This window comes from Mastigoproctus giganteus, chromosome 3, assembly GCF_048544385.1.
Source record: "Mastigoproctus giganteus isolate SK-2022 chromosome 3, ASM4854438v1, whole genome shotgun sequence".
NCBI classification, from domain to species: domain Eukaryota; kingdom Metazoa; phylum Arthropoda; class Arachnida; order Uropygi; family Thelyphonidae; genus Mastigoproctus; species Mastigoproctus giganteus.
This window is the reverse complement of record NC_143577.1, coordinates 151257443-151401621: the sequence shown is the minus strand read 5'-3', so window position 1 is coordinate 151401621 and position 144179 is coordinate 151257443. Positions and strand designations below refer to the sequence as shown.

The 144179-nt window shown below is 37.3% G+C and overlaps 1 protein-coding gene across 1 annotated transcript; it reads left to right on the top strand.

Moving 5' to 3' along the window:
- The first annotated feature begins 31242 nt into the window (after positions 1-31242).
- LOC150088327 (putative ammonium transporter 2) lies at positions 31243-114168 on the top strand. Its single transcript, XM_090370123.1, has 7 exons — positions 31243-31408; positions 60441-60990; positions 65505-65576; positions 70049-70108; positions 91389-91465; positions 107937-108253; positions 113803-114168. Exons 1-7 carry the CDS (start codon positions 31243-31245, stop codon positions 114166-114168), a joined length of 1608 nt encoding a protein of 535 aa, XP_090226249.1.
- The last annotated feature ends 30011 nt before the right edge of the window (positions 114169-144179 follow it).

Genomic DNA, 144179 nt, shown 5'->3' with positions numbered 1-144179 from the left:
GATCGATATGGCGGTCGAGGTGTTCTCGTCTGGGGAGGCGTTATCTTGGATGGACGTACACAACTACAGATACTGGAAGGCGGTACTGTAACCGGTGCACGCTACTGTACTGAGATAATCCTTCCCCATGTGCGTCTGTTTTAAGGTGCCATTTGTCTCAAGTTCGTGTTTATGGATGATAACGCCACATCCCATCGCACTGCAGCTGTGATATGTTTTTGGAAAGTGAGGACATTGTTCGTATGGATTGGCCTGTCCGTTTCGGCAATCTAAATCCCATCGAACACCTATGGGACGTTCTGGGGAGACGCCTAGCGGCACGTCCACACCCACCAGAAAATGTTCACCAGCTGAAGATGGCGCTGACAGAAGAATGGACGATGTTACCGCAAGAACTTAACAACATTGTTCTAAGTATGGACAGGCGGTGCAAAGCCTGCATCGACATTAGGGGTGGCCATATCTCCTACTGAGGACCACCTCTTTCCTTTGTTCCATCTTTGGCAGCCAGTGCTATGTTGCCATTTTTGAATAAAGTCTCTCTGTACCGTTTTGTTTCTGTTGTTGTGTCGGTATTGTTTCCTTCATCATTTCTGTACCTCACGAGGTTCCTTTGATATGCTTTTCCCATATCCAGGCCACTCCTATGAGAAGCTACAGGCGAAAACCTGACTGGTCCTTAAATTTTACACGCCAGTGTACGAAAGTAATTGGAAAAATGGCCATTCACTTAGCGACTCGTTTTTCAGGATCCTAAGCTTGTCGTTACGCCAGGTATACCATACTTGTTAAGAGTTTGTGAACGAGAATTTCCTCGCTTTTTTATTTTATTCAATTTTACTGTATCGGTTACTTTTATCAATCAGCCTCTTATATGAGTCCTTATCCATTTTCCTCAGTCACTTTTTCTGCTTGATTTCGGGATTTGATTTTCTCAGTTACATTACTCACTAATTCTGCACCTTTGGCATAATTCAGGCAAGCAGATAAAAAAGCAGCATCTTCTTCAGTGTTTCCAATTTTATGCGAAACAGCTCCATCAGTTTATTTGGTCATCGATTTTTACGCTGGATTTGTCTTCCAGGTATTCATGGGCGCTTCTAATTTGTCGGTACTCTGTTTTCGTCACGTCCTTGTAAAGAAAATAAAAACAAAAGCTATGCGCATTAAGAATAAAGCGATCTCTCGAAGAAAAGGGACAGGCGTTTTTCTCTTGGGAAATCTACCGTCTTACTGGTGGAGTTCTTTATTTCTCTCAGCTTTTGCTTCGCAACATATATTCTGAGGTTGTTTTTCGACCTCAGCTTAGGCGAAAAAAACATGCAGATAGTTGTGAGAAAGAGCATAAAATACCTGTCTGACACTTTAACATGTTTTGATATTTGAAAGAAATAGAATAGTAAAATACGAAAATGGAGGTTTCATCCATATATATTTTTTAATTATAGAGCTGCTAATGATTCAGCTGAGTAATTTTAACCGCTAATGAACTGCCAAAGATGAGTAGAAATTCAATTACTTTCCTGCATGAAAGTTTACATAATTAATTCGGACAGCGAATATTCAGTAACAGAATACCCACCCACTTCCGGCAGTGTGCGAACGTTGAAGAACAACCATTAATTAATAGCACTTATGGAAGTTAAAATATGAATAATAAGCTTAATATTAATATTAAATATATAATTATTAATGGACACAGAAATTTCTGTTCTATGTACTCTTCAAAAATATGCGGACGCAGTATGACAGAAGGATTAGTGGGTTGTGCAGGTGGATGGGCCAAGTACAACTGAACTTTTGTGTAGGACGAACTGTATGAAACTAGGAAGTACATAGAACAGCTGGGTGATAAAGTATTAGAAATTTGTGAACAATATTCTTTCCAAAAATCCAAAATGGAAGTCACTAGACACTATCAAAACTATAAAATATATAAAATGCAGTACCAGTTAATTTTTCCTTTTTATTTGTCACATTTATTTTCCATTTTTCCATCCTTATTTATTTATATATCATTGGCTGTACAAATACACGCAGTAAAAACATTACTTCTGTACATATATTAAACCTTAGACCTGCGAATACAAATATAATTTTTACATATACGCTATAGTATTTAAAATAAAGTTATTGTTTCGTTGGGTCAGTAGTATGTTAAGTGCCAAAGCAGCTAAGGCTATAAGGTATCAGAATATTGGGTCTGTCGCTGCGTGTATCCTTAGGTCGGTTTGCTGAACGATAAACCAGTTTGAGAGCAATTTTTCCTCCCATCATAATCTCTTCTCATTCACTTATCGACTGATCAACCAAGTCCTGTGCGATCGATTCCCTACAGGTAGCGTCGTGGTCATCTTAATTTGGACTACTCGGAGGTATTCCAGTACAAATAATGGGCCAGAATTAAGCGAATATGACTGCTTATGCGACTACAAAGTGACTTTTTCTTTAGAAAATTCGAAATCGCATTGCATTAGTGAAAGGAGGGTCAGAGTGTTTATATTGAGGCGTATTCACGTATTAACTTTGTAATATTTCAAATAAGATAGTTTATTATTTGCATGCAGTAAATTAGTGTCGCTTGTGTGTGTTATTTATTCCCAGCGTCCAGAGGAAATAAAGGAGATCGAACGTTATGGAAGTAATTAAAAGAAATAAATTCAATCGAAAGGAAATGTCAAAAATGATACATAAATGTAGAGAGAGTGAGCTGGTGAGAGATGGAAAAAACTACACGTATTGCTGAAAGCACGTCATGAACAGCTTTGTAAGTTTTCTGTTTTTGTCAGTTGATTGATTCCAGGCATCGTTCGCAATTTTGTGTGGTTCATCGTGTGTCACTGAACGTCCATTAGAAACGCTTTTGTAATACAAAAGAGCGGAAGTATTATTTTATCTAAGTAAACAGATACATTTGGCTGAATGTTTTCTTCAGATCATTCAAGAGAGTTTCATTTTGGGTCTCTTAGGAAACCATGAAAGAATTGTGGGGGTGTTCCACACAAAGCATCCACTGACACGAAGCTCTGAGTGATCCATTACCAAGAAAAGTTTTTGGTGGGTGGTAGTGAACACTTTTATCACCTCGGTATCCACCACAAAAATAATGTAATATCGACAGAAAGAAATACACTTAAACTGTCAGGTATTGATTCGTGAAGGGATACACTACATGGAAGCGAAATCTGATATTCCCAGTACAGTGCGATGATTTGTGGGATGTATTCGTTTGCATATTAATACAATGAGAATAACGAAAATCTATTTGCAAGCAACTCTTTTCTCCGGTTCCCAATAGTTTGCGTTAATTAAAGTCTATATTCAATATGCTAATTCATAGAGTTGTATGGTGAATCTGCACTTGAATAAAATTGTCACTAGTCAGTTTGAGTTTTTGGTCTGTTTGATTTCAGTATTTCCAGCCAATTTAATGTTTTCAGAGAGAATAAAGATTCAGAGTCTATAGAGTAAGAGTGTATTTTAAGGAACAAGGAGGCCTGTCACTTTTCTGTAATGAACAGTTATAGATGAACAGTTTAGTCAGAAAAGAGCCGCACATATTGCAGAACTTGTTGGGGGTGACTTTTACACTTTAAAAGCATGGCGATGAATGTATTTCTCACAAAATTTGTATTTATATTTTACTCACAAACAACCCTTGTAAATACTCGGTCAAGATGAGTTGCCCTATATATATATATATATATATTATTATTATTTTTTTTTTTTTTCCTTTTAGCTGGTAGCCCCGTTTGGGCAGCTGTGTGTACGGGGTTATCCGGCACCTACTGGTATAGCACTACCTCTAGTAGGTGTGGTTTTCGTCCTTCCTACGACAGACAAAGAATTCTGCCTTGTGGTTCCTTGTGTCACAATTTATACTTATGATTGGTTGCGTGTTGTGATTTCCTGTGTGGACATGTTACATGTTCATTTCACTTATGATATTGTAATTAACATCACTCTGACTCATATATCATTGTATATAATGATATACAATGTATATGACGTTGTAGAGCGAATATCATCTTTTAAGGGCACAAAAGGTGATATAGTTGTACACGTTGGCACTAATGATATTAAGAATAGGAGACCGACAGAATTACTTAACAAGTACAGGTCACTGTTGAACAAAAGCCGAGAATTAGGGTTGAAATTGAAAGTGTCTGCAATTCTGCCCAGACACGATAGGAGGGAGTATATGATGAGAGCCTTGTCGATCAATTCGGCCCTCGAAAGATTGTGCAAGGTTCAAGGGGTAGAATTTTTTTCAGCCTGGACTGTACTTGTTAACAGGAGAGATTGCTTCTACAGGGATGGGATACACTTAAATAGAAAGGGTGCAAGAATATTTGCTGATGCTATCGAGGCAGTGTTAGGTGGGTGGGAAAACTGCTAGTTTGGGGGGAGACAAAGACCAATAGACTGACAGTAGCCACTGGCAGAGGTGAAAGAGATTCTTGCACTGCTTCTATTAGAATGAGCAGAAGCCTGAAAAACAAAATGCATGATATTTCAGAGACTGCTGGGAGTCATTGCGGTACAAGTAAACACATGGGTTGTGTTAGGGTAGCTAAGAATAGAAACAGGTGCAGGTATACTTACATGTACACCAATGCTAGGAGTTTAGTAAATAAATTTGATGAATTTGAGGTATTGCTCAAAACATCAAAGGCAGATATTGTTGGGATATCAGAGACGTGGTATCACGCAGATATAAGGGATGCAGAACTGGAATTTGGGGAGTACAACGTCTACAGAAAGGATAGACAGGATAGGAAGGGAGGAGGGATTATGCTATTAGTTAAGAAACACATAAAAACCAAGGAAGTGAAGCCAGTCGACATCGCTGGACAGTGCAGTGTTGAGTCAGTTTGGTGTGACATAAGCATTGGGAGATCAAAATTGAGAGTAGGAGTGTGCTATAGGCCTAATGACTCTGATGAGTATAATAAGAAACTGTACGGGGATATAGAGTGAGCCAGTAAATCAGAGAGTCTTATAATGGGGGATTTTAATTTCCCAGATACTGACTGGAATTTGGGGGCTGGTCACTCACACACTAGCAAGGCTTTTGTGGATTTATTGGATGATTGTTTTCTACATCAGCATATTCAGGAGGCAACTAGAGGGAGTAATACTCTTGATTTGATTATCAGTAGTGATTCTTTATGCATTAAGAATCTGCAGGTAAATGAACCACTAGGTGGCAGTGATCACAGTGTGCTGAAGTGGGATTTACTCAAAGAGGTAACTACCATTAGGGGTAAAGGGAAGGGTTATTGCTTTCGTAAAGGCGACTACGATGGACTGAGACAGTATTTAAATTCTATACAGTGGGACCAACTGATGATGTTACCAACAGCAAATTCAAAATGGGAAGCATTTAAAGAACTTATCTTGGAAGCTACTAAGCTTTACATACCAACTAAGAAATATTGTTCAAGGTTTAGGCCTAAGTGGATGTCAGATGAACTAATGAGACACATGGCAGAGAAGAAAAATGCATGGGATACATACAAATTAACACGTGACACAGAAGCCTATAATAGATACAAGTTGATCTGTAACCAAGTTACAAAGGAGTTTAGGCAGGCGAAGGCAGATTACGAGAAATCTTTGGCAAGGGATGCAAAGAAAAACAGCAAAGAGTTCTTTACTTATGAAAACTCTAGAAGGTAGGGAATGAATCAGATTGGTCCACTTGATATCGATGGGTCAACTGTTGATGATCCTGCTCAGGTAGCAAACAAACTCAATGAATATTTTGCATCGACATTCACACATGAGGAGTTGTTCAGCGAGGGGAATGCCAGAGATGTATTCAACTCTAGCAGTAAGCTACAGAATCTTGAAATAACTGGGAGTAAAGTGGAGGAGAAACTGTTGAAGATAAACACAAGAAAGGCACCCGGGGTGGATGGGATCTATCCAGTTATATTGAGGGAGGCGGCAAAGGAAGTAAGCAAACCCTTAGCCATAATTATGAGAGCTTCCTTGGACTCAGGGGAGGTACCCATAGACTGGAAATGTGCAAATGTGACCACAATTCACAAAGGAGGATCAAAGGCTGATACAAGTAATTATAGACCTGTGAGCTTAACTTCTGTTCCAGGAAAATTAATGGAGGCACTGGTTAAAGAAGCACTGCAGGATCATTTAGACAAGACTTCAGTTATAGCTCGTACACAGCATGGTTTTGTTAAGGGGAAGTCTTGCCTGACCAATTTGATTGGATACTATGATGCAGTCACAAAAGAACTGGATGCAGGGAATAGCTTTGATATTATATACTTGGATCTTAGAAAGGCTTTTGATACTGTTGCACATGGAAGACTGCTACACAAATTGGAGCAGTGTGACATTGGAGGCAAATTGCTGCTATGGATAAAGGGGTGGTTGAGGGGGGAGAAGACAGAGAGTGGTAATCAATGGACACTGCTCATCGTGGACTAATGTTATTAGTGGAGTCCCTCAGAGCTCAGTGTTGGGTCCATTATTGTTTTCTGTATTTATAAATGATATTGATGATGGTATATCAAGCTTAATGTCCAAGTTTGCAGACGATACAAAGGTTGGCAGGGTTGTCAAGGACACCACTGACACTATGCTGCTGCAACAGGATCTGGAAAGGTTGAGCAGATGGGCTGAGAGGTGGCAAATGAAGTTTAACATTGACAAATGTAAAGTACTACACATGGGAAACAGCAACCCCAGAGAACGTATCAACTCTGTGGTACTGCACTGACAGTGGTAGAGAATGGAAGGGATTTGGGGTTGGTTGTGCAGGCAGATATGAAGTTCTCTGAGCAGTGCAGACGGGCTGCAAGTGTAGCTCATGGAGTATTGTCAATGATATACAGGAATTTTTCCAGCAGGGATAAGGAGGTGATTATTCCCTTGTATAAGGCAATGGTCAGGCCACACCTAGAGTACTGTATACAGGTCTCGAGGCCTCATTTCATTGTAGAGCTGCTGGAACGAGTACAGAGAAGGGCAACAAGATTAGTGAATGGAATAAAGGGGTGCTCTTACGAAGAAAGGCTTAAGTTTTGCAAATTACAGTGTCTGGAGACTAGGCACCAGCGAGGTGATCTGATAGAGGTATATAAAGCCTTGAATGGTTTGAGCATGCTCAATGCTGATGGGATTCTTCCTCTAGCTCAGAATAATCACCTGAGAGGGCATAAATTCAAATTGAGGAAAGACAGATGTAGAATAGACGTGCGGAAATTTGCCTTTAGCCAGCGGGTGGTTGGTTGGTGGAACAGACTTCCATCCCTTGTTGTGGAAGTTGATAGCCTAAATAAGTTTAAGGCTCAGCTGGACAGGTATTTTGAACGAACAGAGGGGTGAAGTGGAAGTGGTTTTTTTTTTTTTTTTTTTGGCTGATGCTGCATAAGCTTGCTTTCTTGCATCAAATGCCTCTACTAATGCTAATGCTAATAATATAATATAATATGTATGTAAAAAGCGTATTTTCCAGTTTCTGGCTAAGGGCCGCTTGTTGTTGTTCTTAGTAAAAGGAAATATAGGCACCTCAGAGTCTGCACGAGTAGCACAGTGATATCGTCACCGTTATCTCCACACCGGGTGGAACGGCCCGGGTTCGAATCGTCGTCGATGACGCAAGGAACTTTAATGGGCTTTTTTCGCTCCGTGGCTGAGTTAGTCGATCTCAAGCGTAGATAACATGGTTTTTTTTTTTTTTTTTTCTTGGAAACTGGGTTTTTTTCGTCCAGCAAAACAAGCAAATCGACCAGAGAACACACGCAATTTACAGACAAAATAAATATATGGGTCGATGTAATCATTTAAGGGTGACCCTAATATCATAGTTTGGTTTTATAGGTATCTCAGATCACAACTTGGTGGTGTTCTCTTCCCCAATGAAGTCTTTCTCTTGCAACCATTCTCAACCTCGTGTTGTATGGCATTACAAGAATGTAAAATGCGATGATCTGCGAGATTTCTTTCCTTCTTTTCCTTGTTCTCATTACAGTTTCAAATCTCCTGATGTCAATGTTTGCTTAGGTCGTGTCAGTGAAATTATTCTTGTAGGGATGGAATCCTTTATTCCACACTCCACCGTAAAATCTCGTCATTTATATAAACTTTGGTTTTCCAATAATGTGCTAACGCTTTCAAGATATGAATGCTGCATATCGGAATTGACTTGTATCCAAATCTCCAGCTTAATTTACTGCCTACACCAAATCTCGCAACAATTGTAAAGCAGTTATTAATCAGTACAAACTAGATTTCGAAAGGCTAAAAGTAGAAAACTTGCTTCTTGTCGAAATGGTAGTCGAGTATTCTGGTCTCTTGGCAAAGCTATTGGCCGCAACATTTACCCATCTCTGTTCCCACCTCTGTCAAAACCAGATGGATCTATTCCGAATTCAGCCAATGATAAAGCTGACCTGCTAGTATCAACTAACTCATGTACTGTCGAACTTGGTAACCACTTCCTACCATTCCTAGTACACTTCATTCAATACCTCTTCCGTCAACAGGATGGCAGAAGCATTTTGAACAATCTTGATGCTCAGAAAGCTCCGGTTTCTGATGGTATTTCTCTACTTGTTCTCAAAACCTGTGCTCCTGAGCTTACGTCTGGTGCCTTTTTTCCACTTTCTTATTCCAAAGGTGTTTTCCTTTCTGCTTGGAAATTTGCTGATACCCAGCTATTTCCTAAAAACAGGTACAAGTCCCTCACATCCAATTATCCTCCCATTGTACTTCTGCTCTTTCTAAAGTAATAGAGAAATCAATTAACCGCAAACTCTTAAGCTATCTAGAAACCTTCCATCTGATCAATGATTGACAGATGTGTGACGAATTCCGTCAGTGTCGATCCATCGGTGATATTCTAGCTTATGTTAATCATCTATGGACAGAATTCACTGGAAAAGTTTAATAAAACTTAAGCAGTTGCTCTTGATATTTTAAAAGCTTTTGATCGTCTTTGGCACAAAGGTCTTCTATTTTACGGTTTGGCTATCCAGGTTATCCAATTACAAAAGTATGTTTTTGTAATTGGATAACCTGTTTTCTCTCTGACCGCTCACTGTTGCTGATAGTAGATGGCTCTCTGTCTTCTAACTTCTTCGCTAATGCTGGTGTTTCCCAAAGTTCAGTTCTTTCTCCCAATCTTCTCATTTTGCATATTAATGACCTTCCACCGACCATAAATCCTATCCAGAGTTTTGCTGATGATAGCACATTACATTCTACCTTCGATTTTGAGAAATCTTACCCTGTACAAACAGCTTCAACTTCTCGTATATCCACAACCAATTTCTTAAATGCTGATCTCTAGGTAATTCTCCAGTGGAGAAAAAATAACTTAGCTGATTTCAATCGTTCTAAAACTCAGTCCGGTCTTATATCTCGCAAAAAGGATTCTTCTGCTCCTATGCTTATCTTCGATCACACTCCAATTTCTAGGCACGATCATATATCTCTATTAGGGATTATCCTGACTTTTAATCTCTCTTGGCATAAGCACATTACAAATATTGCTTCCTCTGCATCTAAACACTTGGTTTTCTCTTTCGCTCTCCGCGTTACTTTTCTTCCAAACAGCTGTTCCCTCTGTACATATCGGAAATCCGCCCTACCATGGAATACTGTTCCCACATCTGGGGCGTTGCTCTCAAAATCTCTTCCAGGCTTCTAGATTCCATTCAAAATAGGGCAGTTAGGTTAATTAATGACTCATCTCTAACAAAATCTCTCATCTCTCCACTTTCTGTCTCATAGATGTTTTGTTTCTGCTGCTTTCTGCCTTTTCTACAGATACTACGATGGGCACTTTTCTTCTGAATTGTCTTCTATAATTCCCCCTCTCTCTTCCAGAGTTCTGAATACGTGCCGCAACCAGCCAACATCCTTTGACTTTCCAGCTTCAAACTTATAGAACCAACTTTTCTTCTTCCTCGTTTACTCATTCAACTTTCGTTGTCTGGAACAACCTTCCTTCATACATATTTTCTGAAAATTACAATCTACCGAAGTTCAAGTCTAATATCAACAAGCATCTTCTTTTATCTTCTCAACTTTCAACCAATGCACGGTACTAAGTCTTATCAGAAAAAAAAATTCAGTAATTCAGCGGATCTTACCCGAAACAATCTATTATCAAATAATTAAATTATAGAATAATAAAAATATAGAATAATAAAAATATAGATAATAATAATAATAATAAAATAATTATATTCATTTGTGCTGGCTGAACAGGTACATGAGTGGTATAATTGGTCTCATCATGTTCATGTAATTGGTCTGACCACAAAACCAGACCTCTTAGAGGAAACCGACTTACTCTAAAATGGAAAATCGAAAACAGGCTTCGAAAGAACGTCGAAAGATCAATCTAGTCTACATATTTTTTTAAATGAAAAATAATTGTTCTTTTGTGTATTTAAGCTTTAAATTATATGATTATAACGTTCTTGAGCTTTATATAAGGTCAATCTCCTTTGTCTCTCAAAATTGCTGCGCAGTAGTGCCTGAACAAACACGGTTTACAACACCTAGCTAAAAGAAGAGCTACTAGTGGCAGCTGATAAATTATAAAATACTCAGAAGTTCACCTCCGAGACCCTTGCGAGTTGCACAGTGGTTAAGATTACCGTCCTTACACACCAAATAAAAAGGGCAGAGTTTGAATCCCGCCAATAACGCTAAGAGGCCTGGAAGAAAAACCATGCAATTGCCTCATGTTTGTTGACATTTTTTCTTCCTGGAAATTCCGATAATCCAGTAAAATAACAAACCGACCGAAGAATACACTCAATTACAGACGTAATATACTGATACCGTACAGCTTTAGTGTCTTTGGTGCTTACTGCTAATCATCTCTCGGCGTTTCTTCGAAATGTATTTTTTTTCGAACGTTTTCATCCTGAAAAATAAGCAAATTGATCACAGAATCCACGCAAGGTACACGGTGCCTTATTTGCCTCGACACAATTCTAAGCAATCTAAACCAACCAGCAGTTGTTTTTATCTTCTATAAGACTTCATAATTCTCCTATAGATACTAATTATAGTTAATTATTCCATTTGGGATCTTTAGAACAAATTACAATTTTCCTTTAAATCTTCAAAATTCATCTATATTTTTGTTCAATTTTAGTTTAAATTCGTGTCTTGTGTTATATTTATTTTCTAGTTCGTAATCCGATGCAATGCGTCTTCCTCATATATTGTAATTGGGACATTAATCTTTATTGTATATAACTTTTCAAGGAATATTTGGAGTTCATATTTAAGACTTCCATAGTCTTAAATATGAACTCCAAATATTTCTGTATATTCCACAGAATGTGCCACTTCGTTGTCACCATCGAGGCAGTGAAATTAAGCCCCTAAGCTCATTTCTGAGAGTAACAAAATAACTTGTTTACGAAAATAAGAAACAGGAAATCTGTCAGCTCGGAGTACTCCTTGACGTCATAACAGCTTCCAGTTTCACATTGTTTACGCCTTTGTCTAGGTCACGCAAAGGTTACAAGGCATGTTCTCTTTCCTTTACAATCTCTTTCGCAATCGTTGAATCCGATGTCTTTTAAAGAAGAGAGTTCATAACCTGTAGTGTCCAAAATTGAGTAATATAAATAGATATAGAGATTTATGACACGTGATAATAAAGTTAATTTCCCATCTACCCTACCTCAAGTATATTTTCAGGAGTATTCTTCAGGATGATCTATACCAAGTTACTGAGAAGCGAATTAACATCAATACTTATTAGTTAAGGGTGGTAGTCTTCCACTATACGACAACTAGTAAGAGAATTCAACCTTCAGTATCCATCCTTCCAGATACATTGTAGAGCACTATTTTCCTACTTTTTTTTTTTTTTTTTTTGCAAAGCATCCCACCTTTTTCGCAAAAAAACAGGCATGTAAGTACCCCTATCTATTATTTGGCCCTCGTAGATAACACAGCTGGTAGGATCACCGTCTTTCCCAAACCGAGTGGAAAAGACCCGAGTTCGAGTCCCGGCGATGACGTGAGGAATTTTTATGGGTGTTTTTCACAACGTAGCTGAGTTAGTCAGTCTCAGACGAGGGTAGCATGGTTTTTTCTCCCGGAAATTCGGGTTTTACGTCCAGCAAACAGAAAATCGACCTCAGAAAACGCGCAATTTACATACCATATACACAGAGAGAGAGAGAGAGAGAGAGAGAGAGGGAGAGGGAGAGAGAGAGAGAGAGGGAGAGAGAGGTGGAGGCTTGTTTGTTTTCTTATGCTAACTAAGCTTGAAATCGGATAGTATGTAATTTCACACGATATTCAAAATTATTGTCATCCTGTCCTTGAAATTGTGCGCCCATACAGAGAAGCAATTTCCACTGTCCTGGTAAATTGCGTATGTATCAATCAATATTTTTACATCTTAACCTTCGTCTCCTCATACAACTGAAAGAAAATTAACTTTCCTTCAAATTTTTATTATGATGAAAATTCAGACATGTTAATCTCATAAAACATTCGCAGTGAGGAATACAAAGCAATATGACTGGCATGGGATTATGTCCAGTTACAGAGGAAGCACAGAGAACAACCAACCGCTGCAGAATCACATATTAGGCGCCTGTCTTTAATAATTAACATGCGGTGTCTGGATACTAATTACACCACCTACATTAGCTCCCAGAGGATCTGGACCTTTACGTAACAAAATGGTGACAAATTTCTCCAATTTCTTTGGTGACGGTTTCGAAAAAATGATCGAAAACAAGTTCACCGTGGGTTTTTTTTGACGATTTTTAAAGATTAAAATATAACTGGAATGGTTGAAGAAGTAAAGTGAAAAGAAAGTATTTATAGAATTAATCTGAATCTGCAAATAGGTGTTTTGTCTGACATTAACTTGCATTTTAGCCATTTGATGTTTTCTTCGTTCTTTAGCAATTGCTCAAAATAAATTTCCCTGTGACTTCAAATAACAACATTTAATCGTTTAATTAATTAATGTTTAGATTAGCATCAATGTTTGGCCTGGCTAACCAACTGAATTTAGATTGGTAGTCTGATTTTAGCCATGTTTTAGTAATCTGTATTTTCCCGGCTCGTGAAGTTCTATTATTCTTTATCTGTTTAAAATAATAATGAGCTAATGATATTAATATTAAGTGGTAGAGTGTTTTCTCTCTAATTCATTATTATAATATGTACATAATTTCTCACAATGAGCATATTCAAATAAATAAAGGTACACCCTGGACCAGCGCTGCCCAAACAATTCAACTCCACAGATCAAATCCGGCAATCTTTTAAGGCTCTCTTGAGAACTTCATTCATTACATTTATGTACCTAACTAATGTTTAATAGAGGCAATTTACGTATGCGTGTAAAATACTAGGTCAAATTCAAATATATTATACAGTAGGGAAGACCGGAGTCAATTGTAACATTTTTTGTATTTACTTCAATAATTTATAAGGAAATAATATGAAATTTACGTAAAAGAAATATTGTTCCTGTAGATAAACGTTACAGGTCTTATAAAGGTGCAACTTAAAACTGTATTTTTTAAATATGCTCGCAATAAACATTGTTTCAATTCACCACCACATGGGGGAGGGAAAAGTGTAGTAGATATAAATTAATATCTGTTATAATCGGTAATGATGCTATAATTGCTAAAATAAATGCTAAGTAAGATTCTACTGTCTCACTGAGACGACTATCCCAGCTGTAAGCAGCCACGGGGTTAGAGTCACTTTCGACCTCAAGCTTTGCTTCTATAACCACATAGAAGCCTTACTAAATAAACTGGGACGCCTCAGATAGTATGCTAAACAGAAATTTTACGTTAATAACTCGCAAACCACAGAGAAGTATATTCAGACCTCTCTTTAGCCCTCTCTGTTGTATGCAGCTGAAAGTTGGACGTATTCTGTCCGGACACTAAAGAAAAGAGTTTATGCAAGAAGAATACTGGCTCCTAAAAGGATCATCCACCGCTACAAGTTTGAGAGGCCACTCAAATGATCATGCAGGCAAATTAACCAAGGCTGCCAACAACCTAATAGTATCACGATGGCATCTAAAATGTTTATAGATGTAATCTCCTCCCTGACATCTGGGATATCTACACACGTCACACTCCCATAATTTGCTAAGAGCAACCAACCCCCACACTTCTTCCGAGGGTACTCTGCGACCGATTTGTACCAGCACAAGTCATCGCAGTGCCCAGATGATGGAAGTTTACAGGGTGGACATGAATAAATATGCATCGGATATTAGGTACCGCGCAGATCAATAGCACAATTACTCTCCATACTGGATGATACTATTCTTCAGTCATGACCAGACTTCATCTATTCGTTATGGAAAAGATTCCTGTGTCTGAGGTGTGATCCCTGTGTACTACTTTGGGCAGTATCCCTTTGTATAAGCCAGTTAATGAAAAATGAACTGAAGACTTTATCAGAATTAAAAGTTAGTGTTAATTCTATATACTCTCCAACTGAAAGGCCCCTAGCTTTACTTGATGTGACGAAGTCCTAATTGCCTAACTGAATTCTCTAGTAAACAACAAGGATTACCGTATTTATTTATTTGGCACAATATGGCCTTTGCAGCCCTAATAACAATTTTGATAATGGAACTTTATTCTCAAGGTCTTATGGAATAATTTGAGCAAAGCCATCTGCTCCCGATTCCCATGCGCTTTTTTTTAAAGAAATGTGGTTTCTTCTATCCTGTTTTGGCCGCTTTTTCCAACCATTGTCAGGATTTTATTGTTAACTTTCTGCTTTTAAGCACTGATGTACTAAAATAAAAAAAAAATTAAAAAAAAAGAAATTAATTACATCCCATCCCAGTATGTTTTTTTCACTTTCAGATATCTTAGCATTTACTTTCATCATTTTATTTATACAAACCAATACGGATTTCTTTATAAAAATGCTCTCGCTCTACTTTTCCGTATTTATCTACTTTATGCATACCAATAGTGATAAAAGGCAAATATATTCATTCCTAATCATTTCACTAAAGACAAACGGTCTTTAGTGAATCATTTAGAGGATCAATTGCTTTTACTTTATCTTTATCCTACAAGGCTCAATTTTAGGCCCCCAAATGTTCTTGCTATATTTCTAACCATACTTTAGAAAGTTATTAATTCATGCTTTGACAACATACAAACTACCCCTCTCTATTTGAATAAGGAAAGAGCACAAACGTTACAATGTTGCTATTACTGAGAAAATACTTCACGCGTTAAAGTCGCAAAACAAAATCAACTGAAGATGCTAACTATTAAAACAGGGATAAATGTAAGGTGCTTTAATGCAATGGCAACGTAATAGATCTTTATGTAGAATACACTAATCAATATGTAAATAAAATAGAATTTTACTTTATAATTTTTATAATCTGCAGCCCGTACAATTTGTAAATGAATGATGTTGCAATTCTTAGATATATTTTGGACATCACATCAAAATAATGTAGGTAGAAATGTAATCAATCAAACTTACACCACACTAGCAGCCTACATTACTGATCAGGCAGGATTCGTTCATGGATTCATGCTGTTCTCGGCATATTCTGGTCTTCTTAGCGTGAAACATCAGGAACCGGGATTTGTCAGACCAGGCAACGTTTTTCAATCGATTCTGTCCAGTGTTGGTGTTTCTAAGCCAACTAACCGTACCATCTTGTTTTCTGTCGATAGAAGTGGAACCTGGTTCGGTTGTCGGTTGCGATGCCCCATCATTGACAAGGTATTACGAATTGAGAAGTCTGATTTTTTTATGACACCTCAAGAACAAACGGTATAAGAACCTATAATACAACGTACAGGTTGAAGGCTGAGAAGACAACAGATACCTCTTAACATTAGACTTGAATTTCTGTGAGTTGGTCGTTGGACAGTGATTGGATGCTAACTGGTTACGACACCTGTTCGGACTAGTTTGGAAGAGAGGGTAGGGGAATTAGGGCAATTCACAAGAACAGTGCCCGTGAAAGTTTCTATAAAAGGCATAGAGCAAAAAATGAACATCGATGCATCAGAGAGTGAAGAGAATTTGTAAGGGCTGGGTCATTAATTAACCTGAATGGGCTCTTTAGAATTGAATAAGAAGCCTGAGAGCGGTTTTAGCGCATCACCCCAGTTGAGGGGAAAATATTCTACGAATTTTCCATCGAATTTGTCCATAAATGAGTTACGTAAGTCAATATACCACCAATGAATCGACTCCGATGGAATCAATATTTGTGATCATTATTGATCATATGGAAAGTTCCGAGACAATTTAAGAGCTGGAGGTTGAGGGATTACTTTCGAAATAGTAGAGGTAAGTGCAATGGGGAGGATTTCTCACCTTTTAGAGAAACTGCTTGTTTATGTGCAAATTTCCTAGCAGAAGGCAAGACAACACTTTATTCATATTATGTTTAATATGAATAAAATACAGTCGGACCTCTCTTTAACGAACTTCCATATAGCGAAATTTTCTATGTAGCGAACTTTTTTGATTTCCCCTTGGGCATTACATTGAAAATAGTTTTCGTATAAGAAGAAAATTTCCATATAACCAACTAATTTCGAGAGACCTGGGTACGCATTGTTCGCACCTCTAGCCTTTAGGAAATAAAACTGATGCTGTAGAAAGCACGAATTAGGAGCTAAAAGGATTAAGCATTAGTCCATTTAGCTTTTAATAGCTAAATGCTGAAATCCCACGAATTAAGAGCTAAAACATTTTACAATTTAATGGTTCCTGTAACACCATGCAGGAGGAAACTGGCAAACCACTGCGCAGGATAGAAAAAGATGGAAGTTTGGGACGTGTGTTTTTGTAAAGCGCGGCTCCTAGAACGTCGGTTCAGCTCTGCCTCGTATCTCTGTTAAGAACAGTATCACTACCAATGGGCCAGTTATGTGTGTGACGTAGTTTTGTGTGTATTACGTGTGTGTGTCCTGTTATTGTGTCTGGCCACTGGATACCCAGAAGCATCAGTTACCTGGACAGATGATTCTGGGTACTCGTCTACAGCACGGGAAGGTGGGTCAGTCCCAATTGTGTTCGTAGTGTCTCAATTCGAGACTTTGGCCCACCTGATGCTGCCAAAAGGTGGGCCAGATTCCTCGAGAGGAAGGAAAAATGTTCCCGTGGTGTATTTATGATAAAAAAGTTTGGGAAAGGCTTTTACCCAGTCTGTAATAGTGGGTCTGCAATAGCAAAAAAGAAGTAAAACCTATACAACTTATACACAACTATGCCGAGAAGTCCCGCTGGTCAGCTGTCCACAGACATTGGCAAAGATTAAGGCATATTCCCGAAGCGAACATTGGCTCTGGTCCACCTATTTTCTGCCGTAAGCATCCTACTACAGAATTAGGAGAGAGTGATTTTCCTTTATCTCCGAAATTCATCTGTTGTTTCGAAGAAATAAGTCATCTACACTTTCACTAAATTTCACTTGTCATTGTTTACACGGTAGCTACAAGTGGTCCCTAATTTCAGCTTTGTTTTAATTGCTGTGCAAGTAATCTTAGTGTTTACGAGGAAATCATTGAGTGTAGTGTGAAAAAGTGGAAGTGCTTAATTGCGTAGATCGCGGCGTTAAAAAAAAAGAAATCGCTTTAAAATTTGACGTCCCTGCCAGTAGTGTGTCAACCATTCTGAAAACGATGTTTCGATTCTCAAACTGTATGAGGAAACTGGACCCAGTCGGAAGCGTGCAAAATTATGCTTTTGGGAAGATGTAGACGAAGCAATTTTTAAGTGGATCAAGTTTATTCGAGATCAAAACATACCGATATCAGGGCTATTAATAAAAGAAAAGGCTATAGAGTACGCATCTTTTCTGGGGCACAAAACATTCTAAACCAGTTCTGGTTGGCTGGACAACTTTAAAGAGCGTCATGGCTTACTCGAAAAAGTTATTTCTAATAAAAGTGGAGTTGCAATCGAAGAAGACTACACCCATTGGAAAGAAACAGTTTTGAAAAAAAGTATGGAGGACTACAAGTTCAAAGACATATTCAACGCTGAAGAAACATGTCTGTTTTTTCAATGTTTCCGAACAAGATACTGACTTTTAAAGGTGATAAATGTTTATGTGGTAAAAATAGTAAGGAGAGAATTACACTCTTGTTTGGTGCAAATATGGCTAGTAATGAGAAACTGAAGCTTTTGGTAATAGGCAAAAGTAAATAACCGCGATGTTTCTAAGGAATAAAGTCTTTAGAATTGGACTACAACTACAACAAAAAAAACCTTGCATGACAAGCGAACTTTCCGAGCAGTGGATTTTAAATTTCGATAGAAAGATGACAAAAGAAAACTGAAAAGTTGCTTTGATTGTCGACAACTGTCCAGCCCGCCTTCACTCGGTAATTTTGAAACTTACAATTGCGAAGCTTGTTTCCTTCCTTTTGAATAATTCGTCTTAACTGCAGTTAATGGACCAAGGCATTATCAAGAATTTGAAATTGCACTACCGAAGGCGCATACTGAAAAAAATTATACTGAGAATGGAAACCAATCAACCTATAGATTCTGTTATGGATTTGTGGATGTGCATACCAGAGTTGGGGAAAGTGTGAAATCAAGATGTCACGGAAACAACGATTAAGAATTGTTTCGCAAATGCAGATTTTGCAAAATGATAATTAACAGATGAGAGGGATGAACTACTAGAGGACATTAGCATTAGTAAAGACACATGATGCAAGAAAGCAAGCTTATATAGCATCAGCCAAAAAAAAAAAAAAAAAAAAACCCACAATTCACCCATATACTCGCTCCAAATGTTTGTCTGGTTCTGCCTTGAATCTATTTAAGCTATCAACTTCTACAACGACAGATGGAAGTTTGTTCCAGCAATCAACCACCCGCTGGCTAAAGGCAAACTTCCGCACATCTACCCTACAACTGTCTTTCCTCAATTTGAATTTATGTCCTCTCAGGTGATTGTTCTGAGCAAGAGGAAGAATATCATCAGCATTGAGCATTCTCAAACCATTCAAGGCTTTATACACCCCAATCAGATCACATTGATCAATCTTGGGAAGAGTTCCAAGCGAGGATTGATCAGCGGAGAAATTGTTCTTGACGAATTTTTAGAGTTGATAGTGATGTCATAGTAGCTGAAAATCTAAGTGAATCCCAACATTTTGGAGCTTATTAAAAGAACTAGTGACAATATCGACGATGAGTTGGATGAAAATGAGAACGATATTAAACCTTCCAAACTAATGTTGGCAACTTTGCATCGAGGCCTTCAATGAGAAGAAAATGTAACAGAAATATATCTGAGTGTTTAAAGCTTAAACAAATACTAACATTTTTATGAACGGTGTACAGCAGAATCCAGTACAGTACAACAAACAATAACCAAATATTTTACGATGTAATTCTTAAAAGTGTACTAATAAATTGTGGGCATCAATGTAAGTAGTTATTTCTTAATATGCATGTATTAATAAATTATTTTTAAATGTTAGAAAATATACAGTGGGATTATGACCTTCCTATTTCTACAGGATAATGTTCGATAAATCATCAATAGGACACTATGGGCTTTCCTGGCCGCCTGTTTGCACTGCTCCGAAAACTACATATCTGCTCATACCGCAACTCTTTCGAGTATGTCATTTATTTCGTGATTGCTGTTTCCCAAGTGTAGGACCTTGCATTTTGCCGCATTAAAATAGCTGCCACTTTTCTGACCATTCTTGAAGCCTGTTCAAGTCAAACTGAAGGAGCGCTGCTTGGCACTGGTCATTAACGACTCTACCAATCTTTACGTCGTCTGAAAATTTTGAAATCACACCCTTTATCCCTTCATCGATGTCGTTTGTGAAAATCAAAATTAACAGTGGTCCAAGAACCAATCCTTGGGGAATCCATTTCAACTCCGAGAGCCTTAATTGCCTTTATTCTGGATAGTTTTTCTCACAAACAGTCATCAGTATTTTTTAATTCACTAATTTCATATGGCCCAAAGTCACATGCACAGACTCTAATCAGCATTAAGGGTCTTTCGTCAGTAAAGGCCGATGAAAAGCACACATTCAGTTCAACAGCAATATCAACTGGGTTATCTAGACACTCCCATACTCAGTACATAAAGGTCTATCTGATTCGTTTTTTCTTCTTCGTATACATCCTTGTCCCCATTCTTTGCTCTCTTAGCAAGTGCTTAGGGAGGCGAAGGCTTCCCACAAAAAAAAGGCTAGGGAATCTTCGTCTCCCTAACCTTTTTTGTGGTACTGTTACAGATCAGCTTATAGCTGTTGCAGGTTTCAGGTCACTCGGGTTTTTTGCCCTGGGTTAGTCCAGCAGGTGATAGTAGATCCTGGCCGCCTCCACGTGGCGGGGATGGGGTTGGAACGTGGTGACCAGGTGTTACTACTTCCAATCTGCTAAGAGCCAGGTACAGGCCGAAAACATAACAACACACCATATCACTACACTTACACATCAAAACACTACATAAAAATGGCCGGTTTGGGCGTAAGCTCTACACAAGATGTACAACGGCGGCTGATGGGGGTAACCCTGGGATCCACCTCAACAACACATGAATATCCCCTGTAGGTTTCAGTAATTTTCATCGCTCTGTAATTATTCTATGATATCTTTTTCTCTATTATACCGGCCAGCTTCGTATTCATCCATTCCTACGCTCTCCTCGTGATATAATTTCTTAATGGTATATATGCGTTCATTGCCTCAATGATTTTTGCTTTAAAAGTATTCATAATTCAAATGTATTCGCCTTCCCTCTGCAATCTGCCCATTTAACAGATGCCATATAGCGCCTTAAACTGTCATAGTCCCCCTTCTTCTGAAATTAAAACCCATGCCTTGACCTTTAACTACTGCAACATATTTCTTCGTCTTCCAACTAGTTATTGCGTGATCACACATTCTGACCTAATTTTCAGCATTTTGTCAGCATGGTTCTATCTTTTTCAGGTTCGTTTAAAATCGTTAGTCTCCAGATGAATAATAATGTGCTCTTTACCCCCCCCCCTTCTTAAAATCTAATAATCTGTTGGTAACATCATTAATTGTTGCTCCCTGCAAACTGGTTCTCGTCCACCTAAATTAAAACAAAAAATGGTACCCGTTTCCTTGACAATGGAGTTTTCCTATAAAACTAAATCTCCTTCAACCAGAACAGTATTTACTTTACTATTCTTTTCTTCGGCCCGAATCGGCGGTGCATCACTTGGCAGGTCACGAGAAATTTGAATCCCTGACGAGCTCTCAGGTACATTAGTTTCTAGGGCAAGCACCGTTTCTTCCGTGGCTCAAAATCTTATCATAATGGACCAATTTCTAATTTGAGATCGGTACACTCCTTACATGGGATGCAAAGAAAAAAATCGTCAGTTGAGCATGATTTGTGTACTAGACAGACCCTAGAATACATACTACAGACCATACAATTGATGAACTCATGATTCACACCGGAAATGGCCCAGGCATTTCAGTCTGATTAATCGTGTCCTTGTATTTTGTACTGTAGGTGGATCTGGTAACAACAATTATTTAGGTTATATTTGAACTTATGAAAGCTTACAAAATTTAAATTTACAATACATTACAGAATTTAAATTAAACAAAGTATTACAGGACTTAAACTGTACGCCAAAACTTTATCTACTACTGAATAAAATTTAAACAATTTTTAAACAAAAATGTCTATCAGACACCTGATGTTAATAGCCTTCACTGGAGCCACTAAAAATACGTCTTCGACTGCACTCCTACAGTAGAATCTACAAGTTTAAGAAAATTGGGAGTGGGTAGTAGTGTGCCTATATGGATTTTATAGAAATCGGAATGGATCTGAATTCTGTGAAAAATCGAAAGATTCGACTGGAACAGTGCCGCTAAAGCCAAGACTGGACTATAGAAGAGCAGCAGAGGCCTGGCGAACTTCGATTTATACTTTTTTTGACACAAAAGATAGGGTGAAAGTGTTGCATGAACGTCATGAAGCAATGCATTCAGACTGTCTCATGTACACCACTCAAGAAGCCGGAGGCAGTATAATGGTATAGGATATGTTCTGTTGGTACGAACAGGGTCCTCTCATACTGTTCGAAGGCCGTATTATTTCTAATGAATATCCTTCTGTCGTATCGAACCAACTTCGCTCTGGGGTGCTTCAGTTTTAAGCGGATTGCTATGGATTCTCTCAAGACGACAACGCAACTATCCACCGTGCATAAATTACATATCTGAACGGTTTGAGGAACATTACCAAAATTTTCAACGTCCACTCTACCATGACCGCCTAAATTTTCAGATCTGAAACCAACTGATAAAGTCTAGTATATGCTGGAAAGGGCAGTTTGACTTCGCAGTTCTCTACCTACCACAATACAGAACTTGATGGAAAAATGGTGAAATCTGGAGCTAGAATCTCTCAGACACCTAGTAGAATCCATACCACGACGTGTACTTGGCTATAATTTGGGCCAAATGGTCCTACTAGACACTGAATAAAGATTGCTAATTTTTTGGCCAGTGAGTGCAAGTGCGCGTGGTTCATATTATATAGTTAAATAAATAAAATACAAGAATATGAAAAGTCCTCCGTATCCACTCATTTCATATGGCATGGTGCAAACAGCGGTGCTATTAATGAAGGAGTGCTGCATTTCATTAAAGTTGTAGGTGTGCCTAATAAAGCGAGCACTCGGTGTAAATGCTTGATCTTTCGGAGTGAAATTTGGATAGCTCTGTTTTTGTACAAAGGACGTTGGCGTATGAGGACAACGTTCTCTTTGCAAGCTCACTTGATTACTGAAAGGAAAAAAAGGATGTTAAAAGGACACGTTGTTCCCTTTACTTTAAAAAAAAAACAATGTGTAGAAGAAATCAATTGTTCTCCTGTCGAGTTAGATAGAATTATTACAGCGCGAATATAAACAAGTAAAAAACGAAAAGGTACCATGCTGTTAATTAGATCAAAAAGTAGGTAATTAAAGAAAAATCATTTGTTAATATCGATTTTCCTGCCATTTTTGCCAATCTGACTTTGACTTCCCTCAGGGGGTAATCAATAGTGGCCTTCGCAAGTGGAACTGTACTTTAAAAATACTGTTTATTACGAGGGGGATTCGGAAATTACTGGCTCCAATATTTTATTTTGAAAAGTACAGAAAAGGAATTATACGTAGTTTCAAAGAGGAATGCAGTCTCTCTCAAAATAATCACCATGAACTTTCAATCATTTATCCCAACGTTTGATGAAAGCTTCGAAAATCTGCTGCAAAACTGTGTCACAACACTGGTGACACCAGTGCTGCACTGCTGATATATTGTTAGAAAAAAAAAAAAAAACACAAAACAATAAAATTCCAAATGAAACTAATGGCGCTCATTTTTTGATTTAAATCATTCCAAAATGTTAGATCAAAACACAATTTCTTTGACCATGCAAATTTGAAGTTGCTCTTGCGTGCAACTTCAAATTTGCACGATCATATTCTAAGCACGTGGCGCTGAATAATTTCCTATCGGAAATCCTGTTTCCTTTTTCCACTGTCGTATACATTGCAAATTCGGTCTAGTTTATAGTATAAATTCAATGTGAACGGACACCATTCTCTGTGACACTACACTAGGTTTGCGATTTTTCATTCGTTTAGAAAGGGCGATCTACTTTGAAATACTCGGAGAGAAGCTCATGGGGAACTGGAGGCATTTTCAACTGAGGCTGTAGTTATCGATTTAATGCGCGAGGAGGGGTAGTGTGTAGGGTTTTCACTCACACTACGATTTGCTCGTGGGTGCGCGAATCACCGAAATTTCGTTGCAATAAATATTGCAAATTTCAGTGATTCGAAATATTGCAATGAAACTTCGTACTAAAAGCGTTTCCCAAGGGGGAAAAGCTTTAGTACGAAGTTCATGCTAAATCATGGTGAGCATAAAACGAAAGATAACAAAATCTCTAGGGAAAGTGACTGAAATGTTAAAGAAAAAAAACTTTTAAGGATCGGATTAGTATATCCAGCGCGCACAATTCATTCCCAGAGTATTTCATAGGTAGAGTGGGAGTGGTGGTTTCTGGGAATATAAATATATATATATAAGAAGAAACTCTGGGTACCCAAATTCGTTGTAATGAGATTTCGAATATTATAAACGATATTCGCTGTAATGAGATTTTACTGTATAATACGTGACAAAAATCCACAGCCTAGTTCACGGAGAACCTACAAATATCCAAGGAGCCAGCTTTCCATTTTTGGAAAGTAGGCTGCGAATACTGTACTAGAGAACAACCCTCTCCATTTAACGCACTGCACATGGAAGTGTTCATTACGGTCAAATGTTTCTGATTACACCGGACACGAAAAGGGAAACCGAATAAATGCATTTGCTAATTTTTTTTTCTTTTACTAATATTATCCAAATTATTGTCACGAACAAGGGTCTTTCAATGACTCCTTTTACGCTTAATCTGAAGTGTATGCTAAATTATGGTGAGCATACTACGATAAGTAAAGAAATCGATAAGGAAAGTTGTTGAAATCTTAAAAGAAAAGCTTTTAAATAATCGGATTAGTGTTTTCAACACGAAAAAGCATAATTTCTGAAGTATTTCATTGGTATAGTGGGAGTGGTTCTGGTGTTTGGGAGAATGTAATGAAAAGTACCAAACATGGGAGAATATTCTATATGAGCGGAATTATTTGGGTTGTTCTGGATTTGCGCAAAGTCAGCTAAGATCATTCAGCGTCAGTGTCATGTCTGTAACTTGTGTGTATTCTATTAGTTGGTTAGTTTGTTTTTCTGGAATGAAAAACGGGAATTTTTATTGAGTAAACCACTCAACTCTGTCCTGAGATTGATTAAGTACGCCAAGGGAAAAAAAAAGATCCATAAACAAAATTTCTCCCGTCGAAGCGGGATTAGAATGCAAACTTTTTACACAAAAAAATCAAAATAAATTTATTTTATTTTTATCTTTGGAAGGCCGTACAGAGACTAGGAAGTTATTTCTAAGACCGAGACCAAAAGAATATTACCATGTTCTGTGGTATCAATGTGGATTCGAATATACTGCAAGAGTTACTATATATGGCGAACAGCCGTTATAACCACCTCCTTTTGAGCGGAAATATCCAGAAAAAAAAAACTCTTTTAGAGAGCAGAAAGAGGGTAATTAACGTATAGAAAAAAGAAAAACAGCGAATAAACTATCCTCAAACGTGTATGGGATACCTCGCCCCTATAAGGCAATAGTTAATTACTGAGGTCATATGTCAGGTGAATGGCAGTATCAGTTTGCTCTCTATGATAGGCAGATGGAAGAGAACGGGAAGAAAAGAACTTATCCCTCAATTCGTTTTGAACTTATCCCTCACAATTCGTTGAAATTCGTTTCCGCATAGCAAGGGTGTCCCTTAGATTGCTGATCGTAGAAAGAATGTGACACTCAAAGGCAATTGTCGGAAACATCCTAATACACTTCATATAATGCGTTATTATGGTTGCGTTGGAGCTTGTAAGTCGACGTTGTTTCCCAGAAATGCATGTAACCTCCTATTTTGTAGCAATGAGCGCAATGCGATGTGCAGCGATTGTCACAACACAATCCAAGCATCAAATGGACACACCTCGCTGTGGGATATGCCCGAAGAATGGTTTCATCCAGAATGCATTGCATCAACAGTGAAGTTCGGCGGTGGCAGTAGATGGAATGCGCCTGTTTTTGTGATTTGGACCTCGTCCGCTGGCTCTTATTGATATAACCACGAATGCAGATATCTCTTATGACATGTTAACAATTCTACTTTATCTTCATTGTGGCAATTCTTTGAAGAGAGGCCCGTATTTGTAACAGCATGACAATGATCCGTAACACTAACTACGTCAGTAGAACAGTAGTTCAAGGATAAAAGTATGGCCAAACCTGTCATTTCTATCCACTATATAAATCAAATTGAACACTTTTAAGACATTTTGTAACAACTGAGAGCCAAAACATACCATCCTAATTCAAGCAACAAACCAGCTGTACCCTTACGAGACAAGCAGAGAATATTTCACTCTTGATATATCAAAAACTTGTAGAAAGTGCCCCACCAGAGGCTTATTTGTATTGATATCGTTAGCGCCTAGAAGGGCCACACTTTATGTAACTGCTTTTCTAACCAGATATTTTTTTTTATTATTTAGTGTCCCAGAAAACTGGGGCAATGGACTATGCTTTGAAAGCACTAGGTAACAGTAGGTGATCATTTTAACTGCCTAAGATGAATGTTTCCAAAATTAGGTGATACAATGTTTAGAGAAGAAATATATCTTCTCTAAACTTTACCCTAAATCTTCTATAAACAGCAGTAATTTTAAGAAATATTTCTTAAAATTGCTATGCAATTAATTAGTATTATTACTATGCAAATAATTAGTATTATTTGCATAGTAATCTCTTCAAAATAAGGTTTAAAGGTATCCGAGGAAACAAACGAGTAGAAAACTTTGAGACCTATTACAGAACTTCAAGAAGACTACAAAACCTAGGGATGCCGAAATGTCCCTGAAAGTTCATTTTTCGCAGTTTGATTGCTTCCCTGAAAATGTGGGCAGGGTAAGCGACGAAGGACCAAAAGTTCCATTAAAGTACTTTAATAACAATAACAGGAAAGATGGGACTCAGCCATATTGAGTAATACTCTTCGTTTTACATAGGGGGAAAAGTGAAGTGTAAAATTAGTGTATGAGACTCTGGAAAAAACTAAAGTACCATATATTCTTTTCATCATCTCTATCAAAAAGCTATATTTTAGATTTATGATTACCGTTTACTGATTTCACCTGTAAAATATCTATTACACAAGAAAAATGACTTTTCATTTGATTATCAGAAGTCAGTCATGTATTCGCGATCCCCTAGATTTATTATATGAAAATAAGAGATATGGAAACATTTTCTAGAAATAAATTTATAAGCAAGTTAAAGTTTAACTTACTGGTTATATGCTTTTATCCTCCCTCTTCGATCTACTTCCCTTGGGCAACTGCACGAAGTCATTCTCTTCTGCTACAACTGGCATCATTTCTGGAACTCGATTACTGATTTATGTTTTAGTGCCGTCTTAGTACTGCTTTATTTCCTCCATGGGCTCAAAACCTGTCTTTTTTATCGAGGTTTTATCTAAAAACAAAACAAAAATTGTCAGATGGACCCGAAATCAGAGATTGAGGTTCTTCTCAACACCTTTCTTCTCAAATTGCCCAGAACTTGAAGGTAAATGTCAGAAAAATGACTAAAATATGTCTCTTTATCCATCCATCCCATTTGTTCTGTTATCATTTCAATAGTCATTCTTTGATTATACTATGGAAATTCCAGAACCTGTTTCTCAATTTTCGCCGTAGTCAGATAGCATAACAAAAATCGGCATGGACGTTTGTTCTTCCTTAAGAAAATTATTTTAGCCATTCAGGAACTCATCCCTTTTGACATTGTAGATTCCATAAAAACGTCTTCATGCACGTCAAAACTTTCGGTGGGAATTTTCCACAATTTAAACAGATATTTCAGTTTCATGCGCTGGTTCATAAAAACTTCAGATTTTTTGAGTTTTTTAAGCAAAATAAAACTTATTTTAACACTGCAAGACAATAAATACACAACTTAAGAGCACTGTAAGGATGGATGAAGAACGAACGATACAACAAAGTGACAGCTTTTTCATTGGTCAAATCAGCAGGTCCTTATTGGCCACTCCAGGATATTTCTATTCCCATCACGTATATTCCTATTCCCATCACGTATATTCCTAAAAGCGTCCTACATAACTCGATTCCTGACGGGATATCAGCTTCTGACTATAAGTTTTGAAATTACACTATTACAATTAGATGGAATCAACAGTTTTAATTTTGGCTATATTTATTTAATTTTCTTTAATATTGTCCACTGTAATTCATCAATATACACTTTTTACACCGCAATAGTTGATGATTCACTTTCTTCATAATGTTTGGAATAAACAAGTGTATGACAGTGACTCTGATTAGATAATCTTAATTGTTCAACAATATTGAACAATTAAGTAATTAATAGTTTAATTTTCTTCGTTCAAACCGTTCTGTATTTGAATGCGCATATTTCAGCAGCCACGTAAAGCGAGAAAGGTTTATCTAGGAGCTATACGTGCTTCTGTGCATCTCCGATTGTGAACTTGTCTCACGTATACACTATTGAGTGATTTTAACACCGTCATATACGATACCACTACTTGAAGTAATGTAGTTTCCTGATTTTAACACCGTCATATACGATACCACTACTTGAAGTAATGTAGTTTCCTCTTAAAATTTCTATGCTTTTCATTTATTCAGTTTTAAAGTTTATGCTAGCTTGCTGATTTGAATTTGCTCGTTGTTTCTATCTATGAGGTCTTCTTGTTACTCATTTGATTTGTTGGGTAATAAGTTTTATTGTTCCATTAATTAATGGAGCATCATTTATCTTGGAGAGAACTTTTACAGACTTCTCTGATATAAGTGGAACTTTTGTTTCGATCCACCTTTACTTGGTTAAATTGAGATTATTACCATTGAATCAAAGCTAAAAGGTTTGCGTTTTATATGTTAAAATAGAAACTAATATTTATAAAATAAAACAATCTCTATCTGACCTCGTAAACAAAGTACTACAACCCGTTTTGACATTACAATCGTTATCCAGTTAAAATCAGAATTTTCGGAATTTTTCCAATTAGTTATCGCTCACGCTACTGATTTCAAGTCGAAAATGATCATCGTGAAAATGTAAATATGCTCTTTTGATAATTCTTTGAGCTGGTTATCAATACGGAGAATGGAAGTAGGACAAAGTCAAGTCGAAGTGGCCAGGTGTAGCTGAATGTGACTCATAGAACAACTTGCTGCAACATTCGCCGAATCTACTGTATATAGGGGCACTATCGATCGAAGGAGTCATAAAAGGGAATATTGAGCACCACAACTGTCACTGGCTGTACTGATCTTCTGGTGTTCCTAAGAGAAGTTCTCATGAATTTGACCGCTAAGTTTGCCTTTCTGTAGGAGCAATTGGTCCAGATTTTCCTTTAACGGATGATAACACACATCTTCATAAAACTCCCCTAGGGAAACTTTATCAAGTGTTTTTTAATTAGAAATGACCTATATGAAATGGCTAGCCAGATCTCCAGACTTTAACTTAACAGAGAATGTCTTAGCTACTCAAAGGATTGCCGACCACAGACGCTCTTCCCCTTACAAAACCACACTGAGTATGCATCAGCCATTAATCAAGAATGGGAATGAATATTTGGGACTTAATTAAGAATAACCTTCTCAGTATGAGGAGCCTTATTGAAGTAGTTTCCTGTATTATCGAATCGCCGTTTTTGCCCTCTTATGAACTAATTTACAAACTCTAATGTTTTGCCATAATCTAATAAAATGTTTTGATTTATTTAAGTTTTTGTTCCTAAGTTACAACGTACAGTGGAGATCCCATGTTGGGACTAAAGGGATTACAGCACTTCCCCTTGATCATTAAAGCCTCACGATTCCCTGGAACACTGCCTTCAGCGTACTTTTGGAAAATTTTGGGAACGCCACTGACAAGCGATCAACACTAGTGTATTTATAATATCTTCCGCCCAGCTGACAGCGCAGTGGACATTTCCACATGATTGCCGAGAACAGCGGAGAAATCCTGAGTTCGATTTCGGTCAGCAACTCAAAGTTGAGGAATAATTACAGACGCTGTAGCAAGTTTTCCATAAGTTCCAAAACTTTCCTCTACTGTATAAGTTCTGTTCCGGAGCGCTGATAAATGAGAAAATTATGGATACTTTCACGCTGTGGTCACAATGGTTCGCACGATTGTCCATGTTTTTCCCCCTCTCCCCAGACTTTTTTTTCTCAACAAAACAAGGAATGCACTCAATTCAATTGAACTGTATTCAATACAGTTCAATTCCGGTACTTTATATTTCCGAGGTTTTTAACACACGATCTAACACATTTAATTAATATATTTTCGCGCTGCAGCAGTACCTTAAATAAAGAACAGGAATCAGAATATGAATCAAAGTAACTAAATTGTAAAGAAAGAAAAAAAAAAAGTTAGTTAATTCTCGCGGTGCGTTACATTTCAGGCACGTTTTAAAACAGTAACAATTCATGATTTAAAAACGAGCAAACGGCAACGACTTTTATGCGTGAATCGAGAATACTTCGTTTCTGCGCATCAGCCACATTGCTCATTCATTCTTCCAAATAGCGCGTGGCAACAAACGTAATACACGGTATATGGATAGCCTGCGCGATATGTATGACAAAAATAATAAATAAATAAAATAAATAATTTCCGGGTTTTCTATTGGTCCAATTATACAGATATTTCTTAAGGGTATTTCTACGCATTTTGTAAATAGCCGTCAGATTTTAGATTTTACTGGGCGATATTTAAATTTTCAAAATGAAACACTGATGAGTACTCTCATTTACGAGATTCATTAATCAAAAAAAAAAAAAAAAAAAAAAACAGTTTTATCCTTTTTCTTCACAAAAAAAAAAAAAAAAAAAATCGGGTGAACAAAATTACAGCTCGTACGACTGGACATCTTTCTCTCTCTTTATAAATAAAATAAATTTTCTGTTTATACTCCGGGACGACCAAACGGTCAGAGGAGTTCACAAGATAGACAGAATACAAGAAACAGCACCGTATTCAGTAGTCACGGGCTTGAACCCCGGTCACTCAAGGCACGTGTACTTATGCACCCGCGTGCCTGACCACTAGGCTACGGCGGCCCTGACATGAAAATAATATCAAGAAATTCTCTTTTTTATTTTCATGTATTTGTAAACCTCTGGTTCTGAAATAAATGCTGCCTATTAAACTTCTGCATCTGCGTGTTTAGAACAAAATAATTTTACTTAAAAAACCGTCTTCATCTATTATCAAGCACTGGTGACTGCATGTGGGCGAAAGACACTTCGCAATTCGCTACAATTTCGTCGTGCGCTGCAGTTCACGCAACTCGGCTTGATCGCTTTGCGCCTGTGAAGCTGTTTTCTCTGCGGTACGCACTTGTTGAGCGGGAAAAGTGGAACGTGCGCCTTCCCATATTCGAGTATCAGTTTTGTAGTGACCATGGTGGCAGCATTAAGTGACACGTGCTGAAGCGATATCGAGGAAAATGCACAGAAGTTAAAAAGGCGATTATAAAAATGAGCGAGGAAATTACAACGGTGCCATCGAATGTGTCGGATGTCATATCTTCGCCCCTCAGTCCACATGGGGTACCTTCGCGTGGGAAGGAAGGACCGCAAGTTTCGTGGGATGATGCAACGTGGATCATGACTAGTTCATTCATCATTTTTACGATGCAATCAGGTAACTTGAAATTATTCAGATCAAATTAATCGCTTTTAATATGCCATCGGATAATTTTTAATAAAGTGAATTTGTTAGCACGTATTTTTATATGAATATTGGTATGAAATATGACTGTATTAAAGATAATCCGATTACCTTAGCCGGATTTTATCTAAAATTAATTAATACGCGCAATTTTATTTTTTTAAATTAACAAAGCCAACGATCCAATAACAGCGTATATTACTGCATATGTTGAAATACAAAAAATCTCATTTGTATTTAAAATTTGAATAAGTATAGCGTCTAAAATGTGCAATTTTGTAAATTCAAAAACTTGTTTTAAATTATTATTAGCCAACAATTTATACAGCGGCTAAATCGCCCATAATCTGATTTATGTTTAGTATTCGGGGGATTTCAAAATTAGGATTAGTAGGCCGCGCCAGTGAAAGAAGTATACTACATATTTTAAAAGTATTGACAGTGGCGCAAGAATACACAATTTCCTGACTAGTACGACTCTCGAAATTTTGTAAAATTCAGAATTTTTATCATACTTTCATAAAATTGAGCGTTCAGTGCTGTTATGTATCACTATTTTCATAGAGGTATATGAACATGTAATAAACTAACGGAACTTGCGCAACACGCAGACTTTGTATTTCGATACCCTTTTAATATGTAAAAAGTTTTTTCAAAGGAATGTTTAAACCTTTATTTTTATTGCTACTTATACGATACATCAGCATCTTAGGCGATATTTAGTTGAGTGTATTTATGTCTTGTATAAGCGCGTGTTTCTCAGAACACACACACACACGTTTTCATTGTGTATGGGCTGAAATAAGCAAAATAATAGCGTTAATTGAAGAGGTCTTACAGAATTAATTACTTTTAAGCTTCATCTTAGACAGAAACTGAAGGTAAGGTCAATAATTCCACCTCATTAAGTGTTTTATGAACTTGGTAAAAATTTTCCAAACAAAATAAAAGCAGAATTTTTATTTTCTTTGCATCCTAGTATTCCAGTAAGGCGAGCTCATACTGTGATTATCAAGGACAGCATTTTTCACCTTGACATTAAATTGTGGAAATCGTTCGAACAGAATTTCTGTCGTGCAACAGAAGTCGTGTTTGTTGATCTTTCCGAATGCGACAAGAGCAATGCTTTTTGATAATGGATTTTCCATTTGAAATTGTACTTAGGAATGTGACAACGTGCCTCCTTATACTGGCTTCTGATATATCAGCGTTTCTCAAACTGCGGTCCGTAGACCAATTCCAGGGGGTCCGCGAAACGTACCCTCTGCAACTAGTCAAATTATTCGTTCTATGTATAGAAAATTGATGATAAATAAAGATTTTATTATATATTTATGAAAAATAAGAATAAAGTTGAGTTGTTTTAAACATAAAACTCTCAATTTTCTTTTCAGAAAACCTAGTGCACGCACACGCACACACCCGCACACACACACACACACACACACACACATATATATATATATATATATATGTGTGTGTGTGTGTGTACGGAGTTAGTCGACCTACATAGCATAGATAAGGTGTCAGTGGTTCAGTGGATAGTAAAATTCCAAGCGTAATGGGATAAAAGGAAGGATTTATCGGACTTTGATAAAAAAAAAACAGATTGTGGGTGCTCGACGAGCTGGTGCCTCGATTTCCCAAAGGCTGAACTGGTGGGGTGTTCGAGAGCCGCCGTAGTTAAAGTGTACCAGGACTGGCTTCAAAATAGTCAAACAACGACCCGACGGCAAACTGCAAAGGTCAGCAAAAGGTTGAGGTTAGCGCCGAGTCCGACGACTCGTAGGCGAACAGGCGCAGCACAGTTGAAGAGTTGACTACCCAATACAACATGGGCCAACGCGGAACTATATCTGGCATGACCATGCGTCGCAAGCTCGTATGAGTTATACCAACAGACGACCCCTACGGCATCCTCTCCTAATCAAGATTCTCGGCGTAAAAGACCCACCTGGTGCAAAGAGCATGCAAGTTGGACGTTAGAAGACTGGAAGAAGGTATGCTGGTCGGATGAGTCACGTTATTTACTCCACACCGTCGAGTAAATAACGGTCGTGTACGGATTTGGCGTCAACAACATGAGGCTCTTCATCCATCATGCAGGCCGACCGAGGCGGTTGTATGGTATGGGGCATGTTTCACTGGCAAGAACTGGGACCTCTGGTGCATGTGGAACAACGTATCAGTGGTCTCCGTTATCGTCAACTGCTTGCTGACTGTGTACACCCCGCTATGTTATACTTTTTCCCGAATGTCGATGGTGTCTTCTAAGATGATAATGCGCCAGGCCATCGGGCACTTGATGTGCAGGAATGATTTGAGGAACACAGTTATGACTTCCAGCATATCGATTGGCCACCGAACATCAATCCCATAGAGCACTTGTGGGACACTATGGAAAGGCATCGATCTGCCAATCCGCACTGGACCAGCGTGGCAGATTATGGTCCATTTCCCTCAGCATGAATTGTTGAGGAGGCTTCCATCCTGCAGTGGGTTGATAATGGCTGCACTTTACCTTTTATGGAAAGGCATATCAGGCGTATGGATACACCAATCACCCCCATACCTGCACTGCTGACCCATTACACACAGCTTGGTTTGCCATCCCTCCCGAACGCTTCCGACATCTTGTTGAATCAATGACACGTCGGATAGCTGCTGTACTGAGGGCAAAAGTAGGACCTACGAAGTATTAGGTAGGTGGTCATAATTCAGTGATCACTCAGTGTATATATAGGGGTTCGCAAACTTTGTTTTGACTTTTGAAAGGGTCCGTAGACCTCAGAAGTTTGGGAATCACTGTGATATATTGTACTTAAGCACACGGAACGCAGCGGCGCTCAACGCACGACCCACATGCCAAACAAGGTACATCATTATATTAAAATGGTATGACACATGCGGGACACTCACCCAAACGAAATTAACATTTTTGTTTTGGATCAGTTGAGACTGTCTTTTGCTGTTGAAGGCCGTGACAGTTCGGCCATAATGTACAGTTTCTCTCCATCCTTTACCATATAATATTATGTTAACTACTTTAGTAATGTTTCTTGTAGTTGTTTTACTTTCCTGTCTATATGCATCGAAAGAATTCCTTACCTCATTGTATTTTGTGCTGAGAATGATCTATCGGTATCCTGCTTTATAACCCACCGTAAACGGCAGTCGCTGTTTAATAAACACACCTCGCTCACACTGTGTTCTGTCTATCCAAATGAAACATGATGCATATATTTTGATTTGACTTCGCTTTAAAAGTCGGATGGGCACCAATTTTCAATGCATTTTATGATTCATGGAGAAATTAAGCCCAATTCAGATTCAACAATCCCCCAGTAAAATCCCACAGAAACACTGTTATAAATTTTAACAGTACTTAAATCTCGAGAACTTGTTTAGAATATTGTTAGAAGACAAATTTCTTGTCGATAGGTAAACCCATTTCCGATGTATGCATCCATTCTATCCCTTAACCACCAATCACGAGGTGATTGCTGGTTAAGTAAACGGCGGTTGCTCACCCCCTTGAAGTATGTTATTTAGTAATGGAATTTGCAGAATTGTGTCAAACTTGTTTCCTGTAAATGATGTCACATGAGAAAGAAATGGTTGAATACTGCTGATGTAATGGATTGATCGGTCTATCATACTTTGATGTGTATGTATAATTCTTAAATGACTCCTGCTTATTTTAAGGCTTTTAAATGAAATGTTCACCGTGGTCTAAAATCAACCACCCACGAAAGAAACAATAATTTCCACCAATACAGTAGCAAAAATGAACCAAACTTCTCTGTACTAGTGGCATCGGTTAGAAAAAAAAAGCAACGAACTAGTAAAGCAGTTATGTATATGCTGTGGTAACCTGTAGAAAAATACTGTTTCTTATAGTTTCTGTGAACATTTTACTGGAGTTTAGTGGCAACTGCTTGGAATAATAGTTTTCTCCATTCAAGTGGGGCGAAAGATCAAGTTACCAACACTGCAGTCATTAAGTCAGAATATGAGAGAGACTAATTTTTACAATCTTGTCTTTTTACGTACGCAGCGAGAGCAGATTTCATATGTGTTTCTTCATATTTCAATAATATTCTATACAATTGTATCTCTAATAAATCATGTAAATTCATTAATTGAAGCTCAGCATTCATTTGTTTTTTTTGCAAAACTTTCAGATTAAGCTACGATTAAAAATTGTCACGTGACTAGTCCAAAGGGGGGGAAGAGCTTTGCTGGTTTTAAATGCGATTTGTTTTCACTTGACTGCTTAAGTAGAAAGCGTGCGTGTAATTCTAATGTTAGCACAAATTGCCCTGATATTTATTGAATATCGAGATATGTTTTACAAAGCATTTTTGAATAAAGCTTTAACTGGTTTTATTTTATTTATTTGATAAAGCAAAATCCATTTTAAACTCGCAACAGTTTCAAGGAATAGAGTAAAGTGCATCGACACTTAGTAAAATTAATAAACTTGAACTAAAGAAATTATTTTTAAACTTTCGTGTATTTTACTCAAAACATATTTGTAATACTGTTCATGTGACAATCATGATGAGGGATAGGCACTGGTACTGGACTAATACTAACCAGAGAAATTATCCCATTAATTTATTAAAGTTCTACCCGCAGACCTTGACCTTACAATTGGGTAAACACCACAGATAACTCTCTGCAAACTGTGTGTTTACAAGATGGGCAGGGTTTATGAAGACGCTGCGACAGTTATAATACAGTAGTTATGTTGCTAATGTCATTAATTTTATTGGATATTGGCCTATACCCCGCAAATGTTGTGCAATATGTTTGGACTAGGACAAAAATATGATTCTCGTCTGTTTTCGAGGAAATTTGATGAAAGTTAAACAGACAAGAACAGAAAAACGCATGTTAGGGCCCTAAAACGACACAAATCTTGTAAAAAATATTCATTAGGGGCAGAAATTGGAAAGAAAATTAAATTTTCGCACGTTCTATACGCTACAATATTAAGCAACAGATATAAAATATGAGGCAATATGTGATAGAACAATCTTTTAGGCCTAAAAAAGACTTCTGTTCAATCGGCTGTCTGTTCTATAAAGGAAGGATATCCTATTATAAAATAATAAATTAAATAATAATTTATAAAATACTATAAATTAAAATAATGCAAATAAATAAAAAAAGAAAGAATTAGAAAACAAATTATTAAAACCTCAATTCATGCAATACAGAAAAGACACAAATTATTATAACCAGCAGCAGTGCATTTAGAATTAAACGAATGATCGTAAATATTATAATTTCAACCGCATTTTATGAAAATAAAAATTAAACCAAAACTAACATGTAGATACTGAACCCGCTGTATTCATACCAAAATGCCATTTAGCAAGGAACGTTAATTTTTTTTGATTTCTAAAATCCGAATATAAACAACTTAAACAGTGATATTCCCCTAAAATGAATCCATAGACGCGCATGTTACCGGTTAGCATGATGTGACAAGGACTTAGTAAAGGCCTTGTCACATCATGCTAACTCATAGAATTAAAATATTTATCCCGTATAAAATATGCCAAATATTAAAATGAAAATTTTTGCAAGGATATGTTATGAATATACGATGTTGTTATAAGCGTATCAAAATTCATACCATTACAAGGCTCTTAACTCCAGTTGAATTTTCGAGTTTCAGACAATGCAATTACCACGCACTTCTAAGAACATCAAAAGAAAAATTTCTTATTGCCAAGCTAAGACTTAATCGATCAAAGAAACAGAATTCACAAAATGGACTGAACTGCTGCCGTTACACATTGCTGAATGAGCATCAGTTTAAAGCACTGTTCACTACAATTGTCTGCATGGAACCAACATGACACAGCGTATCCTTGCGCAACGTAAAGTGGGATGCCATGAATCGGTCAACGCACTTATAAGGTTAATAATCATTGTTTTTACAAAACATAAAGCTTATTTTGTCACAGCCTACAACACAAAAACGTGGGTTTCCGCTAATAGGGAATAAATATACGGCTCTTCGCCAAATATTTCAATTTGTATCGCACAGTGAGTTTGTATATTTACAGACTGTTTATTGATTGCATTTGGGTGGGTTAGACTCCGACTCGGCATGGACCACTTTGGACACAGTACCTCAAGGTGTTTATAGTATATTTTGTCTGCTCAAATGCGTGTTTACAGTTTTGCGTGTTGAAGACCGAAGTTTGACGTACACAGCACATGACCTTCTAAATCCCATATTGCCTCTGTGTGTATCATGAATATACGCGTGTGTTCAATTCCGATTTGCATGTTGTGCGGGCCACCCCTACTCCATATATCCTACTATACAACCCGTTACTGTTTCATCACCCCAAACAACTTCAGAGGTAGGTATTTCGGCCCATAAGTGGTAGCGGTAGTTAATAAATCCCTTACACTTGAAGGAGTGTCTTATTTATTCACTCGCTTTTGATAAAGTGCTAACACCGTAATAAAATAATCTATTCCTTTTCGTTCATGAATAAATATAATAAATGTTTTATCTGATATGGAACAATATTAAAAATTTGAAAAGATCATACGAGTATAATTGTCATATGCCCCATACGTAAGGGATAAGATGCCTATTAATTGTGTGTCTAAGATGCCTATTAATTACAACATAAGGGATAAGAGCCTATTAATTGTGTGTCACTAATTATATAATGTGATAAATAATTTATATGTAGTTTGAAAAATAAACCAACAAAAGACATGGGAAAAAAATATTTAGCTAAAATAAACACAAATATATTCTATACCTTCAGACAGAAAAAAATAAAGAAAACAAAGTTTAAAATTTAAAAAACGTTGCAATTCAATCGTTGTATCAGTCTAATTTTAAGGATTCAAATTACAGAGCAAACTCCTAAATCATAAAATCGAGAGCAGTTTTCACATTTTTCTTTAGAAAAGATGCAATCCAAATGGCTTATTTTCCACCCTTCATGCATATTACTAAGTCACATTATTTACCATAACTTGAGTAATAATAACCCTTATACTGTAAGTGACACAATAATAAATTGAATGAGCATCGTTGTCCGAAGTGTATCGCTTCCACCATTACTCTGTTTTACCTTGAACTGCCTTTTTGGTCATTTACTTTTACGTGTAGTTTTTTCGAAAATTTGAATATTTTCATAAATAACCTAAACCATCCAAATGCTACTGGCTTGGTATTGTTACCGAAAGAACTAATGTAATTTTTTTAAGAAAAAAAAAAAAAGAATGGGCAAAGAGTCATAGTGCCCTACCTGTTGCTAGAAAGCCAACCTAATGAATATATTGGATTATTTATTAATTTATAATTCTTAACTGGTCTTATAGAACGGGTATGCTTTTACTGAAATTCTTCCGTTTAAGGCATATTTTAAGAATACCATTCGGTATATCGTATTTTTCTGTATGCCCCCCCTACTACATGTTTTGAGATTGCTTTTCTTCGAGGGTTTATATAGAATTTCTGAAATCCATCATCTGCATGACGTTATATATCTGGGCCACGAGTTTGAGTCCTTTCACAGACTGGGGGAATTTTTAAAGACTTCTTCAATCGAATCTGCAGTTAGCCGATCTCAGGAGGTGGAAATAGCGTTCCGTGAGTTATTCCAGATTTTTCAGTCCACAAAACATGCAAATGCCCGTGAACACACATTTTACAGACCAAATACAGCATATCGATATGAGTTACAAGCTCTGGTGTCGGTTAAATAACATACATATATATTATTTTTTGATAATACTAATGATTGTTAGCAACCTTGGTAGATATATGCATCGCCATTTTGAATAAGTCCAATTTTGTGAGGAAGTGGGTATGATGCTTATAAGTCGCCGAGCTCAAGAGCCAGCACTCTTTTGCATAAAATTTTCTTAACGTTGGAACATCAGGCACCCAAATTTCAACTGCGTATAGGCCAGTAAGTTATTTCAGGAGGATACTATTGGGCATGCCATCTGAGGCTTCCCATTTAATTTACCAAGGTTTCTATTTTGCGGAAGCGAATTTGGGGTCGAAACTTTCGGTTAATCCTCATTCCAGAGTTGTCTAGGTAATGCGAAATTTTTTGGAAGCTCTGTGATCCTGTTATTAATAATGGATGGCATTGCATTACCGCATGGTCAGCTCCCCGTACAGGTAAATTGACAAGGAAACGTCACTTTGCCTCTTTCTCGGCAAAGCTTCAGAGAAACACAAAAAACACTGTCAAAGCAAAATAGAATAATCGTAGATACTACATTTTATTATGCATTTTACCGTAAGTTTTCCATAATTCTGCAACATACTTTTTTATAACATTAAAAGCAAAGCTCATTGAAATCAACAGAAGACTTCTCGAAATTGCAGAATTGAGGTCCTCTTGTAATGTTACCTTCGCGAAGTTTGCTACGCTGATTTCAAAATTAACACATTTTTTAAAGCGTTCTTATATGTGTAAAGCGGCTATTATCCTCAACAAGTCCTCCGTCCGCATCTAATAACTGGACTTCTAATGGACAGATTTTCATGAGAGTTTATAACTTGCATGAAGATTTGCCAAGCCATGCAAAGTTTCATTATATTCAGATAAGTAGAAATCCGACAGTTAAATGTTTCTTCCTTTCATACGCGTCGCTTAGGTTATCCATATATTGTTTTGCAGCATGCTGATTGGAAGAATGCATGCATAACATGGCATATGTACAGGCAAGCAATGTTCTCAGTTCGCTATTATTAGTTTGCTAAATGTGCACTGAATGGTCACTTTATTATGTACACTACTCTTTCACGAAGTAGAGCGCTCCTTGAATAACAACATCTCATGTTCATAGAATACATTCTAAAGCGGGGGAGCAAGTACGTAGGGATGGTGTATGTATATAATTCACTGCGTGAATGGGTAAAACGAAGTGACTTCGAATCTAGCATGATGTTCAGCGCCAGACACGATGACACGAGTATCTCGGAAACTGCAACACTGCTGCAGTCTTCACATACGACTAAATAACATCCAACTCGTTGTTGCAAGAGGCTAACAAGGCTTGTGCAGGATAACAGAAAGGCTACAGTCAGTCAAATAACTCATTGTAACAGTGGTAACCAGGAAGGCATTTCAGAACGCGCAACTCGTCGTACCTTGTTAAAGAAGAGATATAACAGTTGACGACAGAACTGGATCCACTTCTATCAGAAAGAAAAAAAAAAGAAAAAAAAGACGAAGGTGCGTTTACAGTGGACACAGAAACACCCAATTGCAGTAGACGAAGGAGGTTGCAAAACGTTAGCCTGGTCTGATGAATACCAATTCCTGTTATTTCACCGTGGTGGAAGGATCAGAATATGGCGAAAACAGCATCGCCATATTCTATTGGCGGGGTTGTAATAATGCAGGGAACGTATTCGTGGGCTCCTTCACAGGGCCAGACAAGATGGGAGGGATTTAAGCAAGGAATGGAGGTTGCCTATTTGAGACACATATACAGACTACAAGCGGTCGAATTACAGATAAGAGTTTAGAAGAACAGCGCCCGTGGAAGTATACACAGAAAAGACACGCAGCAGACACTAAACGTGTGTGTGTGTGTGTGTGACAGAGAGTGAAGAGAGAGCCTGTTGATGAAGGTTCATTAATTAATCTGACTGCCCTTCCCTTTAAAAGAGTCCTAAAAGCTTGATAGATGTTTTAGGAGCATCATCTCAAATGTTGAAATAATATTCCAAGATATGACCCTTACAATTTTTTTATGTAAAAATGCCATATAAAAAAATATTTACAGCAGTTTCGACTATAACATTTGTGAGTATTGTGTAAATTCTATGTATACTGGTAATTCTTTTTGTTTCTATTAGTATTATGTATATTTCTAACCCCCCCCCCCCAAGTAGTGCTCGTTTAATTTACTTCGTGTTTTGCTAAATAAAAAATGAACGAAATAAATAAGTTACGTTAGAATATTAATGCGGAATTGCAGATTTGTTACTGGTACAGCACTAGAAAATATGCACTCGTTAACAGTGACAAACCAGGAACAGTAAAGCAGCTCAAATACTACCCATATTAAATTCTTTGTCGATATGTTTCGTAGTTTCTTGCTGGGTGTAATAAACAATAAAACTGTCGATATGTCAATTCGAATCATTTTATCCACCAGACGCAAGTCCTATTAATATAAGTACACGGAGGTCACTGGCCCCATGTTATTCTGCGTAATTAGTTTGGGTGGTTGGTTTGCTATCGTAATTACTGCTGGTAGGGTGGGAGTGCGTACGTGAATGAAGCTGCAAAGAATTACTCTGTTTCTGATCAATATAAACAGAGTAATAACATTGTCTGGAGCCTACCGAGATAAGAGATTACAAGTAATCTATCAGAAATTAGCTAATTTTCCCTCAGTGCTATTAAAAAGTTTATAATCATATTTCTGTAACGTCATGTTGGTTCGAAAATTCAACGTGCATGACTTTAAACATGCATTCACAACATGCCCACGGGCTAAATCCGCGTTTTCCAAACTTTGGTCCGTAGATCAGTTCCAGAGGGTATCAAGTAAGATGTGTTTATTTTCATAAAAATATACTGATAGAATCAAAACGAGTTTCGTTAAAGAACATCAGTTATTTTCGATACAATTAGTATGTATAAAAGTCGCTTCCCTAACAGAGTGCGTTCAATCCTCGCCACTAGTGCGTGTGTACACTTATGAGCGTATGAATCGTTGACGCGGTCGGCTAATAGGAAACAGCTTACAGAGTTGTTCTGTAACTTTCAGAGTTGCAAACTGAAGCGAACTTTTTGCTCAGCGCGTTAGATAGCTGCTAACATTTTATGGCCCTCTGCACACGCACACTACATATATACATTTTTTTTTTTGCTAACGAAAGCACACAAAAACATCCCCCCATTGGAAGAGGAATGAATACAAGCCAGCTTCGCACGGCGTGGAAGGACAGAAGGTTGTGACTATAGCCGTTACAACCGCTAAGGTCACAACCGTTCAGGATATGGTCACAAGTCAGTTAATTCTTATTAAAATATTTATTTATTGTACGAGCAATCACCAAATACTTATCTCCAAACGCCTCTTTTTCCACGATGTCAGCGTAATGGAGTGTTTCACGATCCCTCCAAATGAAAGTACCGGAGAACCCGACTAGACTGTATCTCGATTCTTCAGTGAAGAGCATCATGGTTAAGGCCATCTTATATGGAAGTGACAGAGGATAGCGCCGAGAGGTCCTCAAGGGAAAGTGTGGGTGTTTTGGAAATAGTTCCACCGTCTACTTACAAAGTTGAGTCATCCCCAATCACCTGTTCACTGTAGTTTATTCCTGCTTCCATTCTCCCTGTTGCTCTCCTCCTAAGAAACAATCCATATAATGTCGCGGTATATTCACATAACAATAATGCTATCTTGAAATCGATAGTGTGAGCTATAAACTCGAAATACAGAAGTTTAGAAAACAGAATCATTTTTATCTGGTTCTGAAAATGTAAATTCTTCATTTTTAACGTGTTTTGCTCTCCAGATCTACTTGTTTTGGGCAGACACCTCTGTGGTCTTTCCACACTAGTTTCTAGGAACATATTGGGTTACAATTTTACCTAGATATCCTAGAAGTCCTGAGAGGATTGATTTAAATCTCGACGTTGAATGAATATGTTCAATTACAGGACATTTTCCTAGTTAAGAATTATTTTTCTGCAGAATGGTACCTTTTGAGTCTATGAAGAAGTTCAGAATTATAAAAATATCTACTCCAGATATATTTAGGAGGCAAAAGTATGAGATGTTATCAGCTCCAATCCTGAGATATTTCAGAATCGAAATTATGGTCATCAGCAAGATGTTCGTTTCACTCAGAGAAGATGCAGTAATTAATCTTATACACAGTCCAATCAAAACACTGATCACATACGGGTTTTCTACAATCGGACGTTCCTCCCGCTTGGGGGTACACATGTCATGGTGAGTACCGCTAAATGTGATACTGCAGGTTCGTGGCATGGGCAAAGAATGTGCCAGGTTCGTGATATCGACATGGGCAATGGACGTGATCTGAAGGACTTCGTAAAAGGGATGATTATCGGCTACAGTTTGAAGAGTTTAGTATTACGGAAACTGGGAATCTTGTGCATCATAACTACAGCACTCTGCGAACGGCAGAGTGCTGTAGTTAGGATGTTCCAACAGTGGATGGACAATGGGTGGAGCAGCAGTCGCCGGGCCAGTGGTGGGCACCCACACCTCATCGATAGTTGTGGGAAGGTAGGCTGTTCGGCATTGTAACAGCCGATAGAGGGAACCGCAGATCATGGACTTTAAAAAGGGGACGACTACCGGTGTTTTAAGGTCACAATCCAACGAACCGTCCACATCCAGCGCCTAAAGGCCGTGTCTTAAATGGCGTTATTAGACCAGTGACTACAGAAAAAAAAACTGAATCACGTCTTCTGCTATGCCACATGGACGGTAGTCTAACAGAAACAGTTTTCATACTTCTAGATCGCATTAAGAATGCTAAAAAGTACCTATCTGTTGTGGTTTATCAGGGACACCCCCTTCATTATGACTTTCTTCCAGGAAAGTACTGGCGTATTCTAGCAAGATAATACGCCCTGCCAAGACGTTGTCAGTGTATTAATAAAGATTGGTTCGCCGAACACGAAAGTGACTTCTAGACCTTGGCCCGAATTCATCCGATATGAATCCCATAGATCATTTCTGAGATTATTGATCGAAATATTTCAGTAGTTGAGTCAGTTTGGTGTGACATAAGCATAGGTAAATCAAAATTGAGAGTAGGATTGTGCTATAGGCCTAATGACTCTGATGAGTATAATAAGATACTGTACAGGGAAATAGAGTGGGCCAGTAAATCAGAGAGTCTTATAATGGGGGATTTTAATTTCCCAGATATTGACTGGAATTTGTGGGTTGGTCACTCACACACTAGCAAGGCTTTTGTGGATTTATTGGATGATTGTTTTCTACACCAGCATGTTCGGGAGGCAACTAGAGGGAGTAATACTCTTGATCTGATTATCAGTAGTGATTCTTCATGCATTAGGAATCTGCAGATAAATGAACCACTGGGTGGCAGTGATCACAGTGTGCTGAAGTGGGATTTACTCAAGGAGGTAACTACCATCAGAGGTAAAGGGAAGGGTTTTTGCTTTCGTAAAGGAGACTATGCTGGTCTGAGACAGTATTTAAATTCTATACAGTGGGACCAACTGATGATGTTACCAACAGCAAATTCAAAATGGGAAGCATTCAAGGAACTAATCTTGGAAGCTACCAGGCTTTACATACCAACCAAGAAATATTGTTCAAGGTTCAGGCCTAAATGGTTGTCAGATGAACTAATGAGACATATGGCAGAGAAGAAAAATGCATGGGATACATACAAATTAATGGGTGACGTGGAAGCCTATGATAGATATAAGTTGGTCTGTAACCAAGTCACAAAGGAGATTAGGCAGGCAAAGGCAGATTATGAGAAATCCTTGGCAAAGGATGCAAAGAAAAACAGAAAAGAGTTCTTTACCCATTTAAACTCAAGAAGGAAAGGGATGAATCAGATTGGTCCACTGGATGTTGATGGTTCAACAGTTGAGGATCCAGCTCAGGTGGCTAACAATCTAAACGAGTATTTTGCATCTACATTCACACATGAGGAGTTATTCAGGAAGGGGAATGTCGTAGGTGAAGTAAACATTGGCAGTGAGCTAGATGATTTTCTAATAACTGAGAGGAAAGTGGAGGAGAAATTGTTGAGGATAAACATAAAAAAGGCACCCGGGGTGGATGGGATCTATCCAGTTATATTAAAGGAGGCAGCAAAGGAAGTAAGCAAACCCCTAGCCATAATTATGAGAGCTTCTTTGGACTCAGGGGAGGTACCCATGGACTGGAGATGTGCAAATGTAACCCCAATTCACAAAGGAGGATCAAAGGCTGACACAAGTAATTATAGACCTGTTAGTTTAACTTCGGTTCCAGGAAAATTAATGGAGGCACTGGTTAAAGAAGCACTGCAGGATCATCTGGACAAGAATTCAGTTATAGCTCAGACACAGCATGGGTTTGTTAAGGGCAGGTCTTGTCTGACCAATTTGATTGGATACTATGATGTAGTCACAAAAGAACTGGATGCAGGGAATAACTTTGATATTATATATTTGGATCTTAGAAAGGCTTTTGATACTGTTGCGCATGGAAGACTGCTGCACAAATTGGAGAAGTGTGGCATTCGAGGCAAATTGCTGCTATGGATAAAGGGATGGTTGAGTGGCAGAAGACAGAGAGTGGTAATCAATGGACACTGCTCAACGTGGACTAATGTTATTAGTGGAGTTCCTCAGGGTTCAGTGTTGGGTCCATTGTTGTTTTCTGTATTTATAAATGATATTGATGATGGTGTATCAGGCTTAATGTCCAAGTTTGCAGACGATACAAAGGTTGGCAGGGTTGTTAAGGACACTACTGATACTATGCTGCTGCAACAGGATCTGGAAAGGTTGAGCAGATGGGCTGAGAGGTGGCAAATGAAGTTTAACATTGACAAATGTAAAGTACTACATATGGGAAACAGTAACCCCAGATCAATGTATCAACTCTGTGGTACTACGCTGACAGTGGTAGAGAATGAAAAGGACCTGGGGGTAATTGTGCAGGCAGATATGAAGTTCTCTGAGCAGTGCAGACGAGCTGCAAGAGTAGCTCATGGTGTCTTGTCAATGATATACAGGAATTTTTCTAGCAGGGACAGGGATGTGATTATTCCCTTGTATAAGGCATTGGTCAGGCCACACCTTGAGTACTGTATACAGGTCTGGAGGCCTCATTTCAAGAAGGATGTAGAGCTGCTGGAACGAGTACAGAGAAGGGCAACAAGATTAGTGAATGGAACAAAGGGTTGCTCTTACGAAGAAAGGCTTAAGTTTTGCAAATTACAGAGCCTGGAGACTAGGCATCGCCGAGGTGATCTGATAGAGGTGTACAAGGCTTTGAATGGCTTGAGCATGCTCAATGCCGATGGAATTCTTCCTCTTGCTCAGAATAATCACCTGAGAGGGCATAAATTCAAATTGAGGAAGGACGGATGTCGGATAGATGTGCGGAAATTCGCCTTTAGCCAGCGGGCAGTTGGTTTGTGGAATAGACTTCCATCACTTGTTGTTGAAGTTGATAGCCTAAACAAATTTAAGGCTCAGCTGGACAGGTATTTCGAACGAATTGAGGGGTGAAATGGGAGTAGTGGTTGTTTTTTTTTTTTTTTTTTTTTTTTTCTTTTATTTTGGCTGATGCTGAATAAGCTTGCTTTCTTGCATCATATGCCTCTACTAATGCTAATGCTAATATCTGTTTGGATAATCCACCACGGACTATCGCAGATCTACGGGACGCAACCATGTCCCCGCAACATTTAGAGACCTTATTAGGCCTCTGAACATTTAGCAGCATAACCCGACAGATTACTGAATTCATGCGATGTTCTTGTATGTTAAGTTCTAAAGTAACTAGGGATGTAGGCGTAAATATATATTGTATCTGTAAATTTCCTGTATTATTCTGCAGTCCATTTGCCTGTTTTGTTCGGCTAAAAACCCCGAGTTTTGGGAGATTAAACCATGTACCCCCTAGCCTGAGAACGACTAACTCAACCACGTTGTGAAAAAGGCTCATAATGGTTCCACGCGTCATTGATGGAATTCGAATAAAGTCTTTCCATCCGGTGTGGAGTGGACGGTGATTATAACCACTGTGTTTCAGAGGGGGTGGCACCCCCTTACAAAATGAAATCAATATGACAGTAAAGAGCTTAACTTTTGGACACCTATGTAGTTTCATTCCTCTTGCTTATTTGTCACGTGGAGTTTGTAAATACATGTTTGACAAAAATGTCATATCTGTCTTCGAAGCTCAAATTTACGCTAAACATAGATTACGTGATAAGCTTATTTAGGTCAAGTTACTGAGCGAGTCGATTTTCAGATCATCTCGGAATGACGCATGTTAAGAAAACAAGTGGGCGGTAGGGTTGTTATATTGTCAACATCATTTATATGTATAACAGCTGGATCGTTACAGGTAAATTTTCACTGCTAATTGCAAATACTAATATATAGCAAAATATGAAATATATATATATTCAGAATGTTTTTCACTCTCTTGTGGTAATGGAAACCAATTTTAAGGACTCAGGCCATGAGGAGTCACTATATTATTGTAAATTGTGGGTATTGTGTGATCAATTTTGATGTTTTACTGAAATTAAATCCGAATTCAAGAAAGGTGAAAACACGCAACCTTCGGCCAGTACCGACTAACTGGTCATAATATAAAAATGTCATAAACATTTCGTCTTAGAGACATGATTCAAACCAAAGAAAAGAAAAGAAAACAACAAAAAAATTAAGGAAACCAAGAGGTGCTGTTATTAGCCAAAAAGGTTGAAAACTTCGGAAAATGGGTTATAATAATGGGCATCGGCTGAGAGAAACATAAGCTAGCACGACCTGCTCGTAGTTAATATTTCCCGGGGTTCGCATAATTAGAGAAAATTCTAGATTAGAAGAATAAATACTCAGAGAAAAAAAGAAGAGCAAGTAGGTAGAATCCGAACCAAAATTAACCCTTTGAATAAAACAAAACGCCATTTTCTTTCTATTTTTGGGCAAATTCAAGGGTGCTGCTAGTATAGGAATATTTCCACAATATCGAGTCTTTGCAATTGTAAAGCCCTTCCATTTCCATTTCTGAGATCAGCAGTTTTGAGGAACTATGTTCGTAATCAAAGTTACAAATAACTTTCATTACAAGCTTCTTAACTGTAGAGAAAAAAAAGAAGTCTGTCACAACAGCAGCCATTGCATTATATCCGGAACAAATTTACAATTATAAAAAATGAATTGTCCATAAAAACCTTCCACTTTGAATCAGCCACGGAATGTTTTTTGATTCGATCTGAATGTTAGTGTTTATGGTAATGCTCATGTTTCCCTCCATCACTGCTTTTCGAAAATAATTACAGCTGGAGCGCTAATATTTGCCAACAAAAAAAAGGTTAAAGATATTTTTTTTCAAAAGTTATCCACCACATGCAAATATTTATTCGCCATTTCTCACTGACTCTGATATTCAAGCGTCGGGATTAATTACTAATACTCCCAACTTGTTACAAATAGTAACTATTTAACATTTGAGAAAACTAAGTTTAACCAGTTTTTTTTTTAAAAGTTTAACAAACAGAAAGCTTGGATTTTAATTGGATATTAAGCTCTCGGTGGAACAGGATTCAAGAACTGTTGTTTGTTACGTCTTCGCTGAATGAGGCAATTTAGATCAAATACTCCAAACGATATATAAATAAATATATAAAAACCTGCAGGGAATAATATTTCTAACTCAATTGCACTTTGACTTATGAAACAATCTCAAGCGATGCGACGAATGGATATAAGAGGTCATTCTCCTTAGTAACCTGATTAGATTTTATTTCAATGAGAAAGAGTGCATGATTTTTAAAATTTTTTAAAGTACACTGGTTGTCAGGTTTTGTAAATTCGCAACAAATACTATATGTCACCTCCTATTTGTCGAATTGGCGTGCAAAAGTGAGGCTCTGATCATCTCCTTCCCTCTCAGTTATTCCTCCTTTTAACCTTCACAACTTCGTTATTTGCCTCCCACTGGGTATCTCTTTGGTGTAGTGCACCGCCTCTTGTCCTACATTACAATTACCGAGCAGCAACTACAAGTATTGAAGTACTTGCTTATTAACCAGCACTGTGTTTTACTGGTAAACCTTCGTTTTTACGCAAAATAGATAAAGTTGTCTGTAATTTTAACATATCGCACGCTATTTATTCCACAATTTCGAAGTCATTAAAACGGTTCCATGATATTCAAACTTTTAATATCAGTCTCGCCTTCAGCCAGTGCATTTTCCCTTATAAATGAATATTTCCAATTCTAGCTATGCAGTTAAATATTGATGTCAGATGTTAGATCCATTCTTAGTGAAGCATCGGAGTAAGTACCTAAATGATACACCTTGGGAATATTCTGTTTCAGAACGACTTCTATTAAAATGTACCTTCTTATTGAAAATCTTTATCACTGCAGTGCGATTACTTTCCTTTTACCACCTGCTTTTTGCTCGTACCGATCAATTCCAGCAACTGCGGAGGGAGGAGGTCTAGAGAAATCAATTCCATATGAGACTGTCCTTAATTCTATATTGAGATTGTCCTTAAGACGATTCTTAACAGCAACGATTGTTTTAATGATCTTTCAGAAGACATTGCCTTAATTAATTTCTGGAATGTGAATGAATGGGTCCAGGAGCGGGGAATTCTGTCTCGACTGGTAGATGGGAGAAGGCGCATATGCGGTGCGCGAGTGTGTTTACAAATAAATGTATTCTGCACAAACTGTTCAGAGAAAGGCACTACGTTGTGTTTTTTTTTATTTAACCAGCAGACGCTCACAACCAAGGGCATCTTGGAGACTTATCATCCAAAAAGCAAATTTATGCATGTAGAAAATTCCATTCATAATTATAATTGACTACAATACCGTTATATCCCCATATCAAAAGCTTTACAATTGGGCAAATCATCACAACAGGATTCAATTTTAAATTCAAGGATTCACCTTCCTATAAAAAAAAATTATGGAAGCTTTGCAGCTGTGACTGAAGGAATGTGTTTATACACGTTCATCAGTAACATTGCGGAACTCCATACACTTAAAGACTTCAAAGTCAACAACCACAGTGTTTTCTAGGATATAGAGACTCTTTATATCCTACAAAATACTGACTAAAAGAAAGTATGGAAACTAGACAAAAGTAAGAGAGAAAAACGAAAACTAAACAAAATTTAAAGCAGAGAGCACAGCCATTAGAAGCATTTTCAAGGAAAACTCAATCGACATTGATATTATACTGGTGTGCAAAATGTAAGGACCAGTCAGGTTTTCACCTGTAGCTTCTCATAGGAGTGGCCTGGATATGGGAAAAGAATACCAAAGGAACCTCGTGAGGTACAGAAATGATGAAAGAAACAACAAGGGAAACAAAACGGTACAGAGGGACTTCATTCAAAATGGCAACATAGCACTGGCTGCCATGACACAGATGCATCACTGCCAAAGATGGAACAAAGGGAAGAGGTGGTCCTCAGTAGGAGATATGGCCACCCCTAATGTCGATGCAGGCTTTGCACCGCCTGTCTATACTTAGAACAATGTTGTTGATAAGTTATTATTTATTATTATTATTATTAAAATCAGTTTATTTCCCAAGAAACCTTGGGTCACCCCGGGACGGCTCTGTGCCAGAAGGGTGTGAATATTTACAGCCTAAGGTGCGAGGAACACAATGTACAATAAACAAGAGTACATGCGTGCTCGACCCGAGACTTTTACAGGATTAAATATACAATAATGTACAAAATATATGATTGCATGAAGAAAAAAGTCTTTGTCATATACAAATAGGCAAGTTAAAAAAAATAGTCTGTCCAGGAGCAGGTGAGTATTATAAGTTCATAATCTGGTAGCAGTTCTTGAGGATTTCCTTCCTGTAGGGCTTGTCTTCACAGAACCTATCAGGGTGGATCCTAAATTTATTGAAGATCCGAAGACAATTAGCTGGAAACATGTTCCTTAGGGAATCAATGCTTGACAGTGTAAGACGTAGAGGGAGACAGGAGTCGGGGTGCTCCCCTCTTGGCCTCCTAGGGCCAAAGATTAATGTGGATACCGATGGAGCATCAATTCGCCTCGTTATAAGCCGTGCAAGCGTGAGGACATTTTTTGTCATGATGGTATGTCTCCAGGGAGTGGTGCCCAGATTTGCTTGTAGGATACATCTGGAGATAGTTAGGGGGTGGCCTACCACCCTGTTCATCCATCTAAGCAACCAGTACTCTAAACTGAGATACTTCTGAAGGTATGAGGCAGGGGCAGATGACCAAATTTCTGAAGAATAGAGAGGAATCGGCGTAATACACCTCAGGATGTGCCGAACAAGCAGCGCTGGCTGATGCACACCAACGAGCTCTTGATGCACTGCCCAAAGAGCAGCGTACGTCTTCTGCCTCATCCTGGCAAAGTGAGGCTGAAAAGTGAGTCCAACATTACAGGTGAGGCCAAGATCAGTAGGAGAGGTCATCTTTTGCACCGGTTCCCCACTAACAAAGATTTGGATATCATTTTTGACTTTCTTCTTGGTTAACGTCAGTTGTGCTGATTTGGAAGGGCTCAGATGCAGCCCTGTTGTGGCAAGATAACTTTCCAAGCTCAATATCTGCCTAGAACTTGTTGGTTGATATCATGAATCTGATGATTATGATCTGAGCTCATGTAGAACTTCAGATCGTTGGCATAAGAGACAAAGTTCGGATTCTGAGCAAGGAAAGGCTCCAAAACCGCTGCAAACAGGATAGCTGACAGTACACTTCCTTGTGGGATGCCTCTTGAGACGTCAATAGTTACTTGAAAATCATTGTGGGTCACAGACAGATGTCTAGGGAGTAAAATGGACTTCAAAATTTGAAGTAAGGTATCCGCCAGGCCGAAGTAGTGTTTCAGAATGGTAAAAAGAACTGGGAGGTGTATTCTGTCATAAGCCGATTTTATGTCGAGGAATATGATATCAATCTGTGATTTGTTGTTAAGGGTGCACTGAATTCTGAAGAGGGTATCAAGAAGATTGGTAGTTGTCGATCTCCTTTGTAGAACGGCATGCATGTACTCGGGCCTGTGTGCAAAGCAATGCTGGGCAATTATTGGCTGAATTACTTTTTCGAAAATTTGGAGTAAAGAACAACTGATGGATATTGGTCGCAGGTCTTGAGGAGATTTGGGTTTCTTGATCTTTGGAATGGGCTTAACATGGTAGGTTTTCCAAATTGGAGGAACTGTTCCAGATTGCAGGATTTGTCTGAAAAGGTGAAGGAGAAGGTCAACTATATATGGGCTGCAACTTTTGATAGTAAAGAGTGGGAGACCATCCGGACCTACAGTGGCCTTGTTGGGTTGTTTATTGATGAAATCAATTAGGGTCTCTCTAGTTATTTCTATTTCAGACAAGTGTGCCCTAGGTAACCAGTCCTCCTGCGAGAGAAAGGAATCAGAGTCAGGAAAATCTGCCTGCTGTAAGCTGAACTGTGCCCATTCCTGGATAAGCTTTTTGTCAATGGCTAGATGATGATGATGATGCAAAAGGATCCTTCTACCACTCTTCAACCTATTGAGAATAGCTTGGTTAAGGACTAGCCTTTTATTTTTCAAGAAGCAAGCTCTTTTCTTCTTAAAGATGGGATGGTCTGAGAGAAGTTGAGTTTTCTGCCATTTCCGGTAGGCCTTCTGCTTCTTGATGAAAGCCATCTTAGTTTCCTTATTGAAACCCCGATTCGACCTGTTACCAATCCTGGTGATTCTGGCTGCACCATGTAGTGCAATTAACTTCAGTTGTTCCGACAAGAGCATAACGGCATCCTCCAACGGCTCAGAATAGAGACGCCCCCAGTCAAACCCAATCAAGCATTGGAGAATGATCTCTGGCTTCAGATATTTGGTAGAGAAGGCAATCCTAGGCAATTCAGCAGAGTACTCGTCAGGCAACCCAAGGGAATTGCTCTGTAAGGATAGTTTACATGCAATTGGCAAGTGATCAGATTGGAATTGAAAGTTGCTAGGTAGGAGTTTGATATCTTGTAAGTTGTGGAAAATTAGCTCCAGCGCTTGACACGCTCTAGTTGGTCGCATCACTAACCGTGTAAGCTTAAAGGCCCGAAGAGTGGCCTCAAGGGCATTCCCATGCCTGGGCAGTGGCAAGTTAAAATCACCTGCTACAACAGTTGGAATTTTCGGCACTAAGTTGGTTGCTAACCACGTGAGCAGCTCCGCTCTAGAGTCTTCATTGTGGTCCGGAGGAAGGTAAACCAGGCAGCATTGGATTTGAAGAAGAGGACTCCTCAGCGTCAGGGAGACTGCCTCAAAGTTGTTAGACTGGCTCACTCGTGTCCTTATTGGCTGGAAGCGATCGTTGAACAGGATTTCAACACCTCCGCCTCGCCCGTTAATCCTGTGATTCCCAATGTGTTTGTAAGGACTGTTAAAATGGGTAAGACCAAGCTGTCTATCCGCCGCTAACCATGTTTCTGTAAGGCAGATGACATAAAACTCATTAAGCAATAGGAGAGTCTGGAGACAATGAAGCTTGTTTTTTAGGCTGTGTACATTCTGCATAAACCAAAGAATCTCTCCATCGTGTGAACCTGGTAGCATGTTATCCTTTTGTAGCTATGGCTGTTTATCTCTCCTGGATCCGCTGTAAGCGATCGATCTGCTCCTCTCTTGGAAAGGCTTTATAAGGGTGCCTACCGGCCAGCAGCTAGAATCCAAGACGATATGCTTTGCATTCGCAGTGCAGGAGATGATAAAGGAATAGGTCGGGTGTCTAGTTTTGATAGCTTTTGCGTCTAAGTTGATCCCATGTTCTTGGGCAAAGAGTGCCTTGATACTTTCCGCTTTTGTTGCTAGTCCCAGTCTGGAAACAATAATTCTCTCTCGGGTCTGGACAGCTGAAATATTATATATCTCCTCAAGTCTCCGCGACAGAGGGACCGAGGCAGGTTCAGGAGGAACCGACATATTAGGCTCCTCGCATGGAATTCTGTTACCTTGTGTTTTCACAGTCAAAACACTTTGAGCGCAAGCCATTTGTGGGTTATGCCTGGGAAATTGTGCAAGATAGTTAAATTGATCAGAGAGACAGAAGGCATCCGCTTGAGCACAGATCCGCTCCTCCCTGTTTTGGCGTGGGGTTTCTCTCATCTCATTCCTCTTGTAACAGTGATGAGCCTGGCTCAGAACCTGGCCACCAGGTTTCTTCTGACATCTTTTGCAAGGTTGGTGCAGATTAGATTCACCAGGAATCATACACTTGTCCTGGATAAAAGGGCTGTCAGCCTCGAAGGTCGGATCGTGCTGATGGAGAGCGGTGTGAGGGGGCTGAGTACCCAAAGGGTTCAACATCACGGCCGGGGCTACGATCTGAGTTCTTGCAGTAACATCGTCCATTCCTCTGTCAGTGAACATTTTCTAGTGAACATTTTCTGGTGGGTGTGGACGTGCCGCTAGGCGTCTCCCCAAAGCAATCCCATATGTGTTCGATAGGATTTAGATCGGACAAGCCAATCCATACGAACAATGTCCTCACTTTCCAAAAGCATATCAACAGCTGCAGTGCGATGGGGTGTGGCATTATCACCCATAAATACGAACTCGGGGCCAATGGCACCTCTGAACAGACGCACATGGGGAAGGATTGCCTCAGTACAGTAGCGTGTGCCGGTTACAGTACCGCCTTCCAGTATCTGGAGTTGTGTACGTTCATCCAAGATAACGCCTCCCCAGACGAGAACACCTCGACCGTCATATCGATCCCTTTCAGTAATGTTTGCGGGGTGATACCGTGCACCAACCTCTTGCCAGATTAGTTGACGTCCAGAATCGCTGCTGAGACTGAATCTACTCTCATCAGTAAAGAGTACCTTAAGTAAAGATTTTGTGGTTGTAACCTTTAGAAATAGTGTTGGTCCTTAAGTTTTCACACCAGTGTAATTAAACATATTTGACTACCTTGTTATTTCAGAAGGTGGTGAGGTAGTCAGATGTTTCCTCTGTTGTATTTCCTCTTGTTTTTCTTTAGAAGAAAGTGAATAATAAACTTAAAAAGCTTTTAAATGCACATCAGTCATGACAGACCGACTAAGCTACCCAACCAAAATTTCCCAACAAAACCTATCATAAGTGGCAGATTTCGTTTAGGTGAGATCTCTACAGGGCAACACATTTAAGTTACCTGACCATTAGCTCATATACAACCAAGTGCATTTTGCCTGTAAATTGAGTACGGACAAAGAAATAATAATTGTCGGATTTCAATTTTAATGAAATTTTCAATGACGATACAAACCTTTCTAAAAGTACCAAATATGAAATTTCATGAAACCATCTAGTGGAAGTCGGGTTAATACACGAGGACAGACAGACGAAAAAATAATAATCGTCGGATTTCTATTGGTCCGATTTTAAATAAATATAGAATGGCTCGATAAACCTTCTAAATGGCCCAAATATAAAACTTCATGAAAATCTGTCCACTAGGAGCCGAGTTGTTACAAGCGGGCGGACGGACAGACAGACGGTCGTGATAAATACAATAGGCACATTATACTTATATACTAACGCGCCTAAAAAATAAGCTTTTGTAATATAAACTATTTATTAGTGGATGTGTGTACCGGTATATTTTCATATGCGTGCAGTTCGTGGCACTCGTCTCATTAATTCGAAATCCCTGGCTTAATGCAGGGTGTCCGGGCTAGAGGTATCCAAAAATAACGGCTTATAATGCGAGAACCACTCATTATATTTTCTCAAACGAAAGCACAGTCGATAGAAAATCTCTCCAAGATTTGTTTCGTCACATTTTTCCCCATTAAGGTACGAAGAATCCACACCAAGTGATCGAAAATGAAAGGGACACCCCAAAAGTCAATGTCTGGTTAGGAGTACATAAAAATGTACTCTTCGGGCCTTTAACCTTACACGGTTAGTGACCCAACCAACTGTACTATGAAATTTCTATAAAAAAATGAACCAATAAAAATCCAGAAATTGTTATTATTGACAATAACTCGACTATGAAACCCAACCACAAAAAGTTTTTATACTGTACTGTATATCTCTTTTTTAGAAAAACCTGTCGAGCCCTTTCAAATTTCATTAAAATTGGACGGATAAAAATCCTGCAATTATTATTTAATACATTCTACATAGGCTGGAGGAAAACAAGAGAATGCATATGGTGTACTGTTGATTCTGACTGTTACATAAAATTTCTCTTATGCAAGTAGAATACACTTGAGTAGTCAGGGCTCGACCCTTTGTTTTTTGTTTGGCTAATACTTTCGATGATACATGCATGTGTTTTGGGGAACTCAGCCGGGTACTGTTTATTTTGCTTCAACGTAAATATTCCCGGATATCGGCGTCACGAAACGTACTCCGTCTTATTTTCATTTCCTTATTCGACCCCGCACACAGTCATTAGCACAGCTTCGTGCCCAAGTGCCATTGGTTACCGGTGAGCCGTTATAAATACAGAATTGCCATAATAAGTGTAGATAGGAAGTGACGTCAGCAGCCCGTCTGCAAGGGAAGCGGAAATTAAAGAAAACATTTGATTTTCCAAAGCGAGTTCCGACACTCACTTTGTTTCAATTACTACTCCGGCTGTGATTTATTCCATAGTGCATCTGTAGGATGGCAAAGAGGCAATTAACGATGTTGGCAAGAGGGTCGTTACTCTCTCTCTTCTGATTTTGTCGGGGACTTTGCTGCCCTTTCTTATTCTATGCTGCCTTCCACGTCACGGAGCAAGTTAACTTCATTAAATTGTTGCTCACTGCCTCTTTAATGGTAAACAAACTGAACAGTAAGCTTTTCACGATAATAATTCGATTTATTTTCCAATATATCGTACAGGAAGACCAAAATAATTGACAATATACGAATAAAGTTGAATGATCGAGGTTTCCTCAAATAGCTGGTTGGGCACAAAGGGACTACCATTTCGATGCTAAAAATTACAATCGGAATTCATTGAACTGTAGTTTAAATAAATAAATAAAAAACCAGGAAAAATGCAAGATTACAAATATGACATCTAATCACAAGGCACATATACATATTATTAAATATTTTAAATAATTTTGTTGATCGTTGGTAATGATCAAAACTTTTAGTCAACAAAACAAAATCGATACCTTTGAAAAGATCAGATTTCAAAAAATGAAAGATGCAAGTTCATCAACGAACAAATAAGAGCATTTAAATACTAGGCGTAACGTAGCCGAGTAGTCAGCAGAGGAATACAGTCGCGGACTCATTTGAGTTGAATGTAGTTCAAGCCCACATAACTGCTAAATATGGTTAATGGATTGAATTATTTCAAAATGGTTAGTTATAAACTTCTCTGACCTATGTGAGCAGTAGCTCCGGATTATAAAGAAACAATTAAAACGAAGAAAACAAAAAAATCAAGCTAGATATTGAGAAGGATTTAGTAAATAAAAGACGAAGATCTTTAGAGATGGCATCAGCTATCCATACATTAGCCTAAGCAGCGTTTCTCTAACCCTTCACTACCGCGTTCCCATTTGAACTTTACACAGTGATACGGGGAAAATAAGTTTTCCATGTATGTGAATACAAAGAAGAAAACGAATTTGATCGAGCACTTACGATGGGATAGGAAAAATCTTAAATAATTCAGCTGATGTTGCTGATGTATTTAACAAGTACTTCTCATAGATCTTTACAGCAGAAAGTCCTTCACAATGAGCAGTATGAAATTAGAGATACGGAAATTACAGAAGATTCTTTATTAGAAAAACTCTCAAGTATAAACACAAGCAACGCCTGTGTAGTTGATGACATATACTCAGTAACATTGAGGAAGACAGCCAGAGACTGCATTGAACCATTAAGGTTAATTTTGAGGACCTTATTGAATTTGGCAGATTCCTTTGGGTTGCAGAAGTGTCAATGTAGCGCAAATAAAAGGAGGGCGAAGTGCTACAAATTCTTGAAGTACCATCAAAGATGTAATTAAAACTGCAAAATTAATTTTACAAAGAAGTAGTTAGCAGAGAAGTGAAGAAAAACTGTTCTTAATCTCTCCTATATATAAGTTAATAATGAGCTAAGAAGTCAGTATATAAGTTAGATTCAGATCTTTACCCGTAGCGAATTCTAAAAGGGTATATACTAATAAAAATAAGGCTGTTGCTTAACCATAACACTTAGAAACAGATATAGTATTAGTATTAGTATTAGTAACGGCCGTATGGTGCAAGAAAGCCTATGGCTTATGCTGCACCAGCCAAAAAAAAAAAAAAAAAAAAAAATCCGAACAAAACAATGATAAAAACAAAAAATAAATAAATAACTAATTAATAATAATTAATAAATAAAAAAAAATAATAATAAAATAAAAAATAAATAAAAAGGAAATGAATCCTATCATCCTATGCGCTTCCCTACCCGAAAGTACTATCCAGATGACCTTTGAATTTCCCCAAACTGTCGGCCTCTACCACCCATGAAGGCAACTTATTCCAGTAATTTATAACTCGCTGGCTAAAATAAAACTTCCTGCAGTCCAATCTAAACATTTCCCCCCGTAACTTGAATTTATGTCCCCTAGTTCTAGCATCATTTATAATCTTGAAAATTTCGTCCTCATTCATTTTACTGATGCCTCTCAGAGCCTTAAACACCTCAATCAAATCTCCTCTACGGTGTCTAGTTTCCAAACTCTGCAACCCACATATTCGAAGTCTTTCTTCATAAGGACGCCCTTTTGCTGATCTCACCAGGCGAGTTACCCTTCGTTGCACCCTTTCAAGAAGCTCGATGTCTTTCTTTAGGTGCGGTCTCCATACTTGAACACAGTATTCCAAGTGTGGTCTAACATAAGCCTTATATAATGGGATTATCACGTCCCTATCTCTACTTGCAAAAGTTCGATAGATCATCGATAGGACACCATGGGCCTTCCTTGAAACCTGTTTACAATGCTCAGAGAATTTCATGTCTGACCGTATCGTAACACCCAAGTCCCTTTCCTCCAGTACTGGGTTTAGTTGAACTCCACCAAGTGAATACGTTATTTTGGGATTACTGTTTCCCAGGTGTAATACCTTACACTTTGTTGGATTAAAGCACAGCTGCTATTTTTCTGACCATTCCTGAAGTCTATCTAGGTCTCTCTGAAGAAGCTCAGCTTGACAGTGATCATTAACTACTCTACCAATTTTAACGTCATCTGCAAATTTAGACATCACGCCCTCTATCCCTTCATCAATGTCGTTTATGAAAATTAAAAACAACAGTGGCCCTAATACTGATCCTTGGGGAACCCCACTTCTTACATCAACCCAATCTGAGGAATAGCCATTTATCACAACCCTCTGCCTCCTGCCCTGAAGCCATCCTTCTATCCATCTAAGGATTTTCCCAGTGATTCCAACCTGTTCCAGCTTATAAAGCAACCGCTCATGTGGGACTGAGTCAAAAGCTTTGCTGAAATCTAAATAAACAATGTCGAAATTATTCCCTAAATCCAGCTCGAGAGTGACCCTTTCGAAATAGCGAACCAGATTTGTTAAACATGATTTTCCCTCTACAAAACCATGCTGAGTATCCTTGAGAATTTCAAGTCGATCCAAATGATCCTGAATTCCACCCTTGATCATTGCCTCCATGATTTTCCCTACTACTGAAGTCAGACTGACAGGTCGATAATTTCCCACTTCACTCTTAGAGCCACCTCTATATACTAGGATACACAGCAGTAAGTGTACAACAGGATATACAGCATAATATCAAACGATTGCATGTCCAATTTCTAAACAGATAGATTTCATTTATTTACAAATTAAGCTGAAGAAACTGTTTGGAAGAAAAATCTCTCCTTCCCTCAGCTCTCTTCCACAGTTTATTTACAGTTCCTCCCTTTAAATGGACTGCTGACCTCATTTTGATTATATTTTAACACTCAAGCAAAGGCATGCATATGAAATTATCAGTTAATTATTTAAAATAAGACGAACATCGAGTTTTACACTGATAATTAGGCGAGGATATTGTGATTAATTATTATAAAGCTGACTCCTGCAAGTTGAATGTTTCTGACGCTCGAATATCACCTAATCTACTATTAAAAATGAAATTTATCGCAGAATTTATACGAATAATAAATTTTGATTTTTTTTTTCAGCAATGGCGCAATGTGAGAAGTCATAATTGATATTGATATATTTAATAGATATCTAATATTCTGAATTTAAAGAGTCTTATCTTAAAACTATTTGACACATTTCTTTTCCTCTAGGTTTTGGACTGCTGGAGTCTGGGTGCGTTAACAGGAAGAACGAAGTAAACATCATGGTAAAGAATGCTGTGGACGTTGTATTTGGAGGTCTCGGCTACTGGATGTTCGGTTACGGAATTAGCTTTGGAACGGATGCTGGAAGTAATCCTTTCATTGGCTTTGGTTCCTTCTTACTGGATGCGAAGGAGAGCGAGATGGGAGTTGTATTTGCCACTTACATCTTTCAGCTGTCCTTTGCCACCACTGCCACAACTATTGTGTCTGGAGCCATGGCAGAGAGGTGTAACTTCATTGCGTACTGCTTCTTCTCTTTCTTCAACACAATTGTCTTCTGCATCCCGGCAGGCTGGGTCTGGGGAGATCATGGCTTTCTACGAAGTCTCAAAGTGGTAGATATAGCTGGATGCTCTGCAGTCCATCTAGTAGGTGGGTCCTCTGCACTCATTGCAGCCATGATGCTTAAACCAAGAACAGGACGCTATGATAATGGTATAGATCCGCCACCAATGGGTTCACCAACAAATGCCTTAGTAGGGATGTTTATGCTGTGGTAAGTGACTCCATTAGCTCTTCTGGCACCTACAGTTATCTCTTACCATTATTATTAAAATCACGAACTTCTAATTCCTCTCACTGGATTTTAATTTTGTATTACATTTTAGTTTTACATTTTGTTGACCTGAAGCCATTCTAGAACTTTGTGAACTCCAACTCCACAAAGGGCAGCATCCACTTTCAGCGATCTAGTTATGAAAAATGCATTACAGGATCCCAACTAACTTCAGATGCATTTTTCGACTATTTTGCTTCTGGATTATGCAATAATAATATTAATTGAGCTGACAGGACCGGACTAAGGTATTCCCGCGTCCCGAGCAGAACGATTATTTTGGCGTCCCTTTGCATATCCTAGAAATCTGCGTAAGGTTTTGTAAAAAAATCCTTCCCTTGCTTTTCAGCTTCTGGCGTCTCGAGTGTCTGTCCTGTTAGCCCGTGTCTTAATCCGGCACTGATCTGATTCAGCGTGCATCCATCCCAATTTACATCTCTTCAAGAAAATTTTCGTCCAATAAAAATAATTGTGCCGTAGGCATTGACTAAATTCCACTAATTTTTAAGGGAAAAACAAACATCGCATAATGCATCCTTTGTTCCACCTCCTCAGTCACTCGCTTCAATCTGGTGCCTATCCCAATTACTTTAAACAGGTATATGCAATCAGTCCTCAAAAATGGATCAAAAGATCTGGTAAGCAATTACACGCCAATCCCAGAAACAGCACAGCAAAGATTTCTGCTTACTATAACTGGCAATATGTTAACTAGTGGATAAAGGCTTACAGCGTGAAGTAATGGATTCGTGGATAGTGCAAAAGCATTTCTAAAAGCATCACACGAGGTCTAATTATCAGAAAACTCCAGATCCCTCTAATAAATTGGATATAAAGTTACATATTCCGCCGGAGTCATAATAATGGATAACACCAAAATATTCTCCATTCTCTGCTAATAGTAGCAGCATCTGTTCAGTTTCATTAAAGAAACTGAAGAGAAATGAATAACCAAATAAATTGATGAATACGCTCGCATAAGCCAATGGAACAGCATACGAACAGTGATGTTTTCCGACGATGTGAAGTGAAACGAATAAGAAAACCTTTAGACGCTGCGAATTTCCAGCATTCCCTCACAAAACTATCAGTGGATAATAGAGAATAAATTCTCAATAACACTGCCAGGCACTCTAGATCCAGTTCCCTTTTCAAGCAATACAGAATTTTGCGACGAGCCTCTTCAAGCGAAGAAGAACAATGTACAGAACTCTACCGACCGTTGTTGGAGGAATGACATCAGCATCGGCACAGACAGTTTTTTCCCCTACTTCCCGTCCTGTGCGGGATGAAACACTTTTTTTTTTAACACCACGGGAACTTTTTTCTTTCTTCCTCTGGAGTGGGTCCCCCCCCCCCGAGAGGAATCTAGCCCGCCTTTTAGCAACATCAGGTAGGCCAGAGTTAGAATTGAGACAGTACAAGCCCTATTGGAACTGGCTCACTTTCCCCTGGTGTGGTGGAGGAGTACCCAGAATCATCTCTCCAGTTGAGTGATGCTTCTGGATAGCCAAACGGCCAGAACAGAACACAAACATACATTACCCGCATATCTGGCCCTTTTGTAGTGATACTGTTCTTCATACAGATAAGAGGCGAAGTTGAACTAACGTTCTAGGAGCCGCCCTTTACAAAAACATGTCCACACACAGACGTCCCCCTCTTCCATCCTGCGCAGCAAAAAAGACTTCATTGGAACGTAGACTAGAATACGTAAGGGATTTAGGCGTGATTTTCTTAAGGAACTGCAAATTGGACAGACATTTCTTATTCTACCCCCTAGTCTGACCTGCAGGTTGATATGCGCTTCATCAAGAGAAACAATCATTTCATGTGATTTGCGCAGTTTCCGGTATTGCTTCGCAAAGTCAGTATACTTTTGTATCTCAACCAGGCAAACACACACAAATGGTGCAACATAATTTTATTAAATATCTCTGTAGCATAATTTTCCTCTTTCACCATTCTACCCATTAAAAATCTTTGTATGTCAAACTAAAACTACTTGGCATAAAGACGACTCAAGCTAACCTCGGACTTCATAAAATATGTGGGAAATATTCATACCAAAGGAAACCAAATCGCCGCTCTATGACAAATATGAGTAGGAAAAAAGTCATGCTTCAAATAATACTTTTATTTACAGTAAATTACAAAAGAACTTCACGAATATCAAATTATTTTAGTATCAGTTGAGTTTTCAAGAAATTTCCGCACTGTTTCTAACGCTTACTCAGAAATAATTATATAGAAAAAAAAAAAAAATATATATATATATATATATATTTATATATGTACACACACAGCCGTCTTTTGCTTTGAACACACACACACACACACAAAATTCACAGAAACAATAATTGTCTTCATTAATGCGACTTTTCACTACAGGCAAAATAACAGTTTCGCTCCAAGAATATCTGTTATCTAACTTTTTAAATTACATCGTATTTCAAACAGCTCATTCAACTCATTTTTCTTCCCTTTTTCATTTCCAGTATTTTCCCTGCCATTTTACAATAGAGTGAACGATGATATTGTCATAGGATTCTAGTTTATTTATTGATAAAATCGCACCAAATATAGTTAAAACGACGCCATTAATTGTTGTTTTGAATTTGCAATGGCTCGCCATACGTTTTGATATATTGATGAGTACTGGATAATCTCAATGAATTTGAATGGGCTTTTCTTGTTGCCTCCATCGATCTAAGAATCATTTCTAGGTTTAGGAGTTTGGCAGCCTTCATTGAAGCGCCTTACAGTAAATATTTAATACAGTTCTTCTCCCACAAGGCATTCACACATTCATCTGTCTTTGCTATGCTCTGACGGCTGCAATAACACCATGCTATTCCATTTTAAAATGGACTTTGTTTCTTAGGGAACAGCTTCAAGCTTTTTACCTTGGCAGCGAAGAATAAGATGACAACTAACAAACACTCAAATTTGCCAATATAAGAATCATTTCTTTTTATAATGAACACAAAAGCTAATTTCTTTATCGAAGGGAATAAATTTTTTAGCCTTAGTGGACAAATACCGAAAAAATCCTATATATACTGATTACAATGCAAACAACAGTTTTTTTCGATACTTCCGACAGCTTTTCAGTGGGAAAGGACCTCATAATTGCCACTATGCGACTGTCACACAGTTGATAACCAGAAACAAAGCCATAAGCTAGGCTTCACATTGAGACACTTCAGAATCAGTTTTCAAAAATGGAAAGTATTTATCTGTATGCACGTCTTCCCTATTGTTTACAGGCTGATTCAATACAGATTTACAAAGCGAAATAAAACACCTGCTTCAGGATATCCTAGGGTATCCTGAAGAGTTAGAACTCATTACCTGAAAGAAAAATATTAAGCTCATGAACACCTTATCTTATAATGATCTGTTAGTTTGTGAATGACGATTAGAATTACATTCTACAATGACTTGTAGAATATTAATGTTATCTGTAAAGAGATGATAATTTTTTTCTTTTAATAATATACATTGAGACAGCTTCACATTAGGAACATCTACCTGGTACCTGGTTGTACCACCTTTAGAGGGCAGCACAGCAAGTACACCAAAAGTTGTTGAAGGGTGTTCACAGGCATGCCAACCGCACTACATCCAAAAGTTGCTGGACATTCAATGGTACTGGATGCAGACACCGAATGTCTCGTTCCTAGATGTACCACAGATATTCCATGGGTGACATTCGCCTGATCTCAATCCACAGATCACTGAGGTCATGCGAGTTTGCCACCTATAGGACTGAGAAGTCGCAGAAATTGTCTAACAAGTCCAATACTGTTACAGCCTTTCGACATGGAGCATTGTTTTGTTGAAGATGCTTGATAGACTGGAAGATGTTCACCACAACGGGTACACATCTTCAGAAGTCGTGCACTCGGAATGGTAGTAGGTTAAGATAGCTTTGTGTTGGGGTCATATTAAAATGGGTCATGCCATCCGCGTATGATATTGCGCGATCAGTTGCTCCATTATATATTCAGTTCTGCTGAATACCATGCTGTATTCTCCTTTTACTCCTCTAGTCAAGAACGTGTGGCTGGCCTGTATGGGCCCGCTGGTTGGTACTTCTTCCACGGTTGGTTCATTCTTGACACACACGAGACAAGGCTGTATGGGAAATTTGGACGAAGTCAGCGTGTCCAAAACCTTCGCTGCTCTTAATCTCGCTCGAACGATCAATTCTTTGCGCGGAACATTGCTCTAATATAGAGCAAGTACCAGGTGGCAGGGGCAAACCATAAAGTTATGGTCGAGGTGTTCCTGATGTAAAGCAATAGCCGTGTACAAAAGAAACTTTTCTCGAAATGTTTTAAAATCCATATCATTCGTTTGTTTCGATCTAAACCATGTTTACCTTTAATTTTTCGTGACTATTCAAATGATTTCCTCTTTTAGTTATATTCTTTCTTTATGTTTTTCAGGTGGGGATGGCTAGGCTTTAATTGCGGAAGCACATTTGGCGTCTCAGGCCATAAGTGGAAGTATGCAGCAAGGTATTATGAACTTATCATTCTTCTTAGATTAAGTCGAAAGTAAGTTTTCTACTTTCTATTTTTATTCCGGTCATTCTTGAATATGCAGGATGACAGAAATAAAAAGTCACAGATGAGAAGCGTAGAAGCAAAAGACCAAAACTGAAAAAAAAAAGGAAAACAACAACAAAAATGATAATACGGCTGTAGGTTTTTTTTTTTTTTTTCTTTCCTCAAATTTATTTAGAACTAGAATACATAATTTCGTTAAAAGTAGTATGAACCTTTGCAATACCAAGTATCAGGTAAGCAAAATTAGGAGGCTACAAAATTCATTTGAAGTTAATAATATTTGTATCAAATAAAAATTTGGTACAATCATAATATTTGGCACAAAAGGCACAAGAATAGGAAAAAGGGTTCCATTTGCTGTCAGCTGTAGTTAAGAGTGCGTTAACTGCCGGGTACCATCTATTTAAATCGGAAATGTCTCTTGATGACATTAACACTAAAAGATACGATTTGGTAGCATCTGTTTTCTAAGGTGGGAGCGAGCACACGCACAACTGAGCATAAATTGATCTCAGATCGCTTCACGAAATTCCTCGCAGAATTTTTGATTTTTCTGCTCACAAGCAGCCAAACCAGCTAATATATCCGCACAGTTATATGCAGATTAGATTAGGCAGTGGTGTGCTGACGACATGGAGAGCGGAGAATTTCATTTGGGTGACTAACACTGGGGAGGATCCAAACGAAAAGTTGTAATTGCCTGTACATAAGACCGGTTAGGAACAGTTCACGTACAAATTATGGTGCCAATCTCTCTGTCCTCCCCGTCTCAAGATTAGGCTATTTACACAATAAACCATGCTTAGTGTCAACAAATACAATTATTCGTCGGCAAACTGAAATTGCACCCGAAGACTGCAGCTGTTGTCACTAAGAATCAACTCCTAGAGGACAAGAGAACAAAATGTAAACTGTGGGAAATGTGTGCAGCGAACATTCAGATTTTTGTTTCATTCGCTTAGTTTTATTTTCTTGTTTTCAATTCAATTTGCTACACAACAAAGCATCGTATTGAGGAAGTTGTTCGATCTTATTTGTTGACTTGACATATTTACATTGGCGAGTCGCTTACAATATTCACGGAGGTAACTAAGGCCCAGAGGAGTCGCTATATTATGTCTGAGGATCGCGAATTGTATTCTGTGGTCGTCTTGCATTCTCCACGAAAGAATGCGCGTAATTTCCATGATGAATTCCACCTTTTTAGCCGATAGAAGGATGCTCTGCATTATGGTACAGCTGGCGCACTTAAAATTTGCACTTTCAAGACCGCTTATAAATAGAAGGAAAAGAAGTGTATTCTCAGCTGTCGCCCTAATTTTCTTAGACTCAAAGGCGCCTCCGTAGCCAGGTGGGAAGGAGCAGCAGTGCGTAGCACACGCTTCTTGATTAGACCGGGGTTCGAGCCCGTCACCACCAAATACAGAGGATGCGGAAAGGTCAGGGAATGACCATCGCATATCCCGGAGCAATATGGCCTTAGTTGCTAATGCTCCTAAAAACCAAATAACAAACAAACAAATCTTAAACTCAACTCTTAGTAAACTTGCGAGCAACATTAGAAATGCGAAATGCCTTTTTATAAAGTCGTATAAAGTATAAAGTTGAGACTGGACATGAATTCCTGCAAATGGAAATGATAAACTGTTGGGAAAACCATGACATTTAAACATGCAGAAAAAATGGGACATTTATGCATCCCGAAAATGAAATTTCGGAACACGGGATAAAAAAATTAAAAACCAGGGCAAATCTTATAAAACTAAGAGGTCTGGTCACCATAAGGTAGGAATATGATTGGCTTAAACAATGTACAATGAGCGTAATACGATAATTTTTGAACTCTGATAATTTCCAGAGATAAAACAAAATATTAGTACAGTCCTATTCTTAACATAGCGGGCCAAAAAATCGAAGTTGTTCCTTAAAGAACAAAACTACAGAACAAATTTTTTACGGAATGAAAAACCGAGTTATTGGAGAAATCCCCTTCGATTTCCCTTGAAACCAACTGACTTTGCTGCCATATGAAAAGACGTAATAATACGTTCCTACCCCACAGATAACAAATACTGTTTATATTCTTGTCACGTTAACACGACTACAATCAGTTACTGTACTCAGCAGCCATGTGGGCTTGAACCACAGTCAACTCAAACGCTTGTACTACTACTACTACACTACTCGGCAACGTCAGGCTGACAAATGAAATCGAACTCAGGGTCACATGCAAGAAAAATGATATAATATGAGGTAATGTTGAAGACTAAATGCACAAGGCATAATATATTATCATTATCTTCACCATTTGACATCTCTCATATTGTGGAATTAACTTCGCAACTGTGATGGCATGTCTACATTACCAGGGTACCTGCCCGCCCACTGATCAGTGAGCCAACAAGCTCCGAAACGCGTCTGGGTGGTGGTGCCCACTGAGAATAAATAACAGTAGTCTCCTCTACTAGAGAAGCGTTATTTATTCCAAGTAGTGCAATACCTGGTATCTCGTTGTGAAGGTAGCCACAATATGAGATAAAATCTAAACGATGCCGTTACACTACGTATGTAGTTAAACTTATGGGTAAATTATCATGTATTCATGACGATATTATATAATATGAGGTAACAGATGTCTAATAGAGTACATTTTTGTAAACCGATAATTGAACCAAAAGCGCGCTCTCGCTCTCTTTCCTCAAGTAGCATGTATAATGGTCTGCTCCAGAGGTGTTGTGTACGCACGCCACCTGCAACTGAGACAACTAGCTAATCAACCACAATGCACTGGAAAGTGGAACGTGTGGAGCGAGGCAGAGTGGAAATAAATTGCGTGTATTTTCTAGCTGGTTTGCCAGCTTGTAGAATGAAAATCCGGAATTTCTGAGAAATAAAAATTATGCAGTTCTCATCCACACATACTGATTCGGCCACAGTGAGGAGAAAATATTAAATAAAATTAATATGAATTCCTCCTGCATTTAAAGGAATTTAAATTTTTTGAATTTAAGGGTCTTTTCCACACATTATGGTACAACATTTCTAACTACTATACTAACCACGCTGCACAAAACCATACCACGCAGTCTAGAACGCCACTACCACATATTTTCCGTGCCTCAAACTAACCCCACATGAACAATTGCGACGCGTATGGTGTCACTGATGAAGCGACTGAATTGTTCAGAGCTGGAAAAAAGGGTGTGTTGGTATGATTTAATTACGATTACCTTTGTATCATGCCTACAATAAACACCGTGTATGACACAAAAATGAGGCAACGGATCCAACATACGTAGTTTATTATAGTACAAGATATTGGCGATAATGGAAATAAATTGGAGAAATTTTTGGGTCCTCATATACACATGAAACGTCAGACAGTTGCGAAATATCTGAACGTTGTTGTGTCCTTCATAGCAAGGTAGTCGAAATGATACATCGCGGTCTATTACTCGTTTGGAGACGACTGGAGAATAAAGGGAATAAAGTTTCCCCCGGTTAGTTATTCCAGGTTAACTCGTACAACTTTCAAATTGGCACGTGAATACACTTCTACAGAGATACACACTACACTGATATAAGCGATGAGAGCTCAGGAACATTTGAAATAATAATTTGATTTTTTTAGACGTATATACTTGTGCAGACAGCTTTGATTCCTCAAAGCTGTCTGCACAAGTATGTGCAGACAGCTTTGAGGAATATTTGGGCGATCTTCCTCCTTCCTGTATGTCAACGGCGAGATCAACTCCATCGAGCTTATGTGATATCCGAATCCACCAATAATAATGCGATATCCGAATCCATCTGACCCTTCGGTTCAAACAATGTCTGTATATCCTTGCTTCATTAAAAGAAGCATGTTTTAAGCCTGAGGCCTTCTGCAGGATTTAAAGCCAGAAGGCTTCTGGTTCGAATGACTTTGCAAATACCTCATAATTTATTTTATTTTATTTTATTAATAGCAAGATACGCAACAGGTAACCATTAACAGTGTATCTGAGATCAGATCAATAAACATAATAACAATAATATGAAATCCAACAGGACGATAAACATTGATATAGATTTAAACAATAAAAGCATATGTACAAAAGAGGATTGTATTAAGTTAAGTTACCGGTAAAACAAGTAATAATTAATCCGTTAGAGAATAGAAAAATATTATTGAAGTTAAGTAGCCCAAAAATCAGTCTTGTGAGTGTCAAAAACGAAAATCTGTCAGAGTTGGATTGAGAACACGCTCCGCCAATGAAAAACTCTTATGTGAAAAACCAGCAAAAGCTGTCGCGTCCCTTAATTTCTTTACTTACGCAATTTGTTTAAATTTAATAAATTATTGCCTCCAATTAATTTTTGTTTGTTTTTTATTTTTAAAATGGGTCCGAAAACAGTAACCGCTGTTTCTTAATTTGTAGGTCAGCTATAGTTACAATAAACTCTTCTGTTGGAGGAGGAATAGCAGCCCTGATATTCAGGTAAGTCAGTTTAAATTCTGATGTAGTTACTGCAGATACTGTTTTTCAGGTCCCTGTGGAAATGTTTGCTTATTTCGCTTATGAGTCAATTTTACATGAAAAATATTTCTTAAGAAACTTTGGCAGAAAGTTTTCTGTTTGTCTTTTATGCTTTAATATGTTATTACTGTATTTAAAAATCCCAGTATTATCTTGGATATTGTTAAAAATTGTATTAAAATAAATTAAAAAATAAATATTTTGTTAATTCAGCCTGTTCTCCTAACCTAAGTCAGTGATTTATGAACTGACTTAGGTTAGGAAATTACAAACTGTGGGGCGCTAAGCAGAATTAACATAACTTAAAATGCGTGAGTGGAGCGTTAGCGTCATCTGAAAAAAAGGTTAAAAAATCCACTGAACACTCAGATTACTTAATTACCAAACAGTGGTAATTCACAATGGACGTAATCATACTTCAGCACTTAAATCTGGAAGCGAGATTTGAGTGAAACAAAACAGTTTTTAAAATCAAAGAATGGCTAGAACCACGCACAAAATAAATATGCAAAATACAAAACCATATTCAGTACCATTTGTTAATTACACCGAACAATAATGAATTTTTTCCCAATAGAAACATGGTGCATTAACAGATTTTAACGCTGATTTTCAATGTGCTGACCATTGTTTCGTAGCACATTCAGTTCACAAGATATTTCATAATTTAGTTTTCACATACTTAAATTTTGGTGTATCTTTTTATATCAGTTGAACTGCTGATTGAGAAGATCTGAAAGCTGGAGTTTTCTAAATCTTGCTCAGTGATCAGTTTGTAAACTAATCTGACTCACCTGTTTCCTGGAACGAATATATAAAACAAAGTTCCTAGACGGGTAAGTCAGTTATAATCGTGTCTGAGTTAACCTTATTAACCCACATACTTACAAACTCGTTCACTTTTCATAGTTTTTGGTGTCAATTGCAGTCGAATGTGCTTTTAAAAAGACAAGTAACTGCGTTCCACCAGATAGCTTTGGTTATTTCGCGGTGATTACACAATTAAATCTCAGTTTATAACTTCCGCGTTAAACCAAGTATATAAGCTTTACTTTGGCTGCAAAATTAGGTGATCGGGACAAGAAGTGGGCTCCTCATAATTGTGCAGCATATGAGTAGCTGAAAGCTTGAAAATCTTTCAAGCTTTCGTGAACATTTATTGGGCAACAACAGACGAGATAACTATAAAATTTTGATTGAAAATTTATTACAAGTCTCTCATAATCTCAGTTGCAAAATCTCAAAAAAATACATCTCCTCTATTTTGACTTTTACTCTAATAACCTTGGACTCATTAGTGATTAATATGGTGAATGTTTCCATAAAAATACTGTTACCATGGGGAAATGTTACCAATGAAAGTCTATTCTCGACATTGAACTTAGGGTCTCCTGATAATTACAAAGAAAAAAAAAAAGCAAAAAAAAAAAACAAAAATTAACTATATGTTTAAGTGGAAATTAACTATACAGATCAGTGATTCCGTTCCTCTTTCTGCAAGGGAAAACACCCAAAACAATCCAGGAACAACTGGTCGCTGTTTATGGAGAAAACCTCCCAGGTTAGAGCGTTGTTGCATTTTGGTATAAACAATTCAAATAAACAATTCAATTGTGGGACTTCATTATGGCCTCAGTGCATAGTGAAGAAATCCAGGACGCCCCCAGCAACTGCTGGAGGCGTCCTGAAGAAGAGAGTGCTGCAAAAATTGGAGCATTAATCCTGAAAGATCGCTGTATTAGCGTCAAAGAACTAGCTGGAGAGCTCCAAATTATTGTAGGGTCTGTGGAGAACATTATCCATTAACAGTTGCATATAAGTGAAGTATCAGCTAGATGGATTTTCAGACTTCTGACTCATTACCAGAAAAAGGAAAGGGTACAATGTGCACATATATGTTGTCGATGTAACAGGAAAAGCAAGAGTTTTTGTCACGGCAATCACTATGGCCGAAACTTGCATCCATCACTATGATCCCGCAACTAATGTCAAAACAATGGAAGCATGCAGAATCACCACTCCGAAAAAGGCAAAGGTGCAACCAAGTGCTGGAAAGATAATGCTGTAAGTTTTTTTTTTGGATCAGCATTCTATAATACTAACAGATTACCTTCAAAACGGCTGTACCGTAACGGCGAAGTATTATTCCAACCTCCTCCTAAAGCTGTGGTGCATAAAAAATAAAAAGACGGGGAAAGATGTCACATGGTGTGCGCCTGCTCCATGATAATGTCCCTGGGTATTCCTCGCATGCTGCAGCGAGGTGTCCACGAACGTGGATTTGACATATTGCTGCATCTTGCTCATTCCCCCGATCTTGCACCTTCGGCAGACTCTCTGGGGTGCTACTCAGTTTTGTGTTGTTACCAGAAGGTATCGCCGTGGTTTTCTCCTTCCATGTACACTACATACCTTTTGACCGGTCACGAATCACTTAGAGCTACGTTGTATGAAAGACGACTTGAATCGGACCCATTCTGTTCTTGTGGAGCTGAAGAGACATGGAATCATGTGTTATTTTATTGCCGTCATTATGTGGCATACAGACAAATTCTCTTAAATCAAGTTCCTAACTTAGAAGAAAATGTCAGTCTTCTTACTGCTAGTATTTATAACTTCAATGCTTTCCAGAATTTCTCTTCGGCAGTTTTTACTAAAAGAAAGAAGATTCGGACAAATCTATAGTGGTCCAGGTATTTGTGATCTCGACAGTGTAAATTCTTCTGATACTTCTGTGCTGCTTGTGACCCAAATTCTGGGCACCATTTGGGTTTTTTTTTTATTTGTTTGCACAATGAAATTACGACTGTGGTTATTATTCGACAAAACTTAGAAAATAAGATTGTTCATATTAAACGTTTTTAACCACCAACAATGATGAATGATGACACGGAAATATATTGCTTTTAAGGAATGCGAATTTAGCATTAGCAGAGGCATATGATGTAAGAAAGCAAGCTTATACAGCATCAGCCAAAAAAAAAAAAAAAAAACCCTTTCCCATTTCACCAACCATCCATTAACTCCAAAAGTTTGTCTAGTTCTGCCTTGAATTTCTGTCAACTTCCACAACATGGAAATTGGAATATTTAGAAGGGAAAGAGCCAATCAGAGAGCTCAATATTTAAGAGTTAGACTCTGTTTACTATAAAGAATAATTAATTTATGGTTTGTCAAATAAAGTATTTCCTTTGATAGAAAAGGAAATATATTAAGGAGTTGGCATTTTTGAGAAGAATTCTTAATTTCGCATTATTGTCGCATTTACCGCAAAGTGCGAAAAACGCGCTCTGTTTATTGGTTATATAATAATTATATAATAGATTATTATATAATAATTGTAGTATTTTATCTAAGAGATGTGAAACAATTGGCTTGCTGCTATTCCACAATAAAATCCTGTCTGAATTCTTGAGGTTTTTTGTTAAAGGGATGGTTGGTTGTTTTGAAGTATTTTGGCACATCGACAATTAAGATCGCAGTGTGCACCATCTTGAAAGAGTAGTTCTTCATTATAGCCCTTAACACTTGCCATTGAGCTCCACGGACTAATTTTGCAATCTCACTATTGGATAAGAATCAATAGCGAGAATGCAAAATTAGTATTTTTGAAGAAACTGATGAATGGCGCATGAAGAAATATTCCCAAGAAGATGGAATGGTTACTATGTAAGATTATAAATAACGAAGTTCCTGCAATTCTTAGAACATCTATATTTAATTATGGCTTGTTTTGATAATTTCTTAAATTTCTATTCTTTTATTCTCAAAACGGATCATTAATTTGTACTGAGAACACATCAGATAACTATCAATTTCTATAAATGACAAGAGTACACTTTCCAAAAGCCATTTTAGGTGAAGCACAGTAGCCATACTGTAAATGTTTATTAACTTAGATTATTAAATTATAACAAAGAGAAATTCGCAAATAAGAATTACGAATGAATATAACTCATACTTACTTATCATAAAATATGAAGCTCCCAACTTTCAAAACTAAAATATACCGAGACAAAATCGATGCAAACCGTTAAGAATAGGCCTAGCTGAACAGTTGGGATTACCACCTGAGGTAGCGCTGCGGTGATGCGTTCTGATTATTCTTGTCCCATTAGTATCAAGGAAAAATGATGGTAAGAAAGTCAGGATTATTTATCATAAACATTAAAAAGATATCACCTGATTTCATCGAGGTATAACTTAGGCCTTCTTAAATTTACATTATCTCCTTAGTTAACTTACTCAAATCTTTCAGAGCCATAGACACCAAGTTCAATAATAATAATAATAAAAAGTCTCAAGTAGACGTCTGGTCTTGAGACTTTGCAATCCTAAAATTAATTCATATTCTCTCTCTCTCTCTCTCTCTCTCTCTCTCTCTCTCTCTCTCTCTCTCTCTCTCTCTCTCTCTCTCTGTGTAGATACTTCCATCTTACGTACGACAGTCTCATATCTCCATTCTCAATATTACGTTTATAAATTGCGCATAAAAAAAAAAAACAACAAAAAAAATTGAGTTTCTGGAAGATAAATATGTGTGCCCTTTTCTCGCGACCGATAACTACTCTGACAGTGCGAAAAAAAAAAAAAATTCCTCCCATCTTGGCAGGATTCCAACCTAGCCGACTTCCACGTGGTATAGGAGGGCAGCGATCCTAATCATAATTCTTTCTGTCAGTGATGCGAATCTTTTCGCCAAAAATTTACCTTCGCTCTCTTCGACATCTCTGTTTCGAGTGCCCATTTTATTCTTCCCATCTCCAAACATTTTGTACTTTATTCACTATCTCCTGCAGAATTTCCCTAACTCTTTCTTGATATCTTCCCACTGTCCATTATTTTCTGGTATGGATCTTAGCATTTTTCTCGAATCCAATCGAATTATTGTATCCATCCATCCATCCATCCATCCATCCATATTCATAGGGTTTCTGATGGGTGAGGGGTGGGAATCAATAGACCTTTAGCACAACTGGGCCCATTATACAACTCTAGAAAGTAAACTCTTGTTTCTATGGTCAATTTTCCAGAGGAAAAGTGAATCGCGTGTATCCAGTGAAAAGTTTAATGTTTTAAATTCTTCAATGGTGACCTAGTAATCTTATCTCCGAAACTCAGTCCAATAACACTGTTTCGGAGATGAAGGAACTATGCATTCCATCGTCCGAGCCCGATTAACTTAGAAACAAAATGAAAACAGCCTATAAATACTCTTCACGTCCCCAATGGAATGAACCCCTACAAATTCGACCCAGTGATTTAAGATTTTAAGTTGGAGCGGAGCCTCTTTTGAAGAATCAGTAGCGGGGCCCATCTTTCTAGGCACTATATCTAATAGCAATGCTGTACTATCAATGCTAAACTATAAGCTATACTCTCAATACAATGTCTAATATCAATTCTATACAACAGACTGTCATATATCTATATATATATATATATATATATATATATACACACACACAATGGTTTATATTATAACAATGTACAATAATTTTTAAAAATACTGTAATAATATTTAAAAATGTTTAAAACGAATTAAAATTAACAAAATTAAATATTTATAATAAAATTAATTAATTTTAACATATAGTAAGAAGATACTCAAAAATAAAGTAATAATAATTACGAGAGTGTGTGGTTCACAGAATATGCCAGCGGACACTTTAAAAAATAATTTAAAAATTAGTTTAATTTTAAATTAAATTGAATATTTATTTTAAAATATTTATTATTAAACATGAATACTTAAAATACATGTTTTCATCTATAACGTGTACTGTCTCCAATATAATGTAAAATCAAAGAATGGCATTAAAAGGATGAATATTTTAAATTCTTTAAAACGTTTGTGCCTCATTATTATTAAAAATATAATGGCACACAAATTGAATTATGCACGCTGTACTAAAAGTTTTGACGATCCCATCGAAGGGTTAAGGAATTATTTATTTTACCTTACTGACCCCACGAATGGGCAAGGCAATTTCTCCATAACTGTATTGCAGTACAATAATGAATTTTGAATATAGTTGCACAGAGCCCATAAAAACTGGGAGCCGAATGAACACACCTAAAGCTAGTCCTGCTAATGATGGAAACAGAACTTGGGCAATTTTCAATACACGTGAAAAAGCAATAACGCTATCCACCGGGATATCCTGCAGGATGAATCGAACCAGTAAGTACATTTCCAGCTATCGTGGCAATCAGCGAAGCTGTTACACAACAGAGGTCTGCCCTCTATCACAATTTTTTTAGTCGCTGAAAAGACAAATTTTAATTTTTTTTTTAAGGAGAACTGAGGGTCTCTTAAAATCAGAGGGTCTCATCACCTTAGCCGTCTGTCAACTCCTTCCGGTTAGAATTTACAGTCCAAACTATAATGATCTGTAGCAAGACATAACAGTCAATTATAGTTACGAAACGACTTTACTGTTGGTTTTATTGTTCATCAGCCATTGCTCTGATATTTTCAGGACCCGTTAACCTAACCTCTCAATGCATTATTGCATCACAGTACCATTTGTAAAAGCGTGTTATGCAATACTGCCAACAGTGGTAGATAGCTTGGTGATATCAGAGGGAATGGTACAATGTTCTTCCGAGGGTACTGGTCTGTTTGATTCGTCTATAAATAGTATCAAAACTTAACTTCCAAAATTACAAATTAATTCTCCCAATTGACTTTCCATTATTATGACTGGCAACTCGGAAGCCTGCAATGTTGTAAAAGCCTTCAACATTCTAGAACATGATAGCAGAACGCATTTTAATATAAAAGTGAATGAAGGTCACAGCCTGGAGATCGCTGAAGAAGATCTCGATATAATAGAAGAAAGAGTTATATCTGTGGAAGAAGAAAAGGTGAGCTTTTTATTGAGTGCAACCGATGAGATTGAAGATCTTGTTATTTATCTAATATGTCCCGAGGATTACTCAGACAAAGAAGCTGAAATGCATGGAAATATAAGTACCGATGAAGATGTTGACATGGATAGACTAAATGACAGACTTCCACAGAAGTCTAAGAGCAACACGTGTAGTTTAAATTTCCCACAAGCAGGAAATGATTCCATTGAAGATAGTGCTTATCTCTTAACGGAAACCATATTGCTAGATGTCGCTCTCGCTCATTTGGAAGATGACATAACGAACGCTGATGTAAGCACTATTGATATTATTAGCGATCTTACGATTCCTTCCGAGGCATATACGCAAAACCTTGAGAAGACCCTCGAGAACACTAATAAAAACTTAGACGAATTCGAAGATTATCATGACAAGGTTGCTGACGTTTCTCAAGGTTTGCAGTTGGTAAATATGAAAACTAAAATAGAGGAGAAAAATATTAGTAATACTAAAGTTCGAATCGAACCAGATTTAGTTGAAAAAGATGACCATGAACCAATGCAGAGTTCTAGCAGTTCCAAAAATTCAGAAATCAAGAGCAGTAGGAATAAAATATTAGGAATTAAACATCGTGTCGGACACTTAAGCCAAATCTACAATACACGCGAAGCCTACTACTCAAGCGCCAAAGATGCGATTTTAGAATTAGAAAACCGCATTAATCGGTTAACTATGACGTATCATACTTCTGAAGAGAAGACCGGAGACCACGAAATTGATACTCAAGTGAACAGAACAAAGTCTGTTTGTTGCTTGGAAGATAAAAACTGTTCCCAAGAAGATTGTAAGGTGTCTTCTACTAATAGTTTGCCATCAAACTTAGAGAAACATGAAAATATTTTACCACATGTAGAATTCGAAAAGAGACACTTAAACAACATTCATGATACACCTTCAGAGGAATGTTGCGAAAACTCGGAAGATTCTTTCTCAACACATGTAGATTACGAAAACGATACTTTAATTGAAGAAGTTGAAATTCCGAAAATAAACGAAGACAGCTCTGACCTCTCTGACTTCCTTTTAAAATTTTATCGCACTGATGATAACAACAATAATAACAGTGAAGATGAATTTTGTGCTACTAATGAATTTACCGATGTCGACGATGAAATCGAGTGGCTTGATGGATGCATTTTTCTTCAAAAAGAACACCTGGACAGCACTTATGAACATGACTCTCCAGTAGAAGAATGCGAAATTTACGAAACAGACGTTAATTCAAATGAAATATCTAGCCATTCTTCAGAAAACAACGATAACAATTCTGAAAACAGACTTACCATTAGCATGGAAGAGGAAGACGATTTTTCTGAAAATTTGGCCACATTCAGTAATGGAGATGAACAGCTTGAGACCGTGAAACATAACAGTAAGCTAAAGCATCAATCTACTGGTTTTACTAAAATGCTTACCAGCTTGTATGAAATTGATTATTCTGACGACAACGCAGAAAGATTGGGTAAAATGCCGACCAAGGCCGAAAAAATTCGATATTCTGAGATACAACCCGTTATTGAACATGAGAAAATGATCACAGAGGTCCTCTCCGAGACGGATGATGAGAAAGAAATTGCATCTATTGCAGAAATTAATCTCGAAAGAATTGTGAATGAGAACGATGCAATCCAAGCTACAAATACACCTCTCAAACAATTACCAGTAACTAGGAAGCCTGAGAAGCAGATTATCACTATATGTAAGAGTTATCTTAATTCAGAAAACACAATGAGTAAACATTATATAGAAATAAATGCAAAAGTAAGCAACTGTTATACAGATGATATTGAAAATCCACAAGAAGTTAAAACTATGCAAATAAAAGAAACCAATTTTGTATCGAAAGAGGATTTGCCAATCGAAGGAACAGCAATAAGAAAGAAAAAGGGTAAAATTTATCTGAGAGAGCCTCGTAGTTGTGATAATCAGGAATTGTCTCCCAAGAATTTCCACAATGGAGATCATAGAGTAGACAGATTCCTTTCTGTAAACGATATCACCAATCCTTTCTGCAGTTCTGATGCTACATCTGTTTTAGACGAGAGCGACAGAGATGAAATAGATTCTGATGAAACTGAATTGTCTGAAGATCACAGAAGTTATTTTGGCTACCCAGAAATAGTCAAAACTGATAAAGCAGAAGATAATCGTTTGATGATAGAAGCAACAGATATTTCTTCAAAAGAGAAAGAAACTATTAAACAATCAGATTCTCTCCCTTCATTAATTTCAGTTTCATCAAACTGCACCTTAAGCGATAAAGAAGACGAAGATATGGCAAGACTTGAGCAGTACGTCGAACATAGTAAAAAGAAAAGTGAAAAGCTTACCCGCACATCTTTCAGCAATGTCTTAAAAGCCATCACTAAACCTGGAGGCTTATGCCTGAGAGACAAAATCCAAAGGCTTCAGCAGCTCTCCATTCCAAAAGGACTGATTCGTAAAACAGAACAATCCACCTATAGTAATACTGAAAATGAAACAATGGAATCCGATAGGCCCTTATCTGCAGCAAAAAGTAGCGAAAAATCGCCACTGTCTAGTTTAGAAAACGGAAATGAAGAAAATGGAAATGAAGTGAATGCTGATCGAAAACGACCTGTGAAGCCCCCTCGCAAAAACAAAAGGAACAAGATCGTTGAAAGAAAACCAACGTTACCTCTCCCTCCTACTTTTGATGCTAGTAATAATACTAGTTCTGCCGATATCTCCCAAGCTACTCCATCTCCATCTGCCACCAGCTCTGTCAGTCCTGAACCTACCTGTTCAACAACAGAGGCCTTCAATTTTCCTGGCCCATCCAAACCCAAAAGTAGAAAAGCAAAGCTTTTGAAGAAATTGCGAATGGCTCGAGATAAACTGTTCGCTCTTCAGAGGATAACAACTTTCCAAACCTTAAGCTTTTGGGCCCGAAGGCACTCCTACCCACCTCTAACTTGTTTGAGACCTAAACCTGAAGATTGAATATTCCATAATTCAATGACCACAAGTAAGATGTGAAAGTTCTAATAAAAAAAAAAGGTAAAGTGCAACCATTATCAACCCACTGCAGGTGGAAACCTCCTCAACAATTCATGCTGAGTGAAAGTTCTAATATACTTCAGTAAATATTGAAATAGTGTAAAATTGTAAAAAATAAATATAAATATAACGGTGTTTTAATACAGTTTAGTAAATTTTGTGGTAATCGTCAGGCACATGCCACGAATGTTAGAACCAATAAAGTTTATTGATAATTGGGCTAATATAATATGCAAGATTCTGATAAAAACAACAGAAGCATTTTTGTAAGTTTTAAGACATCATATCAGATGTGCTGTTCTAGAGAGCAGAGAGATTAATAGGCCAAAACAAATCGACAAATAAAAAAAATATATATTCTGCAGATTCTTCTTAAAAACTAAAAAGATAAGTCAGAATAAGACTTTATAATAGAGTATACAAATCAAGTGACCAATAAGCGTGCACACATTACAACAACAATACTAATTTCTGAGCTAAAGTGTACAGACTACACCTAATTAGATTTTCTTCTTTCTGTAGAATGCACTATAGACATCTGAATGATTCCGAACGGCGTATGGTTATTAGAAGGATAATGGCAGGAAAATCGCGAGTAGATGTCAGGCTCTTAATCTTGGATTGCTGTTACACCTCCTCTTGACATATTTGAGGAAGTACCAGTATATAATACAGTATTTTTTGTGCTCGTCTGGATATGAAAAATAAAAAAGTTACTGTCATATTAGAGTCACCCTAGAATTCCTTCATCTATCCTTGCGTGTTATGGTAAACTGCGTCTTTTCCCTGGTCGGTCTGATCAAATTGCCAGTTTTGATGGACGATAAATCCAAGTTTCCGGGGGGAGGGTGAACCTTGCTGTCCTCGTCTGAGGCCGACTAACTCAGCCACAGAGTGAAAAAAAGCCCATAATAGTTCCTCGTGTCGTTGACCAGATTCGAACTCCCCTCTTCAACTACTCCGTGTGGAGCAGGATAGTGATTATAATCTCTGGGTAGCCCACGAAAACTTCGCGCACCTGACTATTGAAAAACTATTATATTAGGGCTAGAGCCAACAGCTATCTTATCTGACCACGTGTATTATGTCCATGAATTACGTGCGTTCTCTAGTTGATTTGCCTATTTTGCTGGACGAAAAACGAGAGTTTTTTTTTTTTTTCTGTTGGAGGAGTACCTTGCTAGCCACGCCAGAGATCGACTAACTCAGCCATGGAGTGAAAATAGCCGATAAAAGTTCCTCATATCATCGATTGGATTAGACCCCGGGCCTTTCCACCAGGGGTTGGGGGAAGAAGGTGATCGCAACCACTGTGCTATCCATGCAGACGCACTTGGATATAGCCAAATTGCGAATTAGATGCATTCCGAGAAGTAAATGCAGCTTATATAAAAATGACACTTGCAAAATAAATCAAAATTTTCTATGTTAATTTGTCTTATAGTATTTAGCAGTCACTTAAATTCGAAATATAGAGATTTTTTTTGTGGAAATTCTGTAACGTATCGGCTGTATATATGGAAAGAGTGGTTTGTATTTAAGAACTTTTTAAGAATCTTTATTTTACAGTTAGGATAAGGAACCGAATATGAGACTGAATCTTAATGCAAGACCATAACCTTCCGAGGAAGGAATTTCTGTACCCTATACAGCAAGGGTGCAGTCAAACACAGAACCACTCTTCTTCACAAGGATTTACTATGAATCTGTCCAAATCTCAACCTATACAGCCAGATAACTAAACTCTGAAATGTTCCTCAGTTGCTTATGCTCCCCCCCCCCCACCGCTGGAAAAACTTGATCATTTTTTTTTTTTCATTTTAAATATAGACGTTCCACATTAGATCACAGAAACACACTTCAAGATGTAATTAATTAAGAGTTCTAATTAGGGCTCACAATATCGGTATTCGGTATTTTTAATTTATGAAACAGGGATACCGGTATTCCAAAAAAAAACATTTCTCGCAATAAATTTTGATGACAATTAGGTGCAATAAAATAAGGAAAAAAAACATGTAATTACTTGAATTCACGTTTTAAATTAAACTTTTATTACAATAATAAATATTCTAACAAAAATTATTAAACATACAGTTATTCTCAAAAACAAAAAAATAAGCATCTACACTACCTGTCCGAATAAAATGAGCTCTTAAGAAACTCAGTAGTGTTATCGTTTAAACTGGATCTAATTTTGGTACATATTTAATTAGCGGCAGAAAACGTCCTTTTGGATTTTGTGCTGGTTGGTGCTTTGTACTGAAATTGTAGACGAGTTGCAATTTAATCTTCTTCAAGAGGAGTGTTTTCATTTACAATGGGTTTCCTCAGCCTACAAGTTATTTCTTGTTAGGAATTTTTTCCCGCCATAAAGTGCGGTTCAAGGTGTCTTGGTCGGTTAAGCCTCGGGCTGTCATGCACTCCCGTTCTCCATCCATCTATGTCCTCCTAGGTCTTCCTCTTTTCCTTCTTCCAGGAGGTATCCATTCCAGGATAGCCTTTGGATATCTGTTTTCTTGCATCTGTTTTACATGTCCATACCATGTTAGACGCTTTTCTTCGATGGTGTCAATAATAGTCTTTTTCCCTTATGTCTTCATTCCGTTTTCTGTCTCTTCTAGAAGTTCCTGCTGAGCGTCTCCAAAAATCCATTTCTGTGGAGAGCAATTTGTTTTCCGCTCGCCTATTCAATGTCCAGGTTTCCGCTCCATACAATAGAAGACTTTGTACAATCGTTTGAAATATAAGTTTCTTTGTTTTATTTAGGATATTTTTGCTCCACAGAACAGAGTTAACATGCCGATAGCCTTTCTACCGTCTGCAATTCTCTTATTGATCTCTACTTGGGATGATCCATCACTTTGTAAGATTGATCCCAAATATTTGAATTTATCGACTTGTTTGATTTTAAAACCTGCAATATTTAGAACGTGTCCTGGCCCTGAAGACAACATTTCAGTCTTGCTAAAATTGATTTTTAGACCCCATTGTTTATATTCATCAAACAATTGACGACATGCATACTTTGCACCTTCTAAGTCTTGTGCTATCACCACCTGATCGTCTGCAAAAAGTAAATTGTGAATATAGGTGTTCTTATTAATCGACAATCTCATTTTATTGCATTTTTTTGACCAGGATCTTAGGCAGATGTCGATATAAATTTTGAAAAGTGTTGGTGACATGCAACAACCTTGTAATAAGCCTTTTGAAGTGTGGAATTCAGGTGATCCACTTTAATTCTGCATCTATTATTCCTGTATGCAATTTAATCCCCCCCCCCTTTATTCCATCATCTTCAAAAAATCTTATTTCTTTTTTGATTTTTTATGGCACTATATCCGTATTAACGAAAGAAAGGGACTGACATTTAAGCTTTGTGAGGAAACCAAATCTAAGTTGGGGGGGGGGGTATTAATTTTTATTTCCTTACCTTAGTATCGCCGTCAGTCGCCACTGTTATGATTTTCGTGCAGCATCTCCCCTCAAGCACTAATCTCGAGAGCAATGACACAAATATAAAACAAAAGTCATTTACCATACAAATCTGCATTTGCATAAAATTTCTCTCAATTAACAATCTCAACTCTCTCTACAGCTTCAAACACTAAACTAATTCAATCTTAATCACTTCCTCATATTTCTCTTATTCACCAATATCAATTCTCTTCCCAACAGCAATCCATAAGTCGCTAACTTAATGCTAACAATTCCATGTAATCTCTCTTAATTTAGCTCTTAATCTCTCAATTTCCTTTACAACTTCAACCAATAAACCAACTCAAAACTAAACATTTTATTATTTCTCGTGTTTCTTCAACTTCAACCTTACTCTAAAATAATTTCGCATTTTGTCTAAGTACCATTTCCAAAACACAGTTCAGAGGACTTACCTTCCTTCTCTTTCACGGTGGGATTGCTTTGTGCAGGTTCCTTCCACGGAGTGCGGTGATGTCTCTCTCTCTCTCTCTTCTTAGTTGAACTCTGCATCTCTGCTGTATAGCTCTTCCAGTACTGTCTTATTTCGAGAACAGTTCTCTGTTAATACTGAAGGAAATTACCACAGCAGTAATAGAAGCCAGGGCACTATCTGACTGACTTGTTATTCAACTTCCGGATTAACTTCTAGCATAAGAACATGCCCGGCGGAACCCTTCACTATATAGCTGGACACACCTAGAACTGGACCCGAACTGAATCCAGAACTAACATTGGAAGTCTGCAACCCCTCCGAACAAGCGCCTCCGTAGCCAGGTGGGCAGGAGCAGCAGTGCGTAGCACACGCTTCTTGATTAGACCGGGGTTCGAGCCCGTGATCACCAAATACGGCGGATGCGGAAAGATCAGGGAATGACCAACGTATATCCCCGGAGCAATATGGCCTTAGTTGCTAATGCTCCTAAAAAAAACAAATAACAAACCCTCCGAACAACAACCACAAACCCCTCTTATGGTGCGAGCACCTTATTTATTTCCTTCTCATTTATTTATTTATTGAATTGATTGCAAGTTGCAATCGCCCCTTGTACTACTTTTTTATATGCAAGCTTATGTGCAAACCCCAGAGTGGTTGCACACATTTACGTATCTCCCCCTATCTAATTTAAACCTGACACAATCACGGTGTTATTCTTTAAACTCACTCTTCTTCCTTTGGCGGGAAAAACAGAATTTTTCCCACACAACGAAACACTTTCATCTTTTACCTCTAGATCACCTGTTCACAATACCTTTGAACTGCTCCATACCGACACCCTTTCCCAAAATGCACTAAATGTTGCTTGTCGCATCCTCAAGTAGAGGTGTATTAGAGGGATTAAACTATTGTTCAGAAGCTTTTAATTTTAACCCTTCTGCACCTGCCGTACCATTGTTCATCATATTCCTTAACTGCCCTACCAGGCCTACACCCACTAATGGAAATAATTCCTTAAGTGCTTTACTTCCACACACAATATACTTACTAAGAGAAACATATTTGTAAGATTTAATGTCTTACAGTTTCATGACGTTTTCAGGTTTCCGTTGCATTTGTACTGTGTATAACAATCCCTCCCTCATTTGCAAATTCAGCAGTATTAATGATTTATTGGTATCAATTTTATAACCTTTATGTGAATAAATCATGGATAATTATTTTTTTAAAATTAGTACCGAAAAATCGGTATTTTTGTATCAATACCGGGATTTGAATACCGGAAAAAAATGACCAGGATCCCGAAATCTCGATATTGAAACCCCTAGTTCCAAGCAAGCAAGCTCTTCTTTCGTTATGTACACAAAATATAACTGAAAAAATAATTTTAAGTCACAGTTACGTGTCTTCATACTTCTTTAGAAGCAATCCCACCCAGAGGTGTTGTAAATCTCAATATTAAATTTCTGAATTTAAACAAATAAATCAGAATCATATAACACGGTTAGATCCCAATGCCAGACTCTCAAATTTATATTAAACGAAGACTCTGGGGAACTCGTTTTTCACAATATGCACTAAGCCCATTCTCGTAATTGTTTTATTACTGGAAGCATACTACTACTTCATCTGAGGCCGTCCCACTCAGAAGTAATACATAATATTACTTCTTTATGCACCCACGTAAAAAGGTAACACAAAGGTAATAAAAATTTGAAGTCATTCTCTATTATAAATCTCATTTAACTAAAATATTTATTTAACAAAATGAAAAACATGTTTCCCTTAAATCTTCTAAACATATCCATCTAAATTCCATTTTATATTAATATATAATCTTATAATTATCTATTAGCTCTAACTTTTGAAGACGTATCCAAAACTAATAATCTTCGAATAAATGCCTCATTTGCAAAACAGTGCTGCCCAAAATCCCGACATACCGATTGTATTTAAAAAAAAAAAAAAGTTAGAGTCTATATCTGAGAAACTGTTTTTGCAATAAAAAATGTTTTTCATGTAATCAAAACGGCCACTAAAAACATTAAAATTTTATTATATATATATATATATCAGTTCACAAAAACCACATTGTTGACAATAATCACAGTTTAATGATATCAAAATCACAGATTAAAATTTGCAAAAAATCATACAAATTATAATCAAACGTTTAAGTATTATAATAATCTTAATATACTTCAATAACCTTAATAATAATACTTAAATAATCTTAAGTATTATAATAATAAGAAGAAAATGGGATATTTTTTTCCTGTTACTCCTTTCAAAATATCCTGCCGGCGCCCTGGCCAATGCTTAATGTACTTGTCAAAGAAATTCGTGCAAGTACAGCTAATAACAAATATCTGTATAATTGCAGTTTTAGTTATGCTAATGATATTTATGACAAATGTTACGCAACTGCCAAAATACATTACTCTAAATTTTTCATACTCTGAAAGTATTCTTTTTCAAGTTTTTTATCTTTAGCATTTCTATGCTATACCTATAATTATTGCTGTTATCAGGTTACAAATAAAGATATTCAAAAGTTAACCAAAAGGTCGAAAACAGCACTTCAATTTTTAAGACTGAAGGGAGCTCGGGAAAAGCGTGACACAAAGCTCAGCCACTACTCTCGATCACTTCTGGCATGGTAATAAATGTTTGAATAAGTAGCATTTGCCTCTAATAGTTATACATACTGATCATTCTTGAAACGTTTTCTGCTTAAATTACTGGTCGCAAATAGTTCTGCACAATGAGTAAGAGGAAGGAGGAGATCTGTTCCGCTTAGTGAACTAATTTAAATTAAAATAATATATCAGATTACGTGTTAAAAACTAGTATGATACACTTGCCCCTTCTTGCTCTGTCTATGCGAAAGAAATGTTCGAAGAAAAAAGTTGTTAGCTACCAATTAGAATGAAAAAAAGTGCAGAATAAGACCTGAAAATTTGTAAAAAAGCCCTAAAAATCCTCAAAAAAAAAAAAAAGTAAAGCCAAACATTAGGACAAATGTCAGGAGAATCTTTCACCCCAACATTTCAGATATTTCCAAATAAAATCTTTCGTGTTCAAACTTGAAATCTATGAATATAATTTATCAGAATCGATATGGTTACTGTCAACTATGCTAAATCTTTGAACTCAATATGTCTAATATTACTATTCGTGTCTCTTGCGCTGATACTGTCTGTCAGATTTTGAACATTGTTGTTGTGATAATATATTTCATCAATGATTAATGAACAAATTCTCCAATTTTATAATTATAATAAAATTATTGAAGGGGACGTAGAAAATGAACCAGCCATCCATATTCTACCTGCATGTTTTAAATCTCTCAAATAATAAAAATAATCACGGCCTACATCGAGTATCGCAAGGCTCATCGCCCCATAGATGGCTGATAGAGACAATGAAGATCTACAAATTCAACGCGACATTGACACGTTTCCTAGAAGCAACCATGGAGAAATGGAGGACCACTACCGATCTCCATCAGAAGATGAATCTTCCGGGAAAACCCCTTCAGCCGACTATAGTTCTGTCTAGCACTCAACCACAATGTCCAATATGTCCACAATGCTCAATAGGAGGAAGAAACTGTACACCCTGTCTCACTTGATGTATATGGATGGCATCAAACTCTATGTCGCAACCGAGAATAAACTCTAACACCTACTCCAGATCATCGAAGAGTTCAGCACTGATATCAAGATGCAGTTTGGCCTAGACAAATGCAAGCTCCATGGATTCGGCAAAAACTACTAGCTGAAGACCAGTGAAGAGATTGATGCCATAACAGAGAGAGAGAGAGAGAGAGAGAGAGAGAGAGAGAGAGAGAGAGAGAGAGAGAGAGAAAGACCTACAGATATCTGGAGATAATGCAGGTTCAATAGCTAGAACACAAGGAGATCAAGGCCTGCCTCTGTAAGAAATACGAACAGAGATTAAGAAGCCTGCTAAAATCAAAGCTTAATTGTGGGAAGATGGTCAAAGCCATAAACACCAAGAAATCCCAGTACTAACGTACCCCTTCGGGATCATACGTTGGACTAACATTGAGCTGGAGGAGATTATGAGATCTATCAAGTAACGATGCCCAAGATCCGCTTTGGGCTACCTGGCCCGAAAAACCCGAAGTCGGCCATCCAGAGACTGACCATAGTTTCGAAAGAAGGAGGGAGGGAGGGAGGGGAATGACTGACCTAATTGAATAAGAGAGGACAATATTTAAGAACCTGCAAGATTACTTCTAGGAAAACACAGCACCAATCTACCAAGCCATAAGAAAGATAGACAAACGGCACAACACTCAACCTTACAAGGAGACCCTACTCACACAGACAGAAGAAACAAAGACAGAAATATGGCGAAGAAGGCACTCCATGGCAGAAACTACAATGACCTCCATCAAGACTGCACAGATAAAATGACTTCCAACGCATGGCTCAAAAACGGGAAGCTCTCTCTCCCAAGATCGAAGGATTCATGCTCGCCATCCAATACCAGATAATCAACACCAGAAACTACAGGAAATCGTACATTGTCAAGGACCCGAGAGCGACAGATGACACATGTGGACGATGTCACCTGGCCCCAAAAACAATCCAGCATATCATCGCAAATGTAGGGTGATCATCCAAACGGAATATACTCTCAGACAAGACCAGGCCGCCAGGATAATACATCAGAAGCTAGCACAAAAATATCAGTTGATTTAAGAGTGTGTTCCGTATTACAAGTACGGACCCCAGGCAGTACTAGAAACCCCCTAATCACGAACTATAGTGGGACCGTGCCATAATAACCGACAACACGATCCCACAAAACAAAAGGAAGTGGCTACTTACTTGGTCGACATAGCGACATAACGGTGCACAACACCAGCAACCTCCAGAAAACCTACAAGGAAAATGAGAGGAAGTACACAAACCAAAAACAGGAATTCAAAGAAATGTGTTATATGGAACAAGAAATGACCATCCCGATCACTGTGTCAACCGCTGGAATGGATAGCGTGTCACCTTTCGTTCCCGCTTTGTGAATTGGGGATAAATTTGCACTTCTCTAGTTCCTGGTGACTTCCCCTGAACTAAAGATGCCCAAAGATGCTAAGGGTTTGCTTACCTCCTTTTCAGTTTCCTTTAATATAAGTGAATAGCCCCCCCCCGTCCACCCCAGGCGGCTTTTTATGTTTAACTTCACAATTTCTCCTCCAGTCTCCTCTCAGGCGTTACAAAATCATTTAGCTCTCTGTTAGAGTTTAATAAACTTCCGGCAGCCTCTTCTCTAAAGAAATACTCATTTGTGAATGTAGATGGATAATACCTATCCAGTTTGTCAGCAACCTAAGCAGGATCGTCAACAGTTAAACCATCGATATCAAGTGGACCAATGTGATTTATTCGCTTCCATCTGTACTTATATAAGTAAAGAAGACTTTTTCTCGGCATAGTTTTCAAAATTTTCTCATATTCTGCCTTGGTTTACCTAACCTCCTTTGTGACTTGATTTCAGACTAGTTTATATCTACCCTAAGCTTCTATATCACCTGATAATATATATGCATCCCATGCATTTTTCTTTTTTGCCACGTTTCTTATCAGATCATCTCACACTTATTTAGGTCTTGAACAATATTTCTTAGTTGGTATAAAAACCTGGTGCTTCTATGATTATTTCTCTGAATGCTTCCCATATGTTGGTAACATCACAATATAATAGCGTAGCTTAATTTAATTTATTATGATACTCACCTTTTTATAATCTGCATTGATGTTGGAATAAATTGGATGATAATTTTAAATTTAAGTTAGCATGAATAAGTTAGGATTTAAAAAAAGAATTAAAATGTGCGCAAGGAAGTAGAAGTGCACAACAGAAGGCCAATAGCCACAACAAGTGGCTTTCGTTTTACACGTCTTCAGTTGGCAATGGTAGAATGAGAGTAAACGCGCGTATTTAAAAAGACTAGGTTCCCGTGATGCTCCTGGATACACGTGGGAATCTCAGGTGCATGAGATTCCAGACTGCTGCTATGTTATAGGGTAGTTTGAAATTTAATACTTGAAGAGTGGAATGGCGGCGAAACCATTCTATAACTAGGGCTTCATATTGGAAAATTTTAAAACTGGATTTTAATTTGATAATAGGAATGGCTGAATCTACTAAGGGAGTGGTTGTGGGATTGAACATGTGTTGCTAATTCGGTATTGGACTGTCCCGTCCTACTGCTATTGTAGTGGTAGTAAGCACGTGTGTTTGATGTTTTGGTAGAACCATATTTTGTGGTGGTGCTACCAATGTAGCAAGCGTTACAGTTATCTTGACATTTTATTAAGTAGATGATATTATTCATGTCACTAATGTGATAATTTTGTGTATCTTTATATGAGTTGAATAATGAACTTAGTTTATTGTAACATTCTCATCTCATCTTTGTATACATTGTATTCTCCATATTAAAATTCTACATCCCTTATATCTGAGTGACGTCACGCCTCTGATATCCCTACAATGTCTGCATTTGATGTTATGACCAGCACTTCAAATTCATCAAATTTATTTACTGTGGTCCTAGCATTGGTGTATATATGTAAGTAGACATACACCTGTTCTTATTCACTCTAACACAGCTCTTGTATTTCCTTGTTCCAAAATGACCAACAGCAGGCCTCGGTACCTTGCCCTCATGGCTGCTTCTTGTTCCAAAGTGGTCAGGAGCGAGAGTGCATAGCACGCGTTCCTTGAGTGCACCGGGGTTCAAGCCCGTGACTACTAAATACGATAAATATTTGTATTGACGATTTATTGTAAACTCTGCTGACTTGGTTGTCGTGCCAGAGTATAAACAGAAAATTTATTTATTTATTTATTTTCAGTCCTAGAATCACTTTCATCTCTGCCAACGGCTATTGTTAATATATTAGTCTGTGTATCCCCCTCTCAAGGTAGCAGTTTTCCGACCCTATAGATTTTGCTACCTTTATGCTACCCATTTAATTTGAATTAAACTGAAAAAAATAATAATTAGGGATATTTTGAAGTGGCATTCACCCATTTGAAAGAATAAGGTAGAAAGCAATTTGTAAATCCATAAATAAAATAAGATTAAAACTATGTATTCATACATTCGTGTTTTAAATAAAATGAATGACGCAGTTGCCATTAATCTCCCACAAATATCACATTTTACAACTTAGAACTACCTCTCTGATTGTTAATTTCTACTATTTTGTGTCGTATTGATTAATAATGAAAAGTAATAGTACCTTATTTCTTTTTACTCTTTTTATTCAATGGTTAATGGGAAGAATACTTCAAAAATTTCTTCTCTGCTTTACTTCTAAAGACATTTCCTTTGTTCTTTTTCAGCTACTTTGTCCATCACAAAAAATTCGTTGTCCTTGATCTTATCAATGGCATCTTAGCTTCTCTTGTTTCAATAACAGGTAAGGGACTTTAAGAACATTTGTTTCGCAACAGGTGATGATTAAACTGGTTTTTTAATATTAATGATTGCATTATTTCATAATTAAACATTCGAAAGATTATGAGCTTTATCACTTTTAATCCCTGAAGTTGAATGTGCAAGGACCTGAAGTGCATAAAGCTCAGAAGATAGTCTAATTGAAATTAATGAAAATGGAATTTCTCAAAAGGGAACTGTTGTTTATTGGTAACTTAAACTGTGATAACTCATGGTGCTTGCATTGTGCAACCTAACGAAATGTCTCGTGTACGTATAGTACTCACATTGTTATGGAATGAACATACACATTATAAAATGTATATGTTCCTCCTAAAAGCATATTTCTTTAAAAATATGCTTTTAGGGAGCATATTTTTAAAGAAAAACAACTCGACGTGGAGTTGAAAACTTAAGTGAATTCAAAAATCATTGTCTCATGTAAATCACTACGATCCTGTTCATAAATAACAATGGCAAAAAAATACTACCAGTGGTGTTTGCGATCGGGGATAAAAAATATTAAATATTAATATAAAGGGGAATCGAAGCCGATTTTTTAAACGAAGTCAGATCGAGAAACATTGCACAAAGAATCATTGCACCTTAAAATTCCTTGAGTTCAATCAATAGAAGAAAATGATGCGATTTTTACCAATTTTTAAATATTAACATATCGGTGCTATTTTACATACGCCTTAAACTTATTGGCATCGATCTTTACAGTTGAATAAATCAACAGAATCAAATAATTGCTAATATGAACAAAAAAGAAGACCATATTATATCCTCGATTAAAAACACCGTGAAGATTAAACCTACAACAATAAATAAATTAAACTGATAAATTAATATTCAAGTAAAAAAAAAAAAACGAAAGCCTATACATGCGGCTTTAAAATCTGCTTGTGTACAAATCAATAAAGTCCATTTAAAAGGGGAGGGGGCCCTTAAGGAGCTGCAGAATCTGTCTTTCCAATTGCGATAAAATTAGTAAATTTATATCAATTTCCTCACATATTTGGGCAAAAATGATTACTGTTGCGAAAATTAAGAAAACTAAACAAATGGAACGTTCCAAAAACAAGAAAACTACTTATTTAGAAAATAAAACAATAATAAACAAATGGAACAATAAAAAAAAATAAAAAACAATATACAACAGGAGTGGCCAACTTAATTTGTGATGCGATCTACTTTTTTCCTTCAAAATATGCCGCGATCTACCATTTCAAGAGCGCCTCCAGGTGGGAAGGAGCAGCAGTGCATAGCACACGCTTCTTGATTAGACCTGGGTGCGAGCCCGTGACCACCAAATACGAAGGATGCGGAAAGGTCAGGGAATGACCACCGCATATCCCGAAGCAATATGGCCTTAGTTGCTAATGCTCCTAAAAAAAAAAAAAAAAAAAATCTCAAGAATTTCAATGCAGAAGAAAAAAGTTAATCAACACATATTGAAAAATGTTGTTTTTAAAATTCAATACAATTCAGAATTCTTATTTTAAATTCATACGTATTTAAAATTTTAATTTATGCGAAGTTTGTGGCTTCATATCATCTTCCAAGCTTTCAAAATAGGGGATATACTGTGATAAGTAAAGAATCTTCTGTCCGTAAGAGCACAGCGACTCTTCGTCTTTGTTTGTTTCAAATACGAAAAGACCGATTCACACAGATATGTGGAAACAAAACAGCAATTTAAAAGTGTTCATTAAAAATGCGCCTTTGATAAATTGACCATCAGAAAATGATTTGCATTTGGGTACTTTTCTCGGCAAATATTTCTAAAACTCTTTTTTCTGATGATCTGGCTTTTAGGAAGATATCGTTTCGCAATGTAATAATTTCATTTTTAAGTAATATTTTCTTCATGTGAAAAATCACAGCGATTTTTTCTGAAATAATTTGTTTCGTATCTGAGTGTACATTAAATGGATAAGAAATATATTGAACAATGTCTTCAATTGTTTTAAAATCACTGATTCTGGTTTCAAAATCGCCCACAACATTCTCAATTTCAGAAACATATTTCTCACTATTAAATTCAAAAACAGGATATTTTTGCAAATGATCTTGCATATTTGCAAAATGGTCGAATTTTTTTACTTTGGGATCCTTAGCTATTGCCAAAAATTGATATTTATATGCAGAAATATTACTAATTATGTCACCCACATTTTTATTTTTTCCTTGTAATTCCAAATTCTGCTCACTTAATTAAAAACTGCCAAAAAAGCCAGATCACACAACCACTCCGTATCTTGTAGCTGCTGATAATCATATCCCCTTTGATCAACAATTTTTTTTAATTTCATTCAGCAAATTTCGAAATCTCCGTAGAAACTTACTCCGACTCAGCCACCTCACTTCTCTGTGTAATATCAGATCTGGTTCTTTTTTCATCGAGTTGCATTTTCAAAAGTCTCCTTTGAAGAGATTGTCCTCTGACGGAATTCACGATATTGAAAGCGATGTCCATAACACTTTTAGTATTTAATCTTTTGCTGGCTAACACATGTTGGTGGATGATACAGTGGTAACTCAAAAAATCTGGGAATTCATCATCCTTTTGGCACAATACGATGAATCCGTTAAGATGCCCCGTCATTGCTTTAGCTCCATCTGTTGTTACTGATACGAGCTTAAATAGTGGTAATTTAATTTAATTTTTTCAATAAAATGTTTGAATGATTTAAAGATATCAATACCTCTTGTTCTTTCTTTTAACAAAACCATACCTAGCAGTTCTTCTCTAGTGGCAGAATCATCGAAAAACATACCAACAAAAACGAGCAATTGAACTGTATCACTGACGTCTACAGATTCATCCAGTTGTAAATAAAAGGATACACAATTGTTCGCTCACATATTTACTCATTTTTTCGATGCGTCGCATCACAGTATTTCTAGATAATTGCAAATCTTGAAGGGCATTTTTAATTTCATTTTTGTTCTTAAAATTTTCAAAAACAGAATCTGTTATTTCTAAAAATGCGCATTTGATAAATTGACCATCAGAAAATGATTTGCATTTTTTGCAAGAAGATGACTCACTTTAAATGATGCTTCAATTATTGCTTTAGATTGTAAATTAGGTATTAGTATTAGTAATGGCCGCATGGTGCAAGAAAGCCTATGGCTTATGCTACACAGGCCAAAAAAAAAAAAAACTGAATAAAACAGTGATAAAAAAAACAACAAACTAATAATTAACAAAAGAAAAGGAAATTAAACCTATCATCCTATGCGCTTCCCTCACCCGAAGGTACTAGTCAGATGACCTTTGAATTTCTCGAAACTATCAGCCTATGTAGGCAACTCATTTCAATAATTTAGAACTCGCTAGCTAAAATAAAACTTCCTGCAGTCCAATCTAAACATCCCCCCCCGTAACTTGAATTTATTTCCCCCAATTCTAGCATCATTTATAATCTTGAAAATTTCTTCCTCATTCATTTTACTGATGCCTCTCAGAGCCTTAAACACCTCAATCAAATTTCCTCTAAGGTGTCTAGTTTCCAATCTCTGCAACCCACATATTCGAAGTCTTTCTTCATAAGGACGCCCTTTTGCTGATCTCACCAGGCGAGTTACCCGTCTTTGCACCCTTTCAAGAAGCTCGATGTCTTTCTTTAGGTGCGGTCTCCATACTTGAACACAGTGTTCCAAGTGTGGTCTAACAAAAGCCTTATATAATGGGGTTATCACGTCCCTATCTCTACTTGCAAAAGTTCGATAGGACACCATGGGCCTTGCTTGCAACCTGTTTACAATGCTGAGAGAATTTCATGTCTGACCGTATCGTAACACCCAAGTCCCTTTCCTCCAATACTGGGTTTAGTTGAACTCCACCAAGTGAATAAGTTATTTTGGGATTACTGTTTCCCAGGTGTAGTACCTTACACTTTGTTGGATTAAAGCATAGCTGTCATTTTTCTGACCATTCCTGAAGTCTATCTAGGTCTCTCTGAAGAAGCTCAGTGATCATTGACTACTGTACCAATTTTAACATCATCTGCAAATTTAGACTTCACGCCCTCCATCCCTTCATCAATGTCGTTTATGAAAATTAAAAACAATAGTGGTCCTAATACTGATCCTTGGGGAACCCCACTTCTTACATCAACCCAATCTGAGGAATAGCCATTTATCACAACCCTCTGCCTCCTGCCCTGAAGCCATCCAAGGATTTTCCCAGTGATTCCAACCTGTTCCAGCTTATAAAGCAACCGCTCATGTGGGACTGAGTCAAAAGCTTTGCTGAAATCTAAATAAACAATGTTTATTATAACAATGTTAATAACCAACTAAGAAATATTGTTCAAGGTTTAGGCCTAAATGGATGTCAGATGAACTAATGAGGCATACGGCAGAGAAGAAAAATGCATGGAATACATACAAATTAACACGTGACACAGAAGATTATGATAGATACAAGTTGATCTGTTACCAAGTTACAAAGGAGGTTAGGCAGGCAAAAGCAGATTACGACAGATCCTTGGCAAGGGATGCGAAGAAAAACAGCAAAGAGTTCTTTACTTATGTAAAGTCTAGAAGGAAGGGGATGAATCAGATTGGTCCACTTGATATCGATGGGTCAACTGTTGATGACCCTGCTCAGGTAGCTAACAAACTAAATGAATATTTTGCATCGACATTCACACATGAGGAGTTATTCAGCGAGGGGAATGCCAGAGGTGAATTCAACTCTAGCAGTAAGCTAGAGAATCTTCTAATAACTGAGAGTAAAGTGGAGGAGAAATTGTTGAAGATAAACACAAGAAAGGCACCTGGGGTGGATGGGATCTATCCAGTTATATTAAAGGAGGCAGCCAAGGAAGTAAGCAAACCCTTAGCCATAATTATGAGAGCTTCCTTGGACTCAGGGGAGGTACCCATGGACTGGAGATGTGCAAATGTAAGCCCAATTCACAAGGGAGGATCAAAGGCTGACACAAGTAATTATAGACCTGTGAGTTTAACTTCTGTTCCCGGAAAATTAATGGAGGCACTGGTTAAAGAAGCACTGCAGGAGCATCTAGACAAGACTTCAGTTATAGCTCGGACACAGCATGGTTTTGTTAAGGGGAAGTCTTGCCTGACCAATTTGATTGGATACTATGATGCAGTCACAAAAGAACTGGATGCAGGGAATAACTTTGATATTATATACTTGGATCTTAGAAAGGCTTTTGATACTGTTGCACATGGAAGACTGTTGCACAAATTGGAGCAGTGTGGCATTGGAGGCAAATTGCTGCTATGGATAAAGGGGTGGTTGAGGGGGAGATGACAGAGAGTGGTAATCAATGGACACTGCTCGTCGTGGACTAATGTTATTAGTGGAGTCCCTCAGGGTTCAGTATTGGGCCCTTTATTGTTCTCTGTATTTATAAATGATATTGATGATGGTATATCAAGCTTAATGTCCAAGTTTGCAGACGATACGAAGGTTGGCAGGGTTGTCAAGGATACTACTGACACTATGCTGCTGCAACAGGATCTGTAAAGGTTGAGCAGATGGGCTGAGAGGTGGAAAATGAAGTTTAACATTGACAAATGTAAAGTACTACATATGGGAAACAGCAATCCCAGAGCAACGTATCAACTCTGTGGTACTACAGTGACAGTGGTAGAGAATGAAAGGGACCTGGGGGTGGTTGTGCAGGCAGATATGAAGTTCTCTGAGCAGTGCAGACGGGCTGCAAGGGTAGCTCATGGTGTATTGTCAATGATATATAGGAATTTTTCTAGCAGGGATAAGGAGGTGATTATTCCCTTGTATAAGGCAATGGTCAGGCCACACCTAGAGTACTGTATACAGGCCTGGAGGCCTCATTTCAAGAAGGATGTAGAGCTGCTGGAACGAGTACAGAGAAGGGCAACAAGATTAGTGAATGGAACAAAGGGGTGCTCTTACGAAGAAAGGCTTAAGTTTTGCGAATTACAGTGTCTGGAGACTAGGCACGAGCGAGGTGATCTGATAGAGGTGTACAAAGCCTTGAATGGTTTGAGCATGCTCAATGCTGATGGGATTCTTCCTCTTGCTCAGAATAATCACCTGAGAAGGCATAAATTCAAATTGAGGAAAGACAGATGTAGGATAGATGTGCGGAAATTTGCCTTTAGCCAGCGGGTGGTTAGTAGGTGGAACAGACTTCCATCCCTTGTCGTGGAAGTTGATAGCCTAAATAAGTTTAAGGCTCAGCTGGACAGGTATTTCGAACGAACAGAGGAGTGAAGTGGAAGTGGTTATTTTTTATTTATTTATTTTTCTTTATTTTTGGCTGATGCTGCATAAGCTTGCTTTCTTGCATCAAATGCCTCTACTAATGCTAATGCTAATGTAGAAATTATTCCCTAAATCCAGCTCATGAGTGACCCTTTCAAAATAGCGAACCGGATTTGTTAAACATGATTTTGCCTTTACAAAACCATGCTGGGTATCCTTGAGAATTTCAATTCTATCCAAATGATCCTGAATTCCACCCTTGATCACTGCCTCCATGATTTTCCCTACCACTGAAGTCAGACCGACAGGTCGATAATTTCCCACTTCACTCTTAGAACCACCCTTATGTATGGGAGATACATTGGCACTCTTCCAATCCAACGGAATCTCCCCACAGGGTCTAGTGATGCTCGCATAATGAGCCACAATGGTTCAATGCACTCACTTGCCGCCTCCCTTAAGATTATAGGGTACATTCCATCAACTCCAGAAGCCTTACTTACTGGCCTGTAGGCTCGAAAGTTTTTCATTAAACAATCTTGCGAAATTTCAATATTATTAATTAGATATTTTTCAACTTCGATCCTACAATTTCCCATTGTCACAAAAGGTTTGTCAACTGTAAATATTGATGTAAAATAACTGTTGAGTTCATCTGCAACGGCAGCTGGTGTATTTAATAATATCCCCTTTCCCTTACGTAACGGTCCGATCTGGTTTGTCCTGCTCTTCTTAGCATTTATATATGTGAAGAATTCCTTACCCCCCCGGCTTTTGATAGCGATTTCTCATAAACTGCCATTGCCTTTCGAACCTTTTCTGTGGCTCTATTACAGATCATCTTGTAGCTGTTATAGGCTTCAGTACTTTTTATTGCTCTGTAACTTTTCCATGCCACCTTTTTCTGCTCAAGTAATGTGGCAACTTCATTAATCATCCAAGTTATACCCGGGGGCTCACATCTGGTGACTATGGGCATGGTACACCCAGGGTCCTGAGCTGGATATCACCATTCTTCTCTTTCTTGGTGATTCCCGTCTCTCTCTCTCTCTCAGGGTGGCTCAGGAATTTTTTTTTTTTTTTTTTTGGCCGGTGCAGCATAAGCTTCAGGCTTCCTTGCACCATATAGCTAATAATAATAATAATAATAATAACTTGGAACCTTCCTAGTGAAGTATTTGGTTTAATGGTAAATACACATTCAAGACGTCTGTGATTAATGTTTTAAAAGCATACCACAGTTCAATTGTATTCGTTCTCTATGCGATATTAATAGAGGACATGTAGCACCTTAAGGCACCGTAATTTCCTTTTTCTGAAATTATAACCCATTCCTTTGCCTTTTACTACTGCTACTTCTCTCTCTTCATCATCCACCGTAGAACTCGGTGATCACTTCCTGCTACTGGTTCCTCTTTGTCAGCCCTGTTATGTCATCTGATTCATGGGTGGTGATGATGAGGTCAAGGATATTCTTTTCTCTAGTACTTTCCCTGACATGTTGAGACAAATAACAGTCATCTAGTTGATTTTAAAAAAAAATTGTTCCCCATGTGGAGTTTCCTTCCCATCTACTCCAATCAATTAGAGGCAAATTGAAATAACCCATAATAAGACATTGACGCTTACTTGCCCATTTCATTTGCACGTAGAGGCTTTCGTCATATTCTTCACAATCACCTGGTCTGCAGATTATTCCTACTCGCATTAACCAGCAGTTCGAATTCGCACATTTTGTTGACGACACTTCTAACATTACTATATAAACAATTAAGACTTACTGTTCTTGTATATTTAACAACCCTAACACAACCCTTGAAGTTTTTTAGGCTCTCTTCCCTGGCATTAGCTACCTACTCACTTGAAATGTTTCTGCCCCCAGAACATCTAGATAATATGTCCAGTTGGGGTAACAGATAAGAACTCTTGAGGTATGTGCAAGAGCTACTTTGACCAATATTATCAGATTCACGCGTGTCAGTATTACCCACATCCCCCTAACTAGCAGTTTCCCTGAACCTTTAAGGTATCCTCAATAATACTGGCAAAAACTTTTGCACCACCTTTGTTTAAGTGTATTCCGTCTCTACAAAAACAAATTCCGTCTACCTACAAGTGTGGGCCAAGCTGATAAAAATTTCCCCCCAAAAGCCTTGCAGAGTCTTGAGTTAATCCACAAGACTTTTAACATATAATCCCTCCTATCGTGTCTGGACACATAGACATTGTGTCCTATCTCGCGGCATTTCCTCAGCTGGTCCTGTATTTTTCCAACAAGTCATCAGATCGCGTACGTTTAATTTCATTAGTCCCCACATGAATAATAATATTCTCTTTACCCCCTTAAAATCTGACAATTTGCTGGTGACATTATTAATAGTTGCTCCCGGCAGACGTACCCTGGTTATACTCCACCTATCCTTATTACAAAAAATATTCCCCGTTTCCCCGACAGTAGTCTCCTAATAAAACAAAGTCCTTTTGACCAGAGTAGTTTGCACTTGGTTTTTCTGTTTTGAGGCCCGAATCGGGAGTGCATCGCTTGGTAGATTGCTGGAGTCTTGAGTCCCTGACGAGCTCCCAGATGTATTATTTTCGAGGGCAAGCACCCGTTTTTTCAGTGACTCAAATTGTTCCATCGGTGCACCGAATTAGCATTAGCATTAGTAGAGGCATTTGATGCAAGAAAGCAAGCTTATGCAGCATCAGCCAAAAAAAAAAGAAAAAGAAAAAAAAAAATAAATAAAATATAACCACTTCCATTTCACCCCTCTGTTCGTTCGAAATACCTGTCCAGCTGAGCCTTAAACTTATTTAGGCTATCAACTTCCACGACAAGGGATGGAAGTCTGTTCCACCAGCCAACCACCCGCTTTAGCCAGCGGGTGGTTAGTTGGTGGAACAGACTTGGTGGAAAAGAATTGTAATTTAAGATGCACTCCTTACATCGGTGCACTCCTTACATCGATCACAAAGAAAAGAATCCCCAGGTGAGCTATGATTAGTCACCAGGTCGACCTTGGAAAAAATTACACAGGTTCCGCAACGGATTAAATCATGACTCAACCGTACATCGCCATCGGCTATTTCCGAGTCAAGATACCCTGTGACGTGTTTAAGGCAGATCTCGTAATTACCATTATAAAATTAGTTAAATATCAACGAAAATTAACTTGAAAAAATGATATCTATAATATTATAAAAATCAAATTGTTACAGAAAAACCTATAACAAAATAATCCAACAATATACTAAATAAATCAAATAAGACTAGATGCATTTAGGGCTAATATTTATATTTATAAATATATTTATCTAATATTTACAAGATGCCACCTTATATGAAATGGGTGCGTATTAATGATGCTATTGCACTTAATATATACATAGTCATAAATCAAATATTTAAAAGCAATAATCAACAGTAATCCAACTGAGGAGCCCTGACATGTTTCCCCAACCTATTTTCGTGTCATGAAGAAATTTGGATTTAATCTGGATTTAAGTTCTTCTAATTTATTTTTTCTAAGTTCACTATTCGGGGGAAAATCCGATTGGTATTTACCATGGAGTGCGTTGAAGTGCTTTTCTAAATTTCCTTTTTTGGGTATACCCAAAAAAAGGAAAGGAAAAAAGTATAGCCACGGAAGCATTGCAAATCAAACAGCAACATTTTTCTTTCACCATTACAAAAAAGTATTCTAGTTTCCGCTCTTGATGAAAATGATACGTTTTACTCTTTTTCGTAGTATTCATTTTAAATCAAAAAGGATAAAATTAACATATAAGTACTGTCCAGTTATTAAATCAGCAAAAGCAACGCTTACCGTTTAAAACACTTTAAGTTGCGCGAACCGGAAAAATATTCTGTCTGAGCAGCTAACGTTGATGAAGAGAATTCCACAATGAGGAAGTTGTTTCCAAACACACTACCGTTTATTGCTCTGTTTTGTTATATCCTTATAAGAATGAGTTTTGAATGCTTTTGCGATATTTTTCTAAAGCTATTTCTGGAGGTCACGATCATAAAACAATAAAAACAATTTGCACTTTTCTGTTAGCTGATTTTAAACAACTTTTATTTAATTATATATATATATATATATATATTAATTAAATTTTATATATTTTATTGAATTTTATTCTTGTTATACAACATTTATTTTCTTTTATTTTAATATTTTAACATATAGTTATACGATCAGCACGCATGTATTTTATTTTATTTTATATTATATTATCACAATAAAGACGTTTTACAGATTCGAGTCAGTGTTATTTAATAGCATTACAGATGAATTGCAGAGTTCCGTAATCCAGAGGCCTTTTCAATGTACTACTGGGATCCGTAATCCAATCTGGATCGTAAAAGTGCACGCAATCGAAAATGGTGCATTGGTCCAGCAAGAATTTTGTGCCTAGAATAGCATTTTTTCCAAGCCGTTCAACAAAAGTGTTGCAGTTGTAAGCGTAATCATCTAATTACACATTAGATGATGATTATTTTAAATATTCTTATATTCATGTAGATGGAGGCGTCCCACATTAGATGACGATGTACTGTGCAGATGACACACATTAGATGACGATTGACATGTTGATGTAGGAGTCACTTGTTAGATGACGATGTACTGTGCAAGTGACATATTAGATGACGATTGAACTTGCACTTGACGATGCAGATGATGGCTTAGATGAAGATTTAACGATCTTTGATGATGATCTAAGACTAGGATCGAACTGAAATCTCAGTTTCAATGAAACAACCCTAGCTACTGAAATAAGTTCAGTGAATTCCACTCCTACTCTGTGTCCAGAGGAGAAATAAAAAAAGATTTCTTGCCATCATGTTAGAGCAGTTTTGAATGATTGGTTTATACCGGTGAAACCGGTATATTGGTTCATCAACCGGTGAAATACCACCACTTTGCTTATTGGAGGCTTGAAGTGGTGAAACCCATGTTTAGTCTCTAGAGCAAAGTTTCCGGCATCCCCCCCCCCCATACTTCTCCTTCAACCCATGCACGGTACTAAGGTTTTGATGGGTTTTGATGCCTTTCGTGTTTGGGTTTTTCATAAAAAAAAAAAAAAAAAAAATATGGAACTGGGAAAGATTGTTTTTGGAGGCTGTTGATTTTGCACTTCTATCAGTTCTTCGTTTCATTTTATTCCTTTGTGTTGTGGTATATTTGTGTCCCAGCACAAAAGTATTTCTTGTTTTCTTGTTGATTTTGCAGTTCTGTCAGCTTTGTTTCATTTTATTCTTTGTGTCCTGTATCCAGCACAAAAGTATTTCTTGTTTTTCTTTAGTTAAGTCTGTTATTATGTTTAATTTGCTCAAGACAGTTCTTGGGCAATATATCCCATCCAGTGATGGGATATATTGTTGGTGATTTGTATGGCTTGTATTACACTTAATGAATCACAGTATATTATTGTTCTCAAACGATATGTGGTTTTTAAGTGCTCCAGTACTATTTGAACTTCTACTAATAATTCATTATAGACACTGCATTCTTTTGGAAGTTGGGTTGACAGTGTAATGTCTGGAAAAACTGCTGATGCTCCTACATGGTTCTCTGATTTTGATCTCTGTGGAATATTGAGTTCTATTAAAGTTGATGTCTGACAAAGTATTTTTATTCCAGATTTGTGTGGAAAGTTAAAAAGCTGTTTACTACATGCTCTTCTGTAGTTGAATAATTATAAGAAGAAGAAATCTTTATTGTACAATAAAACTTACTTATTCTAGGTACTGCAATACCATGGCAACTCGTTTTGAAGGTAGAGCATAATATGAGACACAGAGCAAATGATCGTAGTTTTTTACCTAACTGATCTCTTTCGAATGGAATATAGAAGCCCGAGAGAGGTTTTGGGGATATTGTCCCAGATATGGGAACAATTTTCTGTGGTAGGGTGGTTTTTGCGATTTGTACAGAATGAATATCGCTGCTTAGAAGAAAAGTAATGCTGAGAGTGTAAGAGAAAACCCAGTTTTTTAGATGCAGAGGAAGCAATATTTGTAGTGTGCTTATGCCAAGAGAGATTGGAAGTAAGGTAGTTCCCAATAGAGATATATGATCCTACATAGAAATTAGATTGTCATTGAAGATAAGCATAGGAAGAGAAGTATCTTTTTTGTGAGATAAAAAAAAAAATCCGATTTACTCTGAGAGAGAGAGAGCCGATACTTGCCAGATGTGACCCCGTAGGGCGAAAAGACAGGTATAAGTTTTGGAATGTCATAATGGCAGAACAGCTCCGATGGCTCTACCACAGGACCAACAGTCATGCAACATTTCCCAGAAATTGGGTACATTTGGGCTTGTGAAATAAATTCTCCATCATTTCAGTTTAAGATAATTGTGAAATGCAAATCCAATTAGTTCACTAACAAGTATAAAAATGATTTTTTAGAATGCTTCAGATCAAATTAAATCATCCAAAAAGGCAACAAAAGTGAATTGCTTGCCTGCTTGAAATTAGACTAACTGTAAAATGATTGTTAACGAATAAAACATTGTTACCAACATAGCCGGTTGCACTTGCCCATCTTTCTCACAGCATGAAATCTAGCAATTAGAACATAACGGGGACCAGGTCATATGTGATGTAAGTACCTTGAATGGAATTCCATCAAATAATGTGTGTGCAGTTTTCCTTCATGGCCATAGAGCAAACGATTCCCAGCCTCTTTAGATTTCAAGTTTATGTGATTTAAATCGTGTATATAAAGTGCTTAGCATCATAATACACAGCCATTTCTGAATAAACAGAAAATTTTTAAGGTGGCATCGTTTTAGGTTATATCTCATATTGTGAATGCCTTCACAACGAGTTGCCATGATATAGTTGCCATCATATTGTGAAGGCATTCACAATATGAGATATAACCTAAAACGATGCCACCTTAAAAATTTTCTGTTTATTCAGAAATGGCTGTGTATTATGATGCTAAGCACTTTATATACATAGTCTAAATTTGTTTGCAGCTTGAGGCTCTAGCCCTAAATGCGCCTTAGCCTTAGTGATTTAAATCGTTAATGTAAATTTAAATCTTTAGGGCACGAAAACCTATATTGGTCTCTCATGCAATTTTACACCTGGTTGCATAAAATGGTGAAGAACATTTTCAAGTTACACTCAACCGAAGCTCATGCACCCACAGTATATTGTATCTGTAATGTGCTGGATGACTGTTTTCTACAGCAACATGTTCGAGAGGCAAACAGAGGAAGTAATACTATTGATCAGATTATCAGCAGTGATTATTCATGCATAAAAAAATTGCAGATAAAGGAACCACTGGGTAACAGTGATCACAATGTACTGATGTGGGAATTACTTAAAGATGTAACTACCATCAAGGCTAAAGGGAAGGGCTTTTGCTTTCATAAAGGTGACTACAGGGGTTTCAGACAGTTTTTAAATTCTGTACAGTGGGATCAACTGATGATGTTACCAATGTTGAATTCTAAATGGGAAGCCTTCAGGGACTTAATTTTGGAGGCCACTAGGCTTTTCATTCCAACTAAGAAATACTGTTCAAGGTTGAGGCCTAAATGGATGTCGGATGAATTAATGAGGCTCGCGCAAAGAAGAAAAATGTATGGGATGCATATAAAGTATCAGATGACACAGAAACCTATGGCAGATATAAACTAGTCTGAAATCAAGTCACAAAGGAAGTTAGGCAGGTGAAGGCAGATTACAAGAAATCTTTGGAAAAGGATGCAAAGAAAAACAGCAAAGAGTTCTTTACTTATGTAAACTCTAGAAGAAAAGGGATGAATCAGATTAGACCACTTAACACGGATGGGTTGACTATTGATGATCATGCTCAGGTAGCTGATAAACTGAATGAGTATTTTCCATCTACATTCACACATGAGGAATTATTCAATGAGAGGAGTGCCAAATGTTTATCAAACTGTAACAGGGAGCTAAGTGATTTTGTAATAACTGAGAGCAAAATGGAGGAGAAATTGTTGAAGTTAAACATTAAAAAGGCACCTGGGTTAGACGGGATCTATCCAGTTATATTAAGGGAGGCAGCAAAGGAAGTAAGCAAACCCTTAGCCATAATTATGGACCTCATGCAAATATACTTGGTGCAAATGTATCACCAATTCATAAAGGGGGTTCAAAAGGTGACGTGACACAAGTAACTATAGACCTGTTAGTGTAACTTGTGTTCCGGGGAAAATAATGGAATCACTGGTTAAAGAAGCATTGCAGGATCATCTAGACAAGACTGCAGTAATAGTTAAGACACAGCATGGGTTTTTTAAATGGAGGTCTTGTCTGACCAATTTGACTGGACACTATGATGTGGTCACAAAGGAACTGAATGCTAAAAATAATTTTCATATCATATATTTGGATTTCAGGAAAGCTTTTGATGCTGTTGCACATGGAAGACTGCTGTAAAAATTGGGGAGATATGACATTAATGGTAAATTGCTACAATGGATAAAGGGATGGTTGAGTGGGAGACAACAGAGAGTGGTAATCAATGGACACTGCTCTTCGTGGGCAAATGTTATTAGTGGAGTTCCACATGGTTCGGCGTTGGGTCCATTGTTGTTTTGTATATTTATCAATGATATTGATGAAGGTATATGAGGTTTAATGTCCAGATTTGTAGATGATACAAAGATTGGCAGGGTTGTTAACTATAGTAAAGACAGTATGCTACTCCAATTGGATCTAGATAAGTTGGGCAAATGGGCTGAGAAGTGGTAACTGAAGTTTAACATTGACAAATGCAAAGTACTGCATATGGGTTGCAATAACCGAAGAGAAATGTACCAACACTGTGGTACTACACTCAGGGAAGTGGAAAGTGAAAAAGACCTGGGGGTAATTATGCAGTCAGATATGAAGTTTGCTGAGCAGTGCAGGCAGACAGGCAGGTCATAGAGTCTTGTCAATGATATGTAGGAATTTTTCTAGTAGGGACAGGGAGATGAGTATCCTGTCATCTCCGTATCCTGATGAGTTATACAAGGCAATGGTCAGGTCACACCTAGAGTACTGTGCACAGGTCCACATTTTAGGAAGGATGTAGAGTTGCTAGAATGAGTACAAAGAAGGACAACAAGATTGGTGAGAGGAACAAGGGGTGGTCTTACCATGAAAGGCTTAAATTCTGCAAATTGCAGGGCCTGGAGAGTAGGCACCTGTGAGGTGATCTGATTGAGGTGTATAAGGCTTTGAATGGGTTGAGTAAGCCGAATGCTGATGAGATTCTCTCTCTTGCTCAGATTAAGAACCTGATTGGGCACAGTTTCAAATTGAGGAAAGACAGTTGTAGAATAGATGTGTGGAAACTTGCCTTTAGCCAGCAGGTAGTTGATTGGTGGAACAGACTTCCATCTTTTGTTGTGGAATTTGATAGCCTAAATAAATTTAAGGTGAGCTGGACAGGCATTTAGAACAAATGGAGAGGTGAAATGGTAGGTTTTTTTTTGGCTGATGCTGCATAAGCTTGCTTTCTTGCATTGTATGCCTCTGCTAATGCTAATGAAAACTTAAGTTTCCGGAAAAGCCATGCTACCCTTTCCAAGACAGACTACCTCTGTGAAGGGTGGGTAGGATAGGATAGGATAGAGAAAGAGAAAGAATGATTGTCAGTCTATCTGTGAGGGAAGAAAATTACATCCCAAAAACTTAGCACGACCGACTTCACCCCTTGATGATTCATTTCTCTTCTTACCCTATCTAGATATAAAATTTAATTCCCCATGGAAGACTCAAGTGTTTAGGGCATAAGCCCTAAACACTTATGGAAGTTATTTTATACATAACATTAGTGACTTATAAACAAATTTTGTATGGTCTCAATTTATATGAATTATTTATAGAAAGAACTTATAGTACCGATTATTTTGATCATTAAATTTTAGCAATATCTTATTAATAAGCTATTGCTAAAATTTAATGATGGTTCTTCTTTTATTTATTTGTATTTTTATAATTTTCTATATGTAGTTTGCATTGCACTTACTAATCAGTATAGGTAGGGCTATTTAGGCTATGGCACTTCATTTTTATATTTATTTACTATATTCATTTTTAGTTACACAGTACTTTAATGTACACAGAATTACTTCTTTTGATTGATAACCAGGCTTTCTGCAAAAAATCAACTGTTTAAATAAATGAAAAAAATTGCATTATTATTATTATTTTTCATAAAAAATTTTCATTTAAGGTGGATGTGCTCTATATCATCCTTGGGAATCCCTTATTGTTGGAGCTGTAGGGTCATTATTAGCCAACATAACTATGCCTTTACTTGATCGAGTGCGGATTGATGATCCTGTTGGAGCAATTTCTGTGCATGCTGTGGGATCCATTTGGGGGATGCTGGCAGTAGGTCTTTTTGTCGAGCAGGATTCATTAATGCAGTTGAGCCACGGACTTGCAGGACTTTTTCGCGGTGGAGGATGGTATCTTTTGGGAATACAAGTACTAACCATAGTCACTGTGGCTGTATGGAGTATGACAGCTACTTTTTTGCTGCTGTTTGTAAGTTTTTAATATGTGTTAAGTAGAATTGTGTGTGTGTTGCAGAATCAGATGACAATTTGTAAATGTTTATGTTTAGAACTATCAGTTAGGCACACACATTTCCAAATATAAAATTATAGAGTACACCACAATTAGCCTCAGTATGGTTAAAAAAATTCTAAAAGTTTTCTAGAGAAATTAATATAATGTGATTGTGTGCAGCTTTACTCTTCCAGGTGATTTTAGGATAACGGTGTTCAACCCATGATCCATTCTTTCACATTTTGCAGCTGTGGCTAGACAGTCTTATGTGTTACACTTTCCGCAAGTTTAAAACAAGTATTACAAATTATAGTGGTTAATCCTTAGAATGATTCACTTCCAATTGATCATTGCAGAGGCGTGGTGTGATGGACAGGGTTAGCCCCCCCCTTTCATCAGTTGCTTTCATAAGCTGCTAGTGCAAACCCCCTTGCTGCTGGATTTAAATCAGAAACTCATTTTCCAATTTTAATTCAGCAGCAAGGAGGGAGAGAAATGCAAAAAACCCAATAAATTATCCACAACTATGCACCTTCCAATCAGTGAAAAGAAAGCAATGGGTTGGAGGGGCTAGGCTGTGTCCATCACTGTTTTGTGCAATGATCCATGGGAAGGGGGCAAACCCATTCTAAAGTTTAACCATCATAGTTAAAAATTTTACATAGACTTTTCAAGTTATTCATTTTTGGTAATACTATTTGAATGTTCTGTATTGATTTCTTGTTATTAAATATTTTCCTTAGTGTTTAATAATATAATTATAACCATATAATAAGAATGTTATTAGTGTCATATAATATTTGTTGGATTTTTTTGTATTTAATTATTAAATGTAATAAATAAATAAACTGTAAATATAAAACTTATAACAAAAATTAGATTCCACTTCAAAAAATTAGTGGTGGTAAGAAACTGTTCTTGCAGCTGTAGATAGCTCACCACGAGAACCTATGCTACTTGCAACCTTCGACATTTTATATGCTTTGGCCTCTAGCCAAAGACACCTGATCTAGGCCATTCTACCAATGAAACATCCAAGGAGACAAGGTTGCAATGAACAGCAGGACTGCTATTTGGATACTGCAGATATAGTCTAAAGCACTGATGAAGTTGACAATTCAGATCACGTGTGAGCATGTATATGCAGAATTTTGGCAAAGTCTGGTAGTTTACAGCAATCAAATTGCCAGCTTGCTCGTTCTACATCTGTGTAACACACACAAATGTAGAACGAGCAAGGTCTGATTTTTCTACATAACCTCCGAGATACCCAACAATCAAATTAAAATAAAATCATTAAAAAAAAGGAGAAAGGTGGCACTCACCCTCACACCCACCAAAGGATGAACACCACTTCCACATTACATAAATGAATCGAAATATAGACAAGGCCAGCACTATCACTTTTTCAGGGAACATCAATGTTTGTGAATTCTGAAAACTGTATTTCAGTCAGCGATTGCTATCCAGCCAAATGTTGTTGTTGTTGGTTTAGTGATTTATTAGGCGCATCGGCAACTATGCCAGCCAAATGTTAACTCTATACGACCTGAACACAACTCTATGTGATCTTTACAAAAATAAACAAACTAAATTCGAAAACATAACAAATGCATGGTTATTGTTCCCCTTAAATAAGTCCTGCATGCTTTTGTTACATAATTAGTCCTCTGTGGTAAATTTGACCCAGTTCTAATTAACTAATTAATTCTATAATTTATACTATGCCACAAGCTGAAACTCATTATAGCTGTCAACAGAAGTATTTTCTTTTATTTTCCCATTTCAAATTTCAGAAATATCTATTTATTATTGCACAAATATAAAATATACAGTCCAGTATACACATGCAAATTTTTTTAATAATAAAAAAAATTAATAAGGAAATGCAAATTTAAGTGTCCACTCAGCCAATCGAGAAGCTGAAAAAACTAAAAAACAAAAATATAAAACCAAATTAAATAAAATTTCTGTTTATGCTCACAAGTGGAATTCACAAGATAGATAGAATACAAGAAACAGCACCATATTCAGCAGTTACAGCTTGCACCATAGTCATTAAAAGCACATGTACTTACGTACCCAGGCACCTGACCACTTGGCTATGGCAGCTTGAAAACTCAGTTATGATAAACAGAATGAACAAAAATGAATAAATTATATTTATGTAGAAGAAATATTAAGCTAAACATATTTAAATTGTTTAGAGAAAGTTTTTGGAACTTTTGGATTGTAAACAACATCAGTACAGTAACTGGCTAGTCTTTACAATCTAATACCCCTTCCAATCGATCATTGCGAGTAGCAGGGATTGACAGGTCCACTTCCAGATTGTGAAGACTAGCCAGTTGCTGTACTTACTCACAGGACTACATCTTTCAACAATGCGAAGGAGTGGGCAGAGCCTGTCCATCACTCAGTGTTGCAAAGTCCATGAGCAAGAGCTTGTATTGAAGACTAACCATTCACTGTAATGCTAAGTAAAAAGCAACCAATGGGAGGAGACAGGCCTGCCAATCACTGCTACTCACAACAATTGATTGGAAGGAATACCAGATTGTAAAGACTAAGCCATCATGAAAAAGTGGTTTCCTCATTTTTCCAAAGAAGACTCAATGATATATTGCAATATTCCTGAAGTTATAAACTTTTTTTTTCCCAGAATTTTTTACCAACCAACAGAGTGGAGGCTCTTTACTAACTTAGCATTAGCATTAGCATTAGTAGAGGCATATGATGCAAGAAAGCGAGCTTATTCAGCATCAGCCAAAAAAAAAAAAAAAAAAAAACACACACCACTCCCATTTCACCCCTCCGTTCATTCGAAATACCTGTCCAGTTGAGCTTTAAATTTGTTTAGGCTATCAACTTCAACAACAAGTGATGGAAGTCGGTTCCACCAACCAACCACCCGCTGGCCAAAGGCAAATTTCCGTACATCTATCTGACATCCGTTCTTCCTCAATTTGAATTTATGCCCTCTGAGGTGATTATTCTGAGCAAGATGAAGAATCCCATTGGCATTGAGCATGCTCAAACCATTCAAAGCCTTATACACCTCTATCAGATCACCTCGCCGGTGCCTAGTCTCCAGACTCTGTAATTTGCAAAACTTAAGCCTTTCTTCGTAAGAGCAACCCTTTGTTCCATTCACTAATCTTGTTGCCCTTCTCTGTACCCGTTCCAGCAGCTCTACATCCTTCTTGAAATGAGGCCTCCAGACCTGTATACAGTACTCAAGATGTGGCCTAACCATTGCCTTATACAAGGGAATAATCACCTCCTTATCCCTGCTAGAAAAATTCCTGTATATCATTGACAAGACACCATGAGCTACTCTTGCAGCTCGTCTGCACTGCTCAGAGAACTTCATATCTGCCTGCACAATTACCCCCAGGTCCTTTTCATTCTCCACCACTGTCAGTGTAGTACCGCAGAGTTGATACGTTGCTCTGGGGTTACTGTTTCCCATATGTAGTACTTTACATTTGTCAATGTTAAACTTCATTTGCCACCTCTCAGCCCATCTGTTCAACCTTTCCAGATCCTGTTGCAGCAGCATAGCGTCAGTAGTGTCCTTAACAACCCTGCCAACCTTTGTATCATCTGCAAACTTGGACATTAAACTTGATATACCATCATCAATATCATTCATAAACACCAAAAACAACAATGGACCCAACACTGAACCCTGAGGAACTCCACTAATAACATTAGTCCACGTTGAGCAGTGTCCATTGATTACCACTCTCTGTCTTCTGCCACTCAACCATCCCCTTATCCATAGCAGCAATTTGCCTCCAATGCCACACTGCTCCAATTTGTGCAGCAGTCTTCCATGTGCAACATTATCCAAAACTTATTAAAGCAAAGCCTCAAAGAAAATAAAAAAATAAAAGATTTAAATCTACCCAAAGAATTTGCAGAGCTTTTAGAATCAAGACTGAAATCCAAGAATCTGCTGGTCTTTCCATGATATAAACATCATAAAAAGAATTGGTTCTCCATTTTTCCAAAGAAGACTCAGCGATATATTGCAAAAGAAAACTATAAAACTGACTTACTGAACCAAAGTCTCAAAGAAATTAATATGGAAACAACATAATAGAAACAAGTATTCTTCTATTCATTACACTTAAAAGAAAACTACAAAAATGTTAAGCTTCCTTTGGAAAAAGTTCAATAAAAGGATCATGGTTGGCTAATGTGTGAAGTTTTTAAAGTTATTAGTCTGCTATTTGGCCAACAACTTGGCTGCACAAAAATGCGTTGCTTTCTGTGCGAGTAGGATAATCGGGCAAAAAGTGAATGTTGGGAAAGGAAAATGCAGCCAAGGCAGTCTCTAACCAATTTCAAAGAACATTAAAGACAAGCCAATAGTAGGTGGAAAAGTACTTTTATCTCCTCTACATATAAAGCTAGGTTTAATGAAACAGTTTATCCGAGCCCTGAACAAAGAAGGAAATTGTTTCAAATATGTCTACACTAAACTCACATTGCTTACTTATGAAAAAAAATCAAAGCAGAAATTTTTGGTGGACTTCAAATATACAAGCTGTTGCTAGACTCTGTATCTGAATAAAATCAAATTGAAAGAGATGCCTGGACTTGCTTTAAAAATTTAATGGAAACAATAAGCACCCAAATGATGAGACAATCATGAGTGACATGGGAGAAGTTCAGAAAACTAGGCTACAATATGAATATTAAGGTACACCACTTCTTGTACTCTCACCTCAACTATTCCCCAGAAAAAATAGTTCAAGTTCTTAGATAGTTCAAGTAAAGAGCATGGGGAAAGGTTCCATCAGGATACAAAAAAAAAATAAAAATAAATGGTATCAAGCAGGATATACTGTCAAAATTATGGCTGACTACTACTGGATGCTATAAAGAGGAACACCAAAATTAGCTAACTGAGCAAGTCAAAAAGGTGCAAGTCTAGTCTATCAGAAATCCAGTTTGTGGCCATCCATGCTTGGCAGCAGGATGTAGCCTTTGATATTTCTGTTTTTACATATTTTATTGGTATTTTTCTATAAAAATAACATTTATAAAATCTGTCAAGATTCTGATACAAAAGGAACTAGAAAAACTTTTGAAATTTCCATTAAAAATATAGTTCAAATTACTTATTATTTGTAAAATACCAGAGAACTTTTCTTAAAACACAAGATGAGTGTTAGATATATGGGCTTTTTTTTGGCCACTCATGAACTGATTTTCATAATGCCTTAATTTCATATAGAAACTTGTTCGTTTTCATATGCATTTACTGAGATACATTAGAATGAATGTTTCACCAATGTTTTGTCATAATCAAAGCTACTGACATTTTCCCTTAGCTTCTGAGCACTAGTTCATTTGTTTTATATACCATTTTAAATTTTCAAGCATTAATCTCTTGTTTAGTAGAACTAATAACTATAGAATGACTAAATGTTATATGACTAAAAGTGTGTAAATTATGTTGAATGATTCTAAGCAACAATTAAAAATAAATATCCCTTTTACCTATTTCTCAGGCTATCAACAAGTTAATTCCTATCCGAATGTCTGCAGAAGAGGAAAAGGCAGGAGCTGATCTCATAGAACATAATATTAAGTATCAAATTGATCCTCCAACTTCATATATTCCAACTAAGCTTGATCTGGCAACTATCAGCAGTATTAAAGCAGTGATTGAGTCTGCACGAATAACACCAGCACAGAACAATAGTAATTATATACCTAAATTAAATTCTGCAACTCAAACAGATTATCCACAAAGAGAAAGGAAATCAAGTACCAAAAAGACAAATATCACATTTCACGACCAGAAAAATGCTTCACCAAAACAAGCTTGGGATGAGACAAAAAAAGATAATTACAGTTCACCTCCAAATCAATAAAACTGCACATCATGTCACATAATAATGCTCTCCCATGTTTGAATAAAATTATTTAATACAAAATAATGGAGCATATGACTGTCTCAACTGAAAATCAATTTACATAATTTTAACCATTACGCTCTGATCAAAATCTTCTTCCTCAAAGTGGTGCCATCTATGTATTATTGTCAAATCCAAAATTATGTGAAAATGAGGCACTGTGATCAAGTACTGATGAAAGTACTTTTATGACAATCCACTGAAAATAATCAATGGACAGTGAAAAACGGTTTGCTCTATTTTAAAACAGTGTTTTTAAGGACAAATATATTCAATAATATATTTATGAAAAATAGGGTGCACTATATATTTATGTAGATGCCAGACAAACTTTACTTTCTTTATGCAAAGGACAACAGAGATACATATTTTTTATCCACAAAAGGTTTCTTATACTGTCCAACAACATGTATTGGGACACTAAATTAAAAAAAAAAATTAAATGTGCTCCTAAGTGCTCCAACAACAACTCTCAGGGACACTTTTCTAAGTTTTTGATATAGGGAGACTGTTTATGTTGCTTCATGTTCTCCTATAATGCTGCAAATAGTTTTTGCTTGGACCTAGGACATTTTGTTCTGGCTCTCAATTATTTCTTTCAAATGTCCTATAGGTACTCAATTGAATTCAGATTGAGGCTCTGAGCTGGAAATGGCAGGTTTTACCATTGTTCCTCCTCAAACTACTGTTGTACTGACTATGCTTTGCAACACAGTTTTGCCATGTTTATATAAATATGGCCCCTCTCCAAAGAACTGCTACAATGCAGAATTGTTCAGCTTGTCATGACAGACTCATGATTTCGTCAATGCCAACCAGTGGATCAATTGAATCAGGCCATACCATACCTTATATTACTGGCAAACTTCACTGCTGGTGCAACACAAAACAATGTGGGTGATACTATTCTTTCAGTATATATACATGAAGATGCATTGATATGATGCCTAGACTGCATAATGAAATTCATAACTATTTCACTATCACAGCTGCAATGTCCAATCAGTTCATTTTCTGCACTAGGATAGGTGGTGACACATATCACTAGGATACAGTTTCAGCTTACAGGCAGCTATGCAAGATCATGGTATCCTATTTATGAAGTGTTTTTGTGGTGGTTGTCCTACCCTTATCATTCAGCTCAATAAAGATACCTTTGCAATTTCTTTTTGCTATCTGTTTCAACTGTCAACATGCTCTAGGGATCATTGATAGTGGTCTTCTAGTTTGGGATGAATGTCTGTCCTACTTTTGTCTTCCAGTGAGACACACATTTCCATTAATTGATTTTACATGCCCAGCTCTTTCTGCTATCAGGAGAACAGACCACTCACTACCACACTTTTTTAATGGAATCCAGGTACTTTTCTCAACACATTCTATTCCATCCTATCTGTCACTGAGAGTACATGCTTTTTATATACTACTTTTAACTGATACTGCCATCTCTCATGACTTCTGGAATTAATTGTTACTTTCCGAAGGTGTAGTGTTCCAATACTTGATGGGGGATAGTGTCTGATGTTTTGTGGTTTAACTACTGATATATACAACATATGTCCTAAAAGTTCTAAGTCTACCTGTATAAAAAAAAAAAAATACAAGATATTAACAAAATTATTGGCATTTGTTTCACTCATGGTAGTGTCCTATTTTGATCACTACGAGCAAGCATTGTTGAAAGTAGAAGTGTTCGATGCAGCAACTGAAAGTATTGTATGGAATGTTCTTCATCAGCTCTGTTGTAGTCACTTAAATATGTAAAAGAAAAGATGGAGTAGTGGAAAAACATCAGTTTTTTTTTCTCTCAAAAACTATTGCTTGGGTACTACTGTATATATTAGCACAGCATTTCCCAAACTGTCTTCTGTGGAACACTGGTGTTCCATGCGAATGGAATAATTGTTCTGTAAAAAAATTATAATAATTAATACTTTATTTTTTTTATGTTTTCAATTTAAATTTTGCATGTTTGAAGCAAACAGCACTTTTTGTATGCATATAACTTAACATTATTTTTTTCCGATTATTGACAGATCACATATTGGATATGACATATTCACTCAACACATTTGTATCTTAACTTTTTTATGCTGAACACTGTTGTTAATTTTTAATGCATTTTTATAATACTCTATGTTTTCCTGATATAAATTGTGCATTACTGATATTTTGTTTTTATTTTGATTTTGTTTTCAAAAATAAAATATATTTAAGCATTATGTATTTTTAATTTAAAAAACCAAATAGCTACAAAATAATGTGTTCCATAAATTCCATGAATAAAAAAAAAAGTTTGCCAAATGCCGTATTAGCACATTACAGTGCAAGAGAAATCACTTTCCTGTTGTTCATACCTTAAGGTTTTGCTGATGTTGAACTCAGTTAATAACCAGATGGTGACATGATGGCTGTTCTCAGAATTTTGTGTACACCATAACATCACATGAGTAGAAAGGGTGGCTGACCTAGTATCATCTTTAACTGACTCTCTTCCACTGTAAGAAAGACTGTACCACTTGTTTTTTTTTTTTTTTTTTTTTTTTTTGATTTGGTAGTTGTTGGCGCATCGGCTTCTGTGGCCATATTGCACCTCCCAAGGTTTTTTTTGCAGTACTTTGATCCAAGCCCGAGGCGGGAATCGAACCCGCGACCTTTGGGTTGCCGGGCAGGTACTTTACCCACTCGGCTAGCCCGGTCGGCTGTACCACTTGTATGTGCATGGATATGATAATACTGTATCACAATAAGCTTGGTTGCAATAGGTTATAAGTATGTTGCATTTCAATCAACTTGAAGCAAAAATTTGATATTCACTCTTTGCTCACCCATTCTTGTATAATGAATGGTTATGATTAGATGATGTCAAATGGTTCATGTTCTGGCTGCAGGAATGAAGTCAAATGAAAAATTAACTCAGCTGTTTTCCTTTTAGAGAATTTTGTTTAAATTCCACAACCCAAAAGAAACAGTTCTGCTGCTTGCGGTATGGATGTATCATCAATTAACTATAAGCAGATTTTACTGGTTTTTGAAAATAGTCATGCTCAACAGAAACAAGTTTTTTCACATTAAACTGCTGTGAAAGAATTTGTTTTTCCCCTTATTATAATTGCTTATTAAGTAGTAGAATAAGTATATGTCATTGTCTTTTCCTTGTGACTGTAAATATTTGTGGACTTGCCTTTTAAAATGTCTTTTTAACTCTAAAACTTTTGTAGAACTAGTTAATAACTGTATATATAACCCAGCATGCTTTTTAACTATTTATGATTCTGAATTATTCATTTTACTTCATCTTTTTACCTCAAATGATACAGTTTACTGTATTTAAAACTGACATGGGTGATTTCACTGATATCTCTTTGCAGAGATATGTATATTATGGAAAAATGTTTTAAATTTATTCAAAATACATGTTTTACTAAACTTAGTAGCAATATGTTGATGTGTATATTAAGTTTGATGTATAGAGTATTTAATGAGAAGAAATGCTTAAATCATAGTATACATATAATAGATAAATTATTTCATATAAATTTCTCCAAATTTTATATGAACATTTTTTACATTATACTTAAAGAATATTCCTTGTGATTCCTTTGCTCAAAATCAGTTTAAATGTAGAAGTATTTATTACAGTTATTAGCTAAACCATGTGCTTTATTTTTTCATCACGAACAAGATTAATCTCAATCAAGAGTTATTACTTGAGGTCTACACTTATTTATAATGTAGTCTGGTATATTATATTGCAAATCTTAAGGTAGTTGTGCACTGTCAAGTTTTACTTTCCACACCTGAAATTCTTATAAACTTACATAAAATATAAATCATTAAACTGCTGGAAAATTATAGTTATTCAAAAAGATATTTTGCAGTTTTTCTGGTAACTTTGAGAGTTTATTTTCTTCTGTAAGCAATATGTCTGTAATTATCACATCTTTTTAAAGACTTCTTTGCAACTTGTAAAAGTCAATCTGCATGCAATTTGATCTGAAGAGGACCAACACATTCAAAATGTTTCTTGTATGCTTTCTGTTATACACAATGAACTGCTTCATTACATATTATTTTTAAATGATTCAGATTCCATGTTAACATCAAAATGACAACAGAAAGCTGCAGCTGAATGAGCTAAGCTGTAAATCATAAAGAAGTCTAACCCAATTTGTTGCTTTTTTGATATTTTGCACTCAATAATATTTGTTATATGTTGGTTTGAGTCCTCATTGGGTCGGGCATGGAAACTCACCAGTTACTCACAAAGTGGATCTTCAGTTAATTTTGTCTTGAAAATCATCCTTAATCACATTTTTGCTGTATAACTCTTTACAATAATCTTTTGCAAAAAAAAAAAAAACACACATTCACAGTCATAATCTACTTTTTAACTCAATTATTTCTGCTAATTACTTTAAAAGTTTGCATTGTGACATTTTATCCACAGCGTGGTTGTTGTTGTTATTTGGTTTTTAGGAGCATTAGCAACTAAGGCCATACTGCTCTGGGATATATGCGGTGGTCATTCCCTGACCTTTCCTCATTCTCCGTATTTGGTGGTGACGGGCTCGAACCCAGGTCTAATCAAGAAGCTTTGTTAGTTTGTTATTTGGTTTTTAGGAGCATTAGCAACTAAGGCCATATTGCTCCGGGATATGCGGCGGTCACTCCCTGACCTTTCCGCATCCTCCGTATTTGGTGGTGACGGGCTCAAACCCCGGTCTAATCAAGAAGCGTGTGCTATGCACTGCTGCTTCTTCCCACCTGGCTATGGAGGCGCCCCACAGGGTGGTAATTTGTAAAGAAAATAATAAGCATATAGTGTTCCCTTTGGTAAGAAAACTAAACCTACAGGCATTACTCACTGCAGATGTACTTCAGAAGCTTTGATTATATAACTGAGCCATTGCCTATATGTTACTATAATGATTTCTCTGTAAACAATGTCTCGATATGGAAGTGAATTTATTATTATAAATTATTATAAATTTATCTTTTGAGTTAATAGTAAATGAAAGGTAAGATTTCAGAATGCCAACTGAAACATGAATTTCACATGTGTTTGGTAATAACCAAATACAGCATCGTAAAGCTTCTCCCTCTGGATTGCACATTTCTTTACATGGTAAAGCTTCTCCCTCTAGATTGCATTCTTCAGGTAATGCATCAAATAAACCAGGTTTTTCACTCTAATATAAGTACTGTATTATCATTTATTTATAGAAAATGACAATTTCAGTACTGTAGTCAAAGGATACAAGGAAATACCAGTTCGGTGTTTGTGAATGGTGTTCTTAACAAAAATGCATTACATGATTATTTATTTCCAAATACTTACTTAATTACAAGTTGTTTGCTTTTAGATTTCTAGGATTAGTTGGCATAATACGATTGAGATTGGGAGCAATTTTATTTTTTTCTTTTTATAAGCAGAAAATTCATTTTTATATTATTTTAGTTACTATATTTAAAGTGAGCTATACGACAGTGCCGGGATTTTCATTTGATGCATCAGTTATTGTCACAGTTTTTGTAGGACATAAAATACAAGTTTGTTATAATTGTAATTGCAATAACACACATATCAGATTACATACAGGACTGGCATTTGTTTTATTCAATTCTGACTTTAATACAGAAATTTTAAACACATTTTATATTAAAAGTCTGACAGCTAAGCTCCAGAACTGAGTCTATTACACATGTAAACGTACACAGGACCATGGTGCAACACACTGTGGAAGCTGAACTAAGTTATTGTTTCCCTCTATAAGGTTATTTGCATATATTAAGTCATTTTCATGGAGTCACATTATAGCTGTTTTATTGTTAAAGGTATTTTCATTTTAAGTGATGGAACAAAGAGCAAAAAATTAAATTTTGCTTCAGAGAAAAAGTGCAGTAAAATCCAAATTGATAAAATATGTGCATAGTAATGATGCACAATCTCATTTTTTTTTTTTTTTTGCACTAGTTTACAAGGTTCTGAGATAGCTGTGTATATTTGGAAGACAACATACACCATGAATACTGAACAATGGTTGAAACCTTGGAAACAGTTGAAAAACTTTGTGCACTGATTGTGTCAGAATGTCAAATGACTATTTGAATGATAAAAGAACAGCTCCATATAAACAATCAATGCAATAATTTATATTGCTTCTCAAAAGTCTATTTGTGCCTCTTGTTCTAGTTTCACTTGTAAAAGATATATCTCCCTGTGCATTCTTGTATATAGATGGAATAAAAAGAAATGCAAAAAAGTAACTGGTGGGGGGAAGTTCAAACTTCTATGAGTAATCTTACAAATGTGTAGCTGCTCAGGGCAAAAAAAGCAATAAATGCTTTTTTTTTGTCATTCTACCATCTGGTTTTATTTAAATTGACTCAATCTTGGAACTTAAGTGTCAAATTTATTGTTTATCCATACTTTAATGGCACTGCAGAACAAAAGCTGCAACATCACCAAACAAACTTTTATATATAATACAATGGTATCAACAATAACAAAAAGATACAAAGGTAAGAAATAATATTTACATGAATATAAGCCTTCTGAAAATTATTCAATCTTCTCAAGGTTTATTTTGTTTAGGTGCTTTGAATTTATACATGCAAAATCCTTGTATAATGCACTATATGACATCACACATTTTGCTAGCATAGCAGATATAGAAGATAAATTTCAGTTCCCACTATGCTGAGAATATTCTAATAACCTTTATCCCAACTAACGTCACACATTAGCTCTTCTCCAACCAAATAGCGATAATAATTTTCAGCTATAAATTTTGCAGTCTATAAGAAACACAGGAAAAAATAATATCAACATTTTAAAAATATTACATTCAGGATAGTAACATTATTATGAATTTTTAAAACTGATATATGATGGCCATATCAGATCATAAATACTTGAAGAGCATTTATGGAACAAAATACTGCAAAATCACAATACAACCAAATATAAATTATACAATATGATGGTACAACAACTTGCATAATAGCAAGTTGTAGTTCCAAGGCACTATATATGAAATTAGTCATTTCTGAGTTATCTAATGCTGTGTTAAAATTAATATCTATTTTGAACTGAAATAGGTAAAATTTATAAAATTATGTCAGTTCTTTATTACAGATTTCATGCAGATGTAAATAGTTTATACACATATTTATGTGATATATATGATATGATATCTAGATTTTAGTGATATATATATATATACTAAAATCTAGATAAACTATGTTGAAGTTGTTCCCTACGTGCAGCTCATGGATAACTGTGTCAAATTACTTTACAGGTTAGTTAAACATGTTCTCTCCATATTATTTGTCCTCAGAAAGCTAATTCTATCTAAATGTACATGGACTGCACTCTTACCCATTGTCACCAACATTTTCCCTGAGGAAAACCTTGAAGGAAATGGTTAAGACTAACCAGTGTATAGTTACTGATTTCACCCTTAGAACTGCTTTTATGCATTTGTGATACACTGATGCTTCTTCAATTCAGAGGAATCTCTCCCACGTCAAATGATGTCCTCATAATTAACTTCAGTGGTTCAATGCACTGTCTGGCTGCCTCCCTCAAAATTATTGGATATATGCTATCAATTCCAGGAGCCTTACTTATTTTTAGGCTTAAAGGTTTTTCTAATAAATAATCTGAAATTTCAATATTGCTAATTTCATGCTTTCCAGCTTCACTCACAGCCTCTTCTCACCAAGAAGGATCTTTGTCAGTAAAGATTGATGCAAAGTGGTTATTTAATTCATCAGCAATATCAGTTGGGTTAACTAAGGCTATTTCCACACCCTGTACACAAGTTGTATTTTCCTTCTTTGTATTCACATACATGAAAAACTCCTTTCCCAATTCTTTGTTATCTTGGCCAGTGCTTTCTTATACTCAGAATTGACCGCTCTAACTTCTTCTGTCATACTATTGCAGATAAACTTGTAGCTGTTGGTTGTAAGCTTCAGTACTTTTCATCATTTTGTAACTTTCCCATGCCATGCCATCTTTTCTACTCTATTATTATTATTTTTTTTTATGAAAACCCCAAACACGAAAGGTATCAAAACCTATAGTACTTAGTACCGTGCATGGGTTGAAGGAGAAGTATGGGGGGGATGCCAGAAACTTTGCTCTAGAGACTAAACATAGGTTTCACCACTTCAAGCCTCCAATAAGCAAAGTGGTGGTATTTCACCGGTTGATGAAAGTCATCTACTACCTACTGCATTTATCAATGTTAAATGTCAATTGTCACTTTTCAGCCCACGTACCTAATTTATCCAGGTCTTGTTGGAGAGTAGCATACCCCTATCATTAACCACCCTACCAATCTTTGTATTACTGGAAATTTTAGGACATTCAACTTGACATACTACCCTCAATATTGTTTATAAATATTGAGGGCAGCATACCACTAATAATAATATTAGCCCATGAAGGGCAGTGGCCATCAATAACCACTCTTTGCATCCTGCCGCTCAACCAACCCTTTATCGGTTGCAGTAACTTGTACTTAATGCCATACTGTTCCAATCTGTACAGCAGTCTTTCATGTTAAACAGTATTAAAAGCTCTTCTGAAATCTAAGTATATGATGTCAAAATTATTTTCTGTATCCAGTTCCTTTGTGAGTATCTTATAGTAGGAGGGGGAGGGAGAGGGCATTGAGTGGCATTAAAGTGCAAGCTGTGAATTTCAAGCTCCAAGAAATATGTGTTTCTTTGAATACTTTTGCCATGTGTTTACTGAATTGTCATATTATATCATACTTTATAAACAGCTTTATAGTCCTAATTATGCTCGTTATTTTTATTTTAAATAGAGATTTTGTAGGATACTACTTAACATACATAAAACCGTTGTTTCCTTTGAATCTTGCTGCCATTGTTATAGTATACAGTGAGTGGTATGGAATTCAAATTTTTAATTGTGGTAAATAAGTAGCTCTAATGTAAAAATAGGTAGCATAATACATATCACTTCATTTAATTATCAATACTACACTATTAGATAGTGTAGTATTGATAATTAATTAATTAATTAAATATATTAATCTTATTAATTTTCATTGTTAGTCAACAGTATTCAATCAGCTATCATGCCCCAGACTAGAGAAGCAAAGAAAAGGGCACAAAGTAGCAGGAGTGCTGTGACTCGGGGGAGAATCGAAGGAGACAATTCTCCAATGCATCACAGCCTAAAAAAAATGTGTGATTTGTGAAATGTTTGTGGAACTTTCTGGAACAGGACATGATCTAGCCAAGGAGTGTCAAGAAATTAGATGGCAACTCAGATTTTTGATGGGTGTCTATGACAGTTTGAAGAATTGGGTAGATGCCATTGAAGGTATATTCATAGATTAAAAGATTAATGATTTTATAATAACTGACAGCAAAGTGGAGGAGAAACTGTTGAAGTGAAACATAAGAAGGCACCAGGGATTATTATTAGCCATACAGCGCAAGGAAGCCTGAGGCTTATTCTGCACCAGAGGGGGAAAGAGAGAGCAAGGAGGCAATGAGGAAAGTAAGCAAGCCCTTAGCCATAATTATGAGAGCAGCCTGGGACTCAGGGAAAACCCTCACGGATTGGAGATGTGCAAATGTATCTCCAGTTCACAAAAAAAATAAGGGAGTCACTGGTTAAAGAAGCACTGCAAGATCAGCTAGACAAGACTTCAGTTATATTTCAGACACAGCATAGGTTTGTTAAGGGTAAGTCTTATCTGACTAATTTGATTGGATACTATGATGTGGTCACAAAGGAACTGGATGCAAAGAATAATTTTGATATCATATACTTGGATCTTAGGAAGGCTTTTGATACTGTTGCACAAGGAAGATTGCGGCACAAACTGGAGCACTACAGTATTAAAGGCAAGTTGCTGCTATGGATAAAGGGACGGTTGAGTGGAAGAAGACAGAGTGGTAATCAATGGACACTGCTCATCTTGGACTAATGTTATTAGTGGAGTTCCCCAGGGTTCACTGTTGGGCCCACTGTTGTTTTGTACATTTATCAATGATATTGATGAAGGTATATCAGGTTTAATGTCTAAGTTTGCAGATGATACAGGTGGGTAGGGTTGTTAACCAGTAATGGCAGTGTGCTACTGCAACAGATTCTAGAAAATTTGAGCAGAGGGGTGGGAAATGGCAACTGAGGTTTAACACTGACAAATGCAAAGTACTGCATATGGGTAGAAGTAACCCCAGGGAAACGTACCAACTGTGTGGTACTACACTTAGGGTGGTAGAAAACGAAAAAGACCTGGGAGTAATTGTGCAGATGGATATCAAGTTTTATGAGCAGTGCAGACAGGCTGGCAGAGCAGGTTATTGGCGCATTGTCAATGATATATAGGAATTTTGCTAGTAGGGAAAAGGAGGTGATTATCCCCATGTATAAGGTAACGGTCATGCCATGCTGTGAATAATGTATAGAGGTCTGGAGGCCAGGAGCAGGCCGTCCCGAGGGTGCAAGGGGTGCATTGCACCTGGACGGCAACATTCAAGGGGCGCCTGAAAACTTGAAACTTACATACACATATGAAGAAAATTTTAAAGGGGATGACAAATTTCAGTTGGCACCCATGCACCAAATTGCGATTGGCATCCAGGCAACACATACCCTAGGAACGTCCCTGCTGGAGGCCTCATTTTAGGAAGGATGTAGAGTTGCTTGAGTAAGTACAGAGAAGAGCAACAAGATTGGTGAGGGGAACAAAGGAGTCCTCTTATCAAGAAAGGCTTAAGTTCTGCAAATTGCAGCATCTGGAGACTAGTCACCTGTAAGGTGATCTGAATGAGGTGTATAAAGCCTTGAATGGATTGAGCAGGCTCAATGCTAATGGAATTCTTCCTCTTGCTCAGATTACAAACCTGAGGTGGGCATAAATTCCAATTGACAAAAGACAGTTTAAATCCAATGAGAAACTGGACAAACCTTTAGAGGGAATGGATGTGTGAAATGTTTTTTTATTTATTTTTTTCTTTTTTGGCTGATGCTACATAAACTTGCTTTCTTACATCACATGCCTCTTGTACTACTACTGAAGGCCGCCGTAGCCTAGTGGTCAGGCGCGCGGGTGCATAAGTACACGTGCCTTGAGTGACCGGAGTTCAAGCCCGTGACTGCTGAATACGGTGCTGTCTTGTATTCTGTCTATCTTGTGAACTCCTCTGATCATTTGGTCGTCCCGGAGTATAAACAGAAAATTTATTTATTTTACTAGTAGTTGCTAGTAGTAGTACAGGCATGAGAGTGAGTATCAGATCGATCAGACAAGATCTTTGCCTTACAAAATCCATGCTGTGACTACTGTATAACTACATTTCTGCCAAGATGATCCTGCATTTGTTTAAATGGGCTTTGACCATATATGCACAGTTCCACTGACTTCTATAACATTACACAGAAACTTAGAAGTTTTATTATAATGATGCATAACTTGATCCACATTTTATTTCCATACGCTAGTATCATGATCATGACTGCCAGTGTCGATCACCATAAATTTTATAGATTCAAAGAAATCAAAAATAGATCTTGTTACAAATGATTACCAATGCAACAATGGCATTTAAATTATATGTAATTTCATGCCTCCAAAAACTCAGTTTTCAGATTGCTTTTCCACTACATGTTCAGTGACTGGGAAGCACCTATGGATCAATAATTTTGTGGGTAACACTATTGCATGGTAAAGCCAACTCATTGATCAATCAGTTGAAGGCATAATCTTACTTGTTGCCACTATATATATATTATTTTTAATGCTACAGGCCTGAAAGGATATTTTGATTAAAACCCCCTGCTGGTAAACACAAATTACTGAATAAACTAAATGTTATCTCTGGTCAGCAGATCAACTATAATGGCAATGGAAAACATAAATAAACACAGTAATAGCAGCAGTGAAACTTTGGTTATAAATAATTTAATACTTCCAAAAACTATGCTAACAAGCTTTTGTCAATTTTTCCCACAAAAAAAATGACCACTCAATTCTGCTTCTACAACCTTCCCTGTAATCCCACTTCATAGAATAATCTCTTATGTTTGTTATTTGGTTTTTAGGAGCATTAGCAACTAAGGCCATATTGCTCCGGGATATGCGGTGGTCATTCCCTGACCTTTCCGCATCCGGTGGTGATGGGCTCGAACTCCGGTCTAATCAAGAAGCGTGTGCTATGCACTGCTGCTCCTTCCCACCTGGCTACGGAGGCGCCTAAATATATATATAATCTCTTATGAGAGACTACATCAAATGCTTTACTAAAATCTAGGTACATAATGCAAAAATTATTTTTTGCATTAAAATGTTTTAACCCAGTCTCAGTAGTTTAACTGGATTGTTCATGCAAGACTTCTTTTTTCATGCACCCATGCCATAATTCATTTAAGTTTCCATTCTTATTGAGGTGGTTTTGTATTACATCCTTAAACACAAACTCCATGATCCTGCCTACCAAAGAGGTCATGCTCACCAGTCTATAGTTCTCTGTAAGCTCTTAGGCCTTTCATTATACAATCTGAAGCCTAATAATGATCTGTAACACCACTGACAATTTTATATACTCATAAACTGCTTAAGCCTTATTTTCCTTATTTTCCCTCCCTAAAGCCTTATTTTTCTTTAGTCTCAATAGCTTTTCTGATATATGGCTTCTCAGAGATCATTATACTGCTTGTTTTGGAGCAAGCTGATTCTCCTCTACTTGATTCAAAAATTGCTTTGAATTGTAAAGATTGTTGAAAAGTACCCACTTCTTAATGATATGCTTTTCTATGTAGATAAATAGCAACTGTGTAATGAAAAATAATGACTTCCAGAAAGTTATTAATCGGAAAAGACAAAAATTATGAAAACTTACCCCTGCAATTCGTGGAATGGCACCAATATGTGGTGTGATAATAACCTAAATAAGAGATATTAAATGCTACATTAATAAGAACTATTTATTTTAACATTAAAAAATTATCATTGGTGGATAACTACAAATTTGTATTTATACAAGATCTGATCAAAAAGTTTTGAGACTTTATTACACAAAGAGATGGAGGTAGAGGGCCAAGCTGATGAGTAAGTGGAAGAGTTACTACTCAAGAAAACTAATGAGCATTACATGGCAAAGTTGAAGTGTTTCTTAGTCTTCTGCTGAAATTGTAATGAAAGCACCACGTGTTAAGATTTTTTTGAAAAATGGAAAAAATGAAGCAGGAATCCTCCAAATGTTAAGGACTGCATATGGTGATGCCATTTATCAGTAAAATTGCATGCATTAGGAATAATTCATGCATTAGGAATCTGCAGATAAAGGAACCACTGGGTGGCAGTGATCACAGTGTGCTGAAGTGGGATTTACTCAAGGAGGTAACTACCATCAGAGGTAAAGGGAAGGGTTTTTGCTTTTGTAAAGGCGACTATGATGGTCTGAGACAGTATTTAAATTCTATACAGTGGGACCAACTGATGATGTTACCAACAGCAAATTCAAAATGGGAAGCATTCAAGGAACTAATCTTGGAAGCTACCAGGCTTTACATACCAACCAAGAAATATTGTTCAAGGTTCAGGCATAAATGGTTGTCAGATGAACTAATGAGACATATGGCAGAGAAGAAAAATGCATGGGATACATACAAATTAATGGGTGACATGGAAGCCTATGATAGATATAAGTTGGTCTGTAACCAAGTCACAAAGGAGATTAGGCAGGCAAAGGCAGATTATGAGAAATCCTTGGCAAAGGACGCAAAGAAAAACAGAAAAGAGTTCTTTACCTATTTAAACTCAAGAAGGAAAGGAATGAATCAGATTGGTCCACTGGATGTTGATGGTTCAACAGTTGAGGATCCAGCTCAGGTGGCTAACAATCTAAACGAGTATTTTGCATCTACATTCACACATGAGGAGTTATTCAGGAAGGGGAATGTCGTAGGTGAAGTAAACATTGGCAGTGAGCTAGATTATTTTCTAATAACTGAGAGGAAAGTGGAGGAGAAATTGTTGAGGATAAACATAAAAAAGGCACCTGGGGTGGATGGGATCTATCCAGTTATATTAAAGGAGGCAGCAAAGGAAGTAAGCAAACCCCTAGCCATAATTATGAGAGCTTCTTTGGACTCAGGGGAGGTACCCATGGACTGGAGATGTGCAAATGTAACCTCAATTCACAAAGGAGGATCAAAGGCTGACACAAGTAATTATAGACCTGTTAGTTTAACTTCGGTACCAGGAAAATTAATGGAGGCACTGGTTAAAGAAGCACTGCAGGATCATCTGGACAATAATTCAGTTATAGCTCAGACACAGCATGGTTTTGTTAAGGGCAGGTCTTGTCTGACCAATTTGATTGGATACTATGATGTAGTCACAAAAGAACTGGATGCAGAGAATAACTTTGATATTATATATTTGGATCTTAGAAAGGCTTTTGATACTGTTGCGCATGGAAGACTGCTGCACAAATTGGAGAAGTGTGGCATTGGAGGCAAATTGCTGCTATGGATAAAGGGATGGTTGAGTGGCAGAAGACAGAGTGGTAATCAATGGACACTGCTCAACGTGGACTAATGTTATTAGTGGAGTTCCTCAGGGTTCAGTCCATTGTTGTTTTCTGTATTTATAAATGATATTGATGATGGTGTATCAGGCTTAATGTCCAAGTTTGCAGACGATACCAAGGTTGGCAGGGTTGTTAAGGACACTACTGATACTATGCTGCTGCAACAGGATCTGGAAAGGTTGAGCAGATGGGCTGAGAGGTGGCAAATGAAGTTTAACATTGACAAATGTAAAGTACTACATATGGGAAACAGTAACCCCAGATCAATGTATCAACTCTGTGGTACTACGCTGACAGTGGTAGAGAATGAAAAGGACCTGGGGGTAATTGTGCAGGCAGATATGAAGTTCTCTGAGCAGTGCAGACGAGCTGCAAGAATAACTCATGGTGTCTTGTCAATGATATACAGGAATTTTTCTAGCAGGGACAGGGATGTGATTATTCCCTTGTATAAGGCATTGGTCAGGCCACACCTTGAGTACTGTATACATGTCTGGAGGCCTCATTTCAAGAAGGATGTAGAGCTGCTGGGATAGGTACAGAGAAGGGCAACAAGATTAGTGAATGGAACAAAGGGTTGCTCTTACGAAGAAAGGTTTAAGTTTTGCAAATTACAGAGCCTGTAGACAAGACATCGGCGAGGTGATCTGATAGAGGTGTATAAGGCTTTGAATGGCTTGAGCATGCTCAATGCCGATGGGATTCTTCCTCTTGCTCAGAATAATCACCTGAGAGGGCATAAATTCAAATTGAGGAAGGACGGATGTCGGATAGATGTGCGGAAATTTGCCTTTAGCCAGCGGGCAGTTGGTTTGTGGAATAGACTCCCATCGCTTGTTGTTGAAGTTGATAGCCTAAACAAATTTAAGGCTCAGCTGGACAGGTATTTCGAACGAACAGAGGGGTGAAATGGGAGTAGTGGTTGTTTTTTTTTTTGGCTGATGCTGAATAAGCTTGCTTTCTTGCATCATATGCCTCTACTAATGCTAATGCTAATGCTAAAACATTTCCAGAATGGCTGGGAATTTATCAAAGACAAACAGTGTTCATCATTTAACTTCAAGCAGCGATGGAATGGTTGATAAAGTGAATAAAAAAAATTGTTCTGATTAGCAATGACCATCTGAAAAACTGCTGATGAACTGGCAATCTTTGCTGGATCATGTCACATGATTGTGACAATAACTGCGGCACACATCTATTTCCAAAATTTACACTGTTGAGAACTGTGTGAAGGGTTGACAAGAGCAGACATGGGCCCTAAATTTGCTGACTGCATTGTTACTGGCAATAAAATATAGGTGTATGGCTTATATAACTCAAAAGGGTATTTACAGTTATCCCAGTGGAATTCACCAAATTTTCCACATAAAACAAAAAAACACAACAGGTTCAGTCATTCAGATATTCTTGATATAACTGGATGCAACTAGATGATAAATGAGACCTATTATAAAGTGGTTCTGATTTGAGTGAGGGGAAAATTTAGGGGAAAACACTATTAATTATTTTAATATGGCAAACAGCTTCATCACAGCAATGCTCCTGCCCACACTGCACTGATTTTCAGAATTTTGGCACAAAAAAAAAAATAAAATAAAATAAACCATATAGTACCCAGATCACTGCAGTTTAAGTTTCCACCATTTTCACCTAACCTTGCTACATGAGATTTTTATTCTTCCTGATAACTGAATATTGGGGGGGGCGACACAAGAGAGACTACTTTGAAGGAGCTACTTAATGGCTCATGAAGTGGCTAATGGCATTGGCCACAAGTGCAGAGCGTCCTACCTCCTCATGTTGTGGGCTAGGCAGATGATGCCTGGCAAAAGAGGAGCACGCTATTCCTCCTGCTGAGGCTCACAACCCTGTCAGATTTGCTATTTTCTTGTGCCGAGACGATCTAGAAAAGAGGAAGCCAGCAGCCACCAGCTGTTGGCAACAATGTGCCACTATGTCAGCCATTGTCATTCTCTGGAGGGGCTGGGCCCACCAGTGGCAACAGTTCTCGTGTTCTGGACTTGTACAGAATGTTCTTGATCCTTTACGGCTAAAACAGGACATAGACTACACTTCCAAAGAGCCCACTCAATCCAAGCCAATGAGAAGATTGACACTGCTAGAACCACAGCACGTTGGAGCAAGGAAGACATTTTACTTCCTACGAACCCTGAAGTTGAATTAAAGAATTACAGAGATAAGAACATAAACCAGCTATTACAGGCAAAGTTTCTCCATTGATCTGTTCAGGCCATTAAGTGTAGGAGGAAGGTGCCAACTTTTGCAGCTTTGGTTAAAGGGCTTCTATGCCAAGAACAAATGGAAAGTGTTGATCCTCTTCCTGCTACTGCAGCAATTGCCAAACAACCTTTACCAAATGAGTGTACCTCTGCTGGAGGCCGTTGTGGCCACAGAGAATTTACCCCCCCCCAAATGATGTGTCCAGTTCTGCCATGGACCTGGAGTCAAGTTCGGGCCTGTGTGCAGCCCTAGTCCAATCTTCTACTCGATTCTTTCCTATTGATCCTGTAATATCTGTTTCTACCTTGGCCGATGAAGAAGTCTGGGAAAGTGGTTTACCATAAAAGATAAAGGAGAGCTCTATGATGCTATTATATTTGTCCTTATCGCAGTTGCCAGAGTCAACCTGTTGAAAGGGTTCTTGGCTGAGGCCTTGGATAGTAGATTAAATTTTGATGAATTGGACTGTTATATTACAACTGCATTGATGGGAAGTGATGTGACTGTTAGAAGACCCAGAAGGGTTCAACAGGTCACTCAATTAGTGATTGATCATTGTTTACCTTACTGGCAGGCTAAATGTAAGAAAGAGTAAGCTGGAGCTCCTCAGAATTTGTTTCTTAAAAACCGTAGAAAATGTGCAATCCAGATCCTCGACAATATTGCACCAAGTGGTGCTGACATCAGTTCTGATAACTTCTTCCAGTTTTGGAAGGGATTATTTTGTGCAAACATGTCTAATTATTCTTATCCTAGACCTCTAAATTATCAAGCAGATGAAATTCTGGAGAAGATTTTATATAAGTCTACAACTCCTTCGGAACTGAAAGCAGCATTTCTGGTTGCATTCAAGGTTGATGGACTGATGGGCATTTCCTAGGTCCGTATGGAGTGTCATCATTATTTCTCCAGAATATTCCATCATAAGTGCTGATAAATCTATTTCATGTAGTTTTGTGGTCCGACAGGTTACGTAGTTCGTTATACTGTGCTAATATGATCTTCATCCCTAAAAAGAAATCGCCAACTTCACCATCAGAACCATCAGTGTTAACTAGAATGTATCATAAAATATTGATATCTTGGCTATCTTCAGTAATATGGTTAAATCCATGCCAGAGAGCATTTGTTCCAGTGGGTGGGACGGAAGAGAATGTCTCACTACTTCAAGCTGTTCTGTTCCATTCGACGAAGAATCTTCATCATCTGTATTTAGCTACACTGGACATTATGACTCTGTCTCCCACCCAGCAGTTGTTGAAGCATTGCAAAGGTACCATTTACCCGAGTTGTTTTTGCAGTATATTAAATTATTGAATGAGATTTCTAGCACTACTATGAAGTTCCTTGGGATAAGCTGCTGCGTTCATTCTACTAGAGGAGTATGGCAGGGAGACACCCTGTCTCCACTTTTATTCAACCTAGTTTTTTGATATGCTCCTAAAAAGCTTACCTAACTATGTAGGATTCCCCTTATTAGGGTATAATGTAAATGCAGTAGCATTTGCTGAAGATTCTTTGGCGGCCAACACTGCAACGGGTTTGCAATGTCTGCTTGAGAGAGCAAATTCCTTTCTGTTGAAGAGAGGTCTCTTAATCAATTTAGAAAATTTGTGGATGATATCTCTGGTCCCTTTGGAGCAGGAGAAGAAAGTAAAGGTCCAGCCTGGTAGGTTTCTTTTGTGTGAGGAGATGTTACCATCACTTGTATTAGACAGATGGGAATACCTTGGAGTTGAATTTTCCACAATTGGAAAAATGTTGTTTGGGGCTGACTTTGATCTGTTGCTGGGAAAGGTAACTAAAGCCCCCCACTAAAGATGCAGCAAAGGATCTTTATTTCAAAGCACTATTTGATACCCAGATTTTATCATCGTCTTGCTGGGAAGAGTCACAGCTGGTCGGCTTAATGCTTTCGATCTTCAGATCAGGTTCATCATTAAAAGATGGTTAAGATTACCCAAGGATCTTGTCACTCCCTATCTGTATGCTGATGTCTCTGCTGAAGGGTTGGGAGTTCCCTCCCTTCAGTGGGTTGTCCCAGTTGTAGAGCAGAGACATCTAGAGCTGCTCCAATATTCCTCCTCCCTTTTGGTTAGGGCCATTGTTTCTTCTTCCTCTTTGAAAGAGGAAATTAATAATGCCAAGCAACTACAGGTTGATGGGCATTCCTTGACAGACTCCAAGAGTAAGATGAAAGTTAGATGGCAATACCTGCTTCACAAGACCTTTGATGGTCGTGCTCTGGAGGAGTCAGCCAAAGTCCCTGCCCAGCATCAGTGGGTTGGAGATGGGACCCGGCTCTTGGCAGGTTATTTTTACAGTGACTTGGTCAAGACCAGTATAAATGCCCTTCCTACCCTCTCCAGGACATCTAGAGGGCAGTCTTCAGATTGATCTTGTAGGGTGGGGTTTGATGCTGTAGAAATTCTTTCCCACATTGCCCTCCAGTGTCATAGGTCCCTTGGCATCAGGATTAAAAGGCATGATGCTATGGTGAATTTAGTGAACAATCATCTACATCAGAAGGGCTGGGCGACCCTTCTAGAGCCTCATTATAATACTCAAGACGGTCTTGGAAAGCCAGCCAGATCTCCTATGTGTGAAGGAGGATCGGCATATGTCTTGAAAGCTCAGATTGTAGGCTCTGGGTACTTGCTGGAGACTTCGCATAGGCTTAAGTGCAGAAAATATGACAGAAACATAAGCCTTAAGCATTAAGGATCAGCTTGGTATTATGACAATAGTATCAGCAATCACTTTAAATTATAGAGGTGTCTGGTGTTTAACCTTGGCTTTTACAGTCTCTGGGTTTAACAAGGTCTGATGTTATTCATCAGCAGATGACAATTGTGGTACGATGACACTCCAAGTTGGCCTTCAGCAGGCATAACCTCCCGAAGGCCAACTTGATAAACTCTAAAGTGTAAGATTACCATAAGTAAGAGTAAGAATATAAATAAAATAAAATAAGTTTTTTTTTTTAATATAAAAATTAAGTCTTAGAACTTTTTTTTTTTTTTTTTTTAAATCAGACCTTGTATATTAAGCACATTATATAGGCATTGAAGTAAAAGTTACACATACTAATCAAAACATCAGAAACCTTGGCTGTAGTCTGCATGTCATCACGTGACAAAAGAAAGATGGATTAAGTCTTCTAGTATAGCTGTATGTGTGTATACACATGCATACCCACACACAATTATGCAGTCGGATATGAAGTTCTCTGAGCAGTGCAGACTGGCTGCCAGGACAGTTCATGGGATTTTGTCAGTGATATACAGCAATTTTGCTAGCAGGGAAAAGGATATTATTGATTGTACAAGGTAATGGTCAAGCCACATCTTGAGCATTGCACCTTCCTAAAATGAGGTCTGAAGGCCTCATTTTAGGAAGGATGTAGATTTCGATCTTCAGATCAGGTTCATCATTAAAAGATGGTTAAGATTACCCAAGGATCTTGTCACTCCCTATCTGTATGCTGATGTCTCTGCTGAAGGGTTGGGAGTTCCCTCCCTTCAGTGGGTTGTCCCAGTTGTAGAGCAGAGACATCTAGAGCTGCTCCAATATTCTAAGGTGCTCTAAGCAAAAAAGGCTTAAGTTCGGCAAATTATAGCATCTGGAGACTAGGCACCTGCAGGCCTAATAATGATCTACTGAGGATTTTAAGGCATTGAATGGTTTGAGCTCCTCTTGTTCACTTGAGGATCATAAATTCAAATTGAGGAAAGACAGTTGCAGACAGATGTGTGGTAATTTGAGATGAACAAAATTTCAGGTTGAATTTTCTAAAAGTAAGGGCTGATTCAACATATTTAAATTAAGGTCCAGTCAGATAGAATTTGAAATATTCTACTCAGATCTAGATATTGAGCTGTTTGAAAGGTCCCAAAATGGATATCTTGTGAAAAACAGAAAAGGGGCATTGATGTGAGGAGAGACTACTAAGATGAACTTCAGGGAATCTAAGAAGAATTTAGAGGTGAGTGTATCTAATTAAGGCATATAAGGCACTGGGTGAGGAGCAGCAAAATGAAAAATTAACAACTTTGGAATTTTCACAATCTGAAATGAGAAGCAAAAACTTGAAAACTAGGGGGCATATATACAAAGTATTGTGGGGGAACTAGTAGAGTGGAATTCAGAGAGTTATTTAGCCAGCATGTTACCAACCACTGAATAAACTGCATTCTTGAGTGGTTTAGGTGAAGAGTATGGTTCAGTTTAAGGAGTGGCTGGATTGGTATTTTCTGGAAAGAGTATGATAAGAGTGGATAAGTTTTTTTTTTTCTGATGTGGCAGATTGTCAGCAATTCTCTAGATTACCCATACAAACTTGATGAGATGAATCAGTGATGGAATGGTGAAGATGGAATGATGAAGTCCCTCTTCTTTCCACCAACATAAAATCAATGTTATATCCTGCGATAAAGAACGTGACTGCTAATTTCAAGCAATGCTACCCTATGATAAAATTTACTAAATGTTAGAGACAATTAATAGAAAAAAAGTCCAGTTTAAGGGTTGTTTGTTTGAGAATTTTTTTAAGTGCATGGGCATCTATGGCCAGTGCACCACCAGTTTAAGGGAATTTTAAAAATGCTTCAATGACAAAGATGCAATGGATAACTCTTCAATCTGGGATGAAGTTAGTGTATTCTTAATTAAACAGTTTAAGAATGAATGGTTGGTGGCACACACACTGAAAATTCCATCTTCCTTGTAGCAACAAATGTGTTTCTACTAATCTTTGTTGCTACAAGGAGGTGCAAAGTGAAAACAAAATGGCTAATATGATAAAATCAACTCTAGATTCCTCTTGCATGAAGAATTTAAGTTCTTGGTATATAGATCAAGGGTGATTTATTCTTCAATCAGTAAACAAATTGATAAGTGCATTTACATAACTTTATTATTTAAATCAAGGAAGTTATGTAGATATATTTGCCTACTGTTGCAATAAAGATTTTCCCCCTCTCTCTCTACCCCATTGCTAAAGTAATTTTTACTGGCATTTATTTATCCAAAACCTGTATTGCCCACTGTATTTTACTTTCACTGGTGTTTTGAACGGCAGCGAAAAGTTTGGAAAATAACTGTACATGAATGGGGTGGGAGAAACAAATATTCTTTAATATAATTTTTATATTATAAAAATATTGTAAAAATTATACAGTTAGTTCTGCTATAATGCAGTACACTTGTTCCTAAAAATCTCCATGTTATGGTATTTCGTGCATTAAAAACAACAAGGCTTATGGGGAAAAATAGGGATAGTGGCAGAGCACTCAAAATAAAATGCTCAGTCTGTTAAGCAAAACACTAAAAAAAGTTAGAAATCCAATGAAATTGCTAACACAGGTTTAAACATCTTAAATTTCCAGTAAATAAATAAATATTACAGTAAATATAGCTTTACCTTGACAAGATACCTTGTATTGGTCAGAGACTATGTACGCTTACATATATAGCTTAATTAATATGGTTATACATGCATACTAATTGATATTTATGTTTACTGACATTTTTTTTTAATTTTAAAATTTAAAACAGTAAAAAAAATAGGAAAATCAATAACGACGAACACAGCACACACAAATTGCACAAGTAAGATACGGAGTAACAAGTTTACGAAGCTTAAAAAATAGGAATGAAGAGAAGATTCTGAAAATTTAAGTTTTTTTTATATGATTGATGATTTCATGGAAGGGGAAATCACATTTCACCATAATGGCATAAAAACCCACAGAATTCCAGCTATCGGTATTATTGCAAATGCAATAAGATTGAGTTTACTACCGGTTCATAATAGATTGCACTAACAGAAAAGCCCAATAAACCGGGAGCTGCAAATTTTTATTGTTTTATGGTAGTGACCTCTAGAAATGTGCTCCTCTGCTCATGCTATCATGCACACCTCCCGAAATTTCTGTTTGAACAGAAAAATGTGAGCTCCTAAAAACATGAGTCAGCCTACAACATCACGTGTTATTTTGTAAATACAGCAAATAATAACAGTGTCTCTCTGACCAATAACAACAACAGCAAATGGGAAATATAGCTCTCACACATTTGACATTTTTTAAGCTTCGTAAACTTGTATGTACTGCTGCACAGGTTGTGACACTCAGCTTGGTTTTGCATTCACCTAGTGTTACTCGCAAATGAAATCGCGCAGGAGTCAACACGAAAATTGTGTCGTACTCACATTGTTCCCTAATATATCAGTCGTGCTGGAGCAAATTTGCATTGCAAAAAACACACATTATAGCAGAACTGACTGTACTAAATAGAAAACTCACCTCGGGCATTTCCCAGAGAGGGCTTTCTTTGGGAAGTGGCTCAGTTTCAAAAACATCTAAGACTGCTTTTGATATCCAACCATCGCTGCAAAATCAAAGGAGAAAATTACTGAAGACAAAAGTGCATAGAACTAGAATGGAGAGCTTAAAAATATAAAACTCCAAATATATTTTAAATCCATTTTACAGATTTAAAAAAATACATAAATAAAAGAAAAAAATAAGAGATTTCTTTGAATTAACTGACTAATCAAAAAAATAACAAATTTTCATTAATGCTAAGGCTGTATCTTTAATTATTTCACACACTCAGTGATTACTGAATTATGACCACCTCATTTGTAACAGATTATGCCACATAGCTTGCAGTATAAAAAGCCAAACAGTTTCCTATGCTAGAGTACTGAAATTTGCTTCTCGTCATGCAAGTCAAAGTGTTAAGCTGCAGTTATGGAATGTATTAAAGATACCACAGAGTTTATAAAGAGCATGATTGTGGGATTGGGTGCTTCCATATCAGAAAGGCATCTTTTTGTCACTTGGTCATGGCCCACTGTGGTTAAGGTGTACAAAGAAGGGTGTCAAACAGGTTTAACCACCTACCACTGACAGAACTAAAGGATTACACATGGTGGATGATCATGGCGAGAGAGGGTGTTGTATGGACTGAACAGCAGGTTATTGTGTGACAGTTGACATTGCAATACAATATCCCAAATGATGCTGCACCACACACTCAGATGTATGAGCTCCACAGCAGATGATCCAAGAGACACCCCCCTCCTGACTGCTGATCATCATCAAAAGTGAATGCTATGGTGTCATCAATATACTGATTGTTCCCTGGAGACTGGAAACAAATGTGCTGGTTGGATGAGTCCATGGACTCATTGTGCAAAGTGCCCATTATCCATGTAGGTAATGGTTGCTTAATGTGGGGCACATTCTGCTGGCAAGAACTAGGATCCCCAGTGTGTGTGCAGACCAATGCTTCATTGGCAAGGTCTACTGGCAGCTCTTAGGAGACCACTGCACCCTGCCATGTTGCAAATTTTCCTAGCCAGAAGCAATATCTTCCAAGATGATAGAAAACTCAACCTTGAACAACTCATGCCTACACTGTGCATGAGTTGTTCAAGGAACACAGTGAAGATATCACCTATCTCGATTGGCCTCCAAATTGGCCTGACCCCAATCCAATCGAGCACGTGTGAGATGTTTTGGAACAGAAAGTGAGTCATATGGACATACACTGTCACCAATTCTGACAATGTGAAAAGCCTTGCCAGCAGCAAGGCTGTAGATCCCTACAGATGTCTTCAGACATCTGGTGGAGTCAATGCCTAAGCAAATAGCAGCTGATATTCATCTGAATGGTGGCTCTGCAAGATATTAGGTGGTCATAATTCAGTGATCACTGAGTGTATATAACTGTAACAAATTGAAACTTTTAGCTCTTGTTAAAAATCTGCTCTCATGCATTGAAAACATTTACATGCAAAGAGATTTGATGTTTTTACTAGTGTATTTATTAAAATAATTACAACTGAGCTCCAAAACAAATGTGAAAGTCATACTATATTATATAGCAGGAATGACAAGTGAAAGAGAAACTGTTGCAGCTAAACTAAAAAAAGGCACCTCAGCTGAATGTAATTAAGGGGAAGCAGAGGGGCATATGCCCCCTTAATCATGCATATAAGTGTATGTGTATTGGTTCCTAGGCCTATCTAAAAAAAAAATAAAATATAAAAAAAAAAAACTCAAAAATCTGATCGTCATGCCTCCTTACAAATCCAGTGTGTGCAGTGTGATCTATCCAATTATATTAAAGGGGCAACAAAAGAGGTAAGCAAATCTCTGGCCATGATTATGAGAGCATTCTAGGATTCAGAGAAGGTTCCTGTAGACTGGAGATGTGCACATGTATTGCCAATTCACAAAAGGGGATCAGAGGGTGACATGAGTAATTATAAACATGTTAGCTTGACTTCTGTTCCAGGGAAAAATATTGGGTCACTGGTTAAAGGAGCAATACAGAACTATCTAGAGAGGAATACAGTTATATTGCAGTCACAACATAGTTTTGTTACGGGGTGATCTTGTCTGAATAATCAGAATGGATACTATGATACAGTAACAAAGGAACCGGTTGCAAAAAATAATTTTGACATCATATATACTTAGATTTCAGAAATTCTTCTATACTCTCCCACAGAAGACTGCTGTAGAAATTGGAGCAGTGTGGAATTAAGGGCAAACTTGTTTGTTTGTTATTTGGTTTTTAGGAGCATTAGCAACTAAGGCCATATTGCTCCAGGATATGCGGTAGTCATTCCCTGACCTTTCTGCATCTTCCATATTTGGTGGTGACGGGCTCGAACCCCGGTCTAATCAAGAAGCGTGTGCTATGAAGGAGCACTGCTGCTCCTTCCCAGCTGGCTACAGAGGCGCCCGAACTGGATGCAAAGAATAATTTTGATATTATATAATTGGATCTTAGAAAGGCTTTTGACACTGTTGCACATGAAAGACTACTGCACAAATTGGAGCAGTGTGGCACTGGAGGCAAATTGCTGCTATGGATAAAGGGATGGTTGAGTGCGAGAAGACAGAGTGGTAATCGATGGACACTGCTCTTCATGAACTAATGTTATTAGTGGAGTCCCCCCAGGGTTCAGTGCTGGACCATTGCTGTTTTCTGTATTTATTAATGATATTGATGATGGTATATTAGGCTTAATGTCTAAGTTTGCAGATGATACAAAGGTTGGCAGAGTTGTTAATGACACTAATGACTGTATGCTACTGCAACAGGATCCAGAAAAATTGAGATGGGCTGAGCGGCAACTGAAGTTTAACATTGACAAATGTAAATATTGGTAGCAGTAGTCCAAGAGTAACATATCAACTGTGTGGTACTACAATGAGGGTGGTAGAGAATGAAAAGGACCTGGAGGTAATTTTGCAGCCAGATATGAAGTTTTCTGAGCAGTGCAGATGGTCTGCAAGAGTAGCTCATGGTGTCTTGTCAATGATATACAGGAATTTTTCTAGCAGGGAAAAGGAGGTGATTATCACATTGTATAAGGCAATAAGTCAGGCCACACCTTGGGTACTGTATACAGGTCTGGTGGACTGATTTTAGATAGGATGAGAGTTGCTAGAATGAGTACAGAGAAGGGCAACAAGATTAGTGAATGGAACAAAGGGTTGCTCTTAGGAGGAAAGGCTTAAGTTTTGCAAATTACAGTGTCTGGAAACTAGGCACCTGCAAGGTGATCTAATTGAAGTGTATAAGGCCTTGAATGGTTTGAGCATGCTCAATGCTGATGGGATTCTTCCTCTTTCCCAGATTAATCGCCTGAGGGGACATAAATTCATATTGAGGAAAAGCAGTTATAGAATAGATGTGTGAAAGTTTACTTTTAGCCAGTATGTGGTTGATTGCTGGAACAGACTTCCATCTGTCATTGTAGAAGTTGACAGTTAAATAAATTTAAGGCAGAATTAGACAAACATTTGGAGCTAATGGATTGGTGAAATGGGAAGGGTTTTTTTTTTTTTTTTTTTTTTTTTGCTGGTGCTGTATAAGTTTGCTTTCTTGAAACATCTGCTAATGCTAAGTTCCTTGTAATACAACAAGGCCATCTTAACCTGCATTCCTGTAACTTCTCTATTACCAAATCTACTACGAAGCCCCATTCTCATTCCATGTGCTATTCTTTCTTTTTTATCCCAACCATTCACTTCAATATCTCCATTTCAAATATACACAGCCTTTACTTGTTCAACACTATGTACCAGATAGCATTGCTGCCCTTTAAAACTTGCTTTTAAGTCTGCCAGTTAAGTCTATCACACAACATCTCTAATAATCTGTCTCTAGTTCCTCCACCAAGATCTAATTTTACTTGTTACATGCTCGTCGATTTCACCATCCTTCTGCATAACTAATCCTAAGTATCTGAATTGCTTTATTATATTACAAAGGTTGAAGGCAAAGCAGTGGTAGAATGATGGTAAAAGGAATATAAGATTTATTATTAAATAATTTATTGTTGGAATTTCTTCAATATAATCATTGCTTGCATGAATAATCTATACCAGCAGTAACATAGATTGGTCTCTCACAAATATTGATAAAATATCACAGATATTTTATCAAAATCTGTGGCAAGTATGATGTCCTCATTTCCTTTTAAAATGTTTGTCCCCAGAGTAGGTTTTTCATTTTGAGGAATAGGTCAAAGGTGCAGGGACTTAGGGGAATGTTCCAGTTTTCTCCAGTTCCATTAATTTGGAAGTTGCATGACATGTTACACCTCATGCCACCATATACTGTCATACAAGACAGTGGGCAAAGGGTCTAACATATGTGTCAGCTTTCAAGACAGTTCAGGCAGGTGGTACTGAAAGGATGAGAGGAAAGAGAAATTAGAAGGGACATGGAAAGAAGATGGGATTAAGTTATTGCTGTCCCACACAGATGCCATGCAAAGAAAACATGACCGTGATGATATCTCTACAACTGATTGTTCAAGATATCTTCAACAAGATTCACTATGGGCCCTCCTGCAACCTGTGTGCATTAATATAAATTGGCATAATTATAGTGATAAGAAAGTTTATGAAAATCTAAAAATGGCTCTTTTGGGTAATTATGTGTTGTTTTGCCACACTTCAAATCACTCCTAAAGCAGAGACAACCTTCTCTAATGAAAATGAAAAGGAAAGTAAACTTGAATAGCAGCGAAGTTCAGCTTTTCACTAGCAAAAGATAGCAGAAACTCCAGTTTTGTCCTTTCACCTCCTGCAAGCAGTCCTTATCAATCGGGAAAATAGTAAACACCAGTGCCACAAACAACCCACTGCAAAGTGGGAAGTGTAACTAAGCATATTCACAAAAGTTCCATAGGTGAAAGCACTGAATAAATCCAGCCACATGGCATTAAAATCATGGCTCTCACCCATAGTGGTGAACTTAATGGAGTTTATTGCTACTGATCTACCTTTTGGTATTTCTTAAAAGGCACCAAAGAATATAGTAGTCGAAAAATTTTTGTTCCAATTTTTTTTTGCCCTGAGGTGTAATTTATATCCCATGCTAACAGGAATGGTTAATATATTCATTAAAAATCACAACACAAATTAATTTTGTGTTTTACACTGAGAGATTCAGTGCAAAATAAGGACATCTAGTAACTGTCAAGATGAAGTAAACAAAACATATCCCCCACAAGATATTTTTATTTGATAGCCACGACTTGCATGTGCCTGGATGAAACATTGAGATATGTGGAAAACATGCATTTAGAGCAATTAACAGCAATTTTTTATATGTTTAAAAAATAAACTATTAAATAAATGTGGTGTGTTGTTTGGTTTTTAGGAGCATTAGCAACTAATGGGGATACGCGGTGGTCATTCCTTGACCTTTCCGCATCCTCTGTATTTGGTGGGCATGGGCTCGAACCCCGTCTAATCAAGAAGAGTGTGCTACGCACTGCTGCTCTTGCCCACCTGGCTACAGAGGCACCAAATAAATGTAGTAAAATATATTTTAAAAAATAAAATAAAGATAATTTAATAGCATAAATATGATAGGTAAATGCAACTTACTTCAGTGCACAGATCAAATCTTTTTCCTTTATGATACTTCCTCTTCCAAGATTTATGAAAACAGGTTTCTGAAAATGAAAAAAAGCCAAATGGCTAATAAAAAATTACAGTAAATTTTGTATCAGTTCAACCAATTTCAGAAAATTTTTTAACAAAATATCATGGAGCCTTCCTTCCTAAATTTCAGCACTGCAGTTCTTAAGGAATTTTCAGCAGTGGAGTTCCTAAGGGCTGAACGGATACTTTCAGAACTCCGTACTCAAGAAACCCTGCTGCTGATTACTAAATATGACCTCAACTACTAAACACAAAACAAATGTGACAAGCAGCAGACAATTACAGTTACCAACTTACATCCTAATCAAAATAATAGTAATGATTTATGGTTTCATTACAATTTCATATCAAAAGATAATAAAACATACGTGAGAGATTTTACAACATAAATAGTTTTTAAGCTTTTAAAAATTGTTGATTTTTAAAGCTCAACACCTCAACAGATTAAAATCCAGCAAAAACAGTACATACTAATGTTTTGTGCTTAACTACTGAATATGGTAGTGTTATACTGGAACAATAAATTTTAAAGTTTAGTAAATAAAATTGATGAATTTGCAGAATTAGAATTTGAGGAGTACAATGTGTACAAAAAGGCCAGACAGGGTAGGAAGGGAAGAGGGGTTATGCTGTTAGTTAAGAAACACAAAATCTAAGGAAGTGCATCCAGTTGACATGGGTGGACAGTGCAATGTTGAGTCTGTTTGGTGTGACATAAACACTGGGAAAGGGAAAATGAGTAGGCATATGTTATAGGGCTAATGACTCTGATGAGTACAATGAACAGTTGTACAGTGAAATAGAATGGGCCAGTAAATCAGAATGCCCTGTAATGGGGGATTTTAAATTTCCAGATACTGACTGGAACTTGTCAGTTGTTCACTCGCATGCTAGCAAGACTTTTGTGGATTTATTGGAGGATTGTTTATAACAGCAACATGTTTGAGAGGCAACCAGAAGGAGTAATACCCTTGATCTGATTATCAGCAGTGATTATTCATGCATTAAGAATTTGCAGATAAAGGAACCACTAGGTGACAGTGAACACAGTGTACTGATGTGGGATTTACTTAAAGATGTAACTACCATCAAGGGTAAATGTAAGGGATTTTTTTTTGTAAAGGTGACTACAGTGGTTTCAGACAGTTT

Excerpts from the sequence above, each read along its gene's own strand:
- LOC150088327 (XM_090370123.1), top strand. The coding sequence starts at position 31,243 with ATGAGCGAGGAAATTACAACGGTGCCATCGAATGTGTCGGATGTCATA. Across the intron at positions 31,409-60,440 it reads CATTTTTACGATGCAATCAG|GTTTTGGACTGCTGGAGTCT; the intron begins GTAACTTGAAAT and ends CTTTTCCTCTAG. Across the intron at positions 65,577-70,048 it reads AAGTGGAAGTATGCAGCAAG|GTCAGCTATAGTTACAATAA; the intron begins GTATTATGAACT and ends CTTAATTTGTAG.